Source organism: Mesocricetus auratus, unplaced genomic scaffold, assembly GCF_017639785.1.
Source record: "Mesocricetus auratus isolate SY011 unplaced genomic scaffold, BCM_Maur_2.0 Super-Scaffold_100033, whole genome shotgun sequence".
In the NCBI taxonomy this organism is placed as follows: domain Eukaryota; kingdom Metazoa; phylum Chordata; class Mammalia; order Rodentia; family Cricetidae; genus Mesocricetus; species Mesocricetus auratus.
In genome coordinates, this window is record NW_024429213.1 from 5444801 (window position 1) to 5588979 (window position 144179).

The 144179-nt window shown below is 39.6% G+C and overlaps 2 protein-coding genes across 5 annotated transcripts in view; one reads left to right on the forward strand and one right to left on the reverse strand.

The window, feature by feature from the left end:
* The first annotated feature begins 18914 nt into the window (after window positions 1-18914).
* On the forward strand, window positions 18915-113706 carry Maob (monoamine oxidase B). Of its 2 annotated transcripts, none has more exons than XM_040733705.1 (15): window positions 18915-19100; window positions 60467-60561; window positions 61953-62090; window positions 89155-89259; window positions 90130-90221; window positions 93400-93541; window positions 95059-95208; window positions 96152-96311; window positions 99739-99835; window positions 101393-101446; window positions 104834-104891; window positions 106720-106817; window positions 110413-110524; window positions 111652-111714; window positions 112782-113706. In XM_040733705.1, exons 1-15 carry the CDS (start codon window positions 19055-19057, stop codon window positions 112932-112934), a joined length of 1563 nt encoding a protein of 520 aa, XP_040589639.1. In that variant the 5' UTR covers window positions 18915-19054; the 3' UTR covers window positions 112935-113706. The 2 variants fall into 2 exon arrangements, with proteins under 2 accessions (XP_040589639.1, XP_040589640.1); XM_040733706.1 differs by lacking the exon at window positions 18915-19100 and adding an exon at window positions 42808-42826.
* Window positions 113707-133560: 19854 nt separating this feature from the next.
* Maoa (monoamine oxidase A) overlaps window positions 133561-144179 on the reverse strand; it is a 63592-nt gene continuing 52973 nt past the window's right edge. Inside the window, exons 10-15 of one of the 3 annotated variants that reach the window (XM_005080545.4) lie at window positions 141928-141981; window positions 138986-139043; window positions 137591-137688; window positions 136701-136812; window positions 135787-135849; window positions 133561-135599 (exon numbers count right to left, since the gene is read on the reverse strand). In XM_005080545.4, coding sequence (XP_005080602.1) covers window positions 135459-135599; window positions 135787-135849; window positions 136701-136812; window positions 137591-137688; window positions 138986-139043; window positions 141928-141981 — 526 coding nt within the window. In that variant the 3' untranslated portion in view covers window positions 133561-135458. The other 2 variants (XM_040733659.1, XM_013120878.3) reach the window with 2 other exon arrangements.

The window sequence follows — 144179 nt, forward strand, 5'->3', positions numbered from 1 at the left end:
CATGCCTTACTGCACTGAATCTATGTAACGTCTATCTTCTCTGATACATGACAAGAGTCATGTCTTTCTTATTCAGGGTAAAATGTTCAGAGTGCTTAGAAGCAAATCAGATCTCAGTGCTCATTTTCTGTGTAATCATATATGTAAATGAAGATCTGAGTGAATACCCATGTACCACTAGCTGCAGGTGGAACACATAGAAAGAGTAGTTGGAACAGGACAGTTTGTTTCCTTATTTGCTTCTGTAAGTTGCCTGTATCACATGGTGAACATTTTCCCCTGTTTTGACTGCCTGGGATATAAATTGCAATCTTCCATTGGATGGATCTGCCATGGGATTTATATGATGACACAGTTGATAGTAAGACCTGACTGCTGGGGCACATTCATGTGACCCAAGCTCAATCAGTGAACATGCATGAGTTCAAATTCTTGAATTTTAGTGAGTGACAAGGGAAGTTTAGGCTTCATTTTGGCAATGTAAGCTCTGAAGTGACACCCAAGAGCATGTTCCTTCTGAATGATTGTCATAATCTTGTTTTGAGACAGGGTTTTAACCTCAAACTTGTGGCAGTTCTACTGCCTAAATCTCCCAAGTGCTGGGATTACAGGTATGAGTCATCCATCATGCCTGGTTTGACTATGGTGTCCTCAGTGCTGCATAACTTTACTTATGTCCTAGAAGCACTGTGACTGTGTTGTGTCACATGAGCACTTACGGTTAATCAATCAGCCTGGAAGTAAGGCATCGTCTTCATACATACAGTAAAATTGGTGGCAAGAGACCTTCTGGAGCTTTCTTTTCCCTCTGGCAATGTTTGAGACAGAAGCTTCTTTATCAGCCAGAGACCTGCATGGGTCCACAGAGCAGAGTCCTTTCCTACTCCAAGACTGATGTGCGGCTTGAGCAAGACATGTCTTTATTGATTTAAATGGCTTGCAGATAAGCTAGTTAGAACTTTAACTTCGGTCCTTGTTTGCTTATTAGCCTAGAAGACTAAATCCTTTTCCTGACTCCATCTGACAACTTACATCTTTCCCATGTGATCTTGCAATTAGTTCATCCTGCCCTGAGTGCCACGTGCTCCACTGGTGTCAGAAACTGCTCACAATGGGTGGCCTATCATCATTTGTAGGAGAGTCATTTTGGCCTCAGAACTGTTTTTAGATTATTTGGAACAAGAAGCAAAATGTTCATGAGGAGACAACACCTCCAGAGATCCAAGTGGCTTATGGCTTGGTCACTTAAGTGATCTCTGGAATATAACTGTCACATTCAGCACTGGAAGTCTATTACTCTAAAGTTATTGTGAGACTTAAGTGAAAAATGTCACATGAAAGGGTTCTGAGACTTCAATATGCCTCGACGAATGTGGAACTTCAGATTTGTCCCAGGCTGGAGCTGAGCTACTCCAGATCATGGGGAATTGAAAGAGTAACAACACAATAACATTGGAGACCAAATTATTAAGTGATTGTGCAGTGAAAGTCACAGCATCTACTAAACAAATGTGAGAGTACATTAGTCACTTTAAGAAGTGAGAGACTGGCCAGGCAGTGGTGGCACACACTTTTAATCCTAGCACACAGGAGGCAGAGACCAGTGGATCTCTCTGAGTTTGAGGCCAGCCTTGTCTCTGTAGAGTGAGTTCTAGGACAGGCTCCAAAGCTGCAGAGAAACCCTGTCTCAAAAAAAAGTGAGAAACCCTGAGGTCAGCTACAGTGTCAGTGGCATTTAGACTCATAATACATTAGATTGCCCACCTATCAAAGTTGTCACTAGCATAAGACCAGAATTTATAGCAGGTGTGTCCAACCTTTTACTATTTTAACATGATATTGTGTACAAAGTTCATAGTCATGAACTGTGTTAAGGATCATACGAAAGAATCTCAAAGTTTTATGGGTTTTTTGTTGTTGTGTTTTGCTTTGGGCTGTATGCACATTCCTGCAGTACTGTGGCAAAGAAAAGCACATCTCACATCCAGCTGAAGTTTGTTCTGAAAACTACTTTCTCTGTAGGTAGCCACTACTGGATCTTTCTACCTGACCAAACCATTGTTACAGACACAACAGATGCACTGTTTCACATCTCCTGGACCACCTTTCACCACTGAATGGGTGGTCAATAACCCAACGATGCTTTGCATCTGGATCTCCCACTCTGCCCCTGAGTTCCCTGACACCACTGCTTGGGACCTGTAGAGACTTTTCTTGACAATTACAAATGTGTCAGCTGGAACCATTGGAGAGTGAGCATCCATGGGTCAGTTGGAGCTATCGGTCAGCAGATGATGGATGCTCTCTTCTGCACCATTTGGCAGACAATTGTGAGATGTGTGCTACACAGTTCCCCAGAAGACTTCAGAGATGTGGATCCCTCCCTATGTGGTTTCCTCTTCCCTATCTCTACTACTTTTCCCTTGGAGAACTTCCTGAAATAAACCAACTCCATGAACACCCTACCCAATGCTTTGATTTTTCAGAGCAACCTAAGCTAGGAACATGCCATATATGGGTAAAAGTGAAGTACCACCTGGCCTTGATATTTTCCAGTCTCATCTCTTCCATTCTGTCTACCTCACTCCACTTTCTGCCTTATTCTTATGCTTCTTTAGCAGCCTCCTATTCTGCACTAGCTTCTCTGTTTCTTTTTCTTGTAAATTTTGATGCTTTTATCTCGTGCACAATTCTACACACACACTCATAAACATGTACACACATGCACAAAATACACACGCACATTCATACATAAACACACGAGGGAGAGCAACACTCTCCCACTAGAGTTTACCTTATTTGCATGGTAACTTCAGACTCTTCAGAGTTTTTCATTTTGTAAGCTGAAGAATTTCACTAGAACTACAACAGTAATCGGTTGACTAATTTAAGGTTGTCAAATCTTACTGTTCTCACATAAAGAGATTCCAGAGATCATCTACTTTTGCCCCTGCTTTATAAAATAAGGGACAAATTAAGCCCTTCCCCATCCCAATCTCTGTGTTCTGAATCTTCACTGGCATATGCTTGCCCTCACCCCAACACCCAGAGGGTTGATAACCCAGATAGAGCACAGGAGTCTGTCCTGTGAGGACTGTCACCCAGCTCTGTCATCCCTAAAGGTTGAGCAAAAGGTTTTGCATCTTCCTTATCCCATTCTTTTCTTTTCCAACAAGACATACAATTTCTGAGATTACAAAGCCGGGAAAATGAACTGCTTTTTCAACTGTTTGATTCAAGATGCTCATTCAAAGAAATGATTGAATTTCTGTTGCCTCTGGAAGAACAGACATGAAGCAATAATTCTGCCATTTATCAGTCACGTGGAAAGGGAGGAACTTCCAGCACTGAATTTTAGTATCTCTACCTGTATGTTTGCACTGGAAAAAGTGGGGAGGGGACTCTGACCCTCAAGTAATCTGGTAAATAGACAAAGACCAGGATTTTTCACCTCTGGAATTTGGACTGTCCTCTAGGCCCCAATAGGTGTGGTCATTGTCACTGTGAGTTATAAATTCTGCCTCTGTCGTTAGTTAATTGTGTGTTGTTTATACTTGCTTTGTTTAGGTATAAATTTATCTATCTGAAAATGATTTGTAGCTTGGGAATTCTGTTTTGGTTGTATATGATTTTAAAACACTCTTCCAGTGCAACATATTTATTCCATGAGTTATGGCCCTATATTCTATTTTATTACTCCTTTAATTCTTTGTTTGATTGGCATGTAGTAATTATATACATGGATACTTCATACTTGTGAACACCATATGCTTTGATCAAATCCAGCATTTCTCATTTGCCCTTCTCCATTTTTTTCTATTCTTAAACTCCTGCCTTTTATTTAATCACAACATAAACTTTAGCTTTTAAAGTCATGACTAAAGATTTTAGTTCTTTTTCATGTTACTTCCAGAAGGATCTCAGTTCCTTCTGCTTTTGCCACTGGTTTGCTTCCACTTGATAAGAAATACAGTATGAGAAGCATTTCTCCTCCTTCACGGTAACAGCTTTTATGGTAAAGCTTTAGCTGTTGCTCCTGCTCTTCAGTGCTGTCATCCATTGCAATCTGCACTGCTTGTCTTTCTTACTCTCAAATCCAAATCCCTGAACAAGAGAGAGTTTTTGTTCATAACTCTAAGTTGCTGGCCTGTGTAGAGTGAGCACTTTCCCCACTGAGACCTTTTTTCACTTTTTTAATTTTGAAAGGAAGTCTTGTTAAGTTGCCCAGCCTGGTGTTGAATGCACTTTGTATCTCAGGATGGCCTTGAACTCGCTGTCCTCTTGCTTCAGCTGTCCAAGCAGTTGGAATACAGTCCTTTACCATACATAGCTACACATGCATAATCAGAGATTATATAAATTATTATAAAGTAGTGAAGACTCACATAAGATAAACTGTTAACCTTTGGGGGTATACAAATTGATAGCATTTTATTCATCGCGATGTTGGCAACTACCAGTTTATTTACTTTTAAGATGTTTCCATCACCCTGAAGGGAAACCCATATCTACTGAGAGATAGTCTTCCATTCCTCCCAGTCTTTTGAGGTTCTGCAAAACCCTGCTCTGGATTCTGTTTTCATGGATTCACCTATTTTGGATATTATACTTATTACAGAATCTTTTTGATGTCTGGTTATTTTCACATACTGTAATGTGATGATTCTTTTATTTTTCTTGATTTTGAGTTAAGGAGAAATACTGGATTGGGAGAATTTTCAAGATTTGTTTATGTAGTATCCCAAGCCCCTGCAAATAGAAATCTATATCTGATGATTATTTAGAACTGTCTTGATTAGAGAATTACAATACATTACTGAATATGTCTTTTGGCTGATACCCATCAATTAGACTTCAGAAACTTTCACCTTATATTGGTGCTTTAATTTTTAATTCAAGGATAGTACAGTTTTATCTAATATTTTCATTGATTTCCACAAAATAGACAACATTAAGAATACTTAGGCTTATGAAGCCTAAGAATCTCCTTTCAGTAGGCAGAGATCGGACAAACAAGACCAACTCAGCTCACAGCCAGCTGCTCTCACCCAGAGGCTCTCAGAGAAACACCACATGTGCATAGAGAGTCAAGGAGATGATCTGGCCTACTTGACACTCATTTCCAAGTTCACTCAAAGGCCTTGTGCTTCACCTCGCCCATGGTGACTAGTTTACCAGGAGGGAAAGATGTTCATTTGAAAGTCAGAAGTGTACCCCAGCCTGCAGACATCAGACAGTTGCAGTAGAAGATGTTAGAAGAGCCCAGTGGATGAGGAGCCACAGCTGATCTCCATGGCCACCACACCAGCCTGGAGCCCTGACATCTCTCTCATCTCTCAACCTCATCTTCATCTTGGACCAAGTAGTTGATTGTCTCTTGAAAACAGACAAGACAAAAAGGATGTGTTAACTCAGCCTCTCCCCACCAAACACAGTTCATCATTGCAGTTTTGATTAAATACAGGACATTATCTCACTATAGTGCCCTCCTGGCTGTGTACGCAGGAAAATTTGAATTAGTCATAAAAACAGAAAGAAAAACGCAACCTAAAAAAGAAAAAAGAATATTTAGGCTGAGGATGTAGCTCAGTGGTAGAATGCTTGCTGAGGCCCTGAGTTCAATCTCTAGCATTGCAAAAACATCTGTCTGTCTGTCTGTCTGTCTGTCTGTCTGTCAGTTATCTATATCTGTATGAAAATATATCTTATTTCTATTTTTAACTCTATAGCTGATTTCCCTGCATAAACTCCCACAAAAGAAAAATTTCATAAAAAGGCTTAAACTTCATCATAGGAAAACATCAGTTGCTCAAATCAGGAAATACACAGAGTGACTATTGCGTGGAGAACTAAACTGCTTCTCTTTACCATGGGTGTCAATTCTTCTTAACTCCTGAGTATTGCTTAAAGGTGGCAAATGTTCTTCACAATGATGAGGTGATGTCTTTAAGTATAGACCAAATAGGCAAACAACCTTTGGGAAGAATGATACCAAATGTGCAAATTTCCCATATGGTATGTAAGCTCCAGGGACAGTGTTTCTCAACATTCCTAATGCTGCCACCATTTAATACATTTCCTCATATTGTAGTGACCCCCCGATCATAAAATTGTTTTATTGCTACTTCATAACTATGATTTTGCTACTGTAATGAATCATAATGTAAATATCTGATGAGCAGAATGTCTGCTATGCGGTCCCTGTGTAAAGGTTGTTCAATCCCTAAGGGGTTGCAACCTGCAGAATTGCTGTACCAGGGCACAATGTTCACCTCTTGAAGAGCATGGCCTCTGAGAAGGGTCCTCAGATTTCCAAAGGTCTTTCTCTCTTCCCTTTATCACGGAGTACTTTTTCTTTGGTTCAGTAGTGTGGATATACTAGTAGCTATTAAAAGTAATCATCTCCGGAACGAAATGACAGACTCTAGAGATCCCCCATGGAGGGCCTTAACCTCCCTGGGGAATGGAGTAGGGATTGGGTGGGAGGCTGGAGGTGCTGGGGGGAGGGAGTGGGCGTGGAGGGGAGGGAGAGGGAGCTGAGACTGACATGGGAAGCAAGCATGTTTCTAATTTAAATATATAATAAAAAACATAAAAAACATTAATGGATCACAAAATAAATAAAAGTAATCATCTCTTCATTTATCTATTAACTGTTTGCCTTTCATGGCCAAATGCACTTATTTCAATAAGCTTGATCCAAGACCAATGAAGTCTGGACTTTTGAAGTAAATGTGATCTTAATGGACACAGACCATTGCTTGTATTTTCATCATCTAGTATTTACTTTTGGCACTACTTTCATTCATCTATAAGACTACTTTTTTTCAAATGTAGAGGCCTTGTTTGCTAAAAATTATCCCTTATCTGCCTCAGCTGGGTAGGAAAAAGCTTACAGAAGAGACTCGAACCCGTAATTGAACCTTTATAGAATGCTTTCATCTAGATCAGTGACTGCAAACATGGGAAGGAAGATCTTGCTTCCAAAGGACAGTTACCAATATTTAAGAGCAGGTTTTTCTCATTGCAAACAGAGCAGGGGGGTCTCTGCTGGCACCTGGTGGTGTCTCACTCAATTGGTTCTCTATAGTAAAATGCCACAAAAGGGTTGTTTACTTTTATTTCTTTCTTTATTATTTATCTTGTCAGTTAGTCTTGGTAGCTAATGCATGCAAGTAAATGCTCTCCCACTGAATTTTACTCACACTCCTAGCAGATAGATGATCGATAAAGGATAGAAGTCACTTTCTCAAAGTCAAGAAGCATGCAAAGCACTGGCAGGTTCATTGTTTGAGGACATTTTTGCTGTGGGTCACGTGGCAAGAGTGTTGAAAGCTATGCCCTCACTTGGTGGAAGGCAGGACAAAAAAGGAACCAACTCTGGAAAATTTCTTTTTGCAAGGCCTTAACTTCATTCATATGCAGAAAGCTGTCATGACTCAATCATATTCTAAAAGCCCCAACTCTTAATACCATTGCATTGGAGATTACATTGCAATATGAATTTGAGGTATGCCACATCAAAAAGTAGATACCCATGGTACTGATAAACACCATATAATGCAGAGGGTAGTCCCACAGAATGAAGAATTGCCATATATAAATGTCAGTTATGCCTAGGTTATGAAATCCTGACCTACCCTGTAGCAATTTTAGAATTTAGGTCTCAGTCTTTCTTAATCACAGATGGCAAGGAATGGCTTAAATATTTCCTTCAAGTTTTTCAAGTCAGAGTAATACTCTTCATATTAATACTTTCATTTCAAAATGTCAAAGGCCTACATTCTGAGCTATTTTCTTTTTTTCTATCTTATTTCAAGATGTCAAAGGCCTAAGCTTTAATTTTTTTTTCTATCTCAGGAAATTTAACACCTACGTACTAGTTGAACATGTCTCAAAACACAATTGGTAGGTTCTCTGTGAGAATTCTTTTCGGAGACTTCTAATCAGGTACAGCTGGAATTTTTGACTTCACTGTAGAAAAGAATTTCAGGTATAAGTCAGTAAGAAGCAGCACTGATGTCTGTGAAGAAGAGATTTTGCCGTTGATTTTAGCACAGAGAGGAAGACAGAAGTAAGTGCTCAGGGAAAGGATTGTAGACCCCCAAGTGTGGACTTCCTAAGAGTTGAAGTTAATCATCTTTACCATAATGAAACATGTGATCTTGGCTTCTGAAGCTACATCTCAAATGATTTTTGAATAAGTTGAGTGAATCATAGGGTCATTTCTAAGTACACTAGACAGGATTAAAACTGATAAAGTTAAAACCTCTGTGCACAAAGATTGCACAAGGGACTTAAGGTTTGCTTTTGCTGTAGACAAAGTTTAGAGTCTTGCTTATGAAATTCCCGGAAAACTGCACATTCACACTTGGAAAAAAAGTAAGGCCACTCTCAAAGGTCGTGTGCTTAGGCTTTAAGTATGCGCTAATATTTTACCTGCCTTGTTTGACATCTCTGTGAATGGAATCTTATCTCTGTGTCAGCAGTCTTCCTGGCAACTGGTGTTAATTGTGCTGAAATTTCTGACCCTCAGTTGGCAAGAGACTTCAACCCTGTTTCCTACTTCAGTGTTTCTTTAATCCCCCCCCACCTTAATATCCTGCCTTGGGGCCACTGATAGCTACAAAGACTCCCCTGAAGAGATATAAATGGACCTGAACATATAAATCTTCACATCAATTTTTCTAGGAACATCACAATTCCTTAGTTATTTAATTTAATCCAATTTGATCCTTGAAAAGGTTGCATCTGTGCTGGAGAGTATGTAGATTGTTTAGAACCTCATGATTTGTGGAGACTTGCAGTGTAGCAGATGAAGAACCGAAATTATCTCAGGCTATCTTCAGTCACCTTAATAGTTAGTTATCCCCCACCTCTGTATCTGACCTAACATGTTTTTCACAATCAGGTAATATGTTAGCTTAGCATATCGCTCATTCCCTCCAGTTTAAAAGGTAAAAATGGCATCAGATAGCATCTAAAACATAGAGCAGAGGTTTCCCAGTCTGTTGTAATCTGATTCCCTGATGTCTCTACCAATGAATTAGTAAATGTATTGAATTGTGGTTATGTATCCCATGGCTATAGAGTGCCATGTAACTACTTTCACAGCAAACCATTTCATTCAGACTAAGCTGAGTCTGTGTTCCCAGGCCGCAGTCACTCACATTTGACTCAAAATGAAGAATGTCTTGGTCCCTTTAAAGTAAGGCTGTCCTTTGCATCAATGTTTCTTTTTTCTGTTAAAGTGCTAGACAGAGTCGGCTGTTTTAGGATCTTTGGCTCTGGCCTGTCCTTGTCAGTCTCAGGAAACTGTACTTTGTAATAACTCTGCTCCAGTTCTCTGCCTAGGTGAGTACTCCTGTCTTTGCTCCCTCCCTGTAGAGCTTCATCTTTCCGCCATACTGGGAAGCTTCATGTTCATTGCCAGCCTGGCAGAATCTGGAATCACCAGGCCACAAGTGTTCATCAGCATTTTGTGGGGGATTATTTAGCCCCTAGGCGTGCCTGTGAGGGATTGTGTTAGATGACTTGAGGATGAAAGACTCACACTAAAACTGGGTAGCACCACTGCCTGGGTGTGAGTCCTACAGTGCTGAAAATGGAGATTGGCCACTAAGAAGCATCATCTATCACTCTGTTCCATGGCTGTGGGTGCAATGTGAGTGGCTGATTCAAAATCCTGCAACCAGGACTTCCCTGCCATAATGAACTGTCCATTGGACTATAAGCCCAAACCCTTTCCTTTAAGTTGCTGTCATAGGGGTATTCTGTCACAGAGATGGTAAAATAAACTATGCCAAAGACTCATTTCTACAATACTGATCGGTGTTATTAGTGTACTTCCACATTTCTTCGGCACATTTGGAAATGATTAAACATTATACTACCACCACACTAAGACTGAGGACTTAGCAAGTCTCCACAAAGACAGAGAGCTCTTTGGGTAGCTCACTATCTACAGAATGATTTCTTTTAATTTTTAAAGTATTTTACATTTGTGTATTTATTGTATAGGAGGGGCGCATGCACATAGAGATCAGAGGACAGCTTGTAGGAATTAGTGTTCTCATTCTAACATGTGGGTTCTGGTGTTTGAACTCAGGTCATCAGGCTGAGTAACAAAAATTTTGGTGTGTCGAAATATTTTATCAACTCTGTTAAAGGAATTCTGACTTCAGCAAACACTAACCTTTTTCTGTACCATAGGATATAGTACTTGACCACAGTCTGTTATTTATTACTGTCAGTTTCACTTCTGTATGTTGATTTCTTCTATTAAACCATAGCAAAATATTTTTTCAGGCTAGAGTGACCAGATCAAACACAGAACATGATGTTAAATTTGCATTTGAGTTTGTCATTTTTCATTTGCAATTCAAATTTAACTGGACAGCTTGTATTATTATTTGATAAATTTCATAACCATATCCAGGATGATCATTTTTAATATTTTCCCCTATATCTGAAGAACACATGATACAAGGTTGGGATGTGATGTACAGCCACTATCTAAACAGGTATCAGTTGTGTTATTCCTCTGAGGTAGATAGAAAGTGAAAATAGTCTACTTCTGAAGACAGTAACAGTGAGCAATTGGTTCTAGTTCATGCTCACATTACAGTTAAATTAACTCTAAGTTGAAGGAAGGAATAGACTTTTGAGAAATAGCATTTCTAACATAACTCCGTAGTATCTCATTAGAAGAGAAGGAATGCAGATCCTGTGATTTTTTTAAAATTGTTCCTAGAAGGCTAGAGTGGATGAAAGTTTGTCATTCAATCCCATACATTCCAAACCTGAATTTTACACAGGGGATTAGTATTGTACTCCTATTTAAACAGTGAGCATGATGATCTGAAATTCTAGGAGCATCTCCCTCTATCAACCATTATTGACATATACATCCTCATGGGAAGAGGTTGGGCCTGTGTGCAAATACTTTGGAGGTGATCATATCTATTGTGCATTCAGGCACGCAGTAACCATGTCATACCTGGAAGTCAGTGTTCTATACCTCTTCTACTGTCTTCCTCTGGCTCTGCGCATTCTTTGCATCACTTCTTCTGTGATATTCCCCAAGCCTTGGTAGAGGGTTATATGGATGTTCCATTTGTCACTGGGCATTCAACAGTCATTTATTCTTTCATTTCTTCTCAGTACTTTGACAAGTCATGAGTCTCTGCAGTCACTGACGACTAAGAAGGAGGCTTCTCTGACCAAAATTGACAGCAGCACTGTGCTATGGGCATGCGCAAAGTTACTGAAACCTACACATCATGTCCATTTACCAAAACAAGAGCAGCAGCTCTTTACACCAAACACATATTATCTCCCTAGACACGGGCTTCTGACAAGGTTTACAGTACAATGAGAGAATCTTTAGGTCCTTAGGAGAATAATAACTATATCATGTCATACATGGCCAGATGTCTATGGACAAGAGAATAGGTCATAAAGGACTTTCTGTTTTGTCTTTTATTTCCTACCTTCTTTTCTCCTCCCCTTACTTCTTTTTTTTTCGCTGTGTGTTTTGAGACAAGATCTTATACTGTAACTCAGGCTAGACTTGAACTCATGACCCTCATGTTTCAACTTTCTGAGTGCTAGGATTATAAACATGAGCTGCCATATCTGACTTATATAATTTCCATTCTAAACAATAACATTTATTTTAAAACTAACAAATACTAGTTTTGTTTATTTGTATACGGCGAATCATCAGATGCATTGTGTTAGTTGGACTTATTAATTTTTTCAGAGAGTCTCTCTATATAACCTGGGATGGTCTCAAATTACTCATCTGCTTCTGTTTCTCAAGTACTGGGGTCAGGGGTGTGTACCATCATGCCTAATTTAAAGTGATGTTTTGGTCTATGTATATATGGAGAACAAGTACCTCATCATAATTAGCATATTCATTATCATATTAATTTATCTCTTTTGTGATAAGAATGTGAAAAATCCAGTATTTTAGCAATATTCCAAGTGATAGGCAGCAAACCATGGAAGAAACATATTATAAACTCAGTTATCTGATAGGGAGTTAAAAACCAAAATGTCTAAGGAATTCATATAGCTAAATAGCAAAAAATGGTCAAAGGACTTGCTGAACATTTTTTTCACTAGTAATCAGAGAAATTCACATCAAGGCTCTAATGAGATATCATCTTATACTTCTGGTTATTAATTCAAAGGGAATAAAATGAGTATGTCATGGTGGTATCAGCCCTCCTGTGTTGACTGCAGCACTCTTTACAGTAGCCAGCTATGGACTGTCCATCAGTTGATGAATGAGTAAAGAAAATGTGTTATATATAAACAATGGAATACTATTCAATCACATAAAGAAGAAAATCCTGTAGTTTGTGACAATCAGGATGAAACTGTTGCGCATTATGCTGCATATATGGAAGAAGCTGGACAGAGAAAAACAAAACACTGAATGATTTCACTTAAATGTGGAACCTAAAAAGTTTGAAAGTCTTGTTGGTGGCCAGGCGTCTCAGCCAGGAATACATTTAGGAGGAAAAGCCACTTGTATCATCTGATTACCACAGTCTCTGGGCTGGATCACAATCATCATCTGATATATGCAGAATGAAAATATGTTTTTATAATAAAACATGGAGATATTGTTTAACTCAAATCTACATAAAACCAACCAAAACATTTATTACACGTCAGAAAATCCACACTATGAAACTAAAATTATGTAAAGCATCCAAATTCTTTGAAGATAATGATTAAATTCAATAATTAGTATATACTCTGAGTCTGTAATATTAATTTTAATTTTCATCTTTACAGAAAGAAGTGGTGAAAAGTTTCACCCCGGTGTTCTTTGAAAATATCTGTTCTGATTTTCCTTTACCCCATGAGCTACATTTCCTTATTCTTTTGGCAGTGCTAAAAATGGAATCCAGAGCTTCATACATTTAAGAGAGTATTACTAGTGGTCAAGGTCGGGACAGGATGTTTTGGGTTCTTGACATCTGATTCAGGAATAAAGACATGTACACAAGTATAATGTGCAAAACAGTAAGAATCAATTGTTCAAAATAAAGCAATAGTACAGATTCCAAAAGATTGACAGGAGGCCACAAAAGATATTCAAGGGCTCCAGGTTACTGCCTACTACTTTTAATTACATAATCCAAAGGAAGGAGGGGGTTGATCACTAAGGGGCATAGTTTGTGTGTTACTATATTTTGAATGATAGATTAGGTGATGTCATTATTTCTCTCATGTGCATGTTCCTTCCATACTACATCTGATTTTAATCATATGTATGCCAAATTATTCATAGTCATAGACATCAAGTAGGATATTCTCCCCCAAAATTCACTTTGAGTAAACAGTGTGATTTATAATAAATCCACCCAAAACTACTTTAGGTCTTTCTGTTCTACTGAAGTCATAGCAGAGTATTACTGAATAGAATCTGTCAAAGTTTGATGTAAATTAATAGAAGGAGAAAATTACTTCTCTTCCGACAGGAGTGCCATACAGCCTGATGCAGGTGTGTATGTTACAGGTTGCTAAGTACTTTGGTTGGAGAGAGGAGTGTGTTTGGGGAGGTGAAGGACCTAAGCTGTCAAGTGTATCGTTAAAGGAGGGTTATGTGCATAGAATAAGCAAAGGAGAGTTCTAGGTGGATAGACCTTTGGTTGCCTGCTTCAAAAGTGATCAGCCAATGCTGTCTTCTTACATGACATGGCTGATGCACTTGTGAACTCACAGCAGCTCTAGTTAACTGCAGAAGATCAAGCCAGTCAATACTCCAGCATAGATGGCATAGATGGGTGAGAATCTCATGAGGAGTTGCTGATGTTGATGACTGCTGAGGGACAATGGGTCTTTATCATTAGGAGTGTGAATGCTGGCTGGTTGCACACGCTCTAGTGAATTGCCTCACACTCATGCACAAAAGGCAGCATTACACACCATTTGGACTCACAAATTTATAAACATAAAGAGGATATGAAATTGGAAGTAGGATGTTTTGGGGGGCTCTGAATGGAAGGAGTAGGGGATGAGTCTGACCAAAATGAATATATGTATATATGAATTTTTAAAATAATAAATAAATGCCGGGCAGTGGTGGTGCACGCCTTTAATCCCAGCACTCGGGAGGCAGAGGCAAGCGGATCTCTGTGAGTTCGAGGCTGGGCTGGACCGACAGCCTCCAAAACAATACAGAGAAACCCTGTCTCGTAAAAACCAAAATAATAATAATAATAATAATAATAATAATAATAATAATAAATATATAAGAAATAATGACTGTAAAACATGCTCACTCACTGAGCTCTTAGCTATGATTGTTTAATAATGTTCTCTTCTCCTCTGTGCCCTATAGTTTTTGCCATGTCATCTGTTCTGATATCTCTCATTGTTTAGGACCTCATTTCTGATTTATAGGAATGTTCTTATTCTCGTTATCAGTCATGGTTAAAAGGCAAACACTTTGGATAATGATCAGCTGGCACTTGTGATGCACGTGGGGTCTTGATCTTCTTTCTTACTGTTTGTAACATGTCCAAGGCTGCCCTCTGTTTTCCTGAAGACCTGCAGCTTGGGGTCTCTACCCAACTGCATGCATTCTGAGACTGGCCTTTCTGTGAAGTTTCTCTGAACTCACACAGCCTGTGCTATAACAATGAGATTGTAGGGAAAGGAGCTATGGTTGTGCTCTTCAGATAGAAAAAGTAATTTCCTATTCATTATTAACATGTCAATAAGCATCTCAAGGAATCCACAAAGTTTTGGGGGGCTGCATTAATCATTTGGCTTGTTCCCTGCTGACACCACATTCACTCAGTTCTTGGCAAGTCTTCTGGTCCTATAAAAAATCTTCCCTGTGCCATTTTTTGTTTCTTTGCCTTTTGAGACAAGGTCTCATGTGGCCCATGTTAGCCTTGAACTCCTTTTCCCTTTGCCTCTACCTCCAAAATGCTGGGATTACAGGCCTATGCCACCTTGCCCAAACTCCCTTGTCATTTTAAACCATCCTATGGACTTTTGAGTAAGGTCTAGATTCTTGAGCCCTTCCAATTTATGAACTCCATGACTACATCATCCCACCCCATAAACAACCCTTTGGAGCCCAAACAACACTCAGATTAGCATTCAGGATGAAGACAGATACTCTATTGAATGCACCGAAGATCTCACAATACTTTCAACTGAATATTATTATCTAAAGAGCTGCACTGACTGCTCTTTTTACCTTTCAATACATGTTTGAAAAATGACTAACGTAGTTGTTGGGAAAAAGAAACTGGTAAGCTCTAAAGAATCTAATTTTAAAATGAATTTTCTATCCCTTGTCTAGCTTCCAGCATTGAAAAACAGAAGGCAAAATGTACTACTTAGATAGTATCTGGTGCACTGTGTTCTACACAGTCTGCCTCTTTATTGAAACCTCCTGTGGCATAAGAGACTCACTGATATATCTCTTAATGAAAAGCTAGCCAGCAAGAAAGAAGTAATAACGATATTTTATCTCTTTGGCACTCTTCTAATGAAAAAGAAATGAAAACAAAACATGTTCGTTTTAATTGATGAAAGAAACATGGATTTCATAAAGTTGAAAAGGCAAATCAATTCTGCTAGGAGCAAACAGCACCCCTCTGCATGTCTTTGTGAGAGGTGTCAAGCATTGCTCAGATGGAACATAAATTAGCTTTCTGGTAATTATCCAGCTTTATATTTAGCCCTCCTAGGATTAGCATCATTTTTAATTTATGATGCCATATTCCTAATGATGGACACAATGTCTGATACCAAGTTGGTATTCAATACATTTTTCTTGAATGGATGAATAAAAGATAGCACTTCCTTTTCTGCAGTGATTTATTATCTAGCTGAGGACAGAAGACAGGAATACAAACAGAAACAAATGATACTTCCTACCATTTATTCACCGTCAAATCACTCACTGCTATGCTATTAATTTTATGCTCTTTGTGGATAGTCTAAAAGGTGGTGAGGATGGGTTCTGCATCAGGCTCTGTCCATTTCTTCCAACGCTTCTGCTTTAGGCTTACCTTTCGATTTTGAATTATTGTTTTCTGTGTTGGGCATGCTTGTTATCCTCACTAGTTGGTACCTTTTGGAGGGCCTCCACGATTGTCTGGCTAGGCTATCTTTCTATGATATGTGTCCTTGAGTGACATTAGGAATTGATTTGTGATCACTGATCCTGAATGTCTTTCCTGATGAAATGTGTGCCCAGTGAAGGGATGGGAAAGCTTCTATTTTGTTTTCTTCCCTAGGGCTCAGCAGAGCAGGTTTTCAATAAATGCTAACACAATAAATAGATGTTGTATTAATCTGATTTGTGTTGCTATAAGAAAACACTGAGAATGAGAAATTCAGAAAGGGGAGAAATACTGATTTTTGCTCACAATCTGGAAGACCAGTATTTGTATGTAGCTGGTTTCTAGTGAGGGAGGGCCCCATGCATAGCAGAAAAATAGATGGAGACACACGATGAAGAGAGGTGTGCAATAGACCAAGAGGAGGTGGCAGGCTCTCTCTATTTTTATTTTTTAACTTTCTTTTTATTTATTCTTTATGTCTTCCACACCATGCATCTCCATCTCATTCATTTCGCCATCACTTTGTATCTGCCCTCTGCCCTTGCAGCTTCTTCCGTAAAATAAAATAAAATTTAAAAGAGAAAATAAACAAAAATCAAAAAGGAAAAATCAGCCTCATCATGGAAGGGTGAGTCACACACCCTTTTAGCCATATATCTTTATTTGCAAGTGCTCATTGCACAGAGGTATTGGTCCGGTTTGAGGCCTCTGGTTTCTACTACACTATTGATGCTGGGCCCTTACTGGAACTCCTCTTGGTTATCCTGTTGTTGCCCTGTGTCCTGGAGATCCTGCAGCCTTGAGTCTGAAGACTGGCCCCTTCACATGCTCCAGCAGTTCAGAGATGGGGTGGATGCTGGGGTGGCTCAGCTCATAAGCCTGCTTCTGGGCTGGGGTAGTTGCAGGGTTGGTCAGCCGGCCGGCTCTCCCTTGTCCTCACCACCAGGGTGAGCTCTCCTATACTGCCCCGATGAGTTCACCCCTTGCAGTGATGAGTGAGGCGTGGAACCAGTTCTCCAGCTTTCATGTCCTCAGGGTGGCTCTCCCACACCTATACGTTCAGGGCCAGCTCTACTGTGCTACCCAGGTGTGGTGTCGGAGTGCTGCAGCTGATGAGGGCCAGGGGCACCTCTCTAGTTCTCATGACCTCAGGGCTAGCTCTCCTACCTGCCTGCCTCAGGTGTTGTTGGGCTGGTCTGGTCTGGGCCGGTCTGGGCTGGGGTGGGGTAGGGAAGGGCATCTCCCCGAGATGCCACATGACAGATGAGTAATGGGACAACTCCCCCATACTCATAAATTTGGGGCTGACTTGCCCACACCTCCACCAACAGGAAAGGCTCTATTGTGCTGCCCATGCTAGGTACAGGGAGCATCTCTTTTCCTAGTCTGAGAGCAACTGGAGCACAAACTACCTTAGTGACAAGAGGATTTGGGGACTGAAGTAAGATGAGGTAGAGGTTTGCCTTTGGTTCTTTTCAACTTCACAGTTCACTAGAGGTAGCTTCTCTGTGGGTTGCAGTTCCACTACCTTCAACAGACAGAAGCATATCACCCCAAAACTCGTCCACTTCTTCCTTTGAGTTCTCAAAGGCGGTCTGTCTGCTGCTTAAAGAAACATGTTCCTGTTCTGCCTGCGTCACTTCAGCATAAGAATTTATAATCCTGTTGAGTGACTCCTGCACTTGCAAAGGCCATAGTCCCCAGATAGTTGACCCAAGGTTGCATAAAAGTAGCTCAGCCTGCTCTATTGGGGAACCCTGAATTACACTTGCCTGTCCAGGACTTCTCCCCTGCCATCACCAGCTTTCTGGGAGCCAGCCTCCATGGTTTATACTTCAGATGCATTGGGTTGTTCAGTAAGCAGTTGGTTGCAGTATTTCCCTTAACAATACTGGGGATTTTAGGGCTTGTCTGAGACTAGGCAAGGACTCTACCACTGAGCTACCCTTCCCCAGGCCTCCTGAAGATGACTTTTCTATGTCTTGTAAAAGTGGGCGAAATTGTCTTTATGCTAAGTACCTCATCAAATGTTAGAGTAGCCTTTTACAGATAACTAAGCAGTGGCATTGTGTGTGTGGGGGGGCAGAGCAGATTATTGAAATGAAGATGACTAGGGCTGGGAATGATAATTGTTTGGTCGATAAGGTGAGCCTTGGACTCTACCTTCCCTTGCTTGTTATTACTGGAAGTGGGCATATATGAAACAAACATATCTGTGGGGTACGATGTGATTTTAATTTTTGTGTGTATATGGATGTTTTGCCTGCATGTATGAATACAGCGTGCATGCCTGGTGCCCACTGGAGGCCAGAAGAGGCTGTGGGATCCCCTGAGACTGGGATTACAGATGGCTGTGAGGGTTGGGAATTGAAGATGGGTCCTCTGTTAGAGTCATCTCTCTAATCCCCCCGTGACATTTTAAAACACAATTTTTGTTTCCAGCATATCCTTAATACTCTGTCTGCTTTCTTCTTGTGTAAAATGGGTCACTGTGAAGCTGAACGGGAATCTTGCACAGTTTTAAACAGTGCTTGTCACTTGCAAGGCTCTCCATCTTGGATTCTTCACCCTGATCAGAAGCCATTCCAGCCCCTCTGTTGCAAAGTGGGATCACGAGACTGATTGGAAAATTCTTTGCAGGAGGCAACGGGATGTTGACTCAAGGGAAGGACTTTAGGGTTCCAGGTCGCTGTCTCAGCGAGCATGTCTGCCCTCCCCAAGCCTGAACTGTCTGGGAGGGGGCGGGGGCGAGGGTTGAGCGCTCCACCAGGCTTGCGCGATTTGGCAAGCAGGCGGGCGGGGCTCAGAGTCCAGGCACCCAGCCAGCTTATAGCCGTTCTGCCGAGGCGCTATTGAGAGGGGACAGTGCGCAGCGCGGGTACAACCAGAGGTCCTGACACTCTAGCAACCAACGCAACTGAAGGGCCTGGAACCTGGCGAGCACCATGAGCAACAAATACGATGTGATCGTGGTGGGGGGCGGCATTTCAGGTCAGTCGCCTCTGTGAGCTCCTGCTGTTTTCTCAGACAAGTGGTCTGCTCCTGGGAGGCCAGCAAGGCAAAGGGGCAGAGGCCGATCCCAGAATCCTGACTGTTAGTGTACCTGAGATGTTCTCTGTGGGTGGAATTGAGCTACTGTCTGGTTTTGTTCTCCTTGCAGAATGGATTTAATGAGTCCCTGGCCACAAGTGGGAGACTGGAAGCCTGTTGAGGGTTTGGTGTTAGACTTTGAACCTTTCCTCCAAGAATGCTGCTAGGTTTGCTGGAATTTTCCAACTGAGGGGAAAAGGGACTGGAAGGATGGAGACACTTCTTGGGGTTGGGAGACCCTCAAAGGTTAGAAATTCGTTCCAGATGAACCTAGACATATTACTTACTCAGAAAAGGCAAGCAACATGTTATGTTGTCATTTGAGCAAGTGGTCATGAAAAAGGAAAGGGCATAGATCCTGCTGCCAAGCATCTTTTAGACTTCCCTAATTCTCTGTGACCCCCTAATTGCCATGAGTTCAACAGAGCCAACAGTGCCTTCTTGGCAATTGCTTCTTTTAGCTCCACCCATCCTGGCATTGGCTTCTTGAGTATCTGTAGGGAGACCAGGCTGCTACTAGGCTCAAGTCCAGCCCATATTTGGTAAGAATGGGGACAAAGACTGCCCATCCATAAGGAGACTGTGGACACAGCAAGGACAAGAAGCATAGAAATCAGAGTTGCGATTGTGGGGCTGGGGGCCGTGAGGAATGGGACTTTCTAAGGAAGGCCAGACAGACTCCATCATGAGACTAAGCAATGCTCTTATCATGGGCAGTTTACCTGATACCTAGACTCCCAGAGGATCCTATTATTGGAACTGTAATGAAGGTGCTATCAAAATCTGTAGACAAATTGTTTAAGGACTTGATCTTAAATGACCATATGGAGCAGGAGCTGACCTTTCTTCCTGTCATGAGCACAGGTCAGGGTGACCTGACTCTCTGGGAACCAGAGAGGGATGACAAGCATTGGATGTTGGGTGCTGATCTCGACTCTGTGTTTTCATGGCAGCACTCCTCACCTTTGGGTCACAGTTTGAGCTAACACCTCCGTGTAGCCAGTCATGTTGATTTTACCCGCATCAGGCAAGCAGCCTGGCACTTCAGATGCTTCGATGTGTGGACACACTTGCTGAGGTAGCAAGAGAGGGTGCGCATTCAGCTTTCAGAGCAATGCTTTTAAGTGTTTTCTCTCCAAGAGAAGCTTGGACTTAAAAGCGTTCCCACCTAGGTGCCATAGCAAATATTACTGCTCCAAACACTGTCTTGTTCAACATTCTATCCTGTGGGAACTCAGCCTCTTTCCAGACCACTAACTAAAGTCCTTTACTTTCCCAAAGTACCCTCATGGGCTCTCTACTTCTTCTGCATTAGTTTGGCCTTTCTGATTTATGTTTCAAATCTGCAACGGTATGCTTGTGTGGTAGTGGTGCACCTCTACTCCCAGAGCTAGAAAGGCAGAAGCAAACAGATCTCTTGGTTCAACGTCTGATCTGCTGAGCAAGTTCCAGGATGACATGAGCTACGTACACAGAGAGAAACCCTTCTTGAATAACCAAGAAACCAAACAAAAAGCCCAAAAGAGCAGTATGTTTGTATGTTTAGTGCAGAAGGCAGAACCCGCACAGCTTCACCAAACCATTCAAGGCCTCTGTCACTTAGCTGCATCCCCAGTGTCTATGCTCCAAACCTTTAAACTCACTGAAGTTATTCGTGCTAGATTTACACAGGAGAGGTGTATAAAGGTTTACCTGTTTTCGTAAACCTCGATGAATCTCTGCATTAACTCTGATCAAAACAAGCAGATGATGAAGAGACTTCCTTTTTTCCAGAATTTTGTGTGGAATGGATATTGTTCTAATGAGAGCAATGGGTGAAGGCCTGAACTTACTCAACTGTTTTATGTACTACTTGCCAATAACACCAGCTGACCAGTCAGATTTCAGGACTATTGGCAAGGGCAAGTGCACAGTGTGAGCTCTGGTTTTGAGAAGTCTAAACTATGACATCCAGGGCACGGAAGGTGTCAAAATGGAAGACAGCTGCACATGGTAGCACACATTCAGATTCCCTGGGATGGGAAGGATGAAGCAGGAGGATAGGAGGACTGAAAATTCAAGGTCAGCCTCCCGTAACATGACACTTTCTTAAACAACAGAAAAGATCTATCACGCTAAGAAGGGAGTTGAGATATCTAAAGGACAGTCTAAGGAGAAATGATTTCTTATGGTCTGTGTTGCAGTAAGGTAGATATATATATATACCCCCCAAAATGCACCATATATTAAAACAAGAACTAAAAAGAAGAATTATTAATATTTTCATTACCAAAATAACAACGTTTGGAGCAGACGGAAATGCTTATTCTCATTGGAGTACTACACTGTGTATAAATATATCAAAATATCACACAGTACCCTGGAAATATGTACCCTTGCTGTACTGGGAAAGGAACACAGAGCGCAAACATTTTAGTAAAGTGCTCCACCACTGAATTGCATCTCTATTTCAGCACCATTTTGTTTGTCAATTAAAAATTATTTTTGAAAAGATAGAGACTAGGGAGATAGCTCAGTCAGTGCAGTATTTGCCACACGAGCATGAGGACAGAGTTCAACACCCTCCCCCAGAACCCATGCAAAGTACAGCTGGAAAGAATGTGAGAGCTTGGAGACAGGGAGCAGGTCTGTGGAATGTTACCTATTGCAGAAGATATAGCAGTTGAAACCATGAAGACACAGCAGCTGCAGATGCATGCACTAAATGTGCAAAAGAATGGGCCCGTCGGTGTCAGCTATGGATGGAGGAGACATTCATGGGTCCCTACCACTCACTGCTGGACTTTTTATTATTCACAGATTCAGAGAGAGGTAAAAACCATTACCTTCAGCTAAGTGCTTGCTGATGACCCTATCAGGCTCCAATAGGTAGTTCAAATCCACTGGTCAATCATATGGCCCCGATTAAAAATAAATGCATTACAAAATAAAACCACAGTCATGAAAGGGACTGATTTCAATGAATCAGTGAAGTGGGGATTGATAGAGATAAGAGAGGATGGTGGTGAGAGAATAGTCAAAAATGTGGATACGTATATACATCTATATATGAAGTTGTCAAAAATCATCAATTAAAAAAAAAGCACCAGTAGATGGGGTTGGAGAGATGGCCTTTACAGAGAACCCCGGTCTTAGTCCCAAGTACCCTTATAGCATATGTATAATTTCAGTTTTAGAGGATCCAACACCTTCTGGCCTCTGTGGTGTGCATACATGCGGACAAGTACCAGTACACATAAAGTAAAAAAAATCTTATAAAATATATAAAAATGTAAACAAAACAGCTTAGTATGAAGGCACATATTTGTAAACCTAGGGCAGTGAGAAACCCTATCTTAAAAAAATACACAGGCAGCCGGGCGTTGGTGGCGCACGCCTTTAATCCCAGCACTCGGGAGGCAGAGGCAGGCGGATCTCTGTGAGTTCGAGGCCAGCCTGGTCTACAAAGTGAGTTCCAGGACAGCCTCCAAAGCTACAGAGAAACCCTGTCTCGAAAAACCAAAAAAAAATACACAGACAAAGACAACACCTGAATATTGACCTCTACCTTACACACACACACACACACACACACACACACACACACACACACACACACAAAGAGAGAGAGATAGATACACCTATAACCACATATACATATACACGTACAACCACACATACAGATATATTCATACAACACATACATAGGTACACACACACATATATAAACACACACATGAGGGAGTTGTTGTGTGTGTGTGTGTGAAAGCAGGTATCTATTCTTTCATTTAATAAACATTTACTCCCATCTTACCCAAAGGAAATTAAAGATTAACACAGGGTTGTTGGTCCTGGGATCCTCACAAGTAAATGTGAAAGACAGTCATGAATAATTAATAAAAATGGCCTGTGGCAGGTGCTTTGGTAGCACACACACAAAATCTAGAAAATGTGATTGTAGAAAATATCAGAATCTGTGAATATTTCACAAACAAAATGAGTGAACTGGTCTTCAAAGAATGAACAGAACTCATTAGCAGGCTAGATGATAGAAGCATAGGAAACAGAATTTCAGAGGGGCAGAGGATTATAAGAGCTAAAGAACCAGGAAATCTGAAGTAAGATTGTGTCCCCTGGACATGACAGGGAAGCTTCAGCCATGATTCCTCAACAATATGGCTGCCGAATAAACCTGAACAAGTACAACACCAATATAGAAACGCTATCATGGAAGGGATTGATCTCCTGGGTCCCCACCCCTTAACAAAAATCTATAAACAACTAAGGAGCTTGTAGTAGGGGAAAACAGTCTTCCCCACAGAAGAGTCTCCAAATAGGTTATCCAATTGTTCAGGCCTGAATAAACAAGCTGAGCAGGTTATATTTCTATATATATGCATTTGAATGTGTATGCATATACAAACATGAGTGTACATATTATATATGCATATATAAAAATATAAAAAAGAGGCATGATTTGAAAAGGGATCAAGGATGGGTATGGGAGTTTTGGAGGGACAAAGGGATGTAATTATACTTTAATTTTAAAATTAAAACCTCTTAGAGAAAGAATTTTAGTGTGAAGAATGAGGAAGAGGTCTGACAGAAACAAAACTAAAAAGGTCAGTTGGGATCTTGGTCTGGTGGCACAAGCCTCTAATTCCAGCATTTGGGAGGCTGAGGCAGAGGGACTACAAGGGAAGGTACATAGCAAAATTGATTTTTAAAAATGTCCAAGTTTTTTTAAAGGTCACTAGAGATGGATTGCGGAGAGCCTTTTGCATTTTATTATCTTCTGCAGTGAGTGACTGTGATCATTTTTAATTCATAAACGATGTGTGAGATGAGTGGGCATGAGGGGACAGTGCTGGCATAAAAGACATTGAAGGGGACAGAGGATAGGTTTGGGGAAAGTCAGGACAGCTGAACAGGGAAGCTATGGGAAGTCACCTGAACAGAAATCTAGCAGTTGGTACTTGGAGTAGGAAATTGGTGCCACAGATGTGCATGGAGAGAATTAAAGCCGTTGCCATGGAAGAAATGACCCAAGCCAAGTGGAGAGTATACTCACTCAGTATAATCACTTAGGAAGCAATTGACACAATGGTTTATATTTCACAGTTTCCAAATTCCACTCTGTTTTTTAAACTTTGCTAATGATTAAACTTGGGGCAGCCTGATAATTCTGATAAGTTTTAAAGCTGTCAGCAAATTTTAATCGCTCCCTTTAGGATAAACAGAGAGGCACACTGAGGGTATAGCTAGTTAATATATAACTTCCTTTTTTATGCTTAAAATGTTCTGTGCAATTGAGGAATACCTCTTTAGAAATGTCTGATTATAAGTGATTCCCTCCCATGGAAGGAATGGGTCTTTCATTTCCCCAAATTTGGCAGGGCAAACTCAATCTCTGACTTGGAACTGGCAGGCAGCACAGCAGTTTCAATTTTAATGTTTGGATTCCTGCAGCCACAGGAACTATCTTGCAAGTCTGGAGTAGATCCTACTCAATCACCAAAATAAAAGCAAAGAAAGAGCTTCTCAAAACAGAAAAGAGAAAGATTTTGCTAGGCTTGGGAATGGAGAGGCAGGAGGTACTTGCTTGAGACCCTTGGAGGAGCATGAACCAGACTTCTAAATCCAACATGTGGTGGGTGAATGGTCTACATGGTTACAAGAGTGAACTGGCTGTCTTCTGGTGGGACTAGCTTGGATAGGGACTGCTATTCATGTTCATAAGAGATCATGAGTTCAGGAACACTGTGGGCAGGGGTGCCTTTGGGATTAACAATCAAGCCACCTCATCCTCTGTCTTGAAAAGAAAAAAAATGAGACATTCTCCTGAAGCCAAAATGTTCAGAAGTATCTATAATTTGATAATTTGATTGGAAATTTGTGTATCTCAGCCAAGGAAAAACAGAAAAGGCATGGAAATGTTCAGGCTAGATGGCTGGCACACGAACCACATGTGAGCCCTGTTTCTTGGTGCCCACCTGAGTGATTTTGCTTAACCTTCTCATCACTTGCTTCTGCATTTCTGTTTTTCACTAGAGAGGACAGCTTACTAACTAATGAAAATGAAGAAAAATTAAAACCTAAATGATTCAGAATGTGCACTAGGAAGTTAATTCTCAGTGAGCGGGGAAGGAAAAGACTGCTTCCATGAAAAATAAAGCAGGGGAAAAACTAGTTTTAAAAGCATCTGAAAGTATGAAGGGGGTACTTGCAGGAAAGGAAGGACACGGGGATGTGAGAGCAAGGTGAGAAGGGATGGGATCAGGTATACTTTTTTTGAGAAGGGATGGGATCAGGTAAACTTTCTGCTATGTGCAAATATCGCGATGAAGCACACTGTCTTTCCACGTACCATTGTGACTCACAACGGTTTTTGTTTTGTTTTAGTTTTTTCTGAGTTTCCAGACGTTTAGAAAGAAGGCTTGTGATTTGCTTCGCTTTACTTTGGGGACAGAGAGCTTTTACTTTCTCCCTTTTCTAAAACCCACTGGAATTCATGGTGTATATTTGTCTGAGGGAGGACAGCTAGAAGGAGCTAGAAGGAGTAAGGAAGGAGGAAAGTGATGCCATTCTACTTCAGTTAAAACACATTTTTAAAAGCACTTTCAACATGTAAGTATTACAAAAAAGAGCACTCATCTTTGTACTGTAAAAATCATTACTATTATATGCAGTACAAATAGTGGTGTTTAAAAACAACTTTTTTCTTTTACTTGTGTATTTTTAATTTTTTAAACTTTTTTTTTTGGTTTTTACGACACAGGGTTTCTCTGTATTGTTTCGGAGGCTATCGGTCCAGGCCAGCCTCGAACTCACAGAGATCCGTCTGCCTCTGCCTCCCGAGTGCTGGGATTAAAGGCGTGCGCCACCACCGCCCGGCTAATTTTTTAAACTTTTTTATTATTTTAACCTTAAATAGCTTGCTTCACATGTCAGTCCCAGTTCCCTATCCTTCCCCTCCTCCCGCATCCCCCCACCATCCCCCCAGATTCCCACCCTATCCCTACTTCCTTCCGCATAGGGGATATCTAGAGTCTGTCATTTCACTCAGAGTAGGGTCCAGGCACTCCCCTAAGAGTCCAGGCTGAGAGAGCATCCCTCTTTGTGTTATGGACACACGAAGTCCATTTGTATGCCAGGGATAAACACTGATTTACTGCCCAGGGCCCCATAGGTTGCCCAGCCTCCTCACTGACTCTCACACTCAGGGGGTCTGCATCAGTCCTATGCTGGCCTCCCAGCTATCAGTCTGGGGTCCAAGAGCTCCCCCTTGTTCAGATCAGCTGTCTCTGCTGGTTTTGCCAGTCCGTTCTTTGCCAATTTGCTCATGGTTCCTCTCTCTCAGTCACTAGGTTTCATGGGTTCAGTTCAGTGTTTAACTGTGGGTGTTTGCCTCTGCTTCCATCAGTCACTGGATGAAGGCTCCAGGATGGTTATAGACATCAAGTTCATTATCAGGAATGGGCATTCGAGGTGGTCTCTCTCCACTATTGCTTAGCTTGCCAGTTGGTGTCATCCCTTTAGATCACTAGAGGTCTTACTGGTGCCAGATCTCTCTTCTAACCTATGACTCCCTCTATTGTGGTATTTCTCATCCTGTTCTCCCCCTATTCTACCCCCACTCAACCTTCCTGCAAATCAAAACAATTCTGAGATACCATCTTACTCCTGTCAGGGTGGCTAAAAAAACACCAATGACAATTTATGCTGGAGAGGATGTGGAGAAAGGGGAACACTCCTCCACTGCTGGTGGGAGTGCCAACTCGTACACCCACTTTGGAAATCAGTATGGAGATTCCTCAGGAAAATGGGAATCAGTCTACCACAAGACCCAGCAATTCCACTCTTAGGCATATATCCAAAGATGCTCAGTATCTTGGTTTTCAGGCTCACAAAGTGACAACTTACCCAGTAGTAGATTGAGAAATTGACTTGCAAAATTAGCTTGTGTCTACACACACACACACACACACACACACACACACACACACACACACACACCAAGGAGTATTAAGAAGGAGAATGCTGCTTGCAAGCACTGTGTATTTTCCTCACATATACAGATGATATATGAAGCCAGTGATTGAATTTAAAGAAAAAGCTTTAACTCACTTTGAAATATATATCTAAAACATAAATATGACAAATACTATAAACCCAAAACATATTGCTATATAAAGACTTAGAATTGATTTGATGCCTGCAGATATTAATGTTAGGATTGGCCCCGTTTTCTGCTGCAGCTCTTCTCCTTTGGAAAATATCATTATCAGAGAAGCAGATTTCAGTCTTTTAACCTTTATCTAGTGCAGCCATTTTTCTACAACAATAACTTCGTTGGACACAGAATCTCACATTGATGCTTAGCCTGTTCTTAATCTTGAGATCCTCTGGTCTCACCTTCCTAGACACTGGGATTACAGGTGTGTGCCACCATGTTCAGCTGTGGAATGATAATAGTTAACTCTGTTCTGATATCATTCATTAATTCACATGGTTGCAAGTGTACAAATTCTCAGAAGATTTTAGTGGGGCAATTACATTCTCTGATCTCTACATATTTAGGTTGTTTTAAATACCACAGTATTCAACTGAGAAACTTAATTGTTCTAATAATATCAACATTTTTGACAAAATAAAGCATGCTAGTGGCCTCTGTCTCTGATTTATGTGGTGAACTTGAACAGACACTTTAGTTTCTAGATTGTTTCTTCAAGATATTGGCCTCCAGTAGCACTGACACAGTGAAGTCCATATAACAACATTTCATTGCCAATAGTATCGTCTCCAGATATCGATAATGACAAATGTTGTGTTACCACCCAAATTGTGTAAATCCATACATCTATTTTTATTAATGTTCAAACTCTCATATATGGTGATTGATATGCTTTAAATTAAAATGTCTCCAACTTAAAAGGTATATAAAATTAGTGGTATTAAATCATTACAGGTGAGAAGATAAAAGTGCAGTGGTAGGTATTAGCTAGGACCCAGCACGAAAGGAATGTATACAGTTGCATATGACCCTGTGCACGAACAGCCTATAACTTCACTTTCAGCTTTAGGTTTGATGGACATGATTACTTATCATGTTGGCAGTGTCCCATGTCTTTCTGTATTACTGCATCTCATCTACTAAGCTATATTTCAATTATCTGTTAAGGGCTGGGGCTGAAGCTCAGTTTGTACAATAATTACCTATCATGCACAATGTCCCCGATTCCATGTGTAGAACTGCATAAACCAACCATGGTGATTCTTAACTTCTATTCACAGTGCTTAGAACATGGAAACATAAGGATTGGAGGTTCACAAGCACCCTCAGCTACACAGTGAATCTCTGGTCAGCCTGGCATACATGAGACAATGTCTTCAAAGACAAATGATCTGATTAAAGATTGGTGAATCTTCATCTTAATGCAAACTGGTCAAAATTAGGGACACACTATTATTTGTCTCCAGATCCCTAGTCTTCCATAGCCCCCCAAAATCGAGTTAAATCAATAGAATTCATTGTTACTTGTATGCAACTTATCATATATTAGTCATCTTATCATATAGTGTTAAATGGCATCTAAAGTGTTGAATGTTTAAGCCTTTAATCTTGTGTCAGTTTTTTCTCTAATCATGATTTCATTCTGGCTTGCTCATCACCAGCATTTTCCAGAATTGCACAATGACGAAGGTGTCATTGTGTCATTGCTCCTAGTCCCAGCATCCTCGCTCCTTTTAATCAATCTGTGCAACATTCCTAACAATTCTTTCATATTAAATGTGGAGTCATGGCTTCATCAGTTGGAGGCGAGGCTATTTTTTTCTCTTATACATTCATTTGTGTTTCTATCTCAAATAGCATTATGCTTTTAATCTTTATCACACTCCTGTGGGTTATTACTGTTTTTCTTACATTGTAGCCGCAAACTATTGAGAATATTCTTTGTTGTCTAACAGAAGGATGAAATGAAATATCAACAGCCAATTTAATTAGTAACCAGAATACCTTCAGAAGTTTGAAGAAACAATGCTACTTAAATAAATGAAAGGTTGAAGTCATCCCATCTTTGTGATTTATACTTTAAAAACAATTTAGAGAGTTGGGAATATTTTTAATAATGGAAACCATAGAAATAATACATACTTGTTGAAAATTTATTAATTTACAGAAAATGGCAGGAAGGAAATGAAAGTCAGGTATAATTAAAACTCATAAAACTACCAACTCTTACTGCTTCAATCTGCATTTTCTTCATGGAAATTCTTTATTATATACTCATTACTACCCATTTTAAATTAATAACGTTATGAATGCTTAAATATTTCTATTATGTATTTATCTCTATTGAAAATCCATACAATAAAATATACTGATTATAATTTCCATTTTCCTTCCCTGATCTTCCCTACCTCCACACCCATAAAACTCCATGCCTCTCTCTCTCTCTCTCTCTCTCTCTCTCTCTCTCTCTCTCTCTCTCTCTCTCTCTCTCTCTCTCTCGCTCTCTCTCTCTCTCTCTCTCAGGCAAATAAAATGCAAACGAACTACTACAACACAAACAAAGCACAATAAACACAAAATACCACACACACACACACACACACACACCACACACACACACAACCCATAAAGGTACAAAACTGGAAACTATGACATACAAGCAAAAAAACCAGTAAGATTCAAAAATAATGCCCAAACAAAACCATATGACCAAAATTATTATATCCAAAACTACCATTTATTTCATTTTGTATTGGTCATTCACTGCTGGGCTGGGAGCTAACATACCCAGTAAGAGTCTGTTAGAGAAAACTAATTTTTCATTTGAAAAATTCTAATTAAAGTTGTCAATTAGAGATAGCTTGGCTTCTGGGTTATGAGTGGGATCTCCTGCCCACTTCCGTTCTTAGTGCTGGGACTCCATCTGGCTTGAATCCTCCTTCCTACCTAGTCCCAGTGCTCCAGCAGACTTGGCTTCTTCTCTTTCTCTAAATGTCCCACAAGTAAAAGACTCCATAGATCACACTGGGTTATCTACATATTGCATGTTCTTCCCTCATATGATAGGGTTCTTACATTTGTTTGGTTTTGTTAATACAGGAATTTACTGTACAGTCCAGTGTTACCTGGAACTCCCTTAGCCTAGACTGGACTTAAGTGGACTATGTAGTCTAAGATGGTCTCAAATTGGAGGTTTTTCTGTCCTACCACCTCTGAATTCTGGGATTCCACATTATCTTGAAAACTTTGTAAGAATTCTCCATATTACTGTATAATAACTTATTTAATGCATCGTCTATTGAACACTGGTGGATTTTTCTTGTCATTTAGAGAAAGCTATCATACATATAAATTCTATTTCTTTATGAAATTCTTAGAAATAAGTTTTAGGTATTCCTTCAGTATTTTTAAATTGTCACCTCAGGAAAATTGCACCAATTTATATTAGTAATGAGTTTCTTAGTCAATTAAAAAGGAAATCAGCATTCTTCCCATCCATGGTACATCATAAAGAAACCCATGATTATTTATCAAATCTGAATTGTAATGCATTGAAGTTGTTGATAGTAAAAGTCATAAACAGATTCATTTTTTTCAAAATTTTCCATCTATAAATGTGCAGTCAACATCTTATGTCTGCAATGTCTCATTATGAACATATATTTATAACTTTTAAAATATTGGATATAATTTATCCTGTTCTTCTAGATGTCTGTCCTCATTAATTAACTGATATGTTTTGTTACAGAAAAGAAGATAGCATTATAAACAACCATTTTCTGTCACTAATTATTTTTACCAGTCTAGATAAGATGGAAAAACAGCTTCATCCACAGCCTATCATAACAGCTGATCAAACAGCTGTTTCGTGGTTACATTTTAATCTCTTCTCCAGTTTACATTCAAATCCCATGACAGATTTTAGTGTACTTAGGGGAGATGCAGCTGACTGAGAATGGCCCTTTTATGCTATGCTAGTCAGTAATAGTCAAACAGTCCTTGCTAAGCACCAAAGATAAGCTCACATAAAGGTGTGCATTAAAATGAGTTGTTCTCATTTCATCAAGTGTGTTTTCACTTGTTGTAGTTTCTATGGGGGACAAAACTAAGTTAGCTCATTTGTTCATTGTTTGGCTACTTTGTTTACCCAACAAACCTCTATTGGGTACACTATTTACCAAATGTCGAGCTAGTGTAAGGATATGGATGGGCAATACCTTTGAAATATACGCTAAGCAGAGAGAGGTAACGAAACAGGTGAAGTTCTGGAAGGATAGTGTGCTGAGAGAGACATGTTTATGTAGTTTAGAAGAGACATTGGCATGCAGAGTGGGAGGATTGGGGGGACGGCCGCTTTACTTTAAGGGCCTCAGAGACATTGAAGGAAAACTTGTCAATGTTTATTGAAGAGATCACCAGCCCATTCAAATATTACTGTCTCAAATATACCTTTAAGTGGCTAAAATGTAAATCTAGGGTTAATATACTTACAGCATTGAAATTTTGGTTATTCTTTGAATTTAAAATGGCAGGGTAATGGGTGATGTAGTATGCTGTTAAAGATCCATATGGAATGGGCTGAGAATGCCAACTGCTACTGACCCACATTTGAAAATTTCTCTGGAAATTGCCCGTGGCTGGAGGAAATGGACTCATGCATGAGTGTTTCCCTTTCCTGAAGACACCAGAGTGGTGGCATAAAGGACTGACCTCCTTGTCTCAATCGAGGGAACTCTGAAATCGCATGTATAGAGTTGCTCTCTGATTTCCCTGTTATGATTGTGTCTCAGTTGAATCCCCCTCTCAGCAAAATGCCTCCTGTTTTTCTACATGTCCAGTCCTGATAAGGTTTCCATATCCAAACCTTTCTCTGAGGCTGTTTGCCAGGAGCCCTAATCTAGACAGATAATGGTCGAGCAGCATCCTTGATCTATGTCATGAGATATTCTTATCATGAAGCAGATTCAGCCAGTTTGAAGGTAGAGGCCATTAAAGGCATGAAAGGAGCTGATCAGTCCCAGGGATAGTGCTTAGCCTCTTTCTTTCCAGGTGTTCTTTCTTTGAACCCTTAGAATTCCCAGTGCAAGATGATATGTAGATGCTGGTCTCTATACCAGCTCAAATGTGTTTCAGAGATTCTATTTCTCTCAGATTTGTGAGCTGTTTTAAAGTAGAGTCAGGTCCTTTGACATGGAAATGATACAAATATAGCTTTATTCACTTATTAGAGAAAGCTATGGTAGTGAAGTTATGAAAGAAATAGTGAAACTGGATACAGAAGGTCAAGGTCTGTCCATGTATCTTGGACCATGATATTTGAACTAACTCTGATCTTTGTTCCTGGGAAATAGTACTATGGGTGCATATCTATGTTTTCCCCTTATCCTACCACCATTTTCATGTAGCATCCTATAAGAATTTCCACAGGAACTGAAGATGCTGACTATAAAATGGATAATATAATGAGAAGGAAGATAATGAGTCTTGATTGGTAGGTTCAAGTGGTTAGACTCACAGATTGAAGGTCCTTGGTTGAAGGATTGTTTATGTTTGAGGGATTTGAGCAAATGGACAAGAAGGATAGAAAATGATTACTGTATTGTAGAATTTCCATAGATAACCTTTTGATTTTAGTCTTTAAAAATGATTGTAATGTTGTCAGAGAGAGGGCAGGGTGGTGCTTGATCTTGAACCTAAGGACCTCATATATGTTCTACCACTGAGCTATGCCCTCAGCCCTGTATTTTAACATTTTGAGAAAGTAGGCACTGAGACTAAGACAGAGCTCTCTGCTTGATTCAGCAAATAATTTAAGATCCAGAAGAACAGCATCTTTAAAAAAATAAATTAGCTATTGGTTTTATAGTTGGGCAGAGGAAAAAACTACCCAGTCCTATGTTCAGGAATGGCAGATAGACCCCTCTGTAAGATTCATAAATACAGCAACAACTCTCTTTGGTTTGGAAATATTCTAAATAGTGGTGTGTGTTTCAATTGGCCACAGTCACTGAGAAGGATAACTCCTTTGATGGTGACACGTTGTAAGTGATGACCAGTAGGATAGAAAGGGGACCCAAAGCAAAGTACTCAGGACTCTGAAGTATGGAGCAGCTGAGAGACAAGAACTTTTCTTACAAGTTCATTACCTTGAATACGATTGGGGAAAACCATGATTAGAATTCACCATTATTTAAAGTCCATTAGAAAGAGCACTTGGTTCAATTCCTCAACAGTGGGTGTGTGCATGTGTACTTCTGAGAGAGGGTGGAGGTGAAGGAGAGGGAGAAAGAGCAAATCAGTCTTTTCCATATCCCACCAAATGCAATGCCCTGGGTCTAGACTATTAGCATTAACCATCTAGCACTTTGAAGATTCTGGTCTCAGACTGAAAAAAAAATCCCAGACATTGTTTACAGTATTTATAAAGGTGTGTATAAAAGAAAACGTCTGGTCCTATGGTTGAGACTCTTCTATTTATTCTTCATCCAACTCTTGGGTAGCAATATTCTGTGCTATCTGTCATTGTTCTTTCATTTAAAAACTTTAACTGGATGCTGTCTTCATGATATATGCTAGGAATGAACAACCAGGAAACAGTTCCAGCATCACACACACACACACACACACACACACACTCATGTGAAATTATATTTCTTGCACCTTTTGTTGTTGGTGCATACACGAAAGTGTTCATTTCAAATAGAAGAGGTTTCTTGGTCCCATGAAGGATCTTACATCAGGACAAAAACAGGGGGCTGAAAATCAAGTTCTCTGTCCTCTGCTAGCTTTTCATTGTTTTCACCATGGGGTGATATTTTCAGCCTCAGAAGGAGACAAACAGATTATCACAGAAGTGGCTTTCTCGTTATCAGAACGTGGCTGCACACAGGAGCAGTCAGCAGCTGACAAAGATCACGTGCTCTTAATTGACACACTGCCTGTGTTCCCTTTTTTGTCCCTCAGTCCCCTCTCTCTGATTTCACAGAGATGTGTCCAAGGGGAAAGTGAGCTTGGTGGAGATCAATCTGCCTGCTAGGTTGCTGTATTGAACTTCCATTGGACATATCTGAGAAATAAAAGAAAGCACAAAGCTGTTGTGATGCCAGGTAGGTAAGTCAGGCAAAAGCGTTTTGTCTACAGACAAAATGTTTACTTGGACCAGGTGCTTTCTTTATTTCTTGGTCTTGGTTTCTGAGAAGAAAATAACGAAAGGCAGCTAAAACTGCTAAAGCTCTTAGTTTTTTCTCCTATTGTGCTCTTTGGAGGATAAATTTCAGCCTCAGATATCTCTTAAATCTGGCTTCCTTCCCTAAACATGAATTCCTTTGAAAAGAGGCTTGTACATTTAGGATTGTTGGAGAGGAAATTTAAAACTAGTCTGCAAAATGAAAAGCATTGGTAACTTTTAAGTTTCAAGTAAATAGATGTGTGCTTTAACATATTTAAATGTCTTTTCCTAGGATCTGAAAAAAATGTTGACTCTTAGACTTTAAAACCAATCTCCATATTAGTGTACTTTAATACACAAAATTATAGCACTTTTTTCTAACATTTTAAAAATAAAGAGGATAAAGACATTAATGACATTGAAAAATGATACTTTCAGGTAATTTTTAAAGTGAGAGTTTGTTTAAGCTTGTTTCTAAAAATAGTCACAGCTTCCTGTAAATAATAATCAAAATGCATCTGCAGAAGGTAGTAACAATGACGTCTGCATGGTATTTCTAAGGACCTTAAACATATATAATATTTGTGTACATAAGAAAAGCAAAATTAATTTGTCTCCCCAAACAAATGCATTTCTCTAGATAGTGGTTTAAGTTTTGATAAAAACATAATTCACAAATGAATTGTGGAAAGTCAGAAAGACATAAAGGGTGAAAACACAGATTGGAAATATCTATTTAGCTTACACAACTGTCAAGCTGAATATTGGTTCCTCTATCTTTGGTGTCTAAGGCCTGTTATTTAACTAATTTTTTCTAAACTAATTCCCACATTCTAAGAACTTCCAGATTCTTATTCGCTGTATTCACTGGGCACTGGGGAAAAAAATCTCTTCTTGTCACCCTTATGATAAGAGTTTCCTGCTTTCCTCTGTGATCCTTGGGTACCCCTTTCATCTGCTTTGCCAGGTAGCTTGCTCATCTTTCTCAGTACCATTTCACTTGCTGCTGCAATTTCCTGTTTAGGCATCAACAATCACCTCCAGGCCAGTTTCCAAGCCAAGAACCTTGCTTTTTAGCTAATACCCTTGGACTGCCACAGCTCTGGGAAGAGCCGATCTCCCATTTGCATACACCGAAGTAGAGATTCTGGCTCTGCGGGTCTGGTGTTTGCCTGATGGATTTCTGTGCCTGCTGGAACCTCTTATAGCCATACTCAAATGTAGGCCAGCAGATGGACTTGATTCCCCCAGGCGCAGCTGTCAGTTTATGACTGACATGATTGGATGTATAAACAACACAGTGCACCAGACTACAGATAAAGCATACTAATAGATTACTTGCCTAGAACACTGAGGCCCTAGGTTCCATCTTCAGCACCAAAACTTTCAAACCTAGTGTCCTCATCTACTACACAGAATAAATCAGGCTTCTGGCTGCCCACAGTACCAACAAACTCAATACTACCACCTATATTGGCTATCTTTTTTTCTTTCTCCTCTCCAGACTCCTATGAAAGCTTCTAGAGGCCACCTTTCAAATTCATCAGTTCTTCCCAATCCCTTGTTTGAGGGTCTGTTTTGGTACTAACTCAGACAATTATTCTAACTATGTTCTTGTCTCCTCCTATTAGTTCTAAACAACCATGGCTCCTAGTTTCATAGTATACTTTAAACCTGCAAGCTTCTTTCTGTCTCTCTAATGTGCTTTTTGGATCTAGCGCTCCATCTATATATCGCTGTTCTCACCAGAGTCTTCTCATTGATAAACCATCAAAATATACAGTACAGTGGTCTCACATTGGTATGAACTACCACCATACATTTTTAGGAATCTTTCATGTTCTCAAACAGAAAGTCTACCTATTAAACACAAACTTCCTATTACTTCACCCAAACAGCCCTTTACAACCATTATTCTACTTTTGATCTCCATAAATCTGGCTATACTGGGTCCTCATTATGAGTGGAATTATACAGTTTCTGTTGCTTATTGTCTGTTTTTTTTCACTTAACTCAGTGTCTTCCAAGTTTTCCCATCTAAGACAATCTTATTCTGAACAAAAACAATCTGTTTTTAATAGTAAAATGAGCAAACAAAAACCCATTTAAGTTACAGAACACAGTTATTTTCAGATAAGAAGCAAACAAAATTATTCAAAGGAAAGACTAATTAGTTCACATGTTGACCCTTACCCCTTCCCAAGCCATCTGAGCAGCCCATGTTTACAGGGGTTTTCTTATTCTTTGGCTTGACAGTTATGTCTCCAGTCCTTGAATAATATGGCTGTTCTCTCATACAGAATTCTTTTCTAGCATTCTTCTCTCTCTACTCAAACTCAGATACCTCTTGAGCATTCTTCTGAATTAAAGACCACTTTGGGAGTCTCTTTATCTGACAGTCCTGTGCACATTATATTATATCCCCAAAGTTCTGCTTTCCCATGTCACCTTGTTCCATAATATTTTGTCTTCTCTACTGTAATTTTCAGTGGGAAGGGAATTACAGTGCCTGATGCATAGCAGGCTTCCAGTAAGTATCAGTTGGATCATTGAATTTTTTATTTCTTGAAGCCCTGGACATGTAACCTAGGGCCTATGCATGTTAGACAAATGCTCTGCCACTGAGCTACATCATGAGACTTTTTGAATCATTTTTAGAGATAAAATTTAGAGCTTTGGTCTTTGAATTACATTTGAACTTTTTTCTGTGCTGTCTTTCTTTTCTGAGCTACTTTAATATATTAGAGTTCCTAAAGATTAAAGAGTGTCTTTTAGGTTACAGTTATTTTGCAATCACCAAGAGGGCTAAGAAGATTATATTTATAATAAAAGAAATATCCTCATTTTTCTTCTGTCCTTTTGTGCCATTTTTAAAATACATTGACATCCTCAGTAGTTGATGACAGCTATGGCTCCAATCTACCAGAATACAAGACATAACAATATATATGAGTTTCTCAAACCCACAGAGTTCTAAAGATTTAAAGTTTTCAGCAAAACCTCACCAAAATTGATGTGTCTTGTTTATAGAAGATTTGAGTGCAGGTTATTTCATAATGGCTTTCTCATTTCTTGCTAAGACTTTTTATAATAGGCATCTGTGTACTATTTTGTCTCTCAAATTTGAAATTCGGTTGTGAAATGCATTTAGCCTAAAGGTTGTAGATCAAGAAAGTAATTTATATTATGTATTAAGAAGATAATATACATTAGAAAATATGATTCCACACCCTATAGGGGATAGAAGGTTCTGTATGCACTAACTTTTAGCTACATCTCTCAGCTCCACTCCATACTCTGCTCCCTTGAAGCCATCCATGGTGTTTTGGTGGGGTGTTGTAGTTGTTCACTCCTTACATTGCTTTAGGGACTTCTAGGACTGAAATTCCAGAATTTTCTGGTAAGAACCCTCAGGGATAGAAAGTGGTTCCAGAGATCCTGGTACCAGGGCCATCACATTTCTCATGCAGGCTAGTTAGTAGTTCTTAGGTCATTTAGGGAAGCTCAGTGTTGGTAACACAAAACCAACAAAGTCTAACTCCAATCTTTCTGTCTCTGTCTTTTTGGTTTTTTAAACCCCAAACTTCAGAACTATCTGTTTAGGGACTGGATGAACTATCCTTTCATATTTCTTTGGTAAAGGAAGTTATGAATATTATTTGAAAAGAGAAAAAAAAGAACATAAAACTTGGTTCAGGTTCTCCTAGAAGCAGACCCTGAGAAGGATCTGAGGACCTTACGAGTGAAGTGAACCCAACAGTGCCGATAAGAAACGAGACATGAGTGGGTCAAGTTTCAAGAGGCCAGTTGAAGAGAGGATAGAGGGATTATATGAACAAGGGGGTTCAAGATCATGATGGGGAAACCCACAGAAATAACTGACCTGAGCTTGTGGGAGCTCATGGACTTTACTCTGGATGGACAGCTAGAGCTGGCATGGGGACGACCTAGAACCTCTGCATCTGGGTGACAGTTGTATAGCTTAGTCTTTTGTGGGGCTTCTATCAGTGGGACCAGGGCCATTTATATATGAACTGGCTCTTTGGAACCTATTCCTTATTGTAGGATGCCTTGTTCAGCCTTGAGGCATGGGTGAGGAGTTTGGTCCTGCTTCAACTTGATATGTTGATTCCTATGAGAAGCCTTACCCATCTGAATTGATTCAGAGGAGGAGAGGATGATGGTGGGGGGGGTAGAAGGAAGGAGGGAGGGAACAGAAGGAGAGAAGGGAGGGAAAACTGTGGTTGGTATGTAAAATAAGCAAAAAATAATGAAAAATAACAAGGCATGGAATAATGGTACAGCAGGTGTGCTTACAAGCCTGGAATTCAATCCTGTTTGTGAGCCGGGAAGACTCTTCACTCTTCAGTTATCCCCACTGAGTTACTGGGGAGCTTCCAGATTCAGTATGCATAGCCACCAAGAAAACCCTCAAAGAGTGAGTTACAGTGCCTCCAGGGAGCAATGGTTGCCTATAAAAGTGTATACTGAGGTAATAAGAATGGGGCATCAAAACCTGCTGTTACATCTTTTACTAAAATATTCAAATGGTCAGCTATCAGGGATGCTCTATAACTCCAGTACTCAGAGAACTGAGCAAGGATAGAGAATTCAACACTAGCTTGAACTACAGAGTTAGTTCTGGGTCAGTCTGGAACATGAAATCATCTTAACAAATAAAATAATAACCAATGTCAAACCGAAAATCAATCCTTGGATAACCTGAAAAGTCAATGGTAACAATAATAATCCATTATATTAAGTACCAAAATTTCATCTTGGCATTTTTTAGTAGTAGTTTTGTTGAAGTGTTATTCTTATGCCATACACTTTACTTACTTAAAATGTCAAATTAATTGGGTTTTTAAGCATGTTTCACAGGACCGTGTGATTGTTGCAACCAATGTAAGGGTTTTTAAAAATATTTTTGTATCTCTCAGAAGAAAAAAAAAACACTATTAGAAGTAATTTCCTCAACCTCTTACCCACCACTGCTATGCCCATCTCTGACAGTTAACTTATTTTCTGTCTCCATAGATTTGCCTGTGCTGGGCATTTCCTATGGATGGAAACATTCACTTCATGATCTTTCATGCCTGATTTCTTTGGCCTTAGTGCAATGTTTTTAAGATTCATCCTTAGTTCAGTGTGAATCAGTACTTTAGTCTTCGTTAGGGATGAATAATGTTCTACAGTATGAGTAACCCATCATTTCTTTACTCGTTAGTTGATGCACACCTGAAATCTATCCACTTTCTGGCTATTATAGTGTTGCCATGAACATTTGTACACAATGAATAGTCACGTTTTCATTTATATTGGGTATTGCCTCGGATGAAATTCAAGGTCATTTGAAAACTTTATATTTAAACTTTTGAAGGTCATTGTCGTAAGATTAGAACTGTGGTCTGCAATGGCTTACCAGATACCTTACTATTACAAGGACATTTAGAAAGTTTTATCAGCTGCCTTCCAAACAGTAGTTAGAGGTGCCTGGATTACTGGGTTGTCTGCTTCTTCTGTATGCTTTTCTTAGATGGTTAGAGCTGAGAGAGATTCAGGAGGCAAGACTCTTAGGCAGTTTGGCTTCCTAAGGCAGGATAATGCCTGTGGTTGACCCTTTTCTGACCTTATGTAGCTTTCTAAAAGCTAAGTAGAGACACAGTACCCATGAACCATGCCAAACCACACCACTCCCATTCTTTTAAATCTGACTCTTGAGTCCTTACCTAATAGTCAAATTTAAACCTCCTTTGTGTAGTTAAGCTCAGAATCCAAATAAGATGACACATTGGCAAACCCATTCATCAAAGCACTGTTTATCCATCTGTTGTTTGAGGTGCTTATTTGTTGAATCATGCTCTGGAAAATAATGTGGAACAAGGTAAGGTTACAGGAATGAAATGCAAACTAGATAGAAAATTGGGCACATTTTAGTTTTCAGTTCATAATTAACATCCATGACACCAATGAAGGTAAAGCATAACTATCACTGAAAATGACTGTTCCTAGCAACCAATTTATGGTGAATGATATTTTATGTCTTATTTTAGCATATATATTTGTATTCATATTTACAAAATAAATAAAATACCTTAACATTCAATGAAGACTAGGGTTAAAAATGTTCACGGTTGCATGTATATTTTAGTGTATGCCTAGAAATGCACAGAATGCATATACTTACTTAAGAAATATTTGCATTTTGGTTTTTAATTTTTTATTTTATAGACTGCATGAGTGTTTTATCTGAATGTATATATGTATACAACAAATGATCCTGGTATCTTCTAAGACCAGAAAGCCACAGGTCTCCCCAAGCTGCAATTAGAGACACAGCTGTTGAGTTGTCATGTGGAAGACAGGAACCAAACCCAGTCTCCCTGCAAGTCCCGCCATCTCTCTAGTGCCCATATTAAATGTTGTGCTTAGCATACAGTATGTTTTTCTTAGTCACAGCTTTCATGGGAATATTAAGACATTTCTGTTAGACCCTAAGCCCAGTTCAGTCCCTTAACTGGTTTAACAATACATTGTATTCGGTAGTTTAGAAAGCAAAATATAAACAGCATTATCAGATTCCAAAGTTTATAGTGTAATCTAATAAAGACACATTGGTAGTATTAAACAAAAATTAATTAAGGGAAACTACTTCCTGGCCTTGAAAATTTGATATGAATCTCTTTCTCTATTCCCCCACTGAAGTAAATTTCATAAAATAGCAAGTAGCTGAATGTAGTTTAATTTAAATTGATATACAGTTGACCCTTGGTAAAAATTGCTTCCAGTGTACTTGCTCCTTTTTCCTGAAAACACAGAAGGCTAATATGAAAGACAGTAGGCTGTGACTTATAGAGAATTTCTATAATTATGGCTCTCAATGATTGATTTAGGTCTCTAAAATGTACACATTTATAAAAGTTAATTATTTATGTAAAGAATTCTGTTAAAAATCTAGTAAATAAGAGTGTTCACATGGTATCATGACTAATGAGAGACCTAGGGACTATTTTTCCAGATACAAACAAAGCATATTCTACATTATGATAAGCTCTACAAACATAACATCAAATAAAGCTTACCAAGGCTTAATTATCTAATGCTAAACTCTAGTTCGTTATGCATTATTTGTGTGTGTTTCTATTATAAATGACACTGTACTGAGGAATAATTACTTTTCTTTATGTTTGGCAGTCTTTCCTTAAATATTGAATCATAAAGTAATTATGTCTGGTTTTAAAATATTGAGAGTTTAAGACTTTTAACACATTCTGCCAAATTGCTTTTCTAAGTGCTTTCCCAATTACTCCTCTGGCTTGTTTTGTTTCTCTCTTGGGAGCTTTTAATATCGTCTCTTTTATATCTTTCTCAAATTGTTAATGAAAGTAATATTCACAAATTGAGAGGTGAAATTGTTGTTTTTAATTTTTAATTGCTAAAAAACTCAAGCACTTTTCTTGGGTCTATAAATAATTAAATCATATTTTCTGGGAGAATGAATTTTGTTCATTCCTTTTCTTGACTTCCTTGCAATTGGAGCTTGGAATAGAATCCATCCTTCACTTCAAATAAACCAGCTCTTATTTATCTTTCTGTACTGACAGGTAGCTAATATTCAAACTGATTAGTCAAGCCTTTGAGTTTCTCTCTCAACTTGCCAGAGCTCTACTCCCTTAAGCTTCATACACTTACTTCTGTGAGGCTTCTGACCAAGGCTAGTATATTGCTTTCCTACCCAGGTGTATGGACAATAGGCACAGAGTGAAGTCAGATACTGCAATTAAAATGTCCTAATCTGATAAGTAGGATTCCTTGAATGCTTTTTGTGTAGTATTATTATATGTATAATTCATATTATGATTCTACTACTTTTATTTAATTTGAAGGAATCCCAGTGGTTTCAAAAGTTACCTTTAGGACTAGTTATATGGGTAGGTAGTTGAGTTCTTGCCTGGCATATATGAAGCCCTAAGTTCCATCCCCAGTGCTGCAGAAAGAAAGTGAATGAAACAAAACCTGACCTCACTAAGCTGATTTCCAAATCTTTGTGTTTGTTACCAAGCCGACAAATGTGAAAATTGCTGTGTATTTATTGGTTTTATATTAGGTCCAAAGCAGTGGAGGTGAGGAATCATGGGACGCAATTGGATATAGTGTAACACTGAGCCATAGGAATGAACCTCCACAAAGATACACAGAGTATCCAGAAATACAATATCCTGGAGTAAAGCAGAAATCCAGAGAGGCAAGAGGAAAATGAAAAAAAAAAACACTACAGCATCTTGTCTGAATTTAAAGTTCTTCCACTAAAGACCTTTAAATGTCGTAATTTTTTTTTTTTGCAATTTGGGGTGTGAATGGTGACACCACCACTTTCAGTTGGCAAAAGACTTGTTTCTTCATCTAGGAAGGATTTGTCAAGAAGCAAAAGTTCCTGAGATCTGGATTACATCTCCTTTCAACAAGGTGACATGGTGCAGGCCTCCCATTATGCATGACTTCACATTTCAGCTTACAATGCTAACTGAAATGACAGTTTAGGACTGTGTCCAAAGCTTTGGCATGCAAAGAGTTTGTTTGAAGTACTTAAAAACACAACTGTGTGCAGACATTAGTTTCTGTTCCTTGAGCATGCAAAGGCTCTTCTCATCCTAAAACCTTTCCAATAATTGTTCCGATCTGTTGTAACGCACTTACTCTTGATATCATGTGTTGGGCATTAAAAACACATCTTTCCTCTAAGAAAGAGGCATCCTCAACTCTGTTCTAGTACCCCACCCTGTTTTATCCTTCACCAATTACTTTTCTTGAGCAGTAATTTGAAGACAGGCATTTGTTTGATTAGCTAATCAGTTAATCTACTTTTGTGTATATATGTGGTGATTGTACATGTTCATGTGGGTTGTGCATGTGTGTGGGTGTGCATGCATGCATGTGGGCATTTCTTTGGAAGCCAGAGCTTGATGGCCAGTGTCTTTTTTAGTTACTCTCCACTTAATGTTTTTTTTGGACTGTTTGCTTATTTTGAATGCCATTTTTGGAAATGTTCATGTGTGTGTGCTTCTGTGCAGCCATGTATGAATAGTGGGTACAAGGAACTCCAGTTTCAGGGACGTTGATACCTCTTCTGCTCTTTGTGGGCATTGCACTAACATGGCATTCAGTCACAGACACAGACGCACACACATAACTTTTTAAAAGTCTTTTTAAATAAATATTTTATTAATTCCTTGAGAGTTTTGTATAATGAATTTTGATCCTATTCAGCTTCACTTCTCCCCCTAACTCCAATCAGAATCAATCCCACCACCTCCCTATCACCAAACCCCACCTGGATAGTCAAGTCCTGAATAATAGCCCTGGCTTGTCCGGAGCTTACTGTGTACGACAGGCTGGTCTCTAACTCACAGAGATCTACCTGCCTCTACCTTGAGTGTGCTGGGATTAAAGGCATGTGCCACAACCACCCACCCTCTTCCATTTAAAATGAACTTTAAAAAAGATATTTTTATCTCGGACAAGGCGGCACAAACTTGAGGATTTAAGTTCGAATGGCCTGAAATCATGAAAAGCAGAGCATGGTAGAGTGCATCTGTCACCCTGGAGTTCCTTATGCAACATGGGATCAAGAGACAGGAGACGTCCCAGAGTCTTGTGGGCCAGCTAGCCTGAATTACATTCAGTGAACAACAAAGAGATACTATCTTAAGCAAGATGGAAGGCAAGGACCAACAGCTAAGGTTGTCTTCCGACCTCAACATGTATCCCTTGGCATGTGCACACCTACACACACACACACATACACACACACACACACACGCACACACACACAGGCCCCATGCACATACACATATCATATGCACACAAAAGGTTTTAACAAAAGAAAATATGAAGGCATTTGGAAAAGAAAATCAGGGGCTGAAAATTTTAAGACATCTATGATGTTGCATTTAATGTCATACTAACATTAAAACAAGTTTTCTGATATGTAAGATATATTCTGATGTGTGTAATCAGAGTAAGTTCTTTGCAAAATGAACCACTCTGCATCATTCCCAGCTCAGCTGTCTAACCCATGGCATGTATTGCTTGTTGGTTTCTTTATAGATTAAGAAAAGGGTAGTTTGAGACTAAGCTATTGTGTGTGTGATGCAGTTTAATGAAATACTAAAAACCAGTAGCTTATGCTAGACTTGATCTATAAATCATCTACATTGAGCCAAAGCATAAGGATAGATACTATGGAAAAAATCTCTTATGTTGTCAAGAAGCATTTTAGGGAGAGGAAAATTAAGAAGAAATGGAGGAATCATTGGTTTCCAAGTCCAGTCAGTCTCTTCAGCCCAATAGCAGGGCCCCAACAGAAACAACTAATTTCGTGTAAGTAGTCAATGTATCAGCCTGGCCTGGGAGTGTAGAGTCCATTTTTTATGTTTTGCTTTGCTGTAAAGGATACATAGCATCTCAGAGATGATGCCCAAGCATTTTACCATCAAGTTCCATTATCAGCCCCTAGCTTCTTGAGAAAGGATTTTGCTAGATAGGTCAGGCTGCTCATAAATATTCTGTGAAGTTCAGGATGTCCTGGAACTCTTGTTCTTGGAGCCTTGGTCTCCTAACTATTGACATTATAAATGTATGCCACTATTTTGGCTTGTTTTTGTCAAGTTGATACAACAGGGACCATCTGGGAAGAGGGAACTTTCATTGAGAAAATGGCTCAGTCCATGTGACCTCTGGGTAAGACTGTGCTGGAATTTTCTTAATTCTTTATTACTGCAGAAGGGTCTACCCCATTATGATCAGTGCCAAACATAGACAGGTGGCCCTGGGGCTTAGAAGAAAGTAGGTTGAGTGAGCTATGGTAACCAAGCCTTGGCTTCAGTTCCTGTCTCCAGCTTCTTGTCTTAAGTTCCTGCCATGACTTCTCTTCAGGGTGGAGTATAAGTTGTAAGATAAAACAAAGCCTTTCCTCCCCCAAATAAATGCTTATCAAAGCAATAGGAGGCAAACTAGGACAGCCTCACTATATTCCTCATTTTATAAATTCTAATTCAGAGAAGTAAATAAATTATTTGTCCATGATTTTGTAGTACTTAAGAGACAGGATGAGTTTGAAATCTAATTCTTCCTGTTTCCAAGTCAAGTGTTTTCTAAGGTATTATACTCCACATTCATTCATAGGTATTTCTTGGGGATTGGCCAAGCTTTGCTGTATATTGTATCCTTTTCCACAATTACTTGATGAGTTAGGGGCAAACATGTTCACTCTTTAAATAGATCTGTAAGGTGAGGTCTACAAATAAGTATTGACCAGAGTGCCACCCTGGCCTCAAGGCACCAGGCAGATGCAACGACAATGAACAAATATGTGGTGGAGAGGTGGGAAAGATAGAAAAGCAGACCAGTGCATGTTCTAGCGAGAGAGGCAGAACCGGAGATGTGTTGGAGGTGAGAAGTGAGAAAGAGGGCTGAAGTATGCATGCTGTCATTGCCCAACATGGTTGGCTGCATGGTTTGCAACAGCCTGAAGGTTAAACAGGCACAGATTTACTCCCTGGACCTGTCTCTGGCTGCTGGATCCCCGTGGCTCTGGGTAATAACAGAGGCCTGAGATGCGGAAAGGTTCGCTTTCTGGATTGGACCTCCTTGAAGGACCAACGTGGCCTACAATGCCACTAGAGACCATGTTGGTGTTGGTGGTTCATGTTGTTGCTCGGGTCAAGATGAAGCCTGAGATTCATGTGGACATACAGAGTCTGTACCACCATCTGATGCCTTGGTGATGCCCTCGGACTTTGCTGCCTCAGGGAGCATGAGTGGCATGTGTAATCATGGGAGGCCATGACAAGGCTCATGGTCTGGGCAGTCACTGACGGTCACGAGTGGGTCAGTGGTCCTGATTCAGTCAAGGGCCATATGGATGTCTGTATCTATGTTACCACTGAAGCCCACATAGATGCTGGTAGTTCGAGCTGCCACCAGACGCCATGCTCATTGTAATCAGGGTGTGTATTACAAGATTCCCAAATAATCAATAAAAATAATCAAATAATAGATAATGATTTGATCACAAATCAGTGGAAAACACACTATCTAAAGTTTCCTTTTAGAAACAATGAAAAGTCATCTTAACATAATCAAGAACATTAAATTGGCAGGGTTTTGGGACCACTGCTCAGAATAACATCTAGATTTTCAGAGTGCACTTAAGGTTGTTTTGAATTTGAGCTAATCAGATGTTCTAACATGAATGGGAAGCTAGCTTTCTGCTCCAGATACCCCTGCAATAATTTATCCAGACAGTGTTAGACGTTTTCCCCTAGATATTTATGAAAGTGTTCATTTTTGTCCTTCTTCTGATACTGATCCTAACAACTGAGAGTTACAATTACCTTTCTTATAAAGCATATTGGTCTCAGTAAAAAAAAGAGTCAAACCTAATAAAACCCAAGTAATGTCATCTGTGTTCCATTTGAGGCCTTGTCTTCACAAACATTGCCAGTTTGTTTTGGCTTTCTTTCTGTTAAATCTTTTATCAAACCACCAACTGGAAAGATTTCAACCTATCTCCAGTCTGGTGGTGTGAAATAACAGGAAACCCCTCCTTCCAAAAATAATTGTCGTGAAAAGTTTAAAATTGTATATCTCCCCCAAAGATTGCTGTGAATTCAGATACATCCTGCTCCCACGTGCCTTCTTCTGGTCCAGGTCTCTTTCTTCTTGTGGGTGAAGTACTCACTGCTGTAGAAATGTGGAAATCCAGAGACACTCTGCTAGCTTCTGATAACAAACTTAGGACTCGAGGAGGTGACAGATAAGCTGTGTTTGGGAGGTGAGCTGGCAACCCTAAAGATTGTGTGGTATGGAAAGAATCACATGCAGGTGGTTCAGTGTCACCAGATTGTAGAGTAGGGAGTAGGAGAAAGGGCAGGGAGCATAGCTCAGTGACACAGCACATGCTTGCCTACCAATCATGAAAATCTGGTTTTTACAGCAGCACTGCAGAAGAGACAAAAGGTGAGAGAAAGTGAGAGGGGTTGAGTCATACTTTTTGGGTGCAATAGGATAAGCGTTACTAGGAAGACTCAATTGATGGGGAAGTCCTGTGTATATGTCAATAAAGCACTGTTGGCCAATAGGGAAGCAAGATAGGTGGGACTAGGAGTTGAGGAGGATTCTGGGAGAGACACAGGTAGGCACACCATGTAGCCACCATAGAAGTAAGAGATCCGGACCCTTTTCTCCGGTAAGAGAAATACTTAGATTAACAATTATGGAGTAAATACTTAAAGTCAGAGATATCCAGTAAGAAACAAGCAAACGGCCAACAGCTTCTTAATTAATATAGCATCCTGTGTCTTCATTTGGGACTGATGCTGCTCTGGAACCAGGCTGGCAGAAAGACTTCACTTTACACTCAATGATGAAGTCTAAGTTTCAGGTTTGAACTCCTGGGTAAATGACTGTGTCTATTGTAAGAAATGAGGAAAATCAGAGAATAATGGATGCTACTTGATTGCTTACTGGCTTCAGGGTAGTTGATGGTCCTTAACTTGTAAATATCCCCTAAATTAGATTCTTTCTTACTGATGTGACAAGGAGCTCTATGAGAGGAGGGGAAGAACTGACATCTTTGAAGCCATGCAGAGAGCTGATCAGAATGAGTAAAGACCCAAGGAAATCATTTCCTCTGGTGAAGGCCCGTTTCCAATAATAAGAAGAAACCTGGATGATAACATAGAGCAATTCCAAAGCAGCACTCAGGAGGCCACAGAAGGCCACAAGTGGCCAAGTCTCTCACATGCCAGGGCTACCTTTTCAGTGCCTGAGTTTGCATCATAGCACTCTTCCTTAGGGCTCACCTTCTTCATCTTGCCACAGCTCAGCTTCATGACTTCTTTTTCATGGCTGCATCTTCCACACTTTACCTGCACTGCCCTACCACTCCTGGGACATTTGTGGTTTCCCAACCCTGCCTTAGAATGCAAACCCAAGGAGCAGATCTTGCTAGAACTTCGCATTGGTTTCCTGGGGCTAGTACTTAGGAGTTGAGAAAACTGATGTGAAAGTAGCTTGCAAAGCACTGAGGGATGATGAAGAAAATTATTCTTTGCACCCAGCAAGTACGTTTCCTTTCTCAAGAAGGCTGAGCTCATCCTAAGGAAATCATTTCTGGGAAGTATTTTTAGGCAGTTGCCTTGTTCCACTCTGATTCTATGTCAAAATAGCCCAGAATGGGGAACATTGAGGGACAGGGTAGGGCTTTCTAATCAGTGCTGACAGTGGATGCTGTTAATAGAGAAGGTTCTATATTCACTGATCTAATGGCATCCTAAGACACTAGCCCTTGGGCATGTATGCTGCTCATAGTTGTAGTGTGTGCATACATCTTGTGCATCCATGTACATGCCAGTATGGTAGAGAGTGAGCATGAGTCTGTGCACTTTCCATAGTTCAAAGTCTATACACTATTATATTATGGTATTTTTCTTTTGTGTTTTTCTGAGATACAGTCACTCTCTGTAGCTGAGGCTGGCCTGCAGCTCATTCGGTAGCCCATACCAGCCTCACATGCATAATCTGCCTGCCTCTGCCTTCCAAGTACTAGTATTACAGTTACATGTTTTGACTATACTGTTAATATGACTCAATTTAGATATTAAAAAGGAGAAGGCCAGTGAAATGGTTGAACTACCTGCCAAACCCAAAGACAAGATTTCAATCCCTAGACAAGGACTGACATGATCAAGAAGGAGAGAACCACCTTCTGCAGATTTTTTGATAACTGCTGTGGGAATCACATACCTACAACTATACTACATAAATAGATGAATGAAAACATGTCATTTTGAACAGAAGAAACTCTTCGGTGTGTGGTTACTGGAGTCAGTGTTTTAATGCTAGAATAGATTCTTCTACTTCTTTTTATTTCTGAATGAAAGCGAGTGTTGAGGCACAAATGTCAGACTTTCCCATGCATGTTTCTTAATGGTGTATTCCCAGTCAAGTTCAAATTCTGGAGACGTTTTCATTCCCTGGAGATCCTAAGTATTGGAGTTGGTATAATGGGGCTTCTTGGATCTGGATTTGTTATAGCTTTGTTAGGGAACTGAGGGGAGATGAGGTTTCTAATATCAAAATGATTTTTGGTGAGTTAAACACTTATATAATTGTTTTTGAGAATTATTTAACTTGAGTTAAATTTAATGAGAGATGCAGAACCCAGGCTTTCCACAAATGCTACAGGATTTGTAGCAAGCATAGAATATACAACAACTTGGGCCATAGCTCATTTGAAAATGTCTATTTCAAGAAAGCTCTAGCCCTCACCTAGGTGCTAGATGGTTCTCTTACCCACATTACAACCTATTCTGTGTTGAAGGGGAAAGCCTTCTAATTTTTGTATCAGGAGTGTAGTGCTGATCCTTAAGCTTTGTTACTATGAGGCTCAGTTGGTTTCTTATCTAACATTGGCATTGTTTAGGCTAATGCTCCATTCTCTGAGCCATCCAAACCTTCTGAAACAGAAATTTTGCTAGGAATCCCCTCTGCTCACCATGCTCTAAAACCCCAATACTCCAGAAAACATAGGAAATGCCAGCCTAGCTTGGCTGGTTTGGACTTGCGTCTTCGTGATATCTCCAAATAAGTACTTCAGCTATCAAAGAAGTTAATTTACTATAGGTGATAAGGTTGCATGTGTGTATCAGCTTCCTAGCACTGCTGTACCAAAGGAACTCAGAAGAGTCAGATTAAAAGGGCAGATTCACTTGAAATTCGCAGGCAAATGGATGGCACTAGAAGAAACCATCCTGAGTGAGGCAATCCAGTCACAAAAAGAGAAACATGGTATGTACTCACTCATGTATGGAATTTAGACATGAATCAGGGGAGTGCCAGCACACAATCCCACTGCCAGAGAGTCTAGAACACAGAACCTTCATCCAGTGACTGATGAAAGCAGAGGCAGATACCCACAGACATACACTGAACTGAACTCCTGGGATTCAGTGTCAGAAAGAGAGAACTGATGGGCAAAGGAGATAAAACTGGGCTGGTTTAACCCACAGAAACAGTTGACCTGAACAAGGGGGAGCTCTTGGACCCCAGGTTGATGGTTTTGTGGAAAGCATGGGACTGACCCTGACCCCCTGAATGTGGATGTCAATGAGGAGGCCTAGGTAATCTCTGGGGCCTTGGGTTGTATTTATCCCTGGCGTACAAATAGACTTTGAGTGCCCATGCCACAGTATGGGAGGCTTTCTCAGCCAGGACTCTTGGGGGAGGGCCTAGGCCCTGCCATGTATGAAACGAGAGTCACTGGTGATCCACCATGGAGGGCCTCACCCTTCCTGGAGATCCGGGTGGAGATTGGGTGGGGGCCTGGGGGACCTGGTGGGGAGGGCAGGGGAGAAGGGAAGGAGAGGGATCTGGGATTGACATGTAAAACAAAATTGTTTCTAGCCTAAATAATAATAATGATAATAATAATAAAATGGCAGATTCAGATTAATGTGTTGACATGATTGGTTTCTCATGAGACCAGTAAGTGGGCTCTCTTCCCTGTTTCTCCCTTAACTTCTTCTGTTTTTAAACAAATCTTTGACCCTTCTTGGCTTGCAGGTGCATCAGTCTAATGCCCACCATCTTCTTTACATGGCATCCCTTTGTACAGGTTTTTGCGTTCAAATTTCCCATTTCAGTCTGGGTTAAGGTCTATTCTAATGATTTAAATTTAAATTTAATTTGATAAATTTTTGTAAAGATGGTTTCTAAAAGTGTTCCATTTTGTGGTTCTAAGGGAACTCATCTGGTTGTCCTTCACCAAGCTCAAGGCTCCTTGGATAATAGCAAATTTTTGTTTCTTGAGGATTCCAGCAAAGGGCTTTGCCCCAAGCTTTCCAGAGTCCTGGACTCTGCTAACTGTGACTAGTCTTTGTTGCATCACAAGAATGGGAAAGAAGAATGAGGAATTCGTGTTCCCTTCTTCATAGAGCACACTATTTTTCATTCCCATGTTGTCCTTTCTCATTATTTCCATAACTCAATTGTACCAAGTGTGCTTCTATTTTCAAATATAAACATGCATGAGATAAAGATTGGAACAGACTCTAAGAAGTGTGTATTTGGGCAATTTCATCACTGTGTTCCTGCACTCAGGCCTCAGAAGCCCTCTCTCAACTCCACTGCCCAAGAGGTGGGTGCTGGAGAAAAGGAAAATAGGTTTTATTCAGTCTGAAAAGAGAAACTTTAATGTCTTAGTTACCATCTCCCATTCCTTTGAGGGTGTGCTGAATATTTGTATGAGGGATATGAACAAAGATCAGCATGTCCCCAGGATCCTGTGCTAGACAATTTGTCTTTGACCTGGGTGGTGAACTTTTTATGATAGCATTGTTTTATCTTGAGGTGGAAACATTCAGTTTTATTGTCTTGGAATCAGATCATAAAAATAAGCAAGGTTAGAGGGATACAATGTGGAGGTCATTGTCTGAGAAGAGGAAAAGGAAGAGGAATTAAGATGAATCACTTATGCCAACAGTCAGAACATTATAGTGTACTTGTGATGTAATCGTCATTGTTAACTTGACTGCATTTAGAATTACATTGGAGATTTGGTGTATCTATGAGGCTATTTCCAGAGAAGATTCACAGAAAAGAGAAAGACCTACTCTGAGTACACATAGCACTATCCCATGGGTGCTAAAGACTAAATAAAAGGCAGAAACAATGAAAGATAACAGAACATGGCCAGTCTCCTTTCTGTACTCTTGTCAGCCAGGAAGTGAACATCTTTCTTCTGCCATGTACTTACACCTCTATGATGGTTCTGCCAAAAAACATGGGGCCCATTGACAGACCCCTCTGAAACCAGGAGCCAAAGCAAATTCTTTCTTGCCTATGTTGTTTCTGTTCAGTATTTGGGGCATCACGACAAAATTATCTTCAACAGCGTCTCAGGTAGCGACATAATTACTAGGTAATACAACCTCAGGGACTCGCCCTCATATATGTGGTTCATCATTGACTGAAGCAATATTATGAATCTTGTAAGTGCACCTAGTAGTTACCCTTTCTTGTGCTCTCGTGCTTCTCCTGTTGACTTTTGTCGTTTTCTAGAGACAAGATATGGTTTAGACATGAATTCCTCCTCAGCATATAGATAAAGGACAATGGTGTGAAGAGTGTTTAGATTGTGAATAGGACAAAAAGAAGGGCTATTTTGTTACTGCAATGTTAGTGAAGGAAGCCAGGACCTCCCAAATCCTAGGCAAGCGCTGTCTCACTGAAACAATCATCAAACAATGAAGAAGATAAATGTCTAGACAGGAAATTTTCTGACACACCCATCACCAATTTTTGCCTCATGGACCAATTGCTTTAGGCATGTTTTCCAGAATATGTAATAAGAAATTTCTGCTCTTACAAAAAGTACTTGTATCCTCTATTCCCCATATTATAAAGAAATATTACATAAAATTACATAAATTGCAAATATGTACCCTAGTGGAGTTGCATGATACATTAAATCTTTGACAAGTACAGCTGAATAAAAGCTAATTTAACTTTTCAACCAGAATTTCCTTAGTATGAAATTTTTAAAGAATTGTGTAGCAAATGCTCACATGACTAATGAAATAGATTCTGCAATGAATGATTTTGCTGTGTTTGCATTTTGCATTGTATTCAGTCTATTTCTCCATTCAATTGTCCATCTATCAACACCTTTTGTCTATAGATGTATTTCAAAATAAATTACAGATATGATATTTCAGCCTTAATTATTTTAACATACCTCTCCATAAATAAAATTGTTTAAATTGTCCATTTTCTTTCTCAAGGAGAATACATGTTATGCATGTTATATTCACATATCTGCATGTCACATGCTTTGGAATTATGGAGATATCACCTACGTAATGATAAAATCTTGTGTCATCACCATGCTGCCCCATTTGGTTTAATCACCAACTAGATGAAGCCCTATATAATCACATCATCCTGTGGGAAATTGAAGAGGGCCAAAAGCTTGTACTGCAGGAGAGCAGTAAGGTTTGCCTTCATTTCCAGTCATTCTTCTTAGGTTTAATCCGCAGGGAAAGGAAACAGTTCTCCAGGCCCCTCGAAGTAGAGGGAGGACCATGTGACCCAAGAGTAACTTTGTTCCTTCTATTCACTCCTTATATCACACTCAGGCTTCTTTCCCTGGCCATGCTCATGCTTAATTATTTTCTAGGATTCTTAATCCATCATCTCATGTCTGATGAAGGGGAGAAGTAGACCCCTGACCCTGTTCATATCATTTGTGGCAACCGCTTGTTTGAGAACTGATCTGAGTCTGCAAGTATGAGGGTCAAGGAGTGTGACAGCTTTCCAGTATTCTACTCTGCCTTAAAGGTGCCTAACAATTCTAAAAATTGTATGGGGAATCCATAGGAGAACCAGTAGTACTAGAGCCACAGAACTTTTATCCTCAGTCATCATCAAAGAAACTTCTTTTATTCTTAAAGCAGTCCGAAGGCTAGGGATGCAGTCAGCATGCATGAGGTGTTGGGTCCCACCCTCAACACCATTACCCTGACCACTACAATAATAAATAAAGCCAAAAGGCCCAGTGGTTCCTGCGTGCGTGTGTGTGTGTGTGTGTGTGTGTGTGTGTGTGTGTGTGTGTGTGTGTGCGTGCGTGCGTGTGTGTGTGTGATGTTGGGTCTTGCAAACCTCAAACTCAAGATCTTCCTGTCTCAGTGTCTTGATTGTTAAGATTATGTATTTCACCACATTCAGAGTAAAAACCAAACCAACCAAAGAACAAACAAACAAACAAAACCCCACAGTTGTTTTCCAGAATGGTATAGTTATTCCTACACATTTTAATCTAATTCTGCAGAAAATTTGAGACAGGTTAATTAAAAGCTATAGACTGGTTTTAAAGATAGAGATTCACACATAGTTGAGAAAGAGAATGTGTAATTTCTGGGTGTGATTCTTTGTTCTCAGAAGACAGTGTGGAGGTAAAGCAGTAATACATTTCATCTACTGCAATTGTGATGCACAAAAGATACTCAGCTGCTTTCAAACAACAAAGGGTAAAGGCAAATGCTTCTTTATGAAACAAGACTCATTATGATGGCTGACATTTCCTAAAAATGTCATCATTTGCATATAAAATGTGATGAAGAAACCATTTTTATGGTTTTAGGTATATTCTGAAGGGCCTTTGCAGACAAGCTTATTTGACTATCTTGAAGCAGCTGCATCTGGAAAAAGGTTTCTATGGCAACTTGTGGAAGCTTGATGTTTTTTATCCCTTTCAAGAACATAAATCACTCCATAGCCTGAGGCTTCAGAGAAGGTCTCCTATATCGTACAAGCTATTGCTCTTTGTTTTCATGTTATGTGTTTTGAATGTCTCAGAGAAAACAGGACAAGGGTTGCTACCCTTCCAAGAAGATTTGGAATCTGTCTTTTTATCTGTGTGTGAGTGGTAGGGGGTAGAAGATGTGAAAAACATCATTCTAGACTTTGTCAATGGCCAACATATGTGTGTATGAATGGTCTGTGCTGTTTCAGTTTTGCCCCACATTGTGATGGGTTTCTTGCCAGGAAAGGGTCATTCTGAATAAAATACGAGGAACTGTTTGGTCAAAGCTCTTCTCAGTGTGTGCTTCCTTGTCCAAATAGATTTGGATTTCTCTCTAAGGAGCATGTCCCAGAGCTTTGGATACTGACAGGTATCTTGATTTTTATCAAGATCTTCTTCCCAAGAAAGTTAATAAAGGCAACATTCTGATTTTAATTAAACTTCTGCTTGCTTCAAGAATTCAACAGCAAAAGCCTTTTGCTATGGGAAGAGCTATGGCTAATGGAGAACACACAGGACCTAGAGACAGAGCAATATTTCAGCGCTAGCTCTGCTTCACTAAGTGTGTAACTCTGAGCAAGTCTCCATTTCATAATCTGAGAAATGGACACAGCAATGCTGATGTTATGGAAGACTGAATGCGTGGGAGTGTTGGAAACTGCAGTGCTATACAAATATGAGGTGGTTATTATTATAATTCGGCTGTCTCTTTTTTTTTCAAAATGTCAGAGGTATCTTACCATATTTGGTGTGACAAAAACAAATTAGTTTCAATATATCTGTATATTTTAGTTTCTTACAACACATGAAAAAGCTTAGATGCTACTATATCCGTTTATTTCTGTATCCAAAAGTCATTTCTAAAAGAGTCCTTTTTGTTTAAGGATACTTAATACAACCATTCAACAGACACATCTAAACGCCAACTGTACCCTGCACAGGAAGAGAGAAAACATAGATAATTCCAATCTTGCCATCCCTGACATGAGCTTTCTGAGCTCCATGGGTGTCCTGGCGACACAGAGAAAGGGGAATGCCATCCAGCCTCTACTCTGTCAATCAAGCCATTTGCTTCATTAAAAAGACCTTTTAGAACTTTACCTGGCAGGAACATATACTTTCTAGTAATTTACGCAAAGGCAAGGAATAAGCCTCATTGCTGCTTAGATGATAGGTGCCATCAAAGGGACTGGGCATCACTGTTAAATGGCCCCTTCACATTTCACTCTTTCACTTGGGATTGGGACTTAGCGTCAGTGTGCTGAGGTTGGAACACTGTCTCTGCCACTTGCCAACTGTATGACCTCGGGAGCACTCCTTGGCCTCTGTGTTTCACTTCCTACATTTGCCTACCCAACTGGAGTAGAGAAGCTGGCTCAGTCACTGCTTCAAATGTTAGTTGTTTCAGTCATGGCTTCACCTGCATGGTGGGCTTATCATCTGACTTCTTCCTACACATGACTTTCTCTTAAGGAATTTGACTTCTAATAGAGGCTGCTTTTCTTCTTCCTGCTGACCTTTTTGGGGTATGTTCCTGTGAAATAACTAAAGAAACATTGTCTTTGGAGACTTCAAAGGACTCCAGTTCTTTGATCTGAAGGTTGCTTCATTGTTTCTAGAATTTCCTCACAAAACCATTGCTTTGCCCAGGGGGTGGCGGCACTCGCCTTTAATCCCAACTTTGGAAGGCAGAGTTCCAGGCCAATCTGGTCTTCAGAGCAAGTTCCAGGACAGCCAAAGCTACACAGAGAAACCCTGTCCGGAACCACCCCTCCCCTCTCAAAACCCACATTGCTTTGTCAGAGTGATGGAGGTGATGAGGGTTATTTGAATATTAATACTTTTGTAAGTCCTAATGGAATGCCTATATCATTTGTCAGGGTTACAAGGTTAGAGGTACTTCGAGGTGTTGTAAATTTCATTGTCAATTCTGTCTACCAAGATTGTCTCACTCTCTCTTGGTAACTTTAGACTGGAAAAAGTTCCAATGCAGCAATAAAGTACAGATGTTTTGTATTACTTCCAAGACAATTAATTTCCTATTTTGAAATGTAAAAGTTGGTAAAATGTAACAGATTAATCCGAAGGGCATGAAACAAGTTGTCAAAACAAAGAACGAGGTAGATGGATGCTGATTTCACACGTCCTGCAGGTTTACAGTCTCCCTCAGAAGCTAACTCAAGTCATTTTCTACAGCTCCGAAATGGAAATGCCAATGCTAATGAAGCTGCTGGCCACTGATTTGTAGGTCTTTAGAATAATCTCCGTGTCTAATAATATCCATGATCACTGGTATGCTGAAAACTTTTCATTACCTTTCAGGCTACTTGGCCAGAGAAATGCAGCATTTTTTGTTTATTTGTTTTTAATTTTTGAGACATGGTGTCACTGTGAGGCTGGCCTTGAACTTGTGAATCTTCTGCCTCAGTCTTCAGATCACTGAGATTAAAGAGCTGCCATCAGGCCTGACAGAATGTAATCTTTGTGTAATTTCATAAAATGACATGTATACTTCTATTATTTGTTCAATAGCCTGTATAAACTATTTCTGAAGGAATCAAATAACTAGGTTTGTGATATATTAATTGACCCTGCATATTAAAGTCAAGTTTCAATAACCTTGTAGGAGTGCACGGTGATGATAAACTTGCTTTTGAATCCTTTTCCAAAGTCAAATATCTGTTCAAAAGAAAAAGTTAGTTTTTTTGGTGATTCTTAATATTTACATAGAGAACAGAATGTTTTCAGATAGTTTGTAAGGGTTGGTACATCGAGTTATATTTTAAATTTTCCTTATTTGAACCAAGAATGGTTGTTAAGAGGTGAGGTATTGGTTTCAACTCTGGTTCTCCGATTTACTAATTATGTAAACTCTCTGACTGTTGAAACTGAGGATTAAACATTTCTCAACCTTGTGGTGAGGACAACGTGGTGTTTGTGGAGAGCACTGAACATGAAACTAAGTGCTCTATATTTTAGGTGATACCTGGTAATATGAAGCCCTTAAAAACATTATTATTATATTCAGAAGGTACTTCATGTTTAGTCAGGGCCAAATATATTATCTAGTGATTTTAGGGTCAACATTGTTGCTAATTTATGTAAAGTTTTACAATAGGATTTAATGAACACAGGCTTTTCCTGCCTTCTCAGAGTATGTACCATTTCTCATATTTTGCTTCAGTGGCAAATATGTTGAAGGTTCCAACTCCAACATTGTAAGGAACACATGACTGCTTCTTGATCATCTTAATCACGTCCTGACTGGACTCTGACTGCTAAAGTCAGTGATGTCATAAGCCATCCACATTTGTACCAGTTCAACCAATTTTTGTATTTTTAATTTCCCTTTTTTAATTGATGCCTAAAAGACATTTTGAGTTTTCCCAGAAGCACCCAAAACATAAATTTAAAAAATGCAAGGGATTCCCAAAACATAATTCCATGTTGCTCAAGATTGTTTGTGTCATTTTCTGTTTATAATTATAATGCAGTACAGGTAGAGAACTCCATTCATTGGTTTGCTTTACTAACTGTTTAGGCATTTCATCAGATATTATTTAGTAGCTCTATTCACTAAAAGACAGTACCCTTTGTAGAATCTCCTATGTGAGTGTCTGTGGGTAATGCTCGATTTCCTTCCCAGTTCTTTTGTTTAACCCTCAGCATGCTGCTGAAGTTTATGTGAACTCGCTGACAACAGCTGTTACTATGGCTGAATGTGGTTTGATGTCTTGGGCTGATGCTTGATAAGAAGAAGGCCTTCGGACTGTCTGCAATTCTCAATTTAAATAGAAAATGGCTACCTTTTCCTGTTATGAGGGTAAAGCTGGCAAACTGGAGTTAAAACTCCAAACACCACATTCCTAAAACTGAGTCCTAGGATGCTTCCATGCTATAGGTGTGGCTGCTTGTAGTGTGGACTCTGTGACCTTACTCTGCCACCAACTGAAACACTTGACCCTGCCTCTGGGGAAAGGGATAGAGAGATACATTAAGTTAAATAAAGAAATGTTAATCCAATCCCTCTGGAAAATGGGTTTCCTCTGTGAAAATCACTACCAGATGGACATAGACACTTTGGCTCATTGTGTTTCTTCATTCAGACTCAGATTATGTCCAGGGAATTCTTACCAACCCACAAGATTGAAGTGTGTCTTCAAACACGTTGGTCCCGATAAAGCAATAAATATGCTTAGAAGTAGGGATTCTAACTATAACACACATTGAGAGACGTCATCAGAGACGAGACAGAAACTGGAAAGGTGATGGCTTTTTTCACTCTCTATGTATCCTCAGACAGAAAATGAGGCTATCAAAGAACCTTATCTCACTAGCTAGGAATGCGCTTATTGAATCAAGGTACAATAAACTCTCACTTTTTTCTTTGTTAGTGCTGCTGGGGATGGAAGCTAGGGTTTCACGTAAGTCAGGAAAGTACACTAACACTAAACTACACTCCCATCATGAATTAATACAAGAAAACACAACAGTAGTTTAAATGGAGTGGGCACTAGGTGTGTTACAGTAGTGGGACCTAATAACATATAGTCATTATTTTTGGAAGGCAGGAAAGGAACTGTTTTATGTATCTGTGAGACACAATAGCATTTTGGCATTTCTTTGATTTTGTTTGGTCCCATGAAGCAAGTAAGTAAATTCAATTTACTATAAGAGCATCTGTTCTTGGAGGCAGCTCTTGCTAAATTCTGCGGGTGCTTTTATTTCATATTTTTATATTTGGCAATGCTATGGATAGAAACCTTGGTTTTCCCACATGCTAAGTAAATGACCTACCTCTGAATCAGTCATAGCCCTCTAGTGGTTTTAAAGATGCAGGGCCTTGTTTCTTTTCTACTGAGAGACATAACAGGGGTGGATTCAGATGGGAGGGTCAGTGGAGAGGAACTGGGAGGACTAGAGTGAGGGGAAACCACAATAAGAATATATTATTGAGAAAGAAATATATTTTTTATCAAAGTAAAAAGTTCCCTTTCAAAAGTCACCTCACAACAAAAGGTTCAGGTATTTAAGAGCTAAAACATTAGACCATGTCTAGGGTGTGTTAGACAAAACTATACACAGGTACTCAATAAGTTATTTTGACTACTTGAAAAATTAAAGTGTGGATGGAGCCATTTCATCCTTGATCAAATATGATCAAGCATATCTGATCAGCTATATCTGATCAGTGATCAGGCATATCTGAAATTAAGATGTGTAAAGTGTCAGTTTTATGACCTTAGCTTTGAAATTTTTTGTTAACTTCCAAAAGTACAATTTCCTAGTAAACCCTAAGCCGGCTTATAGGTGCTGAAGACTGACCCTCTCTCACATGGTTGATTCTTAGAGTTAAACTGATAGTGGAGTATGTGGCTACTATTGGACCCTTTGACTCCAGCACACACATGCATGTTCTTGATTGTGGTCTTGTTTTTGCATTAGCTTGTCTGACCTATAATTTGGTTTTTAAAATATGAATATTATTGACACAGAGATATGGAATGTTTATTTAGATGAGATATTCACCGCTAATGAAATGTGTATTATTCTTTCTAGAAGTATCACATGGTTTCCTAGATGGAAACTCTAGGCCTCTACAAAGAATTCCTATCTATATACTAGTTGTATTATAGCAGAGCTCATGTGAATGTGATTTTTCTTGTTGGCCAGTAGCATGAGGAGCATGTCTGTAATCTTGCAGCAGATTTGATCATAATGTTTTCTTGTATATTTCCCAGGCATGGCAGCAGCCAAACTCCTGCATGACTCTGGCCTCAGTGTGGTGGTTCTGGAAGCACGGGATCGTGTGGGAGGCAGGACTTACACAGTTAGGGTAAGATACTAAGGATGGGGATGAGAAACTTGGGTCTGCAGCTGAGTTGTGTATTTAGACTTGTATTCCCTGAAAGTTTTTGATCCTGATTTTCTAAGAGGGTGGAACATGACTCTAACATTTTCCATATGGCCCCTCTCTTTTCTTTACCATCATCATCATCTATGCGTGCTAAGCATCTTTCATCCAGGAACTTGCACATGCCAAGCACACGAGTAGCACTTCTAGCCCAAACTTCTCTTTTAACTTATCTCTTTTTCATCTTTCTTCTTTCTCTTTGTTTTAGTCTTCTCGCTTCATATCTAACATAAAACTAGGAATGGGAAGGAGAAAAATGGAGAAGCAGATTGTATGAGATTGTATTATAGTAATAGCAAGAAAACTATCAGAAGTCTGGACGTCCCAACCCTAGTTTGGAGGCTTCTCTAGAACTAACACAATCATTTCAGCCACACAAACTGAATTCGGGGGTGCATAGGGAGTCTCATTTTTAGTTAATTATTTATTGTTCTATTTTGATTTATTTTGTTTTTTAAACATCAAATAATAATTGTATTCCACTTATGGAGTACAGTGTGATACATATACAGTGTGGGTAATTAAATCAAGTTAATTAACTGTTATCTCACTCATTTGACATTTTTGTGGTGACATACTTGAAATCTACTCTTAGTTATTTGAAATATACAGTGCAACATTATCAACCAGGGCCACACTACTGTGCATTGCAGCTCATAACTTACTCTTCCCATCTAGCTGAAACTTGCATGCTTTGACCAGAAACTCCTTATTCCCTTTGTCCCTACCAGCCACACCTATGAAACCCCTAGTACCCACCATTATACTCTTTACCTTTATGAGTTTGACTCATTCTAGATTCAACATCAATTTATTTCACTTAACATACTGCCATGCAGATGCATCTATGTTGTGCTAATTGACAGAATTTCCTTCTTTGTAAAATCTGGATAGTATTCCATTGTGTGTATCTATAGCATATTTTATTTGTCCACACATTTTAGGGTAACAAATGACTCCTTTGGAGGAGAGGATCTAGATAGCAAATGATTAAATCAACACAGTCAAGTAAGGCTATTTTTATGTCACTGCTTTATGAGTTCCTAGTTTGGCTGAGGATATTGGGCTCAGGGATATTGAGCTCAATTGTAAGTGATGGGTTCTGAAGTGTCTTGCCTTTTCAGTGGCCAATTTTCTTTTTAGACATTGATTTAATAGTTGAGTCACGTGAATCAAGTACAGCAGAATTGAGAGAAGAACTCATCTTTCCACAGACGCAGCTCAAATGTATCCATAACCTGTCAAATATTAATTGCTTATTTAAGAGATTTTTTACAAACATTCATCTATATTCTTTTCTCATGGAAAAACAGAATGAAAATGTTAAATATGTGGACCTTGGAGGATCTTATGTTGGGCCAACCCAGAATCGTATCTTACGGCTGGCCAAAGAGCTGGGATTAGAAACCTATAAAGTGAATGAAGTTGAACGTCTGATCCACTATGTAAAGGTAAGTCTAAAATAGACATGGAAGGCTTGCAGCTACTCTGAGAGTGTGTTCGTTGTGATCAAAAATAAGTTGAATGGCAATTCTAAACCTATTTAGGAAAGCTGTTGACAAAGTCATACTTCCATTTGGTAAATTATGTTATAAATTCACTAGAGAAAAATATTTGTGATTAGCTTATTAAATATATCTCTATTTAAATACCTGTGGCACTTACAAGATATGTAAAAATCTGTATATAGTTTTTCAAATGCTTCCCTAGACTTTACATGCAAACCCTATTTGTAATATGACTCATGGAGTACTTTGCTATTTTTACCGTTGCATCAGACAGGTCGGTTAAAGTTATTCTTTTCTGGAAATTGATGTAAAAGTGGCTCAACAATCAAATCCCAGCAGTTTCATGGAGTCTCTGCCTCCCTCCCCTCATGGGTTACCTAAACATATTTCCTCTCTCTTTCCTAGGATCGTTTGTGACTCACGGTTTCCTCCTCCCAACCTACACTTCCATCTCATGGCCTATGGATCTTTTCTTCTTTTGCTCTATGCCAACCAGGGTTAACACTTACATCGCCATCCTAACTTCCTCCATCTGAACAACTGTGTGTGCTACACAGAGCTGAAGGATGGAGGAATGGAGCACTTCTGAAAGCAGAAACTCTGGTAGTTTTAAACTAGAAAGACAACATCCTAGAACCGACAGAAATCCTGAGGATTTCCCACTGGCCACTCCTCTCTGTGGATTCCATTTCTTCCAGCATGATTCTTGTTGTCTTATATCTCTCTATTCCCATTTCCCCAGAGTCCTCACTTTGTTCTCAAAACCATTGATAATTTATGCTAAGCAAAGCTAAGCTCTGGCAGAGGTTTTTAAATTTCTTTCATTTCTCTTTTCTTCACTTGCTCCCAGAGGTGAAAGGAAGCAATAGGAAAAAATCACTCCCTCAGAAAATGGGCTAAAGGGGAACTAAGAGAATAGTTTGGAAGTACAGCACTCTATGTTTGCAAGCACATGCTAAACACGTATGATGGCCTAGGTTTTCAAGCACATGCTAATCATTTAGGAAGCCCTAGGCATGAGAGTACTAACTAAGCATTTATGAGGCCTTAGCCTTAGTTCCCAGGACCACTCAAAATTAAACCAAAATGACAAAAGGACTACTAACAGTTTGATTTGTAAAATAATGCAATGCCCTTATATCTGTATGATACGATTAAGAAGCAGACCATACATTATGAATCATTTAGTAATATAGAAATGAAGCAGCTACTTGATTTGGCATAATTCAGTATAAAATAATTGACCTTCAAATTTTGTTTTATAAGTCTTTTTTCTGCATGAAAAAGAGTCACATGAATTAGAAATGAAAACACAACATGGTGATGGTGTGATTTGCTTGACAAGACAGTCCTCAGTAAATTTCCTTTGTTGAGTTCTTTGCTTATTAAATGTGTTTTCAAATTGACCATTCAAAAAAGTCTTCCTGATTCTGCCTGCATGACTTGCAGAAATTGCCTCATTGCAGCACCAAGATCTCCTAGGTTTCTCCAGGCAAAGGAGACAGTTGCGTTTGCTGTTCTCTTTGCACACCACAGGTGCTCGCTGCTTCGGAGCTGTGTCTAGGATGATTTGTTTAATTCTGGCAGTCTTACAGCTTGATTAAGTCTGTTGCTTAAGAAAGAATGTTCCCATTTATCAACTGTGGACATGGTGTTGCCCTTAAATCATTTTTTATAGTGGGTACCAAATGTGCTTCTTTCTTAGACTGTCCTATTAACCTGTGCTCAGCTAAGAAAATATAAATAATGAAGCAGTGTCCTTGACTTAATACAGGGTAAATATGTATGCCAATGTACTCTTTATACAATTTAAAGTGACTATTACTGTTTTATATTATTACAGAAGTAAAGCATGCCTGCTGTAAAAATATAATCAGAAACTATGAGTAGAGAAAAACACTTTTAAAAAGGAAACCCTCCATTATCTTTTCTTGAAAATAAAATCACTCTCAAAAAGTCTATTGCTTCTTAGATTTTCATAGTCCAGGATTGCTGTTGTCTGACCTCTGCTGGAAGAAATGGGAAGTATCTGTGAATTTTATATAAAGTCATGTGCATATGCATAAATATGTATGTTTGGTATACTAACTTAATCTCTAATTATCAATAGTGAGAGAAAAGCTGAACATTAATGACACTGAAGCTGCTATGTGGATAAGGGGCCTCACCGAGCTCTCAGTGGTTATGTTGAGACCTACATGATGATAAAATAGCTAAATAATCAGCCCCAAACTAAAACTTGTTTCCTATTTTGCACCTTCCCTGCCCTTGGCCTCATGATACTTTTCATACTTTTAACCTCTAAAACAAAGTCTCTGAGTGTCACGTCTATTCCTAAGATTATTACCAACACTCCGTCTCCTCCTACATGCCAGACAGAGGTTCAGAACTCCGTCTTTTCTCTTAGGAAAGGCAGTGCTTTGGGAGTTCCAACATTGGCCTCTATTACCTACTTTAATAAGCTGACCTGACAAAGGTTAACTCTTGAATCCCAGGCATCAGCCTGGGAATCCAGCATGGGACTGATCAAGACCCCCTGAATGTGGGTGTAAGTGAGGAGGCCTAGGTAATCTATTGAGCCTTGGGCAGCAGATCAGAGCATACACACGGACTTTGGACTCCCATCCAACAATGTGAGGTGCACTCTCACCCTGAACTCTTGGGGTAGGGTCTAGGCCCTGCCCTGTATGAAATGACAGACCATGAACACCCCCATGGAGGGCCTCACCCTCCCTGGGGAAATGAGGGGATAATGGGGGGGGTTTGGGGGAAGGGCACGGGAGTAGGGGAGGGAAAGGGAGAGGGACCTGGAACTGACTTGTGAAGCAATCTTGTTTCTTATCTAAATTTAAACTGAAAAATAAATTTTAAAAAATTATTGCCTCCAAGTGCAGTATATAGTATTTTCCCCTTATGTTTTCAGTGGACTTTCATGTATTTCTTAACTGGAACCCTAAGGTTATCAAATATAGTATGCTTTTTTCTGTGTTGTCAGACCCTCTGAGTTAGCTTGTCAGAGGGGTCTTTTGTTTGCTTGTTTCTTTGTTTTTAAATTTCTTTTATGAATGTTAATGGAAGATTTGTTTCATGTACAACTTTAGTAATATTAGGCTAAAGGACCTGAGTATGCTCATTGATAAATGTTTGTGTGTTTCCTAAGCTTACATGGAACCCATGGCCTTACACATGGTAGGTAATTGTGACAGTTTCCAGTTATATCCCAAGGTCTGCTGGCCGATATTGAAAATGATGGTATGAAACTACCTAGAAAAGGAGGTTGCATTGGCTCAAGATGGGTTGGATATCCGTATAAAAGGATATCATGAATTCTCCAGTAGTTATAAGAAAAATGATCAGCTGACAGATGGATCTCTTCTTGCAGTCTCCATAATAGGCACCCATAAACCCCTGGTGTGATAAACAGACCTATGTACTACCTAGATCCATTCTCTCTAAACTGTGTGTATCTGTGGAGCAGCATTCTTTAGTGTTACTATAGATCTGTTTTATGCTGTTAAAATGTAATTTTGCCAAAGCAATTAAAGAAGGAATACCAAACTTATGAGATTTAATTATCAGTGAGAAGAGCAATCATTTTGGCTCAAATTTATATAATTTACAAGGTGTTTTTACATAGACTATGTCAGAATGAAACCAATTATTCATATAATTATTATATGCTAACAAAAATTAATAAAGTTATTGATACAGCCATTAGTTCTTAGGAATTATTGTTAAGAACCCACTGATATTCTATTGTGAATTTCTTATTGTGTCATTGAGAAGATAGCAATCTAAATGTCTTAGAAATGACCACTTGCCTTTAAAATATAATTCAAAAGAAAATCTAATAGAACACGATTTAGGGAAACCTGCTGCATTTACAGCTTCTGCCCTGTCCTCTAGCATCGCATATATGTTTTCACACGCATAAATAAGTCGTTGTTTTGTTGTTTGGTTATTGCTCTTTTGAATCCCTACTCTGAAGATTTTGGAGACATGTCAGAGGCTGTGACTAAATGAAATTTCTCTGTTTCTACAGCTTTTGTGTGTATGAGAATAGAAACTAAATTTAAGTTCCCAGGAAACCACTTTAGGACTGAAGACTCATCTAACACATGATTGGTTGATGCAAAGGTGTAATCTAACTCAACACTAAAAACAAAGCTTCACGCTGATACTTGCTTCTAGCCTTCCATTATGGAAAGAAACTGAGCAAAAAGGCACTTTGGCCTTGACCTGCTTGCCTGTGGACAGAAACAAAGTTCATTGTCAAAGACCTTTTTGTGTTGTTATGGCCAGCTTCCGTTCTACAGAATCATGTGACTGAGGAGAGTTGTCATTATTGGATTATCTGTTTGTTACTGTTGTAACTGCGGTTGCCTAAACTATCTGGGGGAGGGAACACTTGGCCCAGCTCCTCAGTTTTTTTGACAACTCTGAAATCCACTTGAAAACCTGGTATTTGGAACTCACATGAAGACATAGAGGGCAAAGTGTAGGTCTCTCCCAGTAATAATTCCATTTCAATGAACTCCCTCAACTATCTGTTGGTATTGGAGAAGAGCAAGAGAATTAGAGAGGAAATATTGAAAATTAAGAATTCAAATGATAACTGCATTTAACCAATGAAATTATCCTGCTATTCAAGCTATCAAAGGATAAAAGCAATCAATGGTCTTATCTAGCTGTAATGCCTATGAACCACAACAATGACCAGAATGGCAAGATATCCCAAAAAGTGTGATAGTGACGCTTATATTCTGATGGTAACCAACAGTTGTCTAATTGAACTTAAGACCTGATCAATAGGGAATTAATGTCTGATACTGTAAACTTAGACCACTACTCATGGCTGCTTACACCATGGACTTTAGAGGAGAACCTAATACTACCAGTTCCCTAAACCACTATGATTTCTAAGTGTGTTCTGAATACATATCCCTTTAGTGTTTGTTTGTTTGAAATAGGCTTTCTCTGTGTAACAGCCCTAGCTGTGCTGGAACTCAACAGTCCAGGCTGCCCTCGAACTCCCTGAGATCTACGTGCCTATGCCTCTCAAGTGCTAGAACTAAAGACTTGCACCACTACTACCCAACCTAAATACATATCCTTATGCCCACAAATAAGTGTAGCTCTCATCCCTCATCAAAGAAGCTTCTTTTTGTGACATTTGGAGGCCATTCCAGGAAGCACAACTGGTCAAAATGCAGAGATCCACTAGCTGGGGCTCCCAGCCTCAGTTGATACATCTATGGCACAATTCTACTTACAGCTTAGGAGACATCATGGAAGAATGGTGGAAAGACTAAGATTCAGGGGACCAGGATACCTGCCTTGAGATACTATCTTCTATATATGGACAGAGAAGCTGTAGCCATGAAATCTCTACAATGTGCTTGTCTCAATGAGATCTGAAAAATGTCAGTACCAATTGATATGCTAATGTGGTTGGGGGAAATCCCGCAACTAGATGAAGAGCTATAGTCACATGAAGCCTTCTGAGAAAGGGAGAAGCAGTCTTCTTTAGGGATAACCCCCTCCCTTGATAGGCTATCAAATCCCAGCCAAATCGTCCCTTCAAACTTCCCACAAGAGCATTAGCTCAGAATCTGTGAAACTTGATGGTGAGGTAATATGAAGGTTCCTAAGCTTGGCTGTTTGATCTCTAAAGCTATTCTATTGCTGAGAGCAAACGCACAACCACTTGAAACTGATACTCCCTAACAATGTTTTCAGTAGCTTCTGTGAGAACTTTAAATGCCTTATTTCCAAATTAGACTACCAGTTGGATTGTGTATTTTGGTTTTGTTTAGTTGGTTGTTTGGTTTTGTTTTTCGAGACAGAGTTTCTCCATGAAACAGTCCTAACTGTCGTGGAATGCACTCTGTAGACCAGGCTGGCCTTGAACTCACAGAGATCTGACTTCCTCTGCCTCTTGAATGCTGGAATTAAAGGTGTTTGCCACTACTGCCAGGTTGTGTATTTTAAGACAAGTTGTCATCATGCATCACAGACTAACCTCAAACTCAGCATCCTCCTGCCTCGGTCATGTGGGGTGCTGGGTGTTTAGGCATGGGTCACCACGTCCACCTTCCAGGCAATGGTTCTCCCAGTGCTTTGCCGCTTCTTCTACCTTAGAATCGAGTGGCCCCTGTTTTCTAGCTGCTTGAAAGTTTTGCCCTAGCAGTAGTCCATTGCAAAACATTACCAATTTGCCATTCAAAGTTGGCTCCAGGAACAGCTCGGCTATGCTGAGCTTGGTGTTAAATACATTGAATTAACTTAAATATGAAGAAAGACAGGAATTGACTATTTTATGCATAAAAAGTCTTTATGGTGCTAAGAATTGTGTTGTTAGCAGTTAGAATGCAGGAAGATGAGAAGGAACATGAATTTAACCTTACATAGAACAATATCCACGTACACTAATGCGGAATTGTACTTCGTAAAAACGGAAGGCTCTTGGTGAATTTCATGATCTTCTAATGCTTCAGACTCTCTCTGTTAATTGCAAAATATATATTTAAGTTCATCACTTCTTTTCCTTTAATTCACTTTTTGTATCTTCCATGAAATTCAAAGTCATGTGTGTCATTTAATGTTACAAATGGGATTTCATTCTGAAGTTATTTCTCTGCCCTTTCCTGCCATCTTCCTTTCTTCTTTTTTGTGTTTCCGTTGTCTCCCTTGATCACACTTTTGTCTATCTATCTTGCCATAGCAAACATCTATCCATTCCCCTACCTATCTTTCTGTTTCGTAGAGACTTGTTATAAAGAGGTCTACAATCCCATACACTAGATGGTATGGTGTTTTTCAAACATAGATGCTGTTATGTGAGGGGGATATGATGCTTTCTTTATGTATCACTTGTGTTTTTTTTGCAGAGACATCCTGTCATGTTTATTTTTGAAAATGTAGTAGACACAGGCTTTAGCGAGCTCACGACTTGTGAAAAGAAGGTGGACTGCTGACTCTAGCAGAGCTGTGTGCCTCTCAGCTGTCTAGGCAGTAGCCTCCTGCTTTTACACATTCGTGGATAATAATCAAGCTACTTCTAAGCAGACTTAGTGTTTACATTCTAGATCCAAAAGCAGCTAACTGCTCTGCAGCAGACTCTGTAAGGCTCTTCTGTTGCTATTTTTAAGCTACAGAATTTTCCAATCTCTTCTCTCTCTCTCCCTCCCTCTCTCTCTCTCTCTCTCTCTCTCTCTCTCTCTCTCTCTCTCTCTCTCTCTCTCTCTCTCTCTCTCTCTCTCTCTCTCTCTCTCTCTCTCTCCTTCTCCCCCTCTGTGTGTATGTATGATTTCTCCCCCCCTTGACATTGTCACCATCATTTAACTTCTTTGACACCTTGCTGTGTTACTTGTGCCTTTGAGCCTTTGAGCCTTTATTGCTCCATCTGCAAAGATATAATCCTACTAGGTTTTAAAGACAATGCATTTTGAGTGAAAACACTGAGTAATACTGTCACAAGCAAAGCTACTTGGATACCCTGAAGATTTTATGAGCATTTTAAAAGGGGAGATAATTGGTTTGGTGGTTTGGTTTTCTTCAGAAAATTCACTTTTCTTTTACAAATATTTATTCTTTAAATGTGTGTGTGTGCATGTTGTACATGCACATGCATGTGTGTGCATATGTGAATGCAGAATATGCCCACAGTATCCAGAAGAGGGCATTAGATCCTCTGGAGTTACCAGTGGTTGTCAGCTGCCTATCTAGGGTGCTGGGAGCTAAATTACTCTGCAAGAGGATATGTGACCTTAACCTCTGAACCATATATCCAGTCGAGAAAATACACTTTCCTAATTCTTGCCATTAAGTATGAGACACCAGGAAGGATCAAGATTTCCAAATTCCCTTTACATGTACAACAGGCCAGTAAATTCATCCTAAAAATATTTTCATAAGCTCTTTGGACACTGAACTGGCAGTTGACACTTTAAATCCAGTCTTCCTCTGTTTGTTTCTTGAGTTATGAGTAGTCTAGGAGATCAGCATTTGGCTGCAGCTAAAGTCACATGCCCAGACTAAATTGATCATAGAAAAGAAAAAAATGCCCTTTTCTGTTTGTGTTAACTTCTAAATTTCTCTCCACTTTGCTCTGATTACTTTAGACTAGAATGTGGTTATGATTATTTAAGTTGACGACCTTTCCCAATGTTGCCAGGGGCAGTCATTATTGGTATTCTTATGGAGCTAAGCTCAGAATACTGAAATACATCCACTTTACTTCTTTTCGTCATATATACATGACAAAAATATATACATTCAAAAACTCATTAAAAAGCTCAAAATGGTCTTGTCCAGTCTAAATAAAATCTATTTCTATAAACAATTTAATGTTTCCTAGAAGTCACAATAACATGTGAAAAGAAAAGTTCAAGTACATTTTAACAATACCTTTTAAATGGGGCTAGAGAGATAGTTCGGTGGTTAAGAACACTGACATGTGGTGGCTCACAAATTCGGTAACTCTCTTTCCATGTGATCTGAATCATTCTTCTGCCCTCTGTGGATACCAGGCAAGCATGTGGTACAAAGACCTAAATGAAGGCAAAATACCAGTACACATGCCATTAACTTTTGAGATACAATTACAATATTTCTCCCTTTCCTTTCCTTCCTCCAAGCCCTCCCATAACTCCTCTCTACTCTGCTTCAAATTCATGGCCTCTTTTTCACTAAGTGCTATTGCATTAAGTATTAATAATAATAATAAATCTTATTGCATCTAGTATGTATAAAATATATCAATTTATAATTTCAGCCTTTTAATGTAATCATTATAAATCATTAATGCTACATTTTTCTTTCTGTTTTGTAACAACCTTTGTTTAGTTAGTTTATAATATATACTATTTGAATTAATCCCACATCACATGTTTAGCATGTGGCTAGTGGCTACCGAATTAGACAGCTGATGCCTTAAGTGTTTACTGTAGTCCCATGTATTTTTGAAAACGTTCCTAATCCATCTTTAAACATTAAAGCATCACTATAAATACTAGTTCTCACAATCTAGGCCTTATATTACATCACAAGTTAATTTTACTTATGCTGCAGCTGCAAGCATCTGGCATCACAATGAACTTGGAAATCAAAACAAGCTTCCTTATATGCCTGTTGCTTCATAAGAGCAGATTAGCATTGAACCACTTGGAGAAAACTCTCCTGCATGCACAGGTGATGGTATGTCTCTATGACTTTGGTGCATGTGAGGTTGAAGTAACCAAGAAGACAACTGTAAGGGAAGATTTTGAATGTTTCTGCAAACCTTGAAGGACTCAAGAAACTGATGAGAAAAACATTATGGCAAGCATAAATAGCTTTCTCATAGAGCCATTATTTTAACACATGTGATAGTTTGTCCCTGAGTGTGACCAACTCAGGAGAAAACAAAACAGGCTCAAAGTGCTAACCATGGTGAGCTGAGGAGAGGCCAATAAGTAAAGAATCTTAGAAAAGGTGGGGTGCTCATCACCCGTTTCCTCCTTCAGCATGCATGCTGTTTGTACACTCCTGAGTGAAAACGCTGCAGAGTGACACAGATCTATGTACTGCTGCCATTGACTGTCTTCTCCTTTTTAAAGTTGGCAATGTTAAGGGCAGATGTTCACGACACCTTCTTACCATAGGCAAACCAGAAAAAATTTGCAATTCCTAACTACCTATAATATAGCTTACCGGGTAAAAACAAATCTGTACTTAACAGTTGTTAAAGAGTCAGTTCAATATAGGATTTAATCCGTGCAATAACTGACATGTTTTGAGGTTTTACTATTTGCAATACAATATTCTAAGCATTGTATACGCCTTAAATCACGAATATTGAAAGAGCTGATGGTGTCAACCATTCTTCTCAATGAGGACGTTGAAGCACAAAGCATTTATGTGATCTAGTCCAGATCTCCAAGCTTAGGTAAGTGCTAGAATGGAGATTCAACTGGGATATTACAGAGCTCAAGATCTTTGTCACCTAAGTCTCCATGCATTAGAGACTTAGTCTCCAATGCTGTGATGTCAAGAGGCGGTGAAACCTTTAGGGGATTGTGACTAATATGAGATTTAGCATTAAGTTGTGTGAAAATTGTCCTTTGGGGAGATTAAAGTAGTTCTCATGGGCACTTGTTTAGTTCTCTTTGAGTGCTGGTTACTCTAAAAGAGCAAGACTGGGACCAGAGAGTTTTCTCAGCAGGTAAAACCAAGCCTGACAATGTGAGTCCCATCCCCAAGACAAACATGGTAGAAGGAGGGAAACAGCTCCTGCCAACTGACCTCCACACACTTGCCATTGGGGCGCGTGCGCACACACACACACACACACACACACTGTAATAATGAACCAAAACTCGCTCCTTTCCTATTCTCTTTGCCCTCCTTTCTCTCCCTGTAATTTGTGCCTTCTCATATCCACTCTTGCCAGGATGCCATCTGTCATATGTCATGATCATTTCAGGGGTCATGGCAGGAGGCTCAGCAGAGCTGAGAAAATATTAGCACATATTCCTGAATATTCAAAACTATAAGATAATTCAACCTCTTTTTGTTTGAAAAGTACCTTCAGATATTTCGTTATAGCAACAGAAACATTGACACAATATTAAGCCGTCACGTTCCATATCTAATCCAGGAATTTAAAAAGGTATTAAAGCTGCTCATTCAGATGAGACTGTTGGTACCTTGTGTCAAACGAGACAAACATAGGAGTAGATAAATCTACATGTATCCTTTGTATTTCTATTACATAGTATCAACATACAGTGTGGGTGGTTAGAGGAAGGATTGTTTTACATATATTGTTCTTCAGCAGAAGGGAGTTGATAAATCATATATTTAAGAAAGACAATGTGAGTAGGTGTTTTGGCTGTTGACAAGTTCCACTGTGATACTGAATGGCATTGATCTCTAAGATTAGGAAGGCTGTAAGTCCATCTGAAAACAATAGGTTACCTTTAATCTGCCTGTGATATTTCTAAGGTCAGGAGAGATATGTTGCTTCTATTCTGAGGACCTTGTAATTTTCCCTGCTTAGCTCCAGATCTTTTTCTCAGAATCCTGTTGACATCTTCTCTATGTATCCAGACTGGAGCTAAAGTTTCTTCACTAGACTATGGAACTCTGGGGAAAAGCAAATTAAAAACATAGGAGTAGAATGATTAAATTTGATAATTATCATAGCCTTAAAGTGCCTAGATGTTATGCCCCTATCAGCCTCCTGACTAGGCTTCAATCTGGAGACTGGGGTTGCAGGCATGGACTACCACATTCAGCTTGTCATTGTATTTAAGTTGTGGCATTAAATCTTATTCTGTTATCCACTCATTTTTAAAAGATTAACATTTACTTATTATTTTGGGCTCTTGAGACAGAGTTTCCTAAAATTCACTATATAAACCAGGTTGGCCTCAAACTCATAGATATTCACCTTTCGCTGCTGAATGAAAGATGTGCACGACCACACCCAGCACAAGATTCATATTTATTTTAAATTATGTGTGTGTGTGTATGCATGAAGGTCAGAAAAGAGTGTTGGATCCCCTAGAGCTGGAGTTGAAGACAATTGTGAGTCATCTACTGTTGGTGCTGAAAACCAAACATGGGTCCTTTGCCAGAACAGTACATGCTCTTAACTGCTGATCCAAATCTCTGGGTCCTATTTACTCATTTTTAACACATAGTCTTACTAAATAGCCCAGAATGGCATTTCATTTGATATGTGGCCTGCAGTGATCCCAGATCTATAATCTCTTGCATCATCCTACCAAGCATTGAGATTAAAGGTGTTTACCACACCCAGCTTCATGATGCCATCTTGTGTGCCAAGCTCATTCCCATCTCCTGGATTCTGAACTCTGAAGCTGACTCATGGTGGCTGTCCTGTCTTGCTCCTGTGGAGGAGGAGAAAACAGTTCCATGCCCCCTTCCCTTTGAACCTGGGAGGACTCTGTTAGTGCTTTGACCAGAAGGCCATGACAAAAGGCATACTATTCCAATTTGGTCACAAGCCTTAGGAAATTGGCAGATTCCATTTCTCTGGAGAATACTCACTCTTGGAGACTTGAGTTGCATAGATCATGAGAAAAATCTAAATAGTCTCAAAGTGCCAAGCTAAGGAGGCTAAATGTGGGCATCCTAACTACCCCTTCCAGAAGAATGAAGTCTTGAGTCTTTCCTATCATGGCAATAGAGTCAGGAATAAAACTCTCCTGCATGCCCAAGCTGAGTCAGCCTTCAGAAAACTAGAGCTACACCACTGTCTGACACAGCTTCATGAGCAACCTGTGTCCAGTCAACCCATATAACAACTGTGAGAAATCATGAAATTGATGCTGTAAAGCCACTTAGTTGGGACACTATTTTGGCAGATAGCAGAAGACATGGGAGGTGGAGTCTAGCTGAAGGAAGTAATTATTTAGGGGTGCACCACAGAAAGATAACCCCCATCCTTCCTGGACAACATAGGATGAACAGCGTTCTTTTACAACGATGCTCTGCCTTACCACAGGCCCAGAAGCAATGGAGCCAGACAACCACAGACTCAAAGTTCTGAAACTGTGAGCTAAAACCATCTTTCCACTTAAAACAGTTTCTGGTATTTGTCGCAGTGACAAAAAGCGGTATTGTTCCCTCTGTTGTATTGTTTTGTCATTAAGTGACATTTTTAAAAGCTTGAAATAGGGGCCAGGAGAGATTATTCAGCTATTAACAGCATTCAATGCTCTTGCAGAGACAGGACTACCTGTATTTCTAGCTTCAAGTATCTGTCGCCCTCTTCTGATATTTATGAGCACTGCATGTACATGGTGCACATTCAGGTAAATAAAAGCAGATTAAAAACCAGAAAAAGCTTGAAGTTATAACACACACACACACACACACACACACACACACACACACACACACACTTGTCTCTCACCTGCTCTCTCCTGGCACAAGTCACAAGTTCCAGCAGGCAAGAACCAAGTTTTATATGTATGTGTTTGTGCATGTGTGTGTGTCCACATATATATTTTCTTTCTTTTTAGAAAAATACTAATTTATGTTTGTGTAGAGGGCTGTATGTATGTATAAAGGGGTGCACATACTACAGTATGCAGGTGAAGATAAGAGGGAGCTCCTGAAGTCAATTCTTTTCTTCCATCAGTGGCCCCCAAGAATCAAAATCAGGTCATCAGACCTAATAGACAAGTGCCTTTACCCGCTGAGCCTAAGAACTCTTTCCATTTTATAACATTTGTTTCATTATGGTGTTTTGATAATTTTATACAAAAGAACTGTATTAACATCATTTCCACCATACTCTCCCCCTCCAACTCCTTCCATGCGCCCATTCCCTTTCAAATTCAGGATCTTTTCTTTAAATGTTGTTGGGGTGTGTGTGTACACATATATCCATAAGTAGAACCTGCTGATTTTGTTTAGTGTTCCTTCTATGTACATGTTTAGAGCGGACAACTTGGAATTGGATAAGTCATCAGGTCCTGTCTCTGGAGAGAATGATTCTTCCTCCTTTAGCAGCCATTAATTGTCTGTAGCTCTACATCTTGGAATGGGGCATTCTGAGATTTCCCCTATATATTTGGGCTTGTCAACTGACAGTGTCACTCTTCAGGCTGTATTTAGGCAACTAAGTTGTTAAGATTTCTTCATATATTTGTCCTTATATATGTATTTAGTTATATATATGCATATATATTTCCTTATATGTTTCCCTTAAATATACCATCATCATTTTATCCATTGCTATAACTCCAGCACTTGCACCGGAACATAATATTTAGTGGGCTTCAAGCAATTGCTTCTTGCACAAACAATGGAAAGGATGGTCTCTGTCTTTCTGTGAGCCTGTTCCTTTCAGAGCATTAGACAGATATTGATTGGGTAATGCTCTTTGGGAACAACTGCAGTATTCAAGTCACAAGAAATCTAGTCCTAGAAGATGTCAAGAAACTAGGAAGATTCCTCAGCTTATCATATATGCTACAGTTGCCATCCAAATCCCACAAGCGTATGCTATCTTCTTCCTGCACATTTAAGTTATAAATACATTGCAAATACACAGATGAACAAAACATGCCAGACCACCTGTCCTTGTGGAGCTCTCATGATAACCAGGATATGCATACAAATATATAAATTATTAGAATGCATTTAAAATATGGATGTAATTGTGATATGCCTACCATGTTCAAGATTCTGAATACTAATCCTAGCACTTCAGAAAGAAAAAGGTTAAGTGCAGAATGAAATGATATAAAATATGAACATTCTTAAATTAACTTAATGTAGATGTATCAAAAACTCACATGTGTCTGAAGATTTCCTTTCAAGTTGCCTCTTAATTCAATAACTCTTAACTCTAATGAGCTTTTGAGTTGATTTTTCAAGTGTATTTTGGAGTTAAAATTCAGCTATGCATCACGCTGCTGAATTATGCAAAAGACTTTGGCTTTTATTTTTGTTATTTTCCCATGGCAACAATTAATACCTTCTAATAAGGATTTGAATTTTTCAACCAGTTCTTATAAATGCCTATAAGCATGTATAATGTAATGCTATATCAAGAGCAACAATGGAGAAAATGTGTGTAAAAATGTTTGGGGTGCACATGCACACACGCACACAGGAACACACACAAAGGCATGCTGTATGTGTTATAAAGCAGCAGAGACTGAGGAATTGGAAGAGGTGTGAGAGGAATGTGATGCCAAGTAGGGAAGTCAGAGAGAAGCTCACCAAGTTCTTAATATTTCAAACAAATCTCACAGAGGCAAAAGAACAAAATGTAGTTGTCGGGACTAAAATGTTCCAGCCGGAGAAATGGATGATACATTCAAAGGCTGGAAGCTGGCATGTGACAAATGTTTGTGAAGAGTAAGAAGCCTGTATACTCAGAGAAGAGAAGTTAAGTAAGGGCTGAGAAAGAGAAACAATTGTTTGCTTTTAAACCGCTCTCAAGCACAACAAAACAAAAAAGTCTAGCTGTTATCTGTAGGATTTGCATGGCATAAATATGTCATTGCCGGTGTCAAGCTTCCAGTCTTTGACAGTGCAGAGCTGTTAGACACAGTATGCACAAAATTCTAGCACTTTGATGTGAGGTCAGAGAGTCATCAGGGCTGGATGATGGAGACCCAGTGAGCAGGTAATTGCAGTTATTATGATTATGATTATGATTAAAATCTCCTGTGGATGCTGACATCCTTAAATGTTCACATCCCTTATATTAAATGATAGAGTGTTTTCACAGAATCTGTGAGCATCCTCTGGTATGCTTTAAATCATTTCTAGAGGCCTTACAACACCCAATACAATTAAGAAACTAGTTACAGGATAGTTACGTTTGCATTAACCCCTGAAGTCTTGTAAGAAAAGTATACTGTTGACCTTTGGCATCTGCACAGAATTGATTGCAGAATGGTCTTACCATGTGAATATCAAAATCCACTGATGCCCAAGTCCCTAAAATGAATTGTACATAACTTATCCACATCCTCTTATAGGCTTTAAATCATCTCTAGATGATGCAGAATACTTTATCAATGTAAATATTATAAAATAATTAAACTGAATTATTACAAGAAAGAAAAGCTTATATGTAATTCAGTACAGATGTGATTTTAAAAAGTTTGCCTCTGTGATTGATTGGCATCCCCTCCCACACACACAGATGTGGAACTTGCATATAGAGAGAGTTGACTACTTAAAAATACTGTCATGTATTCTGGGTGATGTGGGAAGCCTGTAAAAGACTTGAAAGATAGGAGTGATGTGATTTGACTCTCATTTTCTTTATTTTCTTTTCCTCTCCTTTTTCTGAGACAGGGTTTCTCTGTGCAGCTCTGGCTACCCTGAAATTCACTATGTAGACGAAGCTGGCCTTGTACTCCCAGAGCTCTGCCAGCCTCTCCTCATAAGTGCTGGGATTACAGGTGTGTGCCACTATACCTGGATGACTCATGTTTCCAAAGGGAAATTTTACAACAGTTCCTGCAGGTGCCATTAACTTCTCTATGCTTCTGTATCTGTTGAGCACATATGCATGCTTACATATATGTCATCTTCATGGGTGATGAGTCACACCAGCCACCATTGTTCTTTCCTTTGGACATATATAAAAGAGGAATGTACATTCTTTCCCATAAAGAGCTTATCCTCTTTCCTCCTGAAGGCATTTAATTAACAACCCACTTAAATATGAATACATCTTCCTGAAAATAATTGTTCCATATGCGCAGATATTTCAGAGATATCCTTTTCATCTCAGTCCAGCATTTTCCTCTAGGACACAGAATCATTTCTAGGTTTATCCAGCATAATTTCTCTGCAAATTCTATGCATGATCTTCTAATCAGGACCTGTCCTGTACTTTTCTTCTTGTCTCAATACAATTTCCATAACAGCAATTAATATTCATAGCAGCCAAGCTCCTGTGGGGGCCATCCAGATGTTTCTTCCTGTGACCAATGCATACTTTGACATGTACACCTTATTTTCAAACATCAGTCTTCCTATAGGGAATCTTCTGACTCATCAAAGTGAATTGTCATTTTGGTGTGTAGATGTGTGTTTCTGCATGTGTGTTTGTGAATGTGAGTGAGGTATCTGTAGAAGCCATAGGAATCTGATGCCCTGGAGCTAGAGTGACAAACTGTTTTGAGCAACCTGAGGTGGGTGCTAGGAACCAAACTCAGGCCTTCTTGAAGATCAGCCAGTATTATTAACTCTGATCTATCGCTCCTGACCCTGGAGACACATTTTAAAGATGATGAATTTACTCTTGCTTTTCCTGGACAAACCTGTATTGTATGAACATAAATGGTGTTTTAAAATTATAATCTGTGATATTTAAATAAGCTTTGACTTAAAGGCTTTAGATTTGATTATGGTTTGCAATCCTGCTGTTCAGTCTGTTCAACTGTCTGAGTACAAGTCTGATGAGGATAGCAGATAAGAAACCTACATTTCCTCAACACTTGTATCATTGCATCCTTGTTCTCAAAGGAGGTCCCATTAGGCCTGGTTCCAAAAGTGTCTAATGTGGTCTCAGTTACCCCAGATCCATGGGATGGAGATTTTAAAGGTGTTGCTACTTCCTACTGTACCAATACCCATGCATGGCAGGAAAGAAGAAGGAGAAGAAAATATAGGAATCTTGTTAGGGAGAACTCTGGGAAGCCACAGCTGTGAAGAGGAAGGGGAAGATGCAGAAGTGAGCAGAAAAAGTCAGACTTGTGATGTGGCTGCAATGCAGATGTCAGCTGACAATGTGAGGAAGTCCAAGGACAGTATGAGTCTGCAGAACTTTCCTGAGTGGTCCCAGAGGTCAATCCTTTGTCCCTTCACATTCCTCAGTCATTGGAAGTGAGCTGCCCAGAGGATACAACATTGCTTTGAGCAAAACTGAATTTCTGCAGCTGAGGAAAATCTCTGAAGGGAGCTAAGAAGCAGGGTTGCTACCAGAACCACTCCTGGAAGCTTCAGCAATGCCCTGGACCAGTTCACTAAAGTAGCCATGACTGAGCACTTGAGAAGTAAACTCCAGTAGTTTCAGGTCCAACTTCATTTAGTAAGGACTTTGTTTACTCTGTTATCTGGCTTTGGAGTTAGAAGTGAAGGTTAAACCATGAAACCAGACCAACTATGGCATCATAAGCCTGCTCCCACAAGCCTGACCTACTGCCTAGACGTTTGAGTTCCCTGAGCTTGGTGCTATGCCCTATTTCATCTCCATGTCTTCAGAATGTTGTGTCATGCTTGTTTAACAGTTTGCCATTAATACATTTTAATTTTACACAAGAAGAAATAGTACATTGCAAGTATCACTTAAAAATATTCATCCTACACCTATCCAACCCTATCAGAAAGTACAATTGCATTCTCTTAACAAACTGTAATATGAGCTTTTGGGCCCATGTTGTGGGTAGAACCCGAACACTGTGCATACTAAGCAAGTGCCCTATCACTAAGGTCCTGGTGTTAGCTTCAATTGGATAACTATCTTTGATTTGTCTCTCTGTACAGGATTGCTAAGGTCCCAGTTATACATAAGCACCTAGAGTGGTATGGTGATGAACATCATGATGTTGTCTGTGCACAGGAATTTTTTAAATCTTGGCTTCTTGCTGCTTGAAATGTAGCATGACTTTAATCAAACTTGAATTTGAACCCCACTAATTAACTGGGTGATCCTGGACAAGCTTTTTATCCAAGGTTTACTAATTGTATCTCACTGTCATAGTCCAGTTCATTCTGTGGTAACAGGATACCATAGGCTAGGTCATTTATAATGAATAGAAGTACGTTTGGTTTATGCTTCTGGAGGGTGGGAAGTCTAGGGACATGACACTGGTGAGATGATGGCCTCTGTGCTGCATTAATGCATGACAGAGGGGGGAGCAAGTCCTTATGGAACAAACAGATGAGCTCATCCTTTTGATCAGAACTCACTACTGCTGTTACTAATCCACATCCATGCTGACTCACTCCCGTTGACCTAATCATAGCTTAAAAGTTCAAGTTCTCTTCCTCTTCTTTTCCTCATCCTTCTCCTTCCTCTTCCTTTTCTTTCTTTTATGCTTTTGAGAGAATGTTTCACTCTACCCCTTGCTGGCCCTAAACCAGCAGTGCAGACCAGACCTAAACTTGCAGTGATCCCCCTACATCTGCCTCACCTACGTGATGGAGTTGTAGGTATGTACCACCTTGCTCAATTAAGACACCACCCCTAAATAAAACTATGATAGGAGTTAGATTTCAGTATGAGTTCTAGAATGGATATTCTTGGAAACTCTTTGCACTAGCAGTAGAAAATAGGAGAGAATTTTTGGGAGTTAATACAGTATCATAGGTCAAAGCTAATAGTGGCTTTGATTTGGGTACTCAAAGTGAAGAAGCTGAGAAGTGTCTGCCTTATTTATATATTTGAAATGTAGAACTGATTACATGTGAGATTGGGAAAATGGAGAAGAATCAAGGGTGATTTTTAACCTAAGCAACTTATTTCAGGGAATCTATGATTTTAAAGAACAGATGAATGTGTATTGTCAGGCAGTAAGAGTGAAGTTGGTGTAGGGAGGCTAGAGAGAACAGAAATGGATCAGTAAAATTAACCAGTTTTTCAATAAAGCCATTTCAGTAGGTAAGTGGAGAGAGAGACAGAGAGACAGAGAGAGAGACCTTTGCCGATGCTTTCGCCATTTGAGCAAATAAACTCTTAAGTGTCTACAAGTAGAAAGGGTGACACAGAGAAGAGCTTTGTAGCTGTGACCATTTTACTCTGCTTTGAAACAGCCTCTCAGCATCGGCAGTCTGTCTTGGTGGTTTGCTATGTGATAGGTCCGGAAGTGTCTAATTCAGGCATCAAAGGATTCAGGGTATCCTTGGGGACACAATCTTACTCTCTCAAATCAGCAGTCTAATTTGAGACTCCTTCCTGTGGAACTCAGACTTGCCTTCCTCAGCAGGTGTATTCAAAACAGATACTGAAGGCAAATGATAAGTTCTTTTGAGAGGTAATTACAATTGCAGCCTTCTGTTTTAAACATTTATACTTTTTCAGAAGAAATTAAATTTGGGGAATGATGGTGAAGTTCATATCCAAGAACTCCCACAGGGTAGGCAAGTGCTTTTCCATTAAGTCATATTCCAAGCCCTGAGAAGTTAATTGTGATTTTGTTTACAAAGTAATCATGCTGATATCTTAGATGCTGAAAGAGTCCTATTCTTCAGAACTATACTCAACCAATCATTAATCTTCTACCATCCCCATCCATCCATCTCTTTAATGCTAATCAATCATCAACTGAACCTGTTGCACCTGTGTGGGAGCGTTACGGGAGGACACAGATTTTTAGTTCCTTTCCTTAAGTGGCTGGATACAGAAGAGAGACAACATGCAGACAATAATATCAAAATAGCATGAACAAGTATGGTGCGATTACGAACAAATATTCTGAGCAAACACTGGTTGGGGCAAGGTGAGTTTTGGAGGCCTCTTCATGAACCTGAATCCTAAGATCTGGTCCTGGCAAGTTGGTTGCCTCCCACTGGATATTAGAAGGTAAAGAATGTTGACTGAAAGGTGCCATGAAAGTGTTGCACTAAGATCAGGAAAGGTGCCTAAGGAGCCTGGATTTGTTACAGAGAAAAAGGGGACATTTAGCTCCTTCCTCTACTTTACTCCATCCATTCTTCCATCTCAGGATACATGCTAAGGCTCTGTCTGACTGAAGCACTCTGCATCAGCATAGTCACATAATTTCCCCATCTTAACATTCAAGTGTTAGCTACTCAGCGGCATCTTCGCTGACCAACTTATTTAAAATTGCAACCAACCCCAAGATGCTAGTACTTCCTTGTTGGGGAAGTTCTGTGTATATGTCAATAAAGCACTGTTGGCCAATAGGGAAGCAAGATAGGTGGGACTAGGAGTCCAGGAGGACTCTGGGTAGGAGAAACACAGGAAGTCCCGCCAGCCTGCTTCCAGAGCTGCATCAGTCCCAAATAAACACACAGGAGGCTATATTAATTACGAAGCTGTTGGCCTTGTTTGTTTCTTACTGGCTAGCTCTGGCTTAAGTATTTACCCCATAATTGATAATCTAAGTATTTCTCTTACCGGAGAAGTTTCCGGGCTTCCTACCCCATGGTGGTTACATCTCGACTTCCTGTGTTTCTCCTACCCAGAGTCCTCCTCGACTCCTAGCCCCACCTATCTTGCTTCCCTGTTGGCCAACAGTGCTTTATTGACACATACACAGAACTTCCCCAACACTTCCTGTCTGTCCTCCATACTCTGTTTCTAACCCACAACATGACTCTTATTGTCCTTTTGGTTCATGTATTTCCTTCACACCTACTAGAATATAAAGTTGTACAAGATTTTGTGTGTGTGTGTCCTGTATATCCAGTGCCTGGAACATTGCCAGGAACATGGGAAGTGCTTGTTGGATGAACAAAGAAGTTGCTGTGACAACCATTTGAGTATGAGATAGACTAGACTTTTCCAGAAGAGGAAAAACAGCCATGGAAATGATCTGGCCAGTCATTCAACCGATCATTGGTTCTTTCCTGGCTTGTCAGAATCTACAGTGATAACTGGATTAAATGTCTCCAGAGACCTTCTATAACACACCTGAATGTTGCTCATAGAGCAGACACGTGAACTCTATTACTCTTATGAGAAGTTTATCATATGTCAGTCATACATGAGGAAAGCTTTTAAAATGAGTTTGAGGACTAGAGATGTAGTTCAATGGTAGAGGCTTACTTGGTATGCCCTGGGCTCTAGGTTCTATCCTCAGCACTGACATAGAAAAAGAACTCACAAATCATAGGTCAAATTCTGATCCTACCACATGTAAACCATACAACCTTAGCAAGTTACTAAGTCCATCCCTGGAGCTAATCTCCAAAATGGAACATTCTATTCATGTACTGTTATTCAGAGTTGTTATAAAGATTAAACTAAATAATTTAGTCAAATTATTAGTTCACATCTGTCAAGTTGTGCTAAATAATTAAGAGGTTGAGAAGTTCATGATCAAAGATATTGGCTTTTAAATATGTGAATGAAAACATTGCTGCCACTTAGTTACAAGAGCTTCAACAAAGGATTGCTTCATCTCTTCCTGGCTCAGTTTCCCTATCTTAAAGGGGCAATATTGTGCTTGTATCCTAAAATCTTTGTGAAGTACATAAAATTCTGGTAAAATACAACCAAGAGGCCCGTGCAGAAGACGCCCCCATGTTAGCTGGTGCCATGGTTTTTACTATTATTCCTATAGTGCCTGACATGCTTTTTGCATTTCCATCTTTCCCATCTCTTCCTGCTTGAGCAATATCAGGCTTTTCATATGCTGGGATGCTGCCGGCAGATTTCAATACCACATCTACCATGTGTTGATGCTATCAAAAGAGAATCTCAATGTCAGGTTGGGTGTTTATAAATATGAATGAGTTCCACAAAGCCAGCATGTCAACAGAGGAAGAAAAATATTTGTCCAAGTACAGTTTGCAGGTCTTACCCCGTGGGAAAGATTATATTTCTCTTCTCTCAACCTGCAACTATATATCAAAAGGAAAGAAAGCTTGAACCTGTAAATGAGTATATCCTAAGTATAGCCTAATTGATATGTATAAAAGTGGCCATGCTGTAGAAAGACAAATAACCAACCTTGGCTCCCATGACCAGGAAGGCAAGGTTCCCATAAGCATTTGAGGTGACATACTAAGAGAAAAAGGCCATGCTTCTGGAGACTGATCTAATAAGAACAAGGCCACCTATTCCTTCTGGTAGTGACTGGCATTAGAATCAAGAACAAGAAGACAATGGAAAGTTAATAGAAATGTGAGATCTTGGCCTCCAGAGCAGAAGGGGAAAAAGGACTTGTAGGATTTGTAGGGTCTTGTCACTGACACTAGAGTCACCAAGCAAGCCTGTTTCTCTAAAGTAAAGGCTTCAGAAGGCAGAGTTCAGATGGTTTCCCAAAGTCTGGCAAGTCTTTACAGGCTTCAAATTAAAGCCACATGAATGTCAAATTGTTTTCTTGCTTTCATCAAGATTGCCACAAAATTTGAATCTAAGTCTTCATGCCAAGAATTCAGACTCTCAGAAATAACCCAAAGAAGATTAATTTTAAAACATGGATGTATCCTTATGAATAAGATAATGTTGCTTAGATGACAGTTTATCATGTCACAAAACCCTCAGCCACAACCATTTAGTTTGTGCATATCCTTAGAGCTGTGTATAACCTCCAGGTCTTCCTGCCACACACAGGTGAAAGACAGATTGTGATTTTGATTCTGAAGTTAACAGAACAAGAGTTTGGTGTGACTCCATTTACTCTTACCTAATGTGCCTTAGGCTGGCAGTTCCAGCTCCAGCCACACATACATACATTCATATATACATACATACATGTATATATGCATACATACATATAATAAAATGAGCTGGCAGCTCCAGCTCTAGCCATACATACATACGTATGTGTAACCATACATACATACAATAAAATGAACTGAGCCCAGAGAAATACCTCAGCAAAGAGCAGTTGTTGTTCTTGCAGAAGACACCCACATGGTGGCTTACAACTGTCTGTAAATCCATTTCCCTGAGCTCTGATGTCTTTTTCTGGCCTTTTTGGGCACCAGGTGTGTGTGTGTGTGTGTGTGTGTGTGTGTGTGTGTGTGTGTGTGTGTGTGTGTGTGTGTGTGTGTTGTGCTGTTATGTAAAGTGCACACTACCAAGGTAGGAAAGTTATCATCAGTATCATCCAGCTACAAACCCTAAGATCTACAACAATGGCCTTGCCTCCAAGATATACTGGTTTAATAGTGACACAAATAGGGGAGTATCAAGCTACTTTCTAAATTATATTTAAAGCCTACTCCATGAGATGCAGTCCATACATGACCATGCTAAAGTGGCTGAGAACCTGAGACTAGATAGGTCAGGGGCCTTAGGGGAAAACTTACTTCTATTAGTTTACTAAAAGAGAATAACAATAAAATGACTTCTAATAACATAATGATAGGTACATATATCAAGGCTTCACTCAGCCTTCATAAGAGAAGCTTCTTAAAGAAGACTGTAATTAGCACTGAGACCTAGAACGCGACAGTGTGCAGAGAGTAAGAGACTTTGTAGCACTTAGACATAAATGGGATGTTTTTAATCAGACCCCTCCCCGCAAGGCTCAGAGAACTATACGGAAGAGTATGAAGAAAGATTGTAAGATCTGGAGGTGATGAATGACTCAAAGAACAGGGTGTTCCAGACTTAACAGGACTGATGCATGTGCACATATCAACTCACAGAGACAGTGACAACACACATGGGACCTGCACAGGTTCAAGCTGGATGGGATGCCCGTACAGAGAGACAAGTGCAGACACAGGGTCCCACCCGAACCAAGAAACTATCTCCAATCACATCTGCTTGCAAAGGAAAAAATATGTTTTCTACAATTGAGTGTCACTGGAAATATCAACCACACTCAAAGGCAGGCCCTCAAATCTGTGTGTTTTGAGTGGGTTTGGTTAGGTATTTTTTGCCCTTTAATTTTAGCATTTTTGTTTGTTTTTCAATTTTTGCTTTGGAGGGTTTTATTGACAGAGAGAGCGATGGACAGAAAGAATATAAAGTTGGGCAGTTTTGGAGGGTGGGAAGATCTAGAAGGAGTTGGAGTAGGAAATAGAATATTTCTAACTATATTACATGAGAAAAACATTATTAAGAATTTTTTAAAATGAAAAATATGAGTGGAAGCATTTGTTTACATTTTGCATAGCTTCGTGAACTGAGGGCTTATTATGGTGTCTTTTCATGATTCCTTCACAAGGACAGGCTGCCTTGGACAATGTTCAAAAGAGTAACAATTGCAGGACTGTTTATACCATAGCCAAACCTGAGCTCCAAACTTCTTGCAATGCCTTTGGCTGTGAGTTTATAAACTTCCATTTCCTCCCACTCTTGCTTATTCCTTGAAGCTTAAAGCTTTGAGAGCTATTTTTTACTGAGTCCAACAATAGCTCTTTCCTGTGTTTATAAGAAACTTTCCCTCATCTTATAAAAGCATACTTGTTTTTATGAATTCAGCTAAGCTAAATCATTATTTGCTTAGAAGTAAGATGCTGAGGACTGTAAGCAAATTCATGCATAAGGAAAGCATGTGTAGGCCAAATGTCGGTAGTGCATGCCTGTAATCACAGCACTGGGGAGGCAGAAACAGGTGGAGCTCTGTGAGTTTGCCGTCAGCCTGGTCTAGAAGGAGAGTTCTAGGACAGCCAGTGCTGTTACACAGAGAAATCCTGTCTCAAAAAGCAAAAACAAACAAAAAAAATGGAAGAAGAAGACGACGACGACGACGACGACGAAGAAGAAGAAGAAGAAGAAGAAGAAGAAGAAGAAGAAGAAGAAGAAGAAGAAGAAGAAGAAGACGACGACGAAGACGACGAAGAAGACGAAGAAGAAGAAGAAGAAGAAGAAGAAGAAGAAGAAGAAGAAGAAGAAGAAGAAGAAGAAGAAGAAGAAGAAGAAGAAGAAGAAGAAGAAGAAGAAGAAGAAGAAGAAGAAGAAGAAAAGCAAAGCATGTGTATTCTTCAGCACCATGTTCTTCTTGGTATGTCAATTGCCAGACTGTTCACACAGATTGTTACTTCTCACTCTGGCCCTTTATAAGAATGTTCTTGGAGACTAGAGAGATGGCTCAGAGATTAAGAGCACTGGCTGTGGCTCTTTCAGAGGTCCTGAATTCAATTCCCAGCAACCACATAATGGCTAAAAAACCATCTGTAATGAGATCTGGTGCCCTCTTCTGGTTTGCAGGGATACCTGCGGACAGAACACTGTATACATAATAAATAAATCTTGTTTTTTTTTTTTAAGAATGTTCTTGGAGTAGGAAAACTTTGGCCATTGGCCTCTGTCACCATCACCCTGCTGACATCTTGTGGTTTGGGAAGCCCCATACCTTATCTTGCCTTATATTTCACCTGAACCTTTGAGCTGCAGTGTGTCAAACAGACACTAGGGAATTGTCCTAATGTGCTATCTTTGAATTTGTATGTCTCTATATTTCACTTCCATCTAACACATTCTATGCAAAGATGCTGTCCTTGGACAAAGGAGGAAAGAGTTGCAGAGAAGTACCCATCTCACAAGGTGTTCTGGTTAGAAGGCGAATGTAGGTGGAGCAGGCTGCAGTCATTGGCTGAAGTCCTTCCTATCTGTAGGTGATGGCTTGAAGGGTTACTCTGCTCTGGTATAAAACTTGTCTGTACCCCTTTTCCACGTCAAGCTCAAAGGTCAGACTGGGGGGGTCTCCCTTTCTTAAATAATTAAGAACTTAAGGAAAATAATGAGACTTTGGAGATGAGGGAATTGTCCTAATGTGCTACCTTTGAATTTGTATGTCTCTTTCCCAAGTTTCTACTCTGTAGGCTCTGGTCATGACCGTGTCCTCCTCACATGAGCTAACCTGTCTTTCACTATCTACCTCTTTCATGTTAAGAACTCTTTCCTCTTTCTTACTCTTATGTCCTATGGAGTAAAAAAAGACTAAGATGGTCACAGAATTAATACAAGAATTGGCATGGAACCTCTTCCCACTCTGCTTCTCAGTTGTCCTGACTACAAAATCAGTACAAGATGCATCATTGCTGAATGACTCAGAGTTACTGGGAAGCTTATCCTGATACAGTTGAAAGATGCTGTTGTTTTGCACAGCCTGATTTCTGACCCAGTTTTTAAAAATAGACCCGAAGTGGGTTTGGTGTGTATGTATCCTTTAACTGCCATCAGCAAGTTAGGCCTCCCAGATGGGATTTGCATGTTGTCTTATTGGCAGTATTTTATGAGGCTGTGTTCCTATGTCTCTATGTCAGTGTTATCCTTGTGGAGAGAACTAGCTCATGTCAAATATTTTCATGGGAGGCCTAAGGTTGTTTCATTTCTCTGCTTTAATTTCCCTAACCTCTGAAAACTCCTGCTTATATCTGGACTTCTGACTCCCTGGAAGAGCAAGCCAGGTCGTTTTGTCCTTCCCATAACCGTGCACATGTGGTTTCTCACCCCTTCTAACTTGTATTGTGCTTGTGATTGTAATTCTCTGATTCCCTGTATACACAATGGCTCCTGATTCTGAGCTATTAAGAAATATTACTGACAACAGAGATATATTTTGGTAGCTGTTCTGTACTAGCATTTGCATTTTTATATGGTCAGGGTCCCAATTTCAGAGACAATCCTCTTTACTGAAACATGCCACCAAACTTATTTGTTTGAAAGAGTTTTTTACTGGAGATGTGTATGCCAAAAAGCTGAACAGAATTTTGTGAATATAAGTGCAAAGACTTGAGTGTGTATTAGATATTGGTCAGTCACACATTAATAGCTAAAATGATTTGCTCTTAAAAATTGCCAACATAGCAGATTTAACAAGATTTACACCCTTGTATATGTCTCCTTCTAAATATATGTGTCTCACAGGGAAAACCATACCCCTTCAGGGGCCCATTCCCACCAGTATGGAATCCAATCGCCTACCTAGATCATAACAACCTCTGGAGGACAATGGATGAGATGGGGGAAGAGGTAACACTCCCTACAGCTGTTTTGATTGCATATGTATTTTTCAGTAGGTCTCAGAAGAAAAAAGCTACAAAGTATCAGTCATCCCACATTCATAACATAGTGCCCAGCACACCCTACCAATCACTACATATGAGTGAAATGAATGAATGAATTTATTTCTGTATTCTAAAAGGATGAGCTATCAAAAAGACTGTTATTTGTATACACTTGATGAGGACGTTGAGAAGTATGAAGCCTTTCTGGGATGAAATTTCTAATTTATAAAATCCCCAGGACATACACAGTTCTTTGATTCTCTATCACACCTAGACTTGCAGCTCACAAGTAAACACATGGAAGCTTTAACTGAAAACTCCGATTTTCAGATGATTAGCTGCAGTTCTTGGAACCTAGTTAAAGAGTTGACTTTGTGAGTGATCTCTGTAAGTTATTAACTTAATTCCTCTTACCTGTAGCTTTGGTTTCTGTGATTGTCATTATCTATGGCCAACTGTGGTTGGAAAATATTAAATAGAAAATTCCAAAGAGACAACATTCATATACATGATTACAATACATTGTTTAAACATTTTTGTTATTGTTAATATATTGCTTTGCACAGTGTAATAATTAAATTTTATTGTAAATATATTTATATAGGATAAATATCTTTATTCCAAAGGAAACTTATTATAAGCTGAGTGCTATAGATCTGTGACAGAAGAGCTGCCCAGACAGTGAGGTTTATGCTATTTGAAAAACTGTTAGGGGTACTTGAAAAATTAAATCTTCAATTATTTCTTCTTTGAGTTAAAGCTTTTAATATTGTGCAAATAGTTAGTTGACTGGAAAATTGTCATTTTCTTTCTTCTTTAATGCATGTCAATGTAGATTCCCAGTGATGCTCCGTGGAAGGCACCCCTTGCAGAAGAATGGGATTACATGACAATGAAAGAATTGCTAGATAAGATCTGCTGGACCAAGTAAGGTCTTCCACTGGGCAAAGGCATTTATTGTGACAATAATTGGGGTTTATTTAGGTATGCCATTTATCAGGCATGAAGCAAACAAGTATCTATTTTATATCTAAAATCATACCACCGACCAAGTTAACAGCTGAAAGATACTGAAACTAAGTCTTCCCATAAAGATAGGTATATTTTATTTCTTTGATATAGTTTTGTACCACCAAGGTGCTATTTTCCCCATAAAGTACTCACAACAAACTAGAATGAGTCATCTTTTTCTTAGAACATTTTAATGCACAGTGGTTTAACAGTCTCACTTACTAGGACTAGTTTTGTATTCTTCACTGGTGGTCAAAATGTAGATAGCATAGGGATTTGAAATACCTTTTGTGATACAGTGCAACTCTTCAATATTTTAAAGAGCAATTTCTAGGCAATTCACATGTGTAGAGGACACCTGTATGTGGACCTACATGTTCCAATTAGTGAAAAGCCTGTAGTGTCTACAGAGAAACACTTGAGTCAAGGCTGAAATTCTTGTTTGAAGCACTGGAAAGTGTGTGTAGTTTTCATAGACCTCACTTCTCCTAGGCAACAGAGAAAGTGGAAAGGATTACAGGGATTCAAGTATTACAATTGAGAGCCAAGATCAAGAATACTGTCCTGACATACCAAATAGAATTTCTTGAAAATCCCTTTGGCTCAGAAATTGATATTTTAATGCTCTGGATTTTAAGGGAGTGATGGCACTGACCACTCAAAGTAAAAAAAAGTTTTAGAGATGTCTGAGTCTAAGATAAGGGAATGATCAAGATATGTTCAATAGGAATTCAGCTTCTTAGAATTCGCCTTAAAGAGAGAGGAACGGAGAATAGGGGATCATTTCCAGTATTATTTTTAAAGGGGAAAATCTGAAGCTCTAATAACTGAAGACTGGTTAGATTAACTAAAGGGTATCCAAAAGATGGGATAGACTAGAAAGTTTTAAAATTATGTTGTGGAAGAATACTTAGTGGCTTGAAAGTTAATATTAAACACATAGAAAAGTGGGCTTTCATAGAATGTGAATAGCGGGATATACAATCCCAACTCTTAAAAACAATTTATTTATTATAGTTTGGATTGTGAAAAACAATGGACATTAACTGTCATGTATTTCACAAATAGTAAATGGTACAATGTATTTACCTATTACTGTTCTGTTGGACATTTGGACTACCTCATAGCTTTCATTATTATTGTTATTATCATTATTATTATATAACATGCTGCATGTTATATAATGTGCTTTTGAAATCAATCCATTCTTAAATGCCAGAAAATGGATGCCTATTATGAGTCTGTGCTATTTATAGCTTCATATGAGAACATGGTTTATAATATAACTTACTTTTGCTGTAATATAATTAGGTTTATTTACAAATTTTACAGACTTACAATATGATAACCTATATCTGTTCTAGAACTTCTGTTATGGAAAGCTTTTAATACATCCAATTTGACCTTTTGTCCTCAAAGAGCCTTCAGAACAGAATCAGTTATGTTTCTTTGAGGTCATAGAGATCTGTGATTCTTACCACAGCTTTGACCTCAGTCTCCAGTTAGTTAATACCCTTGGTTGTCAACTCACAAAAAGAATGTTGAGATATTTATGTAAACAGGAATCAGGGCATTTTCTAACTATTCTAAAGCAAGATGCACATGAGGTCATTTGCTGACTTTAAAGGAAACAACACACAGAACAACTAGCCTATTCTGATTCAAAGTAAATGACAAACATACATTCAAAGACTAGTGCTGGTCACTTCCTTAGCTGTAATTTATAAAATGGTGTTCAGAAGAGCAATGCATATTTTATATGTGATCACAGATACTCAGTTTTGTTTGAGAAAAACTGTATCTAGAAAAAGAACACATCAGAATGAGATTTGTAGTTGCCCTTTGGGTGACAGAAATATAGAAAATACTCATTTCTTCATGTTTTATCTTATGAATTTCCAAAGCTCATCTAATGTGTATGTATGTTTAATGTAAGAAAACTAGTACAATGTTTATCTTTTTAAAAGTCAAGGCAAAAATTACAAAATATTATTACTCTAGTCTGCTTGACCTTTCCTCCCTTAAATGCTGTAAAGGTCTTTTTTTTCTTACCGAAACCCCCAGAGTAAATCAAACAGAAGTTTAGGAATGGACCTGCTTGACACAGAGAAATGCAGCTGTCCTCCTTTATCTACCGCTTCAATTCATCATCATTAGTCTTTGTCCAGAAAGGACATTTTTCTTCATGGGAGAGATAGACTTCAGTCACATAAATTGTATTATTTTATAATTTTATGATTATTCATTTTTTATTAGCTATTGCTAATTTCTTTAATTAGAAAATTAAAGGATTCTCCGGTGCTCAGGACTGAACCCAAGTCTTCACACATAATGGGAAAGCCACACCACTAGTTCTATAAACTAAATTTCATCATAGGTTTTAAAATAAGAAACAATAGACAGGTGGCTGGAGAGATGTCTCAGAAGTTAAGAGCCATCACCACTCTTGTAGATGACTTGGCTTCAGTTCCCAGCACCTACATCAAGAGATCCAACACTCTCTTCTGGCCTGTTTGGGCAACTGGGTTGGAAGGAAAGTTACACCATACAACAGAACTCATGTGCAAGGTTTATTGGGATGAAAGGGAGGATGCAGAAGAGGCCTCTGGGGGATGAGAGAGATGGGGGGACTTGCTTTACATAAGTGGATGTAGCACATGCACATGGGGAGTGGCAGTGCCTGCCAGGTACCCAAGAGCAGGCTAGTGCAAATGCCAGAATACTAACATGTGGTACACAGAAATACTCAGGGCCTCTGGGAGGAGAGAGTGAGAGAGACAGAGATTCAAGTTGGTTTTGAGAGCCTCAACTTTAACCACTTAGTGAATGATTTTGGTGATGCTAGGGGATGTGTAGGAACAACTGATAACATATAACATGATACCAAAGTCAGTTCTGAACAAGGTGTTTTGTTTTAGAATGCATAAATACCATATTTCCCAAATTAATGTTCTCATGTTTTATGATAGTGAATTCAGAAGTTTGCTAAATTGTTCTAAACATAGTCAAGGAAACAAGAAACTTGGTGACTCTAGATCCTTCAGAAGACTCTGTCCCACGTTTATGAATCATTCTCCTGTTTCTTTCTGAGCAGATCTGCAAAGCAGCTTGCTACTCTCTTTGTGAACCTGTGTGTCACTGCAGAGACCCATGAGGTCTCTGCTTTGTGGTTCCTGTGGTATGTAAAGCAGTGTGGGGGCACAACCAGAATCATCTCAACAACCAATGGAGGGCAGGTACTGTACCAACACAAAGCCACTGCTACACAAATTGGTGTGTGGCAATCACTAGATGCTGGTGTTTGAGACAGGCTTGTGGTTTGTCATGCTTTATCGTGGCAGTTTCAAGTAGTATTCAAAAGGAACCCTCTGTTGTCAGGTATCCAGGTGGCCAGTATAATTTTAAGACTAGGCTCCTCAGAAATTCCAAACAGAAGAGATGGAAATGCACTTAAATTTCTTAAATTTAAAAAATATACCGTGGTCTGGGCTGTATCTCCATGATAGAGCATTTCCCTAGCATGAACCAGACTCTGGATCCTTTCCCTGTACTAAGAAGGAAAAAGAAATAAAGAAAAGAATAAATAAAGGAAGGAAGGAGCAATAATGTTTGAAATGCAGCACCACATATGAGAATTCATTCTTGGTTTTATTTATTCAATGTCTATTCTCTGAGCATTGTGTAAGGCCCATTGTTAGGCAGGGTATAAGTTTTTAATCTGTTTGATAGTCATCTTCCTTACCTCTTCACCCCCATCCTCTCTTCTTCCTCCTCCTTTTGCTGCTTTCTTTGTGGACTGATTTGAAATAGTCTTTTAAAAGTCAATTGAGGAATAATGAGATATTCAGCAGATAAAAGAGCTTACTGTAAAACTTTAACAGCTAAACTCAATCCCAAGAACTCGAGCGAGGGTAGGTAGAAGAATAAAACTGGCATCACAAAATTGTTCTCTTATCTTCACTCTTGCACTCACACATACACATCTTGCACACACACACACAGAAACACACATGCTTGCTACTACTAATAATAGAATAACTTTTAAATTAACTGCTTTGAAAATTGAGGATGAGGAGGCAGTCAGTTAAACTGTGTGCATAGGCAGATTGAGCATTTAGAATTTCTGGAATATTGGAATCAGGGCTAAAGACAGGAAATCCGGAAAGGTGAAACGGCATTGATGGCCATAAGAGCAGCACGCATCTGACCCTAGATAAGATGGGACCACACACAATAGGAGGGAGCTGACTTGGGGCTGGAGGTATAGTGTAGGGAAGGCAGAGAAAGGCTGAGTCTGAGCCTGAGTCACAGGACAAGTGTTAGTAATACTCAGGAAAATGATGGCCAAGCTCTAGGTTGAGTTCTATTATACCCAATGGACCAGCCAAAGAATGTAGGTAGGGCCCAGATCAGTGTATTGAGCAGGAAAAAGGGAAATCAGGATTATTCTGAGAATGTTCAGCTCAGTTTGGAGACCTGGAATCCACAGTAATATAACTTCAAGGTGAGTTAGTAAGTCAAGCATATAATTTTGTCAAAAGACAGTAGCCTCCAATTAGAAAAAAATCCAAATAAAAAATAATAATATAAGTAAAATAAACCCAACCACAAGTTATAGGAAATCATTCCCCTTAATAAAATGAAATTTTATATACATTAGAGTAGGAATAGCCAGGGAAAATAGCTAATTAGTTGTTTATGTCAACTCCTATATTGACCACCCACCTTTAGTCCAGCTTTTTTTTCTTTCCAGGAGAGGAAATTTATTGGAGGGTCAGGTCAAGTGAGTGAGCGGATAATGGACCTCCTTGGGGACCGAGTGAAGCTTGAGAGGCCTGTGATTCACATTGACCAGAATGGGGAAAATGTTGTTGTGGAAACCTTAAACCATGAAATATATGAGGTAAGTAAGACTCTGAAAGTGAGGGAAAGAAATCAGAGTCCCATGGGTAGCTGAAGCATATATGAGGTCAAGAACAGTCCAGACTTCATAGAGTCTGTTGGCCAGAGCTACATCTACCTGAAAGAAAGCACAAGGAGTGAAACTATTTGAGAGGAGATTGAAAATGTACTCTCTTTAATCGGCCCTTGGGTAATTATAAAACCAAAGGAAATATTTGATAAATATCAAGCATGGCTTATGGGCCTGGTATTATTCTGAGAGTTGGGAATTTTCTGACTTCATGAGGTTTTACATTTTAGTAAAGGATTAGAGCTGTAGTCAAACATACAGTGGAAATCTAAAGTGTGTCAAATAGTGATGACTAGTGTGGAAGAAATCAAGCAGGGAAAGGAGAAGGCATCCCACAAGGCTGGGCTGATTGATCATGTCACTTTAAATGAGGTTGTTAGCAAAGGCCTTAGCAAGACAGGTGAACCCAGAGCTGGCGGACTCTGTGGGAAGAGTATTACAGATGTCTGGAACAACAGCCAGGATCAGGGGCTAAACTGGAAACGTGTCTGGACTGACCAAGGAATACAAGCTGATCAAAATGGCAAATGAAAGGAAGGCTGGAACAAAAACAATGAGAACAAGTGGAATAGAGAGGCAACTGGGAAGGTGTAGGAGGTTTAGAACTAGGGAGGAATAAAAGCGGCTTTAGTTTTTAGCTGGGTCCTCTGACTTCTGACTTCACTGTTAAGGGATGGAAAGGGAGCAAGGGTAGACACACACACACACAAACACACACACACACACACACAGAGAGAGAGAGAGACAGACAGACAGACAGACAGACAGACAGACAGAGACAGAGACACAGAGACAGAGACACAGAGACAGAGTGGATTAAGAAAAACATCTGTAGCAGGCCAGTGGTATTTAACCATGTTTACTTTTCTTTCAGGCTAAATATGTGATTAGTGCCATTCCACCTGTCCTGGGTATGAAGATTCACTATAGTCCTCCCCTACCGATGTTAAGAAACCAGCTGATCACTCGTGTGCCTTTGGGTTCAGTCATTAAGTGCATAGTTTACTATAAAGAGCCCTTCTGGAGGAAAAAGGGTAAGTGCATTCTTGATATAAAGATTTATCAGAGGAGGTCCAGTAAGCTTTGTATCACGAACCATATTTGGATATAACTACTTGCATTAGAATGCTGGTCAGAAAACTCATGATCATCCAGTCTCATCCTTCTGAGTTCTGGGATTACAGGTGTGTGTCACCACCTCTGGATGATAGTTTTCAGACATCTGTACTGGCCTGCCCTTCAGATTCTGACAAGATATGCCCTGAGCTGCAACCACTAAGAGCATCACCTGTACATATTCACTATGTTCATTTTCGAAAGGCCCTGCCCACCTCCCATTCTCCTCTCTCTCTCTTTCTATCCCTCTCTCTGTCTGCCCCACCAGTCCCTTTCTCTCTTCCAGTTTTTTTTTGCTCTCTCCCTCTTTCCTTTCTCCGCTCTCACCTGCTGCTCCTACCTCTGGAGGCTGGTCTCCCCACTTCCCTTTCCTATGTTTATGATCCTGTTCCCTAATTAAAAAAACCTCCTTGAACCTTGTTGCAGGGCACTTTTCTTAAATGATAACACTGGCTAGTTTAGGTTCTACAAACAATTCTTGCAAACTATGCTGACACAAACTCATAAATTATTTTTCCTTGGAATCTGACCAATTCTTTGAATAATTTGATATAGCATTTATTTAATCCTCTCCCAATCCCATGAGAACATGTGATTTTGCTTTTTAATATACCTGAAGCATGGATTTGTAAAGGCATGGATTCATGAATGGAGATGTAGCTCAACTCCATACAACCAATAAATGGCAATTGTCAACTTTTTCAGGCCACCTCTTATTAGCATGAAGATCCTAGTGAGTTAAATGAAATACATTTCTTGTGCTACTACACCAGGTAGGACAGTGAATGGCAATGCTCATAAGAGTGCTGCATCCTGAGAGAAGAAAGCCAGAGTCTTATCATGTACAATATTCTTTTCTACAACCCAGCAGTTCTTGTGGCATTGAACAGATTTATGCTAAATTCGAAAGTAAGGATCTTGAAATTTCGTGTCTTGGAGTTTCATTTCTATTTCAAGAAGGAAATGTTTACTAAATTAAGATGAAATAGCTTTCCTGCCTCTTTGCATCCCTCATTTTAAATTGGATAGATTGTATCTCTGAATATTCCCTAAAATAAAACGTTCATAAGCATGAAAACAAACAAAAAAGAGTGCTGCATCCTGTGTTGTTTGAAATGCTCCTGGCATGTTGCATCTAATACCCATGCCACTAGCCACATGTGGGTACAAAACACCAAAAATGTGGCTAATGATACCAGAGAACAGTTTTGTTGCGTTTTATTGCTTTAAATGAATCACCACATCCAACGAGTATCTGCTGCTTTGGATAACATGTAAATCATTTCTTTTTCCCTCTGATCAATATCTGTTTAACTACCAAGTGAGCACCAGGAAAGAATAGCAGTTCCTGAGGCTGAGGATAAAGGTCGGGGTGGACTAAAATGGGAGAAAGACTGTGAACTCAAGACTGTGCAGAGACAATTGGGAATAGTGTCACAGTTTGGTGTGAGGATAGTGTTTCCTGTACCCACTCAGCCCTCTCTACACAAGGGTTCTGCTCCTGCACAGCAAACCAGCTACAAGTGAGGAATATTCAGAAGAGAACTATACTTGTCCTGAACATGTGCAGCCTTTTTTCTTGTGAGTTTCTAAATCATTCAGTATAAAATCTATGTGACATTTATATCCTATTAGGTATTTTTAGTAATCTCAAAATGATTAAGAGAATGTGCTTAGGTTCCCACCTTATTTATGTATGGGACTTAGACACCCAAGGATTTTGATTCTCATGGAGGTTCTTGGAGTGACTCCTTCTAGATATGGAAGGACAGACAATTGATAACTCTGCTCAGACATACCTCAGTTCCATAACTCCCCACACTGCAGGTAATCCTGCTTAGTTCTCTTATTGGATTGGCACATCCACTGAGCAAGTATTCTACCCCATGCAAAGGTCTCACCTCCAAGAACTCTGTCCCTTTGCCCTTTGAATCCAATGGCAACAGCATAATGGGGCTGAGCTTCTTCCTCCCAAGACTCAGGTCATGAATTCTAGGTAGCTGGCTAGTGGCAGGTAGATAGCATGTAGGTCAAGGAATTTAGGCTACTTTATGTTTTTTGTTTGATTGGCTAGCATCTCATTATTTTAATGTACTGTATTTTGAAAATATTCTTTCACTGCTCCTTTCATATCTTCCCTAATTCCTTACCACATATTCTTCAATATACTCTAAATAATCTCTATTTAAAATGTTTAATATAATGTGTTGCATATAATAGCTATCATACCATATATGTGTGTATACTATACATATTTGTATAAAATATATATGCATGCGTATAATGTATAAACACTATACATAACAAGAAAAAAGTTGTATATAATCAGTTAGTGCAGATATAATGAAAAATATTTTTGGTTCTTTGAGACTGGATCTCTTTATGTAGCCCTGACTTTCCTAAAACTCACGAGGTGGACAAGCTACCTAGTCTTAAATTCTTGTCTCTATCTAAAACATGCTGGGATTAAAGATGTGTACCACCATGCCTGTCCTTAAATTCTTTTTCAATAGTGAGTTTGGATTGACAGGTATAGAACCCATAGATACAAAGGTCCAGTTGTATTATGTTCCAGATGGTGATGATGAGAGTATTGTTATTCATAATGAATTGAATTTCTTACCCTAGTTGCTGTTCTTAAAAGGTCAGGTTTGAAATGGGATTCCATGGTTCATTTTAGTTTCCCATGTTATGTCTGCCCTGTGTTCTAAAAGTTGAGGGCTGCTTCCACTGGCATTAAGTGACTAGACACAGCAGCACACAGTTACTCAAGGGGCTGAAGTAAGAAAGACTACATGAGACCAGAGTTCATGACTGACTTGAAAAATGTAATGAGACCCCCACCTCTAAAAGAAAAGTTGGAAGAGGAGTGACTCATCACAAAATCACACTGGCTCATGAGGCATGCAGCCTCTTGTATTTCAGTTTCCATTGGACACTTTGATTTTGTTCTTTTTGTCCAACATAGTGTCTTACATAGTTGATCTCAAAATCACTATGTAGCTGATATTGCTGCCTCCACCTCTCAGGTGTGGGGCTCACAGGTATGTACCACCACATGCAGTTTGTGCAGTGCTGGGGAACAAACTCAACGCTCTGTGCATGCCAGGCTGGCACTCTATCAACTGCACTACAGCATCTGGGCCTGCTCTGATTTTTTCATAGAACCTTGATTACCTAGCTCTCGCGATGACATCAGTTTAATTTGCTTTCATACAACTAGAGTATAATGTGTTTCGTTTGGCCTCCGAACTCCTCAAGTTGAAAACTGTGTATTTAATTGCATTTGCTATGGGTGGAATGACAGGGTAATGGATATGTTCATTCACTTCATTATTTTCAAAGATTTCTGTGGAACCATGGTTATTGAAGGAGAGGAAGCTCCGATTGGGTACACAATGGATGACACCAAACCAGATGGCACTTATGCTGCTATAATAGGGTAAGGCACAATTATATTATTGTAGCTGTATTTGCTATCAGCAATGTGATAAATTACTATTGATTAAGGGATACAAAATTTTGTTAAAAACAATTTTTACTTGATAATACTATTCTCCAAATCCAGTGATGGAAGTGTTATTATTGCTTCATTCTAATTAATAAATATCTATATGCCAAATACCAATATCATTTAAATTTTATTATATCAATTTTCTACTTCATATTTAAAGTGTTAGTATATATATTTGGGGGCATCTTTACATGATGGACTGATGTTACTTCAGTTTTTTATTAAGAGGAGTGTTTTACTAACTAGTTCTTTTTTTTTTTTTTTGGCTTTTCGAGACAGGGTTTCTCTGTATTGTTTTGGAGGCTGTCCTGGAACTAGCTCTGTAGACCAGGCTGGCCTCGAACTCACAGAGATCCACCTGCCTCTGCCTCCCGAGTGCTGGGATTAAAGGCGTGCGCCACCAACGCCCAGCTTACTAAGTAGTTCTTATGAAGACTATGTGGGTATCCGTGCTGTTTACTATATTTTCTGTTGCTATAGCAAAGTTTTTAAGACTGGGTAACTTACGAAGAGAAGAGGGTCATTGTAGCTATTAGTTTTGGAGGTCCAGAAGCATGGAATCAATACTTACTGGACTTCTGATGAGGGCCTTGTTCTACTCTATACAAAGCAAAAAATGTGGAAGGGGTAAACATTTGTCACAAAATCGCATAACAAGAGTGGAAGCAAGGAAGCAAGCAGAGAAGCCAAACTTGTCATATAAAATAGCCCACAATCCTAAGAAGCAAAATTCACTGTCATGGAAACCATATTAATTGCTTGAATTCCTCACAATTCAAAATGTTCTGAAAAACCCTAGTACTTCTGAGTGCCGCTACATTGTGAGTGGAATTTCAACATGAGTTTGGGTGATGACTTCTCTATCTGAATCACAGTAAATGTCACTTATGTGGGTTATTGAGACTTTTCTGAGTCCCACTACAAGGAAGTGGAGGCCAGCCCCATCTTCAACTTGCCAGGGAAGATTGGCATAGCTGAGGAGTGTTTGGGGACCAGTAGTGGATACAAAGATGTATTCCTGGAGTAACAGAAAGCCAAGAAGAGAACAGGGAGGACACAGCAAGTTGTTAAACAGAAAGCAGTTGTCGAGATGAAAATGAGACAGCACCTAAAGCATGAGTGTTACAGAGGCATCATGCTTGAAACAGAACCAAGTGGCTAGGAAGCACTGACTAACTCAGACACCACCTTAAGTGAGGATTTGAGGTCCAAGCTGGTCGCCAGCCTGCTGGAGGGCAGTTCATCAGTCATCAAGTTACCCTAGTCAGAAAGCATGACCAGTCATTTACTTTTGGTTCCTTAATGCTCCAAAGCCAGAAAGTGCTCCTCAGTGTCATGAAAGCAATGTAGATATGGACACCAGGAACATTGTTAGTATATAGATGGTTTGTTCTACGCACTGCAGAGGGCATGTGTTGCTATAGAAATGAAGCTAAGATGAAACAAATTATTAAATTGGTCACTTTTTCTTGTTTGTGTTTTTAGATTTATCCTTTCTCATAAAGCTAGAAAACTGACACGCCTTACCAAAGAAGAAAGGTAACAAATGTTCTTTCCTTTTTCTCTTTCTTCTTTCCCTCTCCCCTTCCTGCCTCCCCCATCTTTGTTCCCCAGTCCTTCCTTCCTTCCTTCCTTCCTTCCATCCATCCATCCTTCCTTCCTTCCTTCCTTCATTCCCTGACAACTTCCTTGCTTTCCTCCCTCATTTCCCCTCTTCATCCCTCTCGTCTGCCTTCCTTCTTTCCTTTGCTTCCTCCCTTTCACTCTCCTCCTTCCTTCTTTCCTTGCTGCCTTCTTTTCTTTTTTAGATTGATAGGAAGACAAATTTTCAGAGCAAGAGCACACATTCAATAGAGAGTGTAGCTTTTCAAATAAATTATGTCTTTCTTTCCTCTGCCTTCTTCTCTCCTATCTTTCTTTTTTGAATATTTGCTTGCCTTTCAATGTTTATTAACTTTTAACTTCCAGAATACCTCACAATATGTGTATTGCTAATGTGATGTATCTGTTATGTTAATGTAATGGTCTTATATGTCACAATACTTATTACTTCAGAATCAAATATTTAAATTAATAGTTACCATGTTATTGTACATAGACATTATGCTAAAAAGTATGAACAGTATGCAAAAGGACATAATGAAAGCTCTGGACATGTGCTTGTGGAGGAGATAACCATGTAGGCAAATTGTTAGATTAGGTACTGCTACATAAGTGAGGCATAACAATTACAGATTATAGGTACAGAGACTAATTTCTCTAGAGGATATTTTTCTTGCAATTTACATTCCCCGCTGGAAAATATGTATATCTGCACCACAACTGACAACATATTTAATAACACAAAGCCCAAATGACTTTCCAGTGCATTCTTTCAATCTGCATCAGCTTGTTTCTCCATAACTAGTGCCACCTTGGTGCATGGCCAGAGCTGATCAAATCTGACTGGGCCACAGATTTTAAAATAACCCCATTGGAATATAAGATCCATGAAGGTTAGGAAGTGTTATCTGATTGACTCGATGCAGAATCTGCAGTGCCTTGGATGAATCTTTCCCCATTTTTGTCTTTCTGATCAAGTTCATAAATTAATCATCATATACTGTAACAACTATATCGTTTATGTAGTCAAGGCTACTCGTTTTAACAGTTTAATAAATGATCTGTCATACACACAAAAGTTATATTCCAATATAGGTTTACACTTTATCATTTTATTTGGATTTTATTTTTTAAGTATGTGTGTGTGTGTGTGTGTGTGTGTTTCTCTGTGTGTGTGTATGTGAGCGCAGGTGCCCTTGGAGGTCAGAGGTGTTGGATACCCCTAGACCTGAAGTTATCAGCAGCTACCATCTGTCCATTGTGGATGTTGGGAACTGAACATGGGTACTCCAATGAACAATGCACACTCTTAACCACTGATGCATTTCTCTAGCCCTCCAAGATACACATTTTAATTATCCATTCTCCTACTGCTTTGGAGGTTTCATAATGATAGAGGAGTGGGGTGACTTGATGCCTGGTCAAGTTGCCCTCTTATTCACTGCATAGCCTAAGCTTGCCTTTAACTCACAGTCTTCTTGACTCCTTCGCTCAAATTCTGAATTTACAGGCATGCATCCCCATGCCCATATCTAGAGTCATCTACTGTCTGAACATCTTTTAGTTTTCTGAAGAATATTTTGACATAAGAGTTAATGCCATGGAGAGTGGAGGTACTCATGAGGACTTATTCATAACCAAAGAGCTATTGCTGCCTTCTAGGGGTGGGAAAGTCTGTTTCCTTTAAGGATGTAGACTCTGGTAAATTGCCATGGTCTGGTGGCTGACCCCACACTCATGAATATATAGCTAACACAAATTGGACTTGATGAGTTATTTAAAAAGGGGATAGGGAGTAGATATGGGAGGAGTTAAGGGGAAGATTGGAGGATAGACATGATCAAAATATATGTATATATGTACAAAATTATCAAATAATTGATAAAATATGTATTTTAAAACGAAGTGAAAGCTCAACTTCATTCCTGGGCAGTCATACTTTTAAATTATCAGTCTCTTCTCCAAGGGTTTAAAATGCCCACCTTTATGAATTCTAAAATTCCTTATATACTCATTCTATTTCGGAAGTTAACTTTGTATCTTCACACCATTCTTGTGTTCATGCCGATTTATTTCAGAGAAAGAAAAAGAAATTGAGAATTTTTATTCTTTTGCTTCTAAAAGAGTTCCTATAGTTAAAACAAGATTATATTTTTAGAGAGAGATTTAGTTTTATGTATATGGGTGTTTTTCCTGAATGGATGTCTGTGCACCATATGTGTGCCATGCCTGGTTCCCGAAGCCAGAAGAGTGTGCTGGATGCCCTGGGAAGGAATTACAACCTTCTGTGAGCTGCCACATGGATGCTAAGGATTGAATTCAGGTCCTCTGGAAGAACGGCAACTCTCTTAACTCCTGAACCAACTCTCCAGTCCACAACAACACTAGTTTGTTTTAAAATTCATTGGCCAATCTCTAAATCATGCTTAATATCCCCTTGTGCATTGCTATTCTAAAAGTCATCATTGAAACTGCTATGTTTATCTATAGAAATATATCATTGGCTAGATTTATGTTAATTGATGAATTTGTTCATTCACCTTAACTGGTTAATTATAATTGTTGGCTTTCTTCCAATTCCCCCACTAGACTTAAGAGCTAGTATTTGCTGACAATTTATTTATTAGAAAGTGTTATTATGCTAGGAACCATATATTCATAGTTTTCAAATTTGAAAGTCACTTGGAAGGCTTGTGAAATGCAGATTACTATTACTTTCTTTTTTAAGGGGGGGTTTCTGGGTAGCTCTGACTGTCCTGGAACTCACTCTGCAGACCAGGTTGGCCTCGAACTCAGAGTTTGGCCTGCCTCTACCTCCCGAGTGCTGGGATTAAAGGTGTGCACCACTAACTACCTACTGCCACTTTTCCTTCTGAGTAAGAAGTCAGGTATGGAGCCTGAGGCTTGTCCTTTCTAAGTTGATCTATCCAGTGATTCACTTTGCTTTCTGTCTTAAAGATTTAGCAATAGTCTCACTATGCTCCTATTATTTTGTGAGCTCATGGCTTTAAGACATTTGATATAGGGCAAATTCCTTGTTTTTAAAAATTAAAGTGAAGCTGGATGTGGTCACATTTGCCTACAATGATGTCACATTAGAGGCCAGGGTAGAAAGATTAATTATGCCAAGCAAGCCTGGGTTACATAGCAGGACAGTATTTCAAACAAAAGAAAACAGAATGACTTAACTTGGAATGTCAAAGTGGGAACAATGGATTCGAGACTTTTATATAAGGGAATAAGTGCCTCTCACTTTTTCTTTGCCTTAATACCATTAACCTTCACATTCATCATTAAAATGCTATATTTTTTTCTGTTGTACAGACTAAAGAAACTTTGTGAGCTCTATGCAAAAGTCCTGAACTCCCAAGAAGCTTTGCAGGTAAGGCTTTTTCCCAGTCTTTTTCCAATGGGAAGGGGCCAGGTTTGTGTCAGTAGAACCCTGCAGCTCATGTTTACCCCATAGATTCATGGAAAGGTCTGTACATGTAGGGTTGATGCAGAAATGGTTCCATAAAGTGTGATTGAGCCCCGTCTGTACAGGCGATGAGGCAAGGAAGCTATGACATACTCTGGGTTTAGGTAGTGCTTCTTTTGTCCCTAAATTCAGAGCTGTTCCCTGAGCAGGCTTTTCGGTGACAGCAGTTTGTAATTCAAGTTCTCCAGCGTTGTATGAAGTAGTTGAGTGGAGAACCTTATTTACAGAGAAAAGCAACTGTTTTTGTATTTTCTAAAAGTTTTCATTTGAGGAAGTTTCTTCTAAAAAGGATATTGATGATAATTACTAATGCTGAAAAGATGTTGCATCACTGTGGCTTCAATATTTGTTGTGTGAGAGGAAGAAATTCCTTGGAGGAAGGAGAAATAAAAAGAGAAAGCCCAGTCTTTCTTCTGATTGGCTGCAAAGAGCCAAAGAACAATGCTCAGGAAGCAAGAGAGTCCTCTGATTTCAGATCACAGCATGATAACAGTGATAAGCCCAAAGGGGACTTTGTGCCATTCACTACTTAGGCAGGGCCTCACAGTTTGTAAATACGATGCCATAAATGATTGCAAAGTTAACTTCATGAGGCACTTTTAAAAAACAAAATAGGTTTTTCAAAGTCTAGTTTCAAATATTTTGCTATATCAATTTTCTCTTTTCAAAGTGATGCTTAATGACAAACTTTCTGTTTAAGTTATTCATCGTTGGTTCCTCCCACCCTGGGGAAGAATTGAACCTAGGGTGTGGCAGGCTAGGTGTGTGCTGTTAACTCAGCAATACTCCTGCCTCTATTTTTATAAGTTCAAATTTTGTAAAAATAAGCCTGTTAATGAATGGCTAACCCACATTTTCCAGACCAATGGTTGTTTTACATGTTCCCCCATCCCACCATAGTGAATACATACTATGAAAACTGATCCACTTTCAGCAACGCTCACTGCTACCAAAACATGAAACTCACCATTGTCTGTTTTTCATAGCTACACATTTTTTCACTTGATCAACCATCCTTGTCAACTATGAAATTTTAAAACTTTACCAAAACCATGAAACACAAAAATGAAAAGAAGAAACAAGAAAGTGAAAACAGAAACAGATAATTGTTGTTTATGAGCAAGAACTTAAGATACCCATGTCCAGGAATAGTGGTGCTTTTCCATAATCCCAGTACTTGAACGGTAGAGGCAGGAGAGGAGCCTCTAGAATCTTAGGCCAGCTTGCACCACATGACAAGACTTGCATGTGTGAAAAGAGAAAACTTTCTAAGGTCTGAAATCACCACAAGTTTATTACTAAAAACATTTACCTGTCCAAAGATGTCTTTAAAAACATCAGGATAATACAGCCCTATTTCAGTGTATTATCAGTCCTCTGTACATACAGGTTCTGCAAAATAATTTAAAAAATAATTGCCCCCACACTGAAGATTCAGTGTGATACGCATTTGTATGGCACTTATGTTGCATTGTGTACTATCAGTAATCTGGAGATGATTTAAGGCATACGGCAGGGTGTGCACAGGTTACATGCAAACACTACAGCGCTTTCTACAAAGGCCTTCAGTATCTCTAGGAAGCAGGGAGGCATAGAAGCACTGCCCTTCAGATTCTGAGAGAGAGCTGCAATTTGTTCTGTGCAATGAAGTCTACTAGCATGAACTCTATATACAACAGACAAAGTACCTTCCTCTACCTCTCTTTCAAGCTTTTGTTCCTCTTCCTTACAGCCAGTCCATTATGAGGAGAAGAACTGGTGTGAAGAGCAGTACTCCGGCGGCTGCTACACAACCTACTTCCCTCCTGGCATCATGACCCAGTATGGAAGGTACTGTCCAATCACTGCCCCAACTCCTACAGGGCTTGCATACATTCAAACAAGCCATGTTTAATAAATACAAGTGTGCTAAGCTGTGCCCGAAAGCCCTGCAACTAAGCTCCAACTCAGTTACCTCATTTCTTCCTAGTTTTTGCTTTCTTGTCAATACCAGAAAGAAAGAATGTTCCCAGTTTCCTTTGAAGCTCATGAATCTCACAAAGGAAGTCGCTGCACTGCACCGGTTGTGTTGTTTCCGTTCTTCATTCCTCTAGAGAAGCAAACTCAACCAGTACAACCAGAGAAAGTTGGTACATAAGGAGCACTTTAGATAGCCAGAGGGTTTGTCCAGACTGGCAGTACGGTGTCCTAATACTCAGTCTAGAATTCGGTAAGCATCCCAAAGCACCCTTCTGTGTCAGTGTGGGCATGACTCTGTAAACTCGGAATCAATTCTAGACCAGGCAGGAAAGGGCTTGACTTCCTACTCTTTTCCTACCCATCACCTATTTAGCCATTTATTGTTGGATTTTACTCTCCTTAGCATGTGGATGAGGCACATAAGATAATGTGATGATTGCCTGAGTTATTCTTTAGCAACTTTATTCTGTTTATGACTCACCCATTCAGAGTTCACACAGCACTGTGCATCCAAGTGTGAGTCACTATGCTGAGTTCAGTGCATGTGATGATGATAACAAGGTGTGAATTAATGGCCATTCCTCTGACTCTCCTAGCAACACTAAACTAAATCAGGAAAGAGAAAGAAAGGGTGTTGAGAGTGCAGCACAGAGTGTTAGTGGATGAAGTCAACTGACCAAGCTCTCCATGAGAACCAGTGCAAGAAGGGTTAACACTTGTTTAGCAGAAGATGATTATTGACTCTGGAGAGTGTAACCCTTATCTGCCTATAGATGCCAAAATAGAATCCAGAGAAAATCTGAGGGCAAAAGGATACTGCCTAATGAGCTTCTGAGTCATTAGGTAACTTTTCAGATATGCCCAGTGTAGACTAAGTCGCAAGTGATTGTTTCATTCAGTGTGTAGTAGATAAGTGCTGTCCATTTGCTGACCACTTTTTAAAATATCAATATAATACCTGCTTGCTGAGGAGCTGGAAGTGTTGGAGGCAGTGGTGGGAAGCAGAGGAAGGATAGAACTTAAAGGGAAAATACTAAAGCACCAGCTCCAGTGTTTTAGTTAAGAGGTATAAAGCTATTCCGGGACTCATGGAATTGCAATCTCACTTTACCTAGTGAAATGTGCAGTGGCCGCATGTCAGGCGGTAGGGGGCAGAAGAAGTCTCCTGGGGAATGCAGTCTAAGTCAAATGTCATGGAAACAGCCACTGTTGAGAATTCTGCAAGTTCTTATGAGGTCATGGGCAAAGCTAGGTGTAGCAAGGCTATAGGTGATAGTGATGACAGAATGACAAGGATTGGGAATAGAGAAGTGGCTCAACTTCTTGTGCAGAGGACCTGAGTTCAGTTGCCAGAGCCGACGGAGGCATCTTACAACACCCTATAACTCTAGCTTAAGGGATCTTCTAACCTCTGTGGGAACTTTCATTCACATGCACATAATTAAATTTTTAAAATCAAATAAAATGTCAAGGATCAAACTAGAAAGATCTGTAGGATCCTCTGTGTCCTGTGACATTTCAGAGGTTATAAAAATTCATCTTTTAACCACTACATTGATTTGGGTTTGAGGTTTGTTTTAAGTCCAAGGTGTAGTGTGATTTGAGGTCTGACCACTGAGTGCCGAGCTCTGTGCTCAGGCCCATAGATTATCAGGAAAATGCCTATGAGGGGTGGGGAGCATGAAGAATGCTTAAGTTATCAGGCCTGGTTCTGAATGTGAGAAGCAGGCACTGGTGATGGGATGGTAATGCCTTTCATCTTTGTCCGTTCTCATGGATGTGTGTCAGGTTTCATATCAGAAAGCAGAAACTACGGCACAACACAGCTTAAGAACATAGCTCCCAGGCCAACAAGAGACTGTTTCACAGGATTTTAATGACCCTGCAGGACCATGACACTGGGAAGATTGCAATGAGTTTTGTTGTGAGAGCCCTAGATGTATTCAACAAGTGTTCTGCTTCCAGCTAGAAGACAGAGGACAAATTGGCAGGCGAACTTTAGTAAAGAACTGAATACATGTTTCTTAAGAAATTTCTGTTATGGATATTATCAATGAAAAATGCATTGGAAGTATTATGCACTGAAACACATAATTCATGAGGAATATGCTTGGAGGTCTCCTTTATGTTACTGTCTCCTTTCCATCCTTATTCTGCAAAGGAAGACAATTTCCACACAGACATTGGACAGAGACTGTCTTCTGTTTAATCCTTGCTTTTTGCCTTTTTGCATGCGATTGTTAGATTCATTGGTTCCCTACATCTTAGTCTTCCAATTTTTTTTAAATTAAGGTTAGAAACAATCTTGTTTCACAATGTCAATCCCAGCTCCCTCTCCCTCCCCACCAGGTCCCCCAGTCCCCCACCCAATCTCCACTGCGATCCCCAGGGAGGGTGAGGCCCTCAATGGTGGATCTCCAGTAACTGTTATTTCATCCAGGGCAGGGCCTAGGCCCTTCCCCAAGAGTCCCGGCTGAGAGAACCTCCCATATTGTGGCATGGGCACTCAAAGCCTATTTGTATGCCAGGGATAAATACTACCCAAGGCCCCATAGATTACCTAGGCCTCCTCACTGACACCCACCCACATTCAGGGGGTCTGGGTCAGTCCCATGCTTTCCACACAGCCACTAATCAAGAGCTCCCCGTTATTAAGATCAACTCTTTCTGTGGGTCATACCCACAGTTTTAACTCCTTTGCTCATCAGTTCTCTCTTTCTGACACTGGATTCCAGGAGTTCAGTTCAGTGTTTATCTGTGGGTATCTGCCTCTGCTTTCATCAGTCGCTGGATGAAGGTTCTGTTTCCTAGACTCTCTGGCAGTGGGATTGTATGCTGGCACTCCCCTGATTCATGTCTAAAATCCATAAATGAGTGAGTACGTACCATGTTTCTCTTTTTGTGACTAAGTTACCTCACTCAGGATGGTTTCTTCTAGTGCCATCCATTTGCCTGCAAATTTCAAGATTCCATTGTTTTTTTTCTGCTGAATAGTACTCCATTGTGTAAATGTACTACATTTTCTCTATCCACTCCTTGTTTGAGGGGCATCTAGGTTGCTTCCACGTTCTGGCTACTACAAATAATGCTGCTATGAACATAGTGGAATAGACATCCTTGTTGTATGAATGGGCATCTTTTGGGTATATACCTAAGAGTGGAATTTCTGGGTCTTGTAGTAGACTGATTCCCATCCTCCTAAGGAATCTCCATCCTTATTTCCAAAGTGGCTGTACGAGTTGGCACTCCCACCAGCAATGAAGGAGTGTTCCCCTCTCTCCACATCCTCTCTGGCATAAACTGTCATTGGAGTTTTTTTTAGCCATTCTGACAGGAGTTATATGGTATTAACCAAGGTTTGGCCACAGCACCCCCCTACCAGTTCTCCAACTGGCAGTTCCTTCTGTTGCGAAAGGTGATTTCTGGCTGTTTGCAATGACATTTACTGCTTTGTTCTTGTTCTCAGGGTTCTACGTCAGCCAGTGGGCAGGATTTTCTTTGCAGGCACTGAGACTGCCTCACACTGGAGCGGCTACATGGAGGGAGCTGTGCAGGCTGGGGAGAGAGCAGCCAGAGAGGTAGGGCCCAGGATCATGGCCAGTGGGGGAGGAACGTAGCATCCCCCCCACACCATATTTCCCCATCTAAAGACCCAGGATACCATTATAATAACAGTTTTAAGGAAAAGGAACACCTCAAACAAAATATTGAAAATATCTATATTTTACTTGAAGTGTATGTCAGACCTCAGCTGTGCTTAAGAGGTTTTGGGAGGAAACGTGGTTCAGGGGTTAAACTTCTTACTCATTGAGAAGAACTGAGTTTAGTTCCCAGCACCCATGTCAGGAAGTTCACAACTGCCTGTAACTTCATTTCCAGGCGATACACTACCATCTTCAGAACTCAGAGACCATCTGCACATACACGTGCACAGAATTACAAATAGAATCAATCTTTAAGAATAGGGGGTCTTGCAAGTTTACTTCATTCATTACAACTGGTTATTGTTATTTGTTTATATAGGCCTTTACGGAAACACATGCTTTTTGACACATGTGGCCTGTTCTTATGAGCATATGTTTTACTCAGGTGATTCCATTTAACCCTCTGACTATAAATTGCCTGATGCTCTAAATAAAGTTGGATATTGCATGAGGAAAAAAAAAGAATAGGGGTCTGGAAAGGCGGCCCGCAGCTCAGAGCACTCACTGCTCGTGCAGAGGTGTGCCTCCTAGCACTGACATTCAGTTCTAGGGGATCAGATGCCCTCCTTTGATCGCCAAAGCTTCCTTCAGGCTCCTGGTGCACTTACATATGCTCAGCAAGCACACAAACAGACAAAACTTAAAAGCTTTCTTTTTAAATTAAAAAAAGCCATCACCATGGTCTGATGTTACAGAATCAAAAATATTTCTATTAGGATTAAAAATTCAGAATCATTCTTTTTTGGCAACACTTCTAGTCTCATTCCCATTAAGATACTTTTGCAAGTACTAAAATTTATGGTGAAGCTAATGACTGAAACCTTTTATACCATAAATAAAAGATCTTTAGGAGGCCTTTCAAAAGGTCAAGTGGATTGCTCTGCCCTTTACCTTGACGTTGTTGATGGATATCCCAAGAGGCATTCACTTGGTTCTTTTTTAAAGAATAAAAGAAAGATAGTATCTGCTTTGCTATTTGCCAAGGTAATCTTTCATTTCAGATTCTGCATGCTGTTGGGAAGATTCCAGAAGATGAAATTTGGCAGCCAGAACCAGAGTCTGTGGTCAGTTTATGTCTTTGCTCTAAGAATGATTGTTCCCACGAACACACTTGCATATGTGCACATTCCTTTTCCTAATGGTTTGATGTATGGTTATCTAAGTAAACCACATGACTTAGGGGTTACAGGGCTAGATGAACTTTGACAAATTTGTAGTGCTACATCTCTTGCAGATTAATAGGAAAATATGATTTTATCATAAGAAAATATTTCTCAGAGAGTTCTGGACATATTAAGAAATAAATGGGGGACAGAGCACAATGGCAGAATGCTTGCTTAGCATGAAAAAGATCCTGGGTTTGATCTCTAGCAAGACAAGAAACAAAGACAAGAAAGAGAGGGGAAGAAAAGACCAAAACACCAGCTCAAAATAAGAACTCAGTCACAAAAACTTCAGTGTCTGTTGATTGATCTGACTTATTGATTCTCAACAAAAGTTAAGAAAAAAGGTTATTGTCCTCTATCCAGGGGTCAAGAGGTGGAATAAAGTGGAGCACATTTAAACTCACTTCAACTACATGTCTTTTTGTAACACAACCACAGAAAGTTTTTCTAACTCATAGGAAGGATGCATAGAGTCATAGAGAATGGGGATCCAGAAAAAATCAATTGTTCTTCTGTCCTTTTAAGCCTGAAACCTTAGATAGCCCTGACATTCCAAAATTACTGTCCTTTTGCTTCTGCTAGAAACAGGATGGTGGGCTGAATGGAACATTCATTCATCCTCTTCAACAAACATTCATGATGTGCATGGGTTACTGTGGTCTGAGAATGGCAGTGCTTTCAGATGGGAAGACAGAGAATAACCCCAAAGTACAGTTCTGACAGATGATATGCTGGGAGAAAATATGGAAGGTAGAGCCACCTCAGCTTGGGGGCTGCAAAAGGAGGACTAGCAAAGTCACAGAGTGTCAGTCAGGTGAAGAAGAGGGAGTGAGACCACAAGGGAGTGTCATGTTTCATACGACAGATGTTGGAATGAGTGGGATACTCTTTAACAACTATGAAAGAAATAGTTTCTGGGATGGCATGCACAACCCTGTACTGACATAAATGTTCTCTGAACTCAGGACGTCCCTGCGAGACCCATTACCAGCACCTTCCTGGAGAGACACTTGCCTTCTGTGCCAGGCCTGCTAAAGCTGCTTGGACTGACCACCATCTTTTCAGCAACAGCTCTTGGTTTCCTGGCCCACAAAAGGGGCCTGCTCGTGCGTTTCTAAATATGGTCCTTCCACATGGGCAGTCTTCTTATTCTGTGTGGCATGAAGGCTTTGGGAAGCGGTTCTTATAACATCTCAAAAGACACAGAGAATACGGAGTGAGAAAGCACAGTGACTTGGTTTCCATTTTGGCTGCTTGGTAGCATCCCTACTGTGTTCCACCCATTTCCAACTTTTCTGCCCTCTGAGATTTTAGCACAGGCACACAGGCTTGTTCAAGCTCCTCGCTTACTCACAGCTTAACTGGCCATCACACAGTTTTTGTGTTTCAAAACCGGTGGCTTTGTGCTTTCCTTTCTTCCTGTTTGTTGTGTCCTCACCCATTCAGGTTCTTTGCAATTGTCCTTACAATCCTATCTTGTCATAACGGGAAGATATTAAATACCATCTGGAGCACATCCTTTCCTTTAGAGTTGAATAAACCAGACACAACAGAGGTGAAACTTAATCACACAAGGCCTACATTTGGGTGCCTGGAATGGAAACAAGTTGATGCTTTCCCCACCTCCCAAGATGTATTTCCCAATCATCCTCTGCCTTATTCCATAGTCACTGGTGGTTATTCCTATGTGGATTCACTCTGTATTAACTGGTATTGTGCTACTCAGTAGATATCCTTTGGTCTTGCTGTTTCGTGCAGTGTCGCCAACTGATTTTTATTTTTCTTGATAGTAGAGGTCTTATCCTTGTCATTCCTTTGTATCCTCCATTATGCTTCTATTCATAGATTAAGACACCCATAGATAATTAAAAATAAAGTTGATTCATCATATGTTTGCTGCTTTTTCTTTTTGGGCAATGATTTTCAAGATTTTGATAGGCCAGAAAATTGTTTGATAAGTCAAAAATCTGTCAAAATAATAGACACTAACCAACATAAGATGCAGAATCTATTAAAATAATTATAATACTTCATTTGACCTTTCATATTTCATATCAGGGTGGTGTTCTTTACCAGGTAAACCCATTAATTGCAAACTATAATGTCACAGTCCATTAAATCCTATATAAACTACTCTTTAAATGAGATCATCATTTTGAAGAGCTCATTCTTCTTGACTCCCAGGACGAATAAATAATACTAGAGTTTCTGATCCTACAATGGCATTCATGTGCATGGGTTTATGGGAACTTTAGAAGCTAAATGAGGAAATAAAGAACCTGTTAAGAATTTGTATCCCTTTTGGGTTTTCTAAATCCATTTAAAATATACTGCTGGGGTTAGAGTAGTTACTCAGTGGTGGGATGCTCAAGCAGCCCCAGCCCCAGGGTTTTATCCTAAGCACAGACAAATCAAAACTGATAGATGAAGGACAGAAATTGGAGTACTGAGAAAGCATTGAAATTACTGCACTTGTACTGTGCTTTGTGACTTAAACTATAGGATCATTTCTGTTTGTTTAGGAAGAATGGATAGCTAGCCCTGGATGGCTCACACCTAAATTCCCAGCACTTGGAAACATTTAAGATTCAAGACCTGCCTAGGTATAGAGAAAACCTACATTGAAATAAATAATAGAAGGCTTGGGGCATATCTCAGTTGGTAGGGTGCTTGATTAGCACACACAAACAAAGCCCTAGGGCATGTCTAATTCCAAGCACTTGAGAAATGGAAGCAGGAAAATTGGAAGTTGAGGGTGATCATTAGATGTATTGCAAGCCTGAGATGTGTAAGACACAAAGTAAAGGAGACATAATGTAAACCAAAATGGAAAATTCTCAAAAATCTAAATGTAGATCTATCATATGAGCCAGTTATATCACTCCTTATCATATGGGCAAATGACTCAACATTATAAACCACAGAAACTTTCTCAGTCATGTTCATTGCTGCTCTATTGACAATGGCTAGTATTGGAAACAATGTAAAAGTCCTCCAACTGATGAAAGAGTGTGGTAGGGGGTTAGTGTTCCCCCAGTCCTTCTCTGTGAAGTTCTAGCCAAAGCCTGAGTACACTGGTTTGAATATGCAGGAAGGCTTGGAAATATGGCAGCAAACCTTTACCCCCACCTTCTTTTAGCTGCCCAGGTTGTTATGCCTTGTCTGCGAGACCCCCCAAAAGACCATCAAAGAGCCAACTCACTGATGCAAATGCACAAGGCTTTTTTTAATAGGTTACAAGACCCGGCAGGGACCTAATCCAGCAAACTGGCACAACAGCTGCAGGAGAAGGCCCTGTGCCTCAGTTGTAGGGGGTTTATAAACACAAAAACTCCAAAGTTACACAAAGTTAAGCAATAACCATAGAGTTGAGCAAAGTTTGAGCAAGAGACATGGGATTGCATGTTGGTTAGTCATTTACCTTGGGAGGGGATTAGGGGATTTCTATTTCCTGGGCCAGGTGTGCTCACAGTCAGGCAATTATCTGCTTTTCTGAGAACAAAGAGCTGTCATTTAGATATTGACATAGCCTGGGGGTAAGTTCCTCTCTCCTGAGTCTAGACTTAGGCTACTTGTCATGCACACAGGTCAAGGGGTTAGGTTCCTCTAGCTGTCCTTTGTACTAATCAGGCAACAGTTCTGGCCTCTCAAGGGATACTGAGGTAGAAAGAAGAGGCAGGAAATGATCTGGAATAGAAATAAACAATTTCTATACTAAGAATTGACTAAACAACATAAAGATGAGAGGAAGGAGGGAGAAACTGTGGTCAGGATGTAAGATAGATAAATAAACAATAAAATGAATAAATAAAAAGAAAGAGACATGCTTCCTTGATCACAGAAGCTCCATGACTGAAGAAAAGTATCTTGAAAGAATGACTGCCTTCCTTACCTTCCCCTGGCTATCATGTTCAACTACTTGCTGCTTTGAGTTGCTGAGGACTCTTTGAAGAGCTGTGCAGAAGGTACTTCTGAAAAAAGAATTGTCTGCTGGACCAAAGAAGGGAGTATTGATTGCCCACTGCTCAAAGTCTTCCCAGTAATATTAATTTTTATGAAATTCCAGATTTGCCAATAGACCAAAATGGCCACTCAAACTGCTAATGGTAGCTTGTTCATGTGGTTGCTATAGCAACAGCTGGAATGAAAATATGGGTTGATGCAATGCTGGATTTGTCACAATGAGAGAAGCACATTTTCATTTCTTTCTTTAGCCAAAGGAGGAAGATACTGAATTTTAGAAAAACAATGTTTGTGTAGCAGTATAATGGATATTTTAGACATATACCATCCCAGTTTTGTATTGTCAAGACTGTGCAGCTGTGGTAGATTCTAAATAAGATCTAGTAGCAACGTCTTACACTAACCAAGTGTCTTGAGCAGATGTTTGCAGAAACCTGACTGACCTAGCCTTTTCATTTTGTTAGCATAGCCACTGACACCCACAGGACTTGAGTAGTTTAAGATTGGCAGGTAGCCTTACATAGTGGTTCATATCTCTCTGGCTGGTGTCCTATAACTGCTTCTTCTAGATTGAACCATTCCTAGGGGAGAGAGGGAAAGGTTCGTGAAATTCCTAAGACATTTATGAGTTTCACAAAGCTTATGAAGCTTCTTTTCTGATATGATGCAAGCTGTAAACAATTGCTAGTGGTGAGGATACTCCACAGGCAGCTGCCTGCTAGTCATGCAGGGGATTGCAGTGGTACAGCTTTCATGAAGCATCACTCATGCTGGAGAGGAACACTTTGGTGACGCAGCTGCCTGCAAGTCATTCAGGAGATTGCAGTGGCACAACTTTCATGAATTATCGCCCATGCTGGAGTGGGAAACTGGTGATGCAGCTGCCTGAAATCATCCCATGCCCCTGTAGTCCCAGTAAACTCATTGGCTCACTAAGCCTGAACTTCAGATGGAAATGCTTCTATGGTTTGTCATTGACAACCCTATCTGGAGTGAATACAAATAGTCTACCCAGGAAAATAATGCAACACTGGCCAGAGGAACATGAGCTGGTCTTTGTCAAATACTTTCTGTCATGGTGATGAAAGACATTTAGAAACAGAAGAGAGCAGCTTAGGTCACAGTAACTAAATGAAGCGTGATACTTAAGTCTGAAGAGTTGACAGTAAAGTGGCTTCTGTTTCATTTGACTTACAGAAACATCTCAACTGCAAAGGCCAATGTTCAGGACTTCATTAGATTTGACTGTACAGTATTGAGGATGCTCTATCCTACTCCGCACTCACTGCCCATGTCAATCCAGTGGAAGCGGTGTGCCTACTTGAGAGGAGTTAACCCTGTTAATAGTCATCTGTTCTCCTAAGTGACTCTTTGATATTTCAAGTCTGCTTGTCCCCAGTTACCCAATCCTTTGCTATAGCATACACTTTTGGATCTTCTTGATGGGGGGATGTTCTTCTGTATATATGTTTTTCTTATTGGTTGATGAATAGAACACTGATTGGCGGGCCTAGGAGATGAGACGAATGCTGGTGAGGAAGGCAGAGAGGCTCCATGAAGAGATGCCAAGAAGAGACTGGGAAGATATGATGCACCAGACGTTCTCTGGTAAAACAAGGCCATGTAGAAATACATAGATTAGTAGTTATGGGTTAATAATTAAGAGAGCTAGACATTAAGAAGCCCTAGTCATCAGCTAACAGTTTATAATTAATATACGCCTCTGTGTGCTTATTTGGGGGTGAAGAGTAGCAAGACAGAAACTCCAGCTACATCTTCTCTATTATCATCCTAGTCCTAGATATCTATTAAAATCCTTGTGGAATATTTGTTTAACGAGGCAAAAATGTGTTACATTTGTTTATGCTGCCTTTGTTAGCTATGGGAAGATGTGTTGCAGTTGCATTAGTTAAATAAGATTAACCTGGATTCAGAGAGGCAGGCTTGACAACTGTCTCTAAACTCGCAGGTTTTTACCCTAGCCATTGAATCTCAGTTTTATTAGAGGGAGAGACATTTAATTAGAACTACCTTCAGGGGCAACAACAGAACTATTGTCTGGGGGAACAGACTCCCCGCCTCAGCAGGCTATGGCCTCAGTGGCCAGCCACTAGTAATTTAAAGCTCAGCCACTGTGACAAGGTAAAACAACATTTTTGACTCCTCATTTAAATAAAGAAGTAAATCTTATTACCTAACTAAATAATAGACACTGCACTCCAAGGAAGTGGTAGATAATTTACTGAAGTTTGTTCTGCAAGGGTCTTTGTTATTTGTTTCCTACTAATTTGAGAAGGAGGGAAGGTATCATTGAATTGCAAATTTTCCTGGTGAGTGATCTTAATGACATTTTCCCTATGGACAGCAGAAACCAGGTTCCTGTACTCAATTAAAAGCAAAACAAAGCAGGGTCTCACTATATAGGCCAGGATGACCTTGAACTCATTATCCTTTTACCTTAGCCTCTGGTATAATGGGATTACAGGTCCACACCACTCCCAGAAGAACTGCTGCTTTCTGGTATAATGACTTTTATCATCTCTCCTGAGCCTATGTGATGAGTCACTGACAAGCCATATACCACTCAAGTTGAGTGACAGCTCAGCCTCTGTTCTCAAGTCTTAATCACACTGTCCCCTTCTCTCACCTTTATATCTCTGGTCCCTACCCATCTCTTCCTTAAGCATTCTGATTTAGTTTATTCTAGATGAAATTCTATTTCCCCTAGAGGCAAAATGCCGTGGCATTTAGCCATTGGCCTTGAGTTTGACACCTTTGCCTGTATTATCTCTAGGCTATTTCATTGCATTATAGTTTCTTTCCCCTACCCCGCTGTCAAAACCAATTCCAATGTCGGAAAGGTTCCTGGGTTATGAAAAATCCAGCCTAATGTTTTGGAGTTGTGTGTGGGCTGAGGAGACCAGGACCAATGTCTCAGAAGAAAGTAAGGGCAGATGGACAAATTGGTACTTCCCTAGACACTGGAAAGGCCAAGGCCAAAAGACAAGCAGTTCAGGGCAGGCCTGAGTTACATAGTGAGATCCTGACCCAAAAATAATAATAGAGGCTATAAAGATGTCTCAGTGTTATGCCCAGCACACAGGATCCATCCACCCCCAACACGACCACCACAGAGCCAAGAACCGATGCAAACACACAGGACCTTCATTCAGTGGCTGATGGAAGCAGAGGCAGACTCCCATGGCTAAGCACTGAGCCTTGGGCAGTAGATCAGTATTCATCCGGAGTATACACACGGACTTTGGACTCCCATCCAACAATGAGAGATGCACTCTCACCCTGAACTCTTGGGGGAGGGTCTAGGCCCTGCCCTGGATGAAATGACAGACTATGGACACCCCCATGGAGGGCCTCACCCTCCCGGGGGAAATGAGGGGATTTTGGGGGGCTGGTGGGAGGGCACGGGAGGAGGGAGGGAAAGGGAGAGGGACCTGGAATTGACATGTGAAGCAACCTTGTTTCTAATCTAAATTTAAACTTAAAAATAAATAATAATAAAAAATAACAAAAAAAGATTTAAAAAAGAACAAACTTGAGTTTAGGCCCTCCAGCAGCACTCTAATACAGCAGTGGGTGAGGCCCCAACCAATGGGGGGGTGGGCTTATAAAGGGAAAACAGCAAGCTGGGGGAGTACAAGCCTTGGTGTTTTCTAATTGCTTCGGGGGGGGGGGGGGATGCTTCCTGAGTCGAATTGCCCTGAGGTAAAGTAAGCATTTGGAAATTTCCATTAGAGCATCTGGTGACCTATTGGGACATCTGGTGACCATGATAAGATATCTGTTTCCTCAGTGTCAGGCTGATTCAGCAGGATGTGCAGGTCCTGGAGCACCTTTTAGTTGTTTGTGGTTTTTCTGGGAACTGGGTTCAGGGTCCAGTCAGCAGTTTCTCAAGATGGTGTCCAGCCTAAAATGGCGTTCATCTTGCCTGTTGGTGGCTGGTTCTCATCAGCAATTTAAGAGAGATCACTGGTCTTGTAGATGTCTAGAGTTCAGTTCACAGTACCCACATCAGCTGGCCCACAATCATCTGCAACTACAGTTCCAAGGGATTTGATACCTTCTTCTTGTCTCTGTGAACACACACACACACACACACACACACACACAAACATTTTAAAAATATATAATATGATCAAAATACATTACATGAAATTCTCAAAGAATTAATAAAATAAATTTCAAAATTAATAAAATGGCCATCTGAGTGGAGATGTCTGAGGAGACACATTGGAGTTCAGGGAAAAGGTTGAGGCTAGTGATACAGTTTGGTGAGCCATGGAACAAACTACAAAGATTGGAAGGTCTGAGAATTAAGCACAAGAAATCAAAATGCCATGAGTATTCAGTATCTACAGTTTTCCCTCTACGTCCACAGGATCTATATTCCACAAGTTAACCCAATCTCAGACCAAAAATATTTTTAAAAATTGTATCTAGGGGAACAAGGGGAACTAATTGTAGGGTGAGAATGGAGAGAATAAAGAGTATGGAGGGGAATATTCTCAACATACTATGTCTACTTGTATCAAACCTTATGCTATGTAATATCATGTACCATAACTATAGACAATGAAGAAAATGTAAATGTAATAAAGGGCAAAAGATTAAAGAAAAATAGTTCATTAAACTTACTGGACTTGGGGTAGGTTAAAGAGGAGAAAAGTAGATACTTTACAAAAACTTCAGTTTCATTTCAAAGGTTGATTTAAGATTATCCATTAAATGGCATGAGTAACTGTCAAAAAACCACTTGCTGTTTAAAATTAGGTTGCATCTGCATTTAATAGGTACAGATGTTTTTCTTGCCATTTCTTCCCAAATAGTACAGTATACTAACTGCTTACAAAGTGTGTATTGTATTGTATTATTAGTAATCTACATATGATTTTAAAGTGTGTGGGAGGATGTGGCCAAGTTATAGGCAAATAATACACCATTTTATATAAGGAACTTGAGCATCTAGGGACTCTGTGTCCCATAGGGTCCTGGAACTAGTCTTCCCTGGGTAGCCGGAGATAATTGCGATTGTTCAATTATAGACCAGTGTAACCCTTGAACAGAAATCTAAGAATTGTCACAACTTATGTACCCAGACTGAGGCGATTTGGGTGTAATCTTTCATTATAATCTCCATTTTTACAATCTTTTCAGTTTAGACATGAATAACAATTCTTTGTAGCCTTTTAAAAACATGTCTGCTATGTGTTGATACTGTTTGTGTACCTAGTTAAATAAAGTGCGGCTCTACGGATTTGCTTGTGTTCTACTTTGAGGATCTGAGCAACATTCAGTCACACATGCAAATATAGTTATCAAAAGAACAAAAAAGGAGATAGCGGATGAGTAATTGGTGTTGTGCCCAAATTCTGAACCCCCAAATCACCAAGAGGTCCATTTCGATGCAAAAGCAAAGAATCTCTTATTGTAGATGTTTAACGAGCTAACCCCATTAGCTCGGGCCCTTCACCCCGCCACCATGGTGGATGGCTGGAGAAAGACCCCAAGCAACCTCGAGGCAGGGACCTTAAAGGGCAGCTTAAGGGGAGTGTCTAGGGGTATGAAACAGTCTCCAGATTGGTGCGCTTCCAGGTTTGGGTGACCCGCCCTGTGTTGATTGGTCAACTGGTTGTTATGACCCATTGGCCCTCCCAGGGTAGTTGCTGTGTTCTACACATCACTGTTGTACACAGTCTGAAAGCACACCCCTCAGAGGCATAAAGCACTGTCCCACCTGCTAACTTCTGATTGGTTCCTTGCTATGAGGAGGGCATCTGACCTCCTAGTGACCAGGACAGGAGCGGTAAGGCCAGTAAGGCCATGCAAGCACATGTTAGCCTGTAATGGCTGCTAAAATGGGGGACTGGTCACTACATTATAGGGAGAAGCTGGACAAGCAGGTGGGTATACAGAAGGACAATTACAGTCTGATAGGGTACTTTAACTCCAGCAAGTACTCATAGAACAAGGCTTAGAATTTTCCCATTCCATTTTGTCACCTTGTCTGAAACATGATATCAGAAAGTCTTTCAGATATACACCTGAGTGTGAGTGAAATCTATCAAAATTGGGTCAACCTATAGAGAACTAGTACTCTGAAGATTGGACCCTGGGACACAGCAACAGAAAGGGACTTCATTTCACATCGCTGCTGGCTTCCTCTTTCTGCCCATGTCATCACAACAGCTTTTTCTCAGGTGTCCCCTTGGCCTCTGCATGGAGTAGTGTTCTTCAGTGGGTAACCTTCCCCATTTTCAGTATACTGCTCAGGGAGGGTAAGGTGTCTTACTATGTCCAGTGCACCCAAGGCTTAGCAGGGGCATGCTAACAAAACATTTTTCATGGTTTGACCTAAGAAGTGTTGGTTCCCTGCTTGAGAGGTAAATGGGAAAGAAAACTAGATGGGATTCAGTGATATATTTTGAATATGAAATGCCTATGCCAAGGCTTATTTTTCAGGTGCTTGTTCTGTATCTGGTGGAACGATTTTGGGACATTGCAAAACCTTTAGGAATTGGAGATTAGTTGATAAACATAGACTGCTTATGGTAGACTTTTGATAATCGTAGATCAGCCTTTGACTCTGGCACCTTCTCTACTTCCTAGTCTGCTGTGACGTGAGGACCCTCCACCACATATTCTCATCACCAGGAACTCAGTCATACCTTCTCTGCCATGATGGCCTGAAGTCCACTAAAACCCTGAGGCACAAGAAATCTTTACATTCTTAAACTGGGTATTTTGTGTTAGCTATGAGAATAGAAATTGATATGGCATTAAATATCCCATGAATTCTGTTGTCCTCTTGAACATCCAACCCATCATGGCCCAGAACCTTCTCCTGGGACATGTGTAGGCAGGTCCTGTTCCTCCTTCTACCTTGGGTGTTCACCCCTGTTGTTAACCTAGAGAATGGCTGCATTTTGTATTTAGAACTCTGTCGTGTGATATTTTGATTGTGTTCTGACAAGTAAAGCTTGCTTGGAGTCTGAGGGCAGAGCTAGCCACTAGCTGACCAAAATTAACCATAGAGGTTTGGAGGACTGCAGACAGATAGGAGACAGGAAGTAGTATGATGGGGCTGAGAGAGGATCTTGGTCCTGTCCTTTTGGAGGAAGGAATGGATTAGGGAGGAGGTCACTGGTGGCTGCTTCCTTGCTTCTCTGATCTTTCAGGTTCTTACCCCAATATGTGACTCCCAATTTTTTATTGGTAAAGAATAATTAGATAATGCTTCATAACTCAGCTCTAGAATAATTCTTTTCAAAAAGCTAAGGAGATTTGTCTACATCCAGTGAGACTCCTCTTCTGTCCTAGTGAACTGTGACTGCAGTGCAAATCACAATAGATGTTCTACTTGGTGTGAGACCCAGATGGATGGGTAGAGAAGAAACCAATCTGCAGGGACATATGAATGGAGCTCTCCACAGGCATATGAGAAATAATATTCAACCAGTGTGGGAGGAGATTAGTAGCAGAAGAAGCTGCAGGGAGAACAAAAGTGTTAAGGTAGGTGTCCAGTGGCCATTCTCCCTCTAGAAGCACACCTTCTTTAGAGAATTTATGCCCAGTAGGTTGAACAGCCCCCTCCCTACTCTATGCAACCTGGGGCAGAATTTCATGCCTGCATTTGCAATTGTATCTCATCATGAATTTCCTCTTGTTATCCTCTGTCAATCCCTTGAGACTCCCTGGACCTATTTGCCTGAACCCAAAATGGTTGGACCCTAGCATGGCAAACCAACCTACCCTTATGACACTTCCTGACCACCCTGGGCACCCCAGCATGTTGCCTCCCAGCCTAGAGAAAGCCTTATGCCAAGTCTGTATGTCCTCTCCCTGCAGCAGGGCAACTGGCCCTGCATAATCAGTTTCCCTGAACACTGGTCCATGTAGGATGATTCTATCTGTCATGTGCTTGACAGCATCCATATGTTGAACAATGCTCATGTCAAATCCTCTTTTTTTAAAACTATGCACAGAATTTGGCCGTGGAGTCACATGTAAGGGTGGGGTGGGGATGCAAGGAGTACAAGAGAAGATTGGCCTAATTCTGAGAAGCCAGGGACCAGCATACTCTCTAGGCTTGCCCAGGACCCATGCTATTCCTTGAAGTAAGCTGGGGCAAAACTGTATTTCTTTTTCTTCTCTCTATTTATTAATTTTAATTTGTTAATTTTGTGTTTCAGCCAGATTCTCAACTTCCCCTAGAGACTGGGCATGTCAGGAATGATCGAATGAAATAAATAATGAATAAATGCTTCTCTCTTGGATTCCAATTTAAGTCCAAGGAGCCTGCTGAGATATGAGGCCTAGTCTTGTCAATTATTTCTTCAGACTGACCTCCGGTAACTAATTGGCTCATTTAAATTCCTTCTTTTGAGGGCATGTTACAATGGAAATAAAATTAAAGAGCAGCAAACTTGAGTTTGTGATTGGATGTATTTGATGAGAAATAATTCAAGATGTGCTTTACAAATAGGAATAATAGTGAACCACAAACTTAATTTTTGTGGTCAAAATTTATTGTTAACAATAGCTCTGCCTTCATTATTTTATTAAATTAACATAAGAAAAACCATATGCTCAAAATCCAGATTGAAAAGTAGGCCTATCTGTCTCTGGAAATGGGAGTTCTTAACATTTATGTTCTCCTTGAATGTAGGGAGACTTAACCAGTAATCTGTTTCTAAAGGAAATGCTTTTGGGGGGAGGCTGGAGAATTGACTCAGTAGTTCAGAGCAGGGGACCTTGGTTCTCTTCCCAGAACCCACATGGTATTCAGTACCATCTATAACTCCAGTTGCAGGAGATATGATATCCTCTTCTGGCCTTCACAGGCACCAAGAACTCACACACACACACACACACACACACACACACACACAAATATTAAAATATTAGAATTACTTAATCCAATGTGCATCCAGTAATAATATAAAGCTCCAGTTGGGTGTTCAATGTAAGAAAGAAACCAGCATGCTTTCTGCTTTAATTATTTTATGTGTATGGGTGTTTTGCCTGCATGTATGTGTCTGTACCACATTCATGCGGTGCCCATAGAGGCCAGAATAGGACATCAGAACTCCTGGGACTTCAGTTTCCGATGGCTGTGAGCTTTCATGTTGGTGTTGGGGATCTCTATTTAGATGGTAGCTGTTTTATCTGAAATGAAGTGGTACCTGGTCATGGTTTTCCTTTGCATTTTCCTGATGGTGACTAATGTTGAGATCATTTCTATGTAGATTTGTTGGCCATTTGTAGATCTCCTTTTGACAAATGTCCCTTTAGGACTCTTGTCCACTTTTCCTCAGATTATGGTATTTTGTTTTCTTTTATTTTTGCCATCATCCTGAGTTCCTTATGTATTCTGGATGCTCACCTGTTGCCAGAGAGAGTATACTAATAGTTTCTTTCATTTTTCATTCAATTAGTTTTCCCTTGTTGCTATATAGCTTTTTAGAGTGTTGTAGCCCATTTCTATATTTTTGCATTTGTTTCAGTGCTTTTGAGCTCCTATTCAAACAATTCTTGCTCATCCCAATGTCACTGTATATTTTTATTATGCTTAGAACTCATATTTGTCTCTAATCCTTCTTGTACTCAGTTTTATATATGGTAAAAGATTGGTGTCTAAAAGGAAATGAAATTATTATGTCAAAGCTACATGCATAGCCCTATGTTTATTGCATCACTCTTCATAATAACCAAGAAATGGAAAGAACCTATGTGTCTATTGACTGCTGAACAGATCAAGAAAACTTATGACATATCGCACCATGGGATACTATTCAGTCATAAGAAGGATGAAACTCTGTGATTTGGGGCAGCATTCACAGAATTGAAGATGATTATGTTAAACAAAATAGCATATTCACTTATACATGAAATATAAAAGTACTGATCTCATAGAAGTTAAAGGGAGAAACTGGGAAGAGCAGAAAGGAAGGAACAAATATGGGAAATTAATTAATGGGCACTATGTCACAGTTAAGCAAAGTAATTCTGGTACTGTATCTCACATTGTGATGGTGATAGGTGATGGTAAAACATGTATTTCAAAAACAGGTAGAAGTATTTTAAATGCTTCACCACAAGAAAATGATAAATGTGAAGAAGTAGGTATTTTTACCCCAAGTTGAACATTATACAAAGTATGCATGTGTAGTTACCATAATTTGTGATTCTCCTCAGAATATGTGACTTAGAAAAAGCAAACAAAACCATACTTTCCTGTTGTTGAGCTAAGTCATAGGTAGACCAGTTGGAGACCAGTTAAGACAATCTGGCTACTAAACTTGAGGAAGGAAGCTTCTTGTAACATCAAATTCTGAAATAATAAAAATGGGTTCTTCGAAAACTATCCTGAAGCTCATATGGAACTCACATGGAACCACAGAGACTGCGTAACCAAAACTATCCTGAGCAAAACAAACAATCAAACAAACTAAAAATAAAAAAAAAACCCAACCTACCCTGAAGCTCATATGGAACTCACATGGAACCACAAAGATTCTGCATAACCAAAATAATCCCGAGCAAATAAAAACAAAAAACAAACGAACAAACTACAATGCTGGGTGGATCACTATTCTGGATTTTAAGGCACATTACAGACCCATAGTAATAGAAACAATATGGAACAGGAATAAAAACAAACAAAATCAAAGATCCAAACACAAGTACATGTAACCCTGGCAATTTTATTTGACAAAGACGCCAAAAACATAAGCTGGAGAAAAAGAAAGCATCTCCAACAAATAGTGTTGGGAAAACTGAAGATTCACACGAGAATGAAATTAGACAGTTATTTTCCACATTGCACAAATATTAATTCCAAATGGATCAAAGATCTAAGTGTGAAAAGTGAAACACTAAGTGCCGACAGGAAATATAAGCACTGTCCTACATCTATCTATCTATCTATCTATCTATCTATCTATCTATCTATCTATCTATCTATCTATGTCTTACAGGATGTGGTCCAGCTAATTCAACAATGGCTGCCTATGAGCTGAAGGTCCAAGAAGCCAGTAGTTGCTCAGTCCATGAGGCTGGATGTGTCAGCTGTTCTTCAGTATATGATAGAATCCTGAAGAAGTAGGCTCTAATGCCAGTGAAGGGATGGACTTGCTAGGGAGGTGAGAGAAAGCAGGCCAAAAGCAAAAGCTTTCTTATTTCTTATATAACTTTCCAGCAGAAGGCATAGCCCAGATTGGCCTGGGTTTTCCAAACTCCAAAGATCTGGATTAGAGGTGTATCTTTCTGTCTTAAAGATCCAGATTGGAAGTAGATCTTCCCACTTCAAATTTAGCAAAATCCTTCAGAGGTGTGCCCTCCGTTTTGGGGTTTTAGTTATTTCAGATGTAATTAAGTTGACAACCAAGAACAGCCATCAGAAGAGTTTATATGAAAAGGTTTGGAAGGCGGAATGGGGAGGGGGAAGTGATATAATTATAATCACAAAAATAAAGGAACTAAATTTAAGGAGTGGGCTCTTTATAATGCCTAACAATTGCTCATTGGGCCTTGTTTCAAGAGCTCACCTTCACTCTGCTCACAGCTATGTCATAAACTTTTCCAATTCCAAACAATGTTCTGCCTTGCTAATCCTGACTTAAAAAATAACCTACCCACAGTTGCAAACCCTATAAGTCCTTCCATAATTCTCCATCTTAAGACACTAGACATAGAAGTGTGATTCTAGAACTTGGTGGGGTAAATATACAAGATTTGAAAATTCAAGGTCATTGTCAGCAACATAGCATTTTGAAGGCCAAACTGGGCTATACCAGACCCTGTGTCCCTTCCTCCACAAAAAAGAAAAGAAAAAATTAAATAAAATGAGGATGAGAGGCAGGAGGAGCAGGAAGCAGAGGAGAAAAACACCTACCACACACTAAACTCTTGAGGTAAAACCCTACCGCCGCCTCGATTCCCATCGCCACCACCCTGTTGCTGTGTGTCTGACGAACTTTGCTTGGGTTGCTTGGACCGTTTTCTAACACCTTTGGGCAGTGTACACTGGCAAATTTTTATTAGGATGCTCTTGTTTGCGATTCTACCATAACATAAGGAGGCCTGTCGGTTCCCTATGAAAGCACAGTTTTCAGTCATGTGCAGTCTGAAAGGAATTGAGTCACTGGTATTAGTGCATAAACATTTATTTTCTTTAGTTTATTAAAGGTAAAACTTAGAGACCATTTCTGCATTTATGGAAGGTGACAGACCCTAGCCTTTTTTAATGTAAAGACAAAACTGGGAAAATGTGCAAATCAAGTGTGTATGAGTGTGTGCTTGTGCTTGTGACCATATGTATGCCCGTGTTTGTGGATGAATATGGAAAACAGTAAATCTAGGTATGGATGGGAGTAGGGCAGAACCCATGAAGTTTGAAATCATCCAAGGTTTTCTGTGTTCCTCCATGTTAGTATGCCTGGAATAGCAAGGATTTGAGGAGTGGCCAATGTGACACTTAACTTTGTTTTCACTCTCAAGGCCCACATGATAGGTTGAACAATGGCCCTACTAAAGATGTTCAGATCCTAATTCTTCCACGAACGAATTTGTCATCTTCTATCACAAAGATACTTTGCAGATGTGATTCAGGATCTTAAAATAGAAAGTCTATCCTGGTAAGGCCAGTGTAATCATAGGATTCTTCTAAGAAAGACACAGGCCGTGTTCTGGTGTAATGGAGCCACAAGCCAAGGAATGTTGGCAGCCTTAGCAAGAAGCAGATAGTCCCCTGGGGCCTCTAGAAGGAACTATAACTCTCAGAATCTCAATTTAACTCTGTAAGACTCATTTTGAACTTATGAAATGCAGACCCATAAAATGAGAAAGAAGCTTGTGTCATGTTAAGCTACGAAGTATGTAGTCATTCGCTACAGGGACAATAGAGCACTTGATGAAGCCTGTAAGATCAAGTGGCTGTCACAGCAAAGGTGGTCAGGCTGCTTGGGAGAAAAGCTGATTTGCTCTCTAACTCTCCTCAGCCTGTGTGAATTTGCCCCATCTCTGGGTGAATCTACCTTGTGTGTGTACACTAGGGTTTTCTCAGTCCATCCACTGCCTGCTGCTTCCTTGAGTTCCCTGAGAAGCTTCACATCTGCCTAGCCCACCTTTTGCTGATTCATGTGGTTATGAGGGTATATGTTAGATGAATATATATGCTGGGCAAACTGACTACCACTACCCATTTTTAAATGTAAACCAAGATCACTGATAGGCATATTTTGTATGGGTCTGGTCAAGGATACAATTTAACACCCAGGATCTTATCTAGGGTCTTTTCTGTTCAGTTCCATTTAGGTCACTTAAGTAACTACCACCACCACCACCCACATACACATGGGTCCTGCTTAAAATGCCAGATACTATTAGCTGTATGTTTCCTGAATTTTAACAGCCCAAAATAAGCTAGGGTGCCTTACATACATCTGAAATTGTTCAGGATAATAGAGCGTCTAAATTAAACACCATGTTGTTTTCCAAATCCCCAAAGTCATGTAGGTCTCTGTCTCTGCCACACACCTCTGGCTAAATGTAGAAGTTCAGCTCCTTCCCTCCATAATTTTCCACCTCTATAGGCTCATACAGCTTTTGATGATATTTTTTCTCCCTTGCCCTTTCTATCCCACTTCTCTTCTGCCCATGAATTTTCCTTCTTGCCTATTATTCATCAGACACAACAGAGTCCGAGGAATGAGGAATTCTAACCGAAAAAAACACAAACTTCCTCAAATATGGCAGAGAAAGGGTTATAATTATGAGGCATAAACATTAGGTCCATTCCACAACTGAAAAAGAAGCCATCACAGGTAGGTACAGGTGACATCTTTTGCTCTTTTTCCCCCTAAGGCAAACGGTCCTGAATGCCCTAGAATTTCCATCAGAAATGAACAGTATTCGGCCAGTAGATGGCACTATCTTAAAACAAATTTACTCAGCAGCATAGGGCCTGGGAGATAAGGAGTCACTGCCAATGGAGATGAGTTATTAAAAAAAAAAAAGACAAGAAAGAAAAAAGGGGGGGCGGCGGCGGACATGAGGAGTATATATGGGATGTGTTATGGGGGAGAGAGGATCAATATGATCAAAATATTTTGTTTGAAATTCTGGAGATCTTGTAGAGAGGGATGCGGGTAAAAGACTGGTGCACTGGACTCTTGTCAGGACAAATGGAATCTAACATTTGACACTCACTGAGGATGCTTCTTGTGATGAACCCTGCCATCTCCATTTTACTCTTTTTCTATGTCTTCTGCAGGCTCTTTACTGACTTGTTGCATTTGGTGATGTTTTGGGAGCCTTGAGTCTACATCCTAATAAACTCTCCTTAAATCTCTGCCCCCATTCATAGTACCCTGTGTCTTTCTATCATAGCACTGAACAGAGCCCCAGTTAATAGTTCACTTGCTGTCTCTAATCGCACGTGTACTCCATGTCTGATCCACTACTGAATCTCATAGGGGCTACCTAGCACACAGGTGTTGAGCAATTCTGAGAACTCCAGGGTCATGACTGCTCACAATTTAAGAAGTGCCTCTGCTTCCAATCTAAAAGGTTGATGGAGAATACCCATGCTATGGCTTTGCCTGTATTATTTCATCACTACAGTGGAACCTGCAAATTAAGCATTCTGAGTTACTGTCGAGGAGCATTTTAATAACAAATGATTCCACATTGCTGCTATAGACCAGATAGGGTTCTCATTGGTAAACTGTTCTGTGGACCTTTTAGCATCTCTCCCATCTGTCCCTCATTTTCAACCAGCACTTCAACCGGTACACACCCATGCCATACCATTCCAATCTCCCTGACTTCATTTGTGGACTTCAGTGGTTCTTGGGAACTATCTGAGGCTCGTTAATAAGAAAAGCTGACTTGCACACAGGTGTGACTGTAAAGGAGTTTAAGTCATTGAACAGAAAGATTACATATGAATTAAGGTAGGTCTAGGAGTACCCTCTAGCCCATATTTTTACATGAGGTCTCCAAAGCTACCTTCCATAACTCATGCTTAAATCAATCACTTTGATTTCAACCAAAAACAACAGTTATCACTTTGAGGCCTGCTTTATTTTAGGACTGTGAAAAGAACAGCCTTGGATAAAAGGGAACAAAAGCCCGAGTTAGAGGAAAATCAAAACAAACACTGTTGCTGTTACTTAGTGCCTTTCTTTGTTTTCTAGAGGACAGAGAAACTTGTTACAGAGTGCCTTCCTGTGTTTTCATCCCCCTTTCAAGGTCTCACCAGGTTTTTCTGTTTAGGGACTGTTCAGGGATTCTTGTGTCTACTGTCAGCATAGGTTTAAATGGAACCCGTTTCACGTTGCCATCCTGTTTACTAGAATTGTATCATTTAGCACAGATGGAAGGTGGTGGTTTCTATAGAATAGTGAGAATTCCAAATGGTATGGGATATAGCATTACTCTTGTCAGCCATGCCACGGACATATGGATCTGGATATATGGGCAGGACCTATGAACAGGAGGGATGGTTTATGGCTGGCACTAAAGAGGGTTTTGCTGTGGCTTTTGTCTTTTTGCCCTCCCAATGTAGGCCTCTTTTGCCCACCCCAGTAATTTTACTAAGTGATTGTTGGTATTGTATGAGAATAAAAGGCATACAAAAACAATTTGGCATTCCATGATATAAAACAGATTGCTTTTTTTAGTTTGTTTTTAAGGAGGGATTTGAGAACAATTTGGTCATGGGAACCACATCTTCTGTAATCACTTTTCGTTTTTAATGACCAGCAGTCATCCAAAGGAATTTGTACCTTTCAGAGGTCACCTAGTCTCTAATTCTCTAAATGTTTCATGCTTGCTATTGGTTTTTAGATGACTACTAAAGACAACTATTTGTAAGCATATATTTTCCGTTTGATTTTTGTTAGTAATGTGTAGGTAGGATTCTCCTTTAACTCAGTTTCAAGATTCCTTACAAACTGTTGTTTTTCTTTCTAAAAAAATGTAGAAATAAAGCCTTTTCTTTAATAGGGACAAGTTCAGAGAGATAGTGCCATTCTATATGACCAAAGTCCATGTTCACAATAGTTTATATAAGACAAGGCACTTTCTATGGGGGGGTCTCAATTCTGACTTTATTTCTTTTTAAATTTTTTATTTATTTAAATTTTTTTCATTTTTCATATCAACAAAAGTTCCCCCTCCCTCCCCTCCTATAGCTTTCCCCCCAAGCCTTCTCCCCAACCTACCCCCATCCACTCCTCAGTAAGGGTAAGGCCTCTTATGGGGAGTCAACAAAGTCTGGCATATCAAATTGAGGCAGGACCAAGCCCCTCCTCTCTGTGTGGAGGCTGAGCAAGGTATTTCTCCATAGGGAGTGGGCTCCAACAAGTCAGTTCATGCACTAGGGATAAATCCTGGTCCCACTGCCAGTGGCCCCACAAGCCACAAAACTGTCACCCACATTCAGAGGGCTTTTTTTTTTTGGTCCTATGCAGGTTCCCCAGCTATCAATCCATAGTCTGTGAGCTCCCACTAGCTTGGGTCAGCAGTCTCTTTGGTTTTCTCCATCATGATCTTGATCCCTTTTGCTCATATAATCCCTCCTCCCTCTCTTTGACTGGACTTCGGGAGGTTGGCCTAGTGCTTAGCTGTGGATCTCTGCATCTGCTTCCATCAGTTACTGGATGTAAGGTCAATGATGACAGTTAGGGTGGTCATCAATCTGATTACAGCAGAAGGCCAGTTCAGGCACCCTCTGTACTACTACTGGGAGTCTTAGCTGGGTACATACTTGTGGATTCCTGGGAATTTCCTGAGCACCAGATTTCTCTCTAACCCTATAATGTCTCCCTCTATCAAGATCTCTCTTTCCTTGCTCTCCCTCTCTGTCCCTCTCACAACTCAACTATCCTGTTCCCTCATGTTCTCCTCCCCTCTCCCCTTCATTCCTCCCTCCCCCTCCCAAGGCTCTCTTAGGGTCCTCCTTAGACAAGGTATTTTCTATGTTCTACAGAACTAGATACTGTCCTGCACCCTGGGTCCCCCAGCTGCCAAGATACAGAATGATGCCAGTTTCTTATAAGGACTTGAGAATCACAGTTGCAGTTTCTCATTAGGAATTGTTCCTAGCCCTGCCTCTTCTGTGGTCACACTCCCTTCCAGAGAGTAGCTAATAGAAGGACAATTTGCCTAGATCTGTCCTAGTTGAAGGCAGCTCTCAACAACCTTCCAGCTTCCCCATTCCAATGTCCTGAGTCATCAGTCCTGCATTGCAGGCTGACTCTCCCCCTGCACAATCCTGCCTTCCTCATTCCCTTAGAATGCTATCTCCAGTAAACTCTTTGCTCTGACTCAGCATCTCAGTATGTTCCTAGGAAACGCAAAAGGTGATAAGAGAAATAGTACTAGCAACCGAATGCATCAATCACATAATGTTGTAAAGAAGAACATCCCAAGAAAGCATCTAGCATAAGATCATCTTTCCACAGATAGGGAAACTGAGGTAGAGAACCCAAGTGATCTGCCAAAGGCATCATAAGCTAATTAGATGAGAAGCCTTGTCGTAAAATCTACAACTGTGGTCCAGTCTAACCAACTATAATATTATAGCATTTGATCTATTCCACAGACAACCTTCATAACTTGAAGATGAAACCCAAAGTTGAGAATTTGGAGTCTCAATATAAAATGCTTTTTTAGAAGTTCATCCTCTGTGGACTTCTGACTATGAAAAGCCATTTTCAATCTTCTGATACAACCATTGCACAAACAGAGAAGCCTATCTGATGGAAGGGTGGTATCACATTTTATTAACAACAACAAAACCCAGTACCATACAGACAAAATCTTACTTCAGTGGCAAATCATACATGTACATATACCCACATGTAGCACTGGGGCCAACTTTGGACATGAACATTAGGCACCAAGATCATGACCATCAAACAAAACATAGTTTACACAGTCCTTCAGTAAAGTTTAATTTTTTCACCATAATATGAGATCATATTTTCCAGCTGAGGCAAAAAGGTGTATTTCTTAAGTCTAATTCTCATCCTAACTATGGAAAAAGGCCAATTGGCCTTCAGAACTGTGAAGGGGATGATCAACCTCTTAAAATGACTTTTTTCTCTGTTTCAGAGAGAAGATCTATGATATCTTTGCGGTAGACAGCCTCGCATATGATGTTTTTCAACTCTCATTACATGTATAAGCACATCTGTACTAGAAATCATTTTAATACACAAGCTGTGGCTTAATAGGATTAATATCATTAGGATGAGTTAATTGGATTTCTAAGAAGCAGAAGAGCAAACTCAGGAGATTTTCAACGTTCCATAGTTCAATGCTAATAATCTGAATACTGTTGGAACCCTTGCCAGTTCAGCTGTTTAAATCCTTGCTCAGGGTGTGTCAGTACTGAGTTAATCAGTAAGTTAATACACACAAATCTAACAGATTAGTGATGAGAATTTGCACTGCAGTTTGATATGGATGGATCCAGGCAATTCCTTATATACTGGGGAATACATAAGATATCACGCAAGCCTTTGAATTGCAAGATAATGCAGGGCAGAAAATCTAGATCTTTGCTCTTAGAATGGGCAAAACTTGAAAGATCTTACATCTTCAAATCACTATCCAGAGGCTTAAGTTTACATTTCTGATAAAGCTAGTGTCATGAACTTGGGTTGGCTAGCATGTGCTGGCAATCTTTTAATTGTTCTTAAATAAGAAACACATTTACATTTTTTAGAAAGGAAGTGCTTTGTAGAGAAACCTTTGGAAATTTTTTTTAATTAACAGTTTTTCAAATGGGAAAGAGAATAATAGGCACCATTCCAGGCCCACAATACTCCTAAGATTGAAAACTCAGTCTGGATATATGAAATCATTCAATTAAATGTTTGTTATAAAACCAAATAATTAAAACAAGTAATATTATCAGATTGAGCCCTAATTTCATTTCTGTATTTGACTGTCTCAATACATAACAATAGAGAAAATTTCACGTGTCCTTTGGCACTTGAGAAAAAATGGCATGCTAATATTTAACCATATTGAAGACACGTAGAATTGGAGATCCAATTTTATTATCAGACAGCCAGAGAACACCTGAAAAAATGCTAATTTCCTTAAATAAGCACAGAATGTTACTGACAAGGGCCAATTCACGTTTAGATACAGTCCAGAAAAGAAGGTGCCTATTGTAGCTTGTCTCATATGGAACTAGTCAGTGAGGACACCTAGGGAACATTTCAGCCACTATTTTACTCTGCACATCTGGGTAGCTACACATAAATCACAGTAAGCAAGTGTTTTATTTCTGAAACCATCAACTATGTTGCATTAAAGGCAAGAAAAGCAGACCCCAGAAATTATTCTTCACAAGTAAGTACTTCGCCATTTTATAATTTAAGCACTCACAGCATTTTATTCTATCAACCAACATGAAGTAGTCTAACAAACAGGATGAAACTTGATCTTACTAAAATCAGATAGGTAATTAATTCTTTGGATTGTTATCACTTTACGAAGACTGAGATTAAACTGAGGAGGATTAAATCAAGTGCACTTAAATGGCCCAATGACACAGGCTGTAATTCATCCACCTTTTCCTTTTGATGGTGATGGCTCTAAGGATGATCAAGCAGGAGGCCCGAGGGTGAAAAAGTTCAGGATCACAGCAGCAGTTTACACTTGTACAAGGCAAAGCAGACAAGAGCCACAGAGGTGGAAACACCAGTGATCTTTAGTAGACCAGGCACGGAAGGCAGGTTCCTCTCAAAGAACGTATGGGTAATTTCGAATGCTGGAACATCCTAGATAAATGAACATAGATCATTAACAGAAATTCTTGCATACCTCGAAGAAACAAAGCCTATCTGTAATAGTGTGTGTTTCTATCCCCAAGACAGTTGCCTCCATAATAAAAGCAGAGGCTGAAAGAAGGTCAATGCAATTTTCATGTGCTACAGTTTGTCTATAGAGATGGAGTAGCCAATCTACCTTGGAGTCAGGCTCTTGAACCCATATGTCTTTCTTGGCAACTTTTCCTAGAGCATTCAAGACCTGAAAGAAAATTGATTGTGGCATTATAATGTGACACAGACTTTTTGACAGACTCAAGGTAATATTAAACATTGATGGACCCACAGGTGTGTGTCAGAGAAATATATACATAGACTATCAGTGTCAAGAAATATATGGAAGAATGGATAAAGAAAATTTGTTATTCACATACAATGGAACATTATTCCGCTTTAAATAAGAATGAAATGCTGTTAGTTTGACAACAAGGATGGACTTAGAGGATAACACATCTTTAAATGAAATGTGCTATGCTTAGAAAGACAAACAGAACATGTGATCCATTATATGCAGAAGCCAAATAAGTGAATCCTATAGGAGTAGAAAAAATAACAGAGACCACCACAAGCTAAGAAAGGCAACAGGAAGTAAGGCTACTGAGAGCAGGTAATAGGTACGGAAATATAGCTCAATGGGAAGAATAAATTCTAAAATTCTATAGCAATATCGGGTGACTAAAGACTGTATTTGACTGTCTCAATACATAACAATCACAAAGATATGATACATGTTTGATAGGAAGGAGATGCTAATTACCTTGATTTGATCATTGTCCATTATTCATAGGCATCAAAATATCAATGTGTACCCCACAAATATGCGCAACGGTGTCAATAAAACAGCCCAAGTATCTAATTTCTTGTTGTCTAGCCATATAAATAAAACAAAGAACCAGAAAGATCAGATGACAAAAATTCTGTCACAGGGCTGGGCTATAGCTCACTGGTATAGCCCATACCTCTCATGCATGCTACTTTCAATTAAATTCCCAGTACTGCTTCCCGAGATGTAATTACAACTGAAAAAGAGGGCACCTTAGATTTCTCCCTTACCTCTTTAGCTGCTCGTTCTCCAGCTTGGACGGCTCCTTCCATGTAGCCACTCCACTGTGTTGCTGTCTCCGTGCCTGCAAAGTAAATTCTGCCTACTGGTTGGCGAATCACCCTTGAAGGAAATAAAGAGGTCACGGAGGGTTAAATGGGAAGGTGCTGAGGGGAAATGAGTCCACAAAAGGAAGGGAAACCAATCAAGGAGAAAGCACTCATGAGTCTCAGTTCAAAGTAAAAGTCTATGCTTTGTTTCATGTATCTGCTTACACGGATCTAAACTATCAAACCTGAGAGAAGCAGACTCTAAGTTTACTCATCGCTAAAGGTGATGATGACTATTTTCAGGCAGCCAGTCAGCCTGGGGTACAGTTCTCCTATGTAGTATCTCTTGAGACTGAGCCAGGGACCATGGACCCTATGCCTGCAAGGCAAAGAAGCAGAGCACATGAAACAAGGTGGTTCTAAGGAAAAGTAGACTCCCAGGCCCTGCAGATCTCATCTCCTCCCACCTCAGCTGAATACACTGAGGCCTCTTCCCTCTGAAGAATATCTGATGCTCCTCTGTTGACAAGACAGATATGTTGGACAAATACATTCATTGTCCTGAGAGTGGGCAGCCCTGTGAAAATAAATGCTGAGGAGTGTTCAAAAGGCTTCCCAAAGGACAATGTAGTTGTCTTCATCTCACAAGTGCTACTGACATCTTTGATCCTGCCTACCACAGCTCTATGTGTTAACATCCGCTTCTCTGGGGACATATACTGAGTTACAAGCCGGCAATTTATCTGGGATTTACAAATAAGAATACTGCCTGTTTCTACAATTGTTAGTGAACACAGCTTGTTTGAATGTATGCAAGCCCTGTAGGAGTTGGGGCAGTGATTGGACAGTACCTTCCATACTGGGTCATGATGCCAGGAGGGAAGTAGGCTGTGTAGCAGCCGCCGGAGTACTGCTCTTCACACCAGTTCTTCTCCTCATAATGGACTGGCTGTAATTCAATGGGGAGAAAATTACAAAAGAAAATAACAGTGGAACTATTACCTGCCAGCAGTGAAGTCTCTTATGTATTTTACATTAATAGAAAGTTTATATTTAAAGCATAAACTGGGGATGGAACACAGTGGTATGAATGTGCCAGGCCCTGAGTTAGAGTCCCAGCATAAAAAAAATAAGAAAACTAGGAAGAAAGGGAAAGTCGAGAAGTAGGAGAGGAAAGAGAGGGAAAGAAATAAGTCTGAAGCTGAGTGATAGAACACTTTCCTAACATGCACAAGACCCCAAATTTAATTCTCAGCATGGCAAGAAAAAAGAGCACACTGCTTTTCTTAACCTCTTGCCTAAAGGAGTCAAGACATAACCCAACACTTGGTAGAGAGGACACTGTCATTCATGCAGATTCTAAAGATTAGAGCTGAGTCTTCAGGAAACCCTACCAATCAGTTTTTGGAAAGGTCTTCTCCACTCTCAAGTGTCTAAGACAATGGCCTTTCCTTTCCAATCTAGCCAGGTATTGCTGACAAAGGCAGGCTGGGAGGGAATAGGTAGAAGACAGAGCACAAAGAATTTTTCCAGAATCCCTTCCCTAACCTGTAGAAGTTCATGACAAAAATGTTGCTCAAAGGAAACAATTAAGATGAAAGTGTTCCTTAGGGAATATGAGAGAGCCTTCCGCGACTTCCCTATCACATTCCATGTGTTTATTATTTGCACAGGTTAAACAATTCCACAGAAAAAGTCCTCAGCTATTGCTGCAGTCATCAGAAACCATTTCCTTCTCACTGTTTTCAGAAGCAGTATAAAAACCCTAGGAGTGCCAAATGAGGTATGAAGTGAGTCTCCATGTGGAGAAATGAATTAGTATGTCTTTGACCTGGGAAAACATTAAGTCTGCTGTGTTAAATATATATTATAGTGCCTTCGGCAACATATGATGACATACCTGGGGTTTTGTTTTACAGCAATCACTTGACAATGACAGAAGCACAGGGTCTCTATTCTGCAGAGCAATCTCCCTTATCAGTGACATAATGATTGTGGTTCCAAGTCTCTTACTACAGTTGAATGCCTACTATGCAGTGAACACTTCAAAAGACCAACGTGATGCTATATCACAAGTTCATATACCTGACACTAATTTTTAATGCCTTTCGATTGCTGAAATTAATTCTCTAAATTAAACACATCCACCTCTATTCTCTGCTTAAGACTTACAAGAAACCAGAACTTGCTGTAATTTACCACCTTTAACCAACACAGCAAAGCCTGTTAGAGAATGGGGTTCTTACATATAAAGCTTCTTCAGATCCCAGAACTTTGGCATACAGCTCACAGATTTTCCTCTTCCTATAGAGAAGAGCAAAGGCATGTTAAATAAGTCATAACTGATGGGCAGAGAATAAGCACATAAAGTTCTAGGGTATTTGATAGTGACTTCCTTGAAGAAAAAATCAGTTTAATAGCCTTCTGTAACTACAAAACAAATAGTCAATTAATCCCTGAACTCAGTTTATATGCCTCAGTGGATTTCTGTATGCTGATTAACATCATATGCCTCAACACAGTAATTTGAGGAAAAACAAAATTTTCCTTTTTTTCATCTGCTATGCAGATGAGGGTGGTTTCAAACTTGCTCTGATCCATTGCCTCAGCCTCCTGAGCACTGACATTATGGGTGTATTCTATCATGCCTAGCTAAACTCTTCTTGAAAGAAGATATGGTTTAAACTCACAGTATTCCTGGTGAGTTTTTTAAAAACTTAATTTACTAAATTTACTCATCTTCTAAATTAATAGCTCTATATCAAGTATTGAATATATACTATTTACATTTACTCTTTTCAGCTTTTACATAGTTTAAGCACGTAAAAATGCCTCCAAAATGTTTGTTAAAGGCTAATAAACTATCAGAAAATAATTTTTATGAAAATGAGGCAAAAGATGCAATTCAAATCCATAAAACAAGCACTAAGATCGGATGAGAGAAATTATTTAAAACATGTGTGTGTGAGTGTACACAAATATGCAAGAGCCAATCTTACTAGTAATAAAGAAAACAAATATAAAAATATACAAGTTCATATTGCCAATAGCATTAGAAAATATTTTTAAAACATAAACCCAATTTCTTTAAACAGAGTGGAACAAAATGTAGACTTATTATTACTGATATCATTAATTTTATACCATTGACATAACTCTTATAACTCCTATCATGTAAGTACATAAGGTTAAGTTGGAAAAAGAAGTAGAATTATAAATGTGCTTATTGCTATATTGTTTCTATGCAAGGTTTTAAAAGAGACAATTTCACTCATGAATGATGTTACATAATGTAAAGTGGATATATAAATTCTAGGACAGTTAGAAAACGCTTGATTAAAGGCCCTAACATACAGGAAGAAGACTTAAGACTACTGTTTATTTGCTTTATCTAATCTATAGTCCCCATTCAAGAGGTGAAGCTGAACTTCAGTGAGCTGCAGATTCCTTCTCTACCATTCTGTTAAGTAATGGGAAGGTAAACCTTTACTATTCCAAGCATTCTGCCCTTAATAGGTACTCAATATGTGTTGAGCCAAATTCTATGCTCAGTCCAGTATGGTATCCTCTTTTCTATGCCACGAAGAGATAGCAGGTTCTCATTTTATGAGAGATTGTAAGTAGTAATTCAGACATTCAGAATCAATTAAGAATAATGCCAAGTCAAGCAGGAATATTGCCAATTAGTATTCCAAAAGGTTGATGTATTTAACTTATTTTCTTGACATATAATAAAATCCTTACAAGAGTAGAGCTAAACTTAAAAAATCAGCCTTCATTGTAACTAACTTTTAATAAAATAATAAAAACACGATAAATATCATGTACTGTATTTCATATTATTAAATGAGTCAAAGACAAGTTTGTACAAACACACCAGAGAATTACATTTCCCATTCCTTTCCCTCATTAAAATTAAAACTTTTAAGAAGATATATGGAAGACAATGGCGTTATACCAAAAAAGTTTTTATGCGTATGTGACAGGGATGGAACACTGGGCTTCACACACACAAAACATGTGCTTTACCACTGAGCTACATTCTCCACTGAGACTAATGCATTTAGATTAGTTTGGCTTAAAAATTAATAGAATACATTTTAAATTGTAGCCAAACAAGGTCACCATGCAAATCATTTTATAGTTGTATTTATTCACCAGCTTATAAATCTGTCTCATCATCACAATCACTTGAACAAGTGGTTAGAAATACAAATTCTTAGCCTCTGTTTCAAACCCCCTGAACAATATTTTATAAGCCTCAAGAAATTACACTTTATAAATACCTTTTGGGAGAGTTAGACACACTAAGTTTTGAAAACTACTGCTCTCATTACTGACATATTCAGAAAAGGTTTTTGTTTTACAAGAACTTTACAGTTCAGCCAATATGTGGAATCATACCCAAATCTCTACCTCTAGCCTGGTATTTATTTTATTATTAATAGAAAGGAAAGGCAGGAAATCCAAAAGAAAATGTCAAGCTTGGTGTGGTGCAATGAAAAAATTATGGATGTATTACCTGTTACTCTTGACTTTGTCACATGTCAGGGGCTATCATTTGAATGTATGTGACCTCTCCCTAAGAATTCCCATGTTAGGGTTAGTAGGATGGTTCCGTGGGTACACACGCTTACTATATAATCCTCATGATTTGAGATAAATCCCTGGAACCCATTTCAAGGTAGAAGAGAACTGATGCCAACAACTCTGTTTGCCACTCATGATTATGGAATACATGAGGCTACACACACACACATACACACACACACACACACACACACACGAGTGTGGACACACACACATATCATGTAAAGATTGTTTCCTTGTTACAACTTTTTCACCATAGTAACAGTATTCAGGAGTGGGGGGTAGTACTCTTAAGAAAAGTGGTTAAAACATAAGGGCTCTATATATCTTAGGTATTCTGCTTACCTGCAATTATCTCACAGGAAAACCCTACCTCTTAACTACATAAAATGACTACAAATGTGTAAAATTAAATTAATATATGTACATAGACATTGACTTGATCAAGGAAAACATAGTGAAGTATTTAAAAAGTTGGTTTGTTGATGATGAGAATATTTGTAAAATATTGTGCTCTTCTTGCTGCTGTTCTACTATTGTTGGTTCAACAATCAGAATGCAAAGGCAACCCTTATTGATTGTGCAGATATAAGTTTACCTTATTTCTTTATGTAGCTTAGCAAGTCGATCAGCTTTCCGGGCAAGTATGAAGCTGGAGAAGGAAGCCACATTTGAATGGTCAATTATAGTCACGATAAATGCACATTACTACCACTCAGCATTAATGAAATCTTCCAACCCTCCCCTTCTCCTAGAGCAAATGCCATCCTGTCTTCAGGCTCCCTCTGCACCTAAAAGTCTGCTAGGCTGTAAGCTCCTAAGTAACAGATAATCTCTTATTCAATATTTTACTTCTAAAATTTAGCACCATATTTGATATTATAGGAAATTAGACATTGGGCATATTAAGATCGCAATTGCATTAGATCATTATTCTGGCAATGACACTCAATAAAGCTGGACCATTATTAATACATACCTACCATAAATGCCATAGTACACCCCTCACTCCCTGCCCTATTGCCCTTCAGAATCAGTAATTGGTGCCCTTAGCTCACAGATAAACCCTTCCCCAGCAATTATACTCAGCAGCAGATAACTCCCTGGATCAATATCCTGCCCCTCCTAAGAGGCAATTGATTTCCAATTATCAAGTTAGTTCATTCCCTTGTCAAAGTTTGGGACATCTGTGAAAGATCATTCCAGTTTCCATATTTCCATGAGCTGGCTGAGATCTTGGTTTAAACAACAGTGATATTGAACTCTCTCTCTAACTCATCCTGCTTCCTTCCCTACCACAAAGTCAATAACCAGGAAATTGAGCTGGGTCTGGCAGTACAGTCCTGCAATTGAAGCTACTTAGGCGTGTGAAGCAGTAAAGTTTAAAACCAGTCTTGCTACAGAGTAATTTAGTGGGACCCTATATTAAAATAAATCACACAAGAAAGTAGTAGACATTTGCCTAGCATATACCAGGCCCTCGGTTCAGTACCAAGTGCTGTATACACAAAAACGGGGAGAGTGGAGGCTATTGCCCTAATATAACAAGAGTAACTCGTCAACAACAGTAACGAAAGACAAAATATTTCTTCTCAAGCCTCATATTGTTGTAAGAATAACAACAAAAGAGATTGCAAAAGAAAATTTCACAAGTTTATCATCCTTTGCAGTGTTTGTCCTTTGGGAGACACACTGGTGAAAAGTATCCCAGAGGTGGTAAGTCTAGCATATACTATATATATAACAAAAATCCCATTTTAGAAACAAAGGAAAGCAGTTAAGTTTATGAAGATGGGGAATCATGAGAAGACAAATACATCAGAAGCTAATTTTGGAGGTCAGCTTGCAGATTCCTCTGGCTCTGGCTCTAAGCTAACAAAGTGCTGGAGAATGTTTCTCCTAACATAAGTGAAATGCAGGGGAGTATAGAGCACTTCCTTCTACCTTTTTAAATCTCAACCCTTAATTTAGGTAAACAGAAAGCAGGCAGAGCTTTCTTGCATGGCAATTGTTTTCAGTTATTCTTCATATTTGGAAAAATAAAGTCTGGTCTTCCATAAACATAAAGTACAAGTTAAACTTGGAGAATAAATTCTGGTGATCTACTACACAGTAGGAAGGTCATAATTAATATTAATTTATTATATATTTTAAAATAGTTAAACAAAATTTTCAATGTTCTTATCATAAGGAAATAACCATATGAGGTAGAGGATAGGCTAACAAACCTGATTTGATCATTGCACAAAGTAAATATGTACTGGAACATTCTTCATCCAGATATACATCTTTTAGCAATAAAATAAAACCAATAGATAAATCCTTCCTAGGAATTTCCTAAATAATCCCAACAATACTTGGAAGGGTGCCAAAACATATGTCCCTCTTATAAAGCCAAAGCAACTCCAGTATAACATAAGGCAAAAACGTCTTAAGTTCTTCCATCTGTAACTGAACTATCACTGACTTTTTGAAACTTGCATACCGATCTGCTTTTTGTTGGCCTATAGAAATGACAAACTGATGGAACTACCTGGATCCTGTTTTGCTCAGTGGAACTAAAAATGAAGAGAATATGTTGCTTTTTTATGGTCATTATATTGTATACTCCTGCCTGCCTCAGGAATTTAGTGCTATTTCTTACATTACAGACAGAGAAGTGATTATCAAACATTTTGTCAGTAACCCAGGCAGAGCCTGCTTCTTAGGGTCCATAGGACATGGGTCTACCCCTTTTCTCTTTGTAGCTTTCCTAAAATGGCATGATGTGTTGTTTATTGAGCTCACCTATCTTTTTCAGAAAGGAAGCCTGCATTTCTCCAAAGCTGAAACCATTGGTTTCTAAAAGCC

Bases quoted from the DNA above. Each gene is read 5' to 3' on its own strand.
- Maob (XM_040733705.1), top strand. From the start codon at position 19,055: ATGAGCAACAAATACGATGTGATCGTGGTGGGGGGCGGCATTTCAG. The intron at 99,836-101,392 runs GTAAGGCACAAT...TTGTGTTTTTAG, and splicing joins ACTTATGCTGCTATAATAGG to ATTTATCCTTTCTCATAAAG. The intron at 101,447-104,833 runs GTAACAAATGTT...TCTGTTGTACAG, and splicing joins CGCCTTACCAAAGAAGAAAG to ACTAAAGAAACTTTGTGAGC.